General features: G+C 46.2%; 1 protein-coding gene across 4 annotated transcripts; it reads left to right on the forward strand.

Annotated features, from left to right (window-relative positions):
* The first annotated feature begins 11,112 nt into the window (after positions 1–11,112).
* Positions 11,113–105,523, forward strand: PRRX1 (paired related homeobox 1). Of its 4 annotated transcripts, none has more exons than XM_063116941.1 (5): positions 11,113–11,376; positions 73,282–73,457; positions 92,202–92,383; positions 99,364–99,435; positions 105,058–105,144. In XM_063116941.1, the coding sequence occupies exons 1-4, from the start codon at positions 11,127–11,129 to the stop codon at positions 99,416–99,418; spliced, it is 663 nt and encodes a 220-aa protein (XP_062973011.1). In that variant the 5' UTR covers positions 11,113–11,126; the 3' UTR covers positions 99,419–99,435; positions 105,058–105,144. The 4 variants fall into 4 exon arrangements, with proteins under 4 accessions (XP_062973011.1, XP_062973020.1, XP_062972994.1 ...); XM_063116950.1 differs by having other exon boundaries at positions 105,061–105,139; XM_063116924.1 differs by lacking the exon at positions 99,364–99,435 and having other exon boundaries at positions 105,058–105,523.
* Positions 105,524–144,179: the final 38,656 nt, after the last annotated feature.

A 144,179-nucleotide genomic window follows, 5' to 3' on the forward strand; every position in this document is an offset into this window, starting at 1 on the left:
TTGCAGAACCAAGATCCAAGCTGCAAATTCCACAACAGTTATCCCAAATATTCTCATTTATTATACTTTAAAAAAACCACAGCATGACATGCACTGCAAAATTCTTAAATGAGTGAAGAGCATGCAAAAGACATAATGCCTTTTTCAAGAAGTCAATGAGATTTTAATTGAATTAAATGGTACTTTAATGGGTACTTACTAGGGAGATTTATAGAAACACATAAACTTGGTTTCCATGAGGTGGAACCTAAGCTTTTAAGAGTTACCTTACACTGTTTTTTCCTACTGCAATATAATACCCCAAATATTTGTGAGTTGTGACTAAATGCCAGAGTCTCTTTTTTTTTTCCTTTTAAAAAGGGGGGTTGCAGGGGTGAGATCAGTGGTGCCAATTTGTCTGCCCGTGCTCTGATTATTGGATGCATTTTGTTTTACTTCTTTCTTTTTTTCTTTTTGTAGAGGAGAGAGGCTGAGGGGTAGCGGTGGGGGGAGGTTTCTCCCTTCAGGGTTACAGATATCTGATATCCATTCTGAGTGCAGCCAGAAGGGCAAACTTTCATCTCAGGCTGCATAGAAGGGAGGGTGAGTGTGGAGAGGAGAGCAATCAATGGGTAACTTTTTGTGTGTGTGAGTGAGTGTGTGTGTGTGTGTGCAAACTTCACAGGAAATCTGTTATTTCCTATGGGCAATTATGTCTGTTTTAGTATTTCTGATTCAAAATACTGATTCTCCCTCCTGCCCCCAACTTTCTTTTAGGAATTAAAATATATGATACTTTAAAAGAGATGGGGAGTTAATTTGTATTTATTTATTTACTTATTCTCCCTCCTGACTGCTGCTGTCTCCTGTCTAGAAGTGCTATCCAGTGACCCCTGGCACTGATTAAAGTTTCAAGATGACCCCGGAGAGCTTTTGTTACACTGGCTGGTAATAAAAGTTGTTTAAACGACTGGCTGATCCAAACTTCAGGTTTTCTTTGCACAGAGTTTGAGTCTGTTGAGTTTGCAGGCTTGGAGGACTATATTAAAGGGCAGATGGGCTAGAATGGGGAAGGACTACTTGGAACATGGTTCCTCTTCCTTATCCACAGAATAACATCTTGCTATCTAAAGGCATGACCGCTTAGAGGTGGAGAGGAGAGGGTTCTCTCTGTGGGTCGGATGCATCCAGGCTTCAAAGCATGTGTCTGGTGGCCCCTATGAGCTCTCTTACACCAACGATTAATTGCACTCCCGCCATGCCTGGTATGTGTTTTTGGAGCATGGTACTCACATGACGTCATCCCTGTCCTGTGCTCATCTCGCCTCTTTCCCTCCCTTTTCTGTCTTATTTTGGAGCTGGGAAAGTCCATTCCCCCCCCCCCTTCGTGCGCAGTAAAGCTGCTCCTCTGTCCTGTGTATTGCTGTCCTTACACTATAACGGACCATCCCATTTTTGTTGGGGGCGTGTGTGTCGAAGGGTGGTCTCATGGGGCAGTTCTCCGCTCAACTGCTCAATCGTGAAGGGGGAGGGAGAGATGGCACCCTAACACCCTGTGGAGAAGGTGTGTGAGGCCACCACCATCTATGCCCAGGACTTGGTCCCATTCATCTCTATGGTTCTGACTTCTGAGTAGGCATGTCTAGGTTTCCTGACCAGAACAATCTCAGCTTCCCATTGCCATGCCAACATTGACCACAAACTTCTCCAAAAACTAATCATAATACTTCCTCTTAACTTATATTGTTTAATATGATCTTAGGGGAAAGCAGAGTGTGTGGTTTTACCATAATTGCACAGTTTCAGGCTGCCATACTATTGTATTTGCGCAGAAATAGTTTTTTTAAAAAATAAAAATAAAAAATTAACTGCAGGGGGAAGGAGAATGTAGGGAGCGAAGCCGGAGATTTTGCTGGCACAGTAGCGACATGAGCTGAAATAGAACAACAACACACAGACATGAAAGTGCCCAGTGCTCGACTTGCTAAGGAAACGGAGGGGGAAACCGTGGAGCTGGGGGTGGGGGAAGTAGGTGTGATGGAGCTCTATGACCGATGTGAATAGCCGAGTGATACATAACCAAGACAAGCCATTTTGCTGCCCAAGGTGAAGGACAAGATGGTGCCCAGTTTTATTCCATGTGTAAAAGCTGGATCTTTTTTCAGACAGGCTTCACGATCCACACAGCTCTCTCCTGCAACATCATCCTGCTGCTTCCCAGCATTTGCCATCTAAAGTGAATGCCTCAATCTGACCAATGATAGAACTGGTGCTGATACATAGACTGCCTAATCCACAAAGCAGCACCATTTCCGGTTTTGGTAAGAGGGAGGGCAAGATGAATTTCTGAGATTGCATGAGGTAAGCACCCAAACCACTGAATCCCTCCCTCCTATATTCAGGTGTGGCGAGAGTGTGAACTTCTCTGCACAGGACAAAAGCTGTGCAACAATTGTGCAGAAGATTGAAAATAATAATACTGCCACAAATCGGATCAGAAAAGCGATATAAAGAAAGAGAGGAGACTCCTAGGAATACAACAGGCTGGGAACTGAGTGATGTGGGTTCTGAACAGTACACGAGTGGGTGAGCCTTTACATCTGCCTTCCCCAAGACGGTGCCCTCCAACTGTGTTCGACTATATTCCCCATTATCCCCAGCCAGCTGCATTCCCCATTATCCCTAGCCAGCATGGCCAATGTGAGTTATAGTCCAACACTTCTGGAAGGTGCCAGATAGGGGCAGGCTACCTTACTTAGTACTAGAAAACAGCCAGGGTAGATCCCCACCCCCATCCCACCCTGGTCTGGATGCAGAATTCACATTCTCTTTGTTTGGAATAGCCCCCACCCCCTCTAGACCAAACCTTGGCTACGCCTTCCAAAAGGCACATTTTAATGAGCAGCGCTGTCTTCCCTCATGCTCTCAATCAGTCTTGTAATAAGATGCAATGAGTGCTGAATGCTCAAACTGATGTGACTGCATGAGACATGAACTCAAAACAAGAGTTCTTAATGTTTTGGAGAGAGAGAATAAACTTTGGTTTCATGTTGCTGCCCTCTTGCAGACTTGATTGGACTCGGATGGTCTGCTCACCCTAAAGCAGCCTGGGGTATTTGGAGCTCTAAAGCCTAATTTTAAACTGCTTGTGGCGTTTCTAGATGATATCAAGATGTTTAGAATTTTAAAGCAAGTTCAATTTACTGTGGATAGTTAACATAGACTACCTAAGCCTCAAAGATCCTTCCAGTACAGACAAAATGGAAGATCACATTAGCCTTGGTGGGGACCTTGGGTTATACTCTACGTAAACAAAGACTTGATGTGACTGCAATGGGTGAGCACGGGTGTCGGCTCAACTATGCACTAATAGAGAATTTGTGAATCAATTTAGAGCAACTGAGTTTATCAGCTAAGGGAAATGAAGAATAGTATAGGGCTACACCAAGTGTTCACCTGTAAATATTGTTAGCATGAAAGGGGATTTCTCAAGGGCCTGAAATGTTCCTTGTAGAACTTCATAAATGTGCCCCCTTTTTTGTATTGCTGCTGTCCATAACTGCTGTTTTCCCTCTCTCCTGCTGCCTTCAGTTCCATTTCTCCCACTGTCCCTGACTTTCTCCTTTTCTGAGTCATCCGAGCCAATCAGAAATCATGCAGTAACCAGGATTATTGGTTATTGTGTGATGATGTCATGAAGGTCATTTGGAGCCAAGGCATTGATTCCTAGCCTCACCTTAGATAGGTAAATATTTTTGTCCCCTCCTACAGCAAAAGATTGCTGAATGGAGGACCCCCCACTTTTTTCAGCTGACAAAAGCTTTGGCCAAAATCACCTCCCATTTCAACTCAGTCCTAGAATTAATTTATTCCTTCATTCTTCCCTGCTTTCCTTCCTTCAGTTTATATACCACCAAACTGACAAATGCCCTTGGGGCAGTTTACAATCATAAAATCCCAAAGCAACTAACCAAAACAATAATACAGATGATGAAATGATCAAAGCTATCAAAATGATCATATTAAGATATTAAAGAAATAAAAATATTAAAGAGCCAAAAGTAAAACTAATAATAAAAATAATGATAACATGCCTGTTGGAAGAAGGTGATCTCAGCCTGGTATCTAAATATGTATAATGAATACACCATATGTTTCTCCCTGGGAAAGACATCCCATCGTAGGAGGCCACTACAGAGAAGACTCTTTTCACATCATTGTGGGTGGCAGCATCCAGAGAACAGCCTCTGATGATTATCTTAACAATTGGGCATGAATTTAAGGGAGAAGGTGCTCCTTCAGGTAGACTGATCCTTAACCAAATAGGGCTCTAAAGCTCAGCACCAAGACTATGAGTCAGGCCCGGAAACTGACTGGCAACCAATGCAATTGACACAGCACTGGAGTAAAATGATCATAGAATCATAGAATAGCAGAGTTGGAAGGGACCTACAAGGCCATCGAGTCCAACCCTCTGCTCAGTGCAGGAATCCAGGGGCCAGTCCCAGTAAGCAGCCTCCCTGCTCTATTCTGCACTAACATCTTTAGAGGTAGCCCCAGCCCCACATATAATCTGCAATAATCCAGATGGGACGTTACGAGATAAATGCAGGCTGGCTATTTCTGTCTAGGTAGGATTGCAGCTGGTATAACACATGAAGCTGACAAATGGTACATCATGCCACTGAGGCCACATGGGCCTCAAGCTGTGATGTAGTGGAGGAAGGGCTCACAGAGCTGAAGCACTGGAACTTTCTGCTTCAGCAAGGACTATGACATCATTTGCCACCCCCTCAGGCTGCCCTCTGTGTTTAGCTGCAATCTTCACAGTGGCTGGGGGAGAAATGGATTTTCCCAGCAACAGTGTATTGTTGTGAGCTATCCAGTTATAAAGCAAAGTATGTTTGGGTGGCCTGGTCTTAAATATGCAATTAAGACCTGCTAGCTTTAGAAAAGACTCTCTCTGTCTTTCTTTGATTTCTTTCCCACCCTTCATCATAAGGGCCTAGGGTGATGGACCAATACATCTGTCTGCATTCTTGGACTTTCCCTAGGAGTTTAATCATGAGCCTCAGCACTTCAGAATTTACCACTACATTACTGACTTCAGGCAACAGAGCTGGATCTATGAGCACTCCCAGTCTACAAACGCGTTCCTTCCAGGGGAGTACACCCAGACTTAGTGGAGGCTGGTGGCTCCAATGTCAGTGGTGTGGTAAATCTGCTCTGGGTTTCAGCCAGAACCAGTCAGAACTCTAAAAGATCTATCCAAAATGTCCCATGCCTTGGAGAGCTCCTTTTGAGTTCTGACTGAAACCCGGAGTAGATTCATCGCTCTACTGACATTGGAGCCACCAGCCTCCACTGACCAGATTTAGAACCGGTTGAATGCCACTTAATTGGATAGACAAAGCACCTACTAACAGAACCTCCATCTCATCTGGTTTGAGTCTCAGTTTATTGGACCTCATCCAGCCCAATGCCAAGTCCAAGCACCAGTTCAGGAGAGTTTTTTGTATTTCTTCAAACTTCAGTGAATGTTCCCTTTGCATTCCAAGGGGCTCTATGTCTGGGCCCAATGCCAGTCATTTAAGAGACATTCTTTGCCAAAGAATCCTGGTGATTATAGTTCTATAAGGGAGAATAGGGATCTCTAATGGAGAATTTTCAGAACCTTCGCCATAATACAAATCTCTGGAAAATTTGGGGGATGCCATGACAGCTAAAGTGGTACAAAACCAATATAAGCCAGTAGTGAACATAGGGCCTGGTTTGCATAAGCCCTACACTGCAGGGACACAACCTTCCCATTCCTGTGCCAGCACAAGCAGCTGAGCTTCAGAATACCCTAGACATACCTGGGAGTGAGCTGGCAATGATTGGAAGAGATGCAGCTGGAAAACAGGGCATCGGGAGGAAGGGAAGCAGCAAGTGACCCCCAAATGACTATTGTAAATTGGGCCATTGAAGCGTGAACCTTGTTTTGCTGCAGCTGCCTCTGGCTGTTTGACCTTCAGCCCCCGCGATGTCTCTAACTGTTCTGTGCTTCAGCGTTCCCTTCCCTGCTTCAGACGGTGCGCTTTGTGGGGCAAGCCCAGGATGGATCCATGTTGCCTTCTAGAATGCATGCTTGATGCCCTCTCAAACTGCATCTCAGAGCACTCCAAACAACAGCCCTGAAGCTCATGAGACGTGCCACATTTTCTTAACCAGGATTATGCGTTCCCTCACATTAGGTCAGGGATGCTATTTGATGTGCGTCTGCCTTGAGTAACTTTGCCGGTTTCCTCTTAAAGGGCTTAGGGCGCTGCTGTGCTCCCCGAGTGCCCTGCTAAGATCTCCACATACCTGCAACTGCCATCCCATGAGGACACACACTTTTTTATTTCTCTCAAAATGTGGTTTTACTTTTTCATGGCTAAGACAAGCAATGTGGCTGACTGATGAGGTAGACATAGAATGCCAGGAGCCTGCTGAGTCTTTGGCACCTGCATTTTTTGTTCTGGTTGATTCACTTCAGCATACATTCCAGTGCTGGTCCTTCCAGGCCTTCTGGATTTCCTGGCAAACTTGGATCTGTTTCAAACAAAAACTGGCCCTATACTTATTGGAGGGCTGTAGCTGTGTGTTTTGCATTGGCCCGGAAATATATAATCAGCTGTTGGTATTGGGGATATTAAAACAACACTGCAGTTGTTGTTGGATCATTACCTTCTAAAGGCACAGATCCCTGCCCTCTTTGGCAGAGTGAGCAGTTACATACGGTCACCCTATCCGACGGAACGTTCATCTATCCTGCTGTCTCCAACAGCATTTTGGAAAAGCATTTTGGAAAAGCACAAAAACATTTTGGAGCTTTGTCTCCAACTTGGTAAATGCCCTGGCACCACCCTGTGCAAGACGTGGGTGAGAGAGAGAAGGAGAAGGAGAAGCTGAAGCTAGGCTGAAACAGCCTCCTCCCAGCGCCTTAATTAAATGCATGGCAAGAACCGGGAAAAGCACATCTGTTTTCAATCTGCACAGCCCTTTGATGGCATCAGATGTTCTTTTCCCAAATCAGGGTGTGGGGGTGGAAATCCCGGCCTGTCTGGGCAGCTCAGAGCCCAGCCTCAAGGGCCCTTCTCCTTCCCTGCCATCAGTTGACCCCCACACCACATTCATTCCCTCCACCACCACCCCGCCCCCATCCCCAGCATGATTATTTCACCCACTCAGGAGAGAGGCACACTAACCTTGTGAATGAGGATCCATGTTTTACCTGCTTCTTGTCCACTCTTTTTTTTTTAAGGAGGCTATGAAATTTTGGACAATTCACACAGCTCTTTTGGACTGTACACTTAAGAAACCATCTCCATTGAAACATGCTGAGTCTGAAGTGATGGCCGATGGGTTATGCAGCATGTGATGCAGATGCATGTGTGAACCAGCTCTGTGAATGAGACGAATGTGTGGTTGGAAACACACGCCTCATACAGACCCAGGATCAGCTGCAGTTCAGTTGTTGGATGTATATCTAGTACCAATGCTGTGTTTGTTGCCAGGTGATGTTGAATGACCCAAGCTGTTGGCAAATGCCAAATGATCATACAACATAGCAGCTCTGAGCATAATCAGACCATTTCCACCTTTTCGTACCAGCTCTTTATTCATTCTTTGGCCAAAGGTGAGGGGCTGCTTGAATTATTTTATTTTAGAGGCCTAAGCCACATTTCAAAATACAAATATGGTTTGTGAAGACATCCCACACCCTCACTTTTCTAAAAGAGGGTTTCCTGATGGAAAATGTGCTGACTTTAAAGATGGGAGACCCCGGGTTCATCAAAACCAAAAAGACAGCTCACGGAGCCAATCCAAAACAGAGACAGAGCAGCAACTGACACACCAAGGACAGCCAAGCTATTTTGACACCATAGGCAGAAAATTCCACAAGCACCTCCTTCTTTCTGTGGCAGTAAAATACAACAATAATGAAATATATAACTAATCATTTGCTGCCCCTTCATGACACCCTAAATCATCACCTGCCTCATTCTGCCTAATGGTAGAGCTTAATGTCACAAAATACTGAGGGAGGTCTTTCATGTCAAACCAGCCAACTGAGGGTTTATTAAACTAATGTGTTAGTTTTGCTTTCTCATTCAGATTTTTAAGATCTCATGTTCTTTCCATTCCAACTATGAAACAAATTACAAGTTTTGAAAAACTATTAAATTAAAAAAATAAGAATATATTAAATTCACATCCATTCCTCAACAGGGCTATTCCCACCATGGAAAGGACCATATAGCTGTTAATATATGGACCATATAGCTGACCATATATGGCAGGCAAGTGCTATATGCCACTTGCCTGCAATATAGCTGTTAAAGATGCCTGTCAGGAAAAAAAAAGTAGCAACTCCAGTTAAGAGTTAATATGGTTAAATACACAGGGATTTAAACCCAGAATTTTAAGAACTATGCACTCAAAGTCCTGGGCCTGGGTGGACATTTTGGTTTCTTCCACATTTGAATGTTTTAAATCTCAAGTTCTTTCCATCCCCAATATTAAGAAATGTGTGAAAGTTGGTAAGTTCTTATCAAAAACAAACTGAGAAAAAATCCTCACCCAGACCTAGTTTATAATGACCAAACCTTTCCAAGGTTTTGCTCTGAGGGTCTCTCCAAACTATGTGAGAAGGAAATGCAGAAAAGAGCAACCAGAATGATCAATGGTCTGGAGCAACTTCCCTACAAGGAGGGGGTCACAGTGTTTGGGGCTTTTAGTTTAGAGGGGAAGCAAATATAGCGGGATGTGATAGAGGTGTTTGAAATTATGAATACTGTGAAGAAATTCAGGAGGGGGGAGGATTTCTCTTCTCTCATAATAATGCTAGAACAGGATATGACAGGATATTCAAGGCAGAGAATAGGACGTAGTACTTCACACAGTATGTAATCAGATTATGGAATTTGCTTCCAAAAGGTACAATGATGGCCACCAACGTAGATGACTTTAAAAGGGGATTAGACAAATTCATGGTGGATACCAGTCCTGATAGCTATGTGCTGTCTCCAGGTATGCTGCTTCTGGATACCAGTTGCTGAGGGAAAACAGGAGGGTGGTGGTGTTACATTCATTCCCTACTTGTGGTCTTCCCACAGGCATCTGGTTGGCCACTGTGGGAACAGAGTGCTGGACTAGGCAAGCCTTTAGTCTGATTCAGCATCGTTATATTATGTAACTAGGTATGGTGTGTTTCTGCATTTACATGTCATAGGGGCAAGTCACATGGTATACAAAGGAGGGAAGGAAAGAGAATGAATAGCAGACTAAGAAAGCTGTTACAGAGGATAGATATGATCCAACCAAAGTTAAGCACTTTTTAGTCTCATTGGTTTCAATGGGAGAATTAAGCATTTTCTACTGAAATCACTGTGACTTAAAAGGGTTTATCTTTGGCTGAATCATAGCACGAGCTGCTTAACTGCTCAGGAAATTCATATTTCAGATATGATCCAGCTAAAGTTAAGCACTTCGAAGTCTGATTGGTGTCAATGGAAGTCTTAAAGCCCACATGGAACATTGGATGGCTCACCTAGGTAGGTTCATCACTTTAGGGCTGTAACATCCAGCAACGACTTGCATGTATAAATAGGCCATTGCAAGTATAACCCGTGAATCGAGATAAAGTTGTCATATCTCAAAGACGAGGCCTTTCCCTTGAGTCCATTCCTTTGTGAAGCACCAAGGAAGAGGGATGTTTTATTGAGGTATACCAACAATAGGAATGGGTACACACACACACACACACACACACACACACACACACACACACACACACACTTACTTACTTACTTACTTTGCCCTAGTTCGGTCTCCTGGGCAGGATCTACACTACTGCTTTCAAGCACTTTATAAGGGCTTTGCCAGCTGTCGGGGCCCAGGACACAGTGCATGTACTGTTGTGAAAACTGTTATAAAGCGCTTTTAAAGCAGTAGTGTAGATCATTTCCGTCAGGGGCCTAAAGCAAATCTGTTATGACAAGCACCAAACTCCTTTTTTCCCCTATATAAAAAGTCCAACAGAAGCTGAGCTGATTAGACTGGACGTGGACGGTTCCCTCCAGTAACCCGCCCCCACCCCCCCGTCCCATGCAAATGAGATTCTCCAGCAGGACCTTAAACTAATCCTCAGCAGTTAATTGGAAAAGCAAATAAGCAGACTGCGTTGGGAGTCACCTCCGGCGTCCGCCTGGGCTCCCTGCTTTCGACCCTTGTTGGGGCGATGGGGGGAGGGGGAGGGATGCTCCGATCTGTGTGGAAGGCGAGAGTTTCTCGCGCGCGCTCTCAGCCATCAGAGGCGGGCGGGCGGGCGGGCGGGCGGAGAAGCGTCTCCCTCCATCTGAGCGTGGGTTTGGCGTGGCTGCCTTGGAAGGGGAAGAGGGAGGCGGCGGGGTGGGAGGATGGAGGAAGGAGGTCTGTCAAACGTCAGGCACAGCACAAAGCCTTTGCCACGTAATTAGAGGCTCCTATTAAGTCTGGATCTGCCCTCCCCGGGGTCCGGCCCGCTCCCCACCCACACCCACGCACATGCCAGGCTGGGCCGTTTGAAGTGCCAGAGAGCTCGATCGGCGGCGGCGGCGGGGGGGGGGGGGGCGCCGGTTTCAGCAGGAAGAGAGCGAGCAAGAGGGAGAGCGAGAGACCCGCTCGAGCTCCCCAAGCCGCCTCCCCCTCCCCCTCCCCCGCCTCCTCCTCCAGGCAGGCGAGGGGAGCCCGGGCGGCGGCGCTCAGTCCGTCGGTCGGCGACGACCCTCTGCCAGCGGTCCGCCCGCGCGCCTTCGCTCCGAGCCCGGCCGCAGAAGAAGCGCGCCCGGCCCGGCCCGGGAGACGCAGGAGCGCGGCGGCTTCCTCGGCGGCGCCTGCTTGCCGGCCTCCCAGCCGCGCGAGATTGCGGAGGAGCCCTGCTCGGCCGGCCGCTCCCCCAAGCGGGGCTGCTCTGCCGCGCGCGCCGGGCCCGGGCGTCCCCCGCCCCCTCTGGCGCTCCCGCCCGACGGCCGGCGGGGCCGGGGCGCAGCCGCCGCCACCGCGGGCCTGCTCCGGCTCGGGTGCGACGCCTGGGGCCGGGCCGCGCCCGCCCCCTGCCCCCGCCCCGCGGGGGCGCAGCCATGGCGTCCGGCTACGGGCACGTCCTGGAGAGGCCGCCGGCCGCCGGCCGGCCCGCGCGCCTGGAGAGCCCCGGCGGCAGCCTCGACAGCCTGCAGGCCAAGAAGAACTTCTCCGTCAGCCACCTGCTGGACCTGGAAGAAGCCGGCGACCTGGGAGCCGCCCAGCCCGACGAGGGCGCCGCAGAGAGCGGCAGGCGCCTGCTGGAGTCGCCGGGGCTGACCAGCGGCAGCGACACGCAGCAGCAGGACGGTGAGTGCGCGGCGGGCATCGCCCGTGCCCCGCGCGCCCAAGGCCGCCGCCGAGCCCCGCTCGAGCGGAAGCTTCCCCTGCCCGGCGGCTCGGGGCTGGCCGCGAAGGCGGCAGAAGGGGAAGCGGCCCCGTCAGGGCCCGCGCCAGGGCCGAGGCACGGGAAGCGGGGATACGCGAAAAGACCAGAGAAACGTAGGCAGGAGAAAGGAGATGGGTTGCAGTTCAGTGTTGGAACGGGGGGAATCCAGGACACCCCCCACCCACCCCCAGGGCGAACTACCACGAACAAGGGAGTGTAAAGGTGAAGACTCATGCCCCCGCATAAACCTTCGCTCAGTAACTACGAATCAGATCAGTTTAATTCGGATTACCCCGCTCTTGCTGTGCCTACCCAAAATTATCAGTGCAAATTAGAACCCCCGCCTCTTCGTGCTTTTCCTGGAGTTTTGTTTAAAGACCAGGTCAACACGTGTTGAGAAGCGGGGGGTGGGGGGGTCGCCGTCTGCCTTGGGTAGCATAGACGCTTCTCTTCCGCGGGAGACGCGGAAACGCAGGCGATCGCCCGCGGGAAAACGAGCGGCAGCGTTTCGCTTAGCCTCGGGGTCTTGAGACGAGCTGCTGCCATGCTAAGGTGGAGGAAATAAGCAGCGCTGAGCGCGATCCGCCGGGAAGTTCTCCTGCTCAAGCGCCACCGAAACGAACCATGGCGGGGGGGGGGCAGGTCTCGTTCGTTTAAACGGGGTTTATGCAGGAGAAGTTGCCGGTCGCACCCCTGAAATCCTGTGTACATGAGGACCTTAAGAATAAATCCTGCTGAATTCCTCGACTCAAGTGCCCAGGGAAGCTCTCGCTCTCCCGTAAAACACACAACCCAAACTTGAATAGTCAGTCGGGGAACTGGAAGCCCCTCCGTCTCCCTTCAGAGTTTTGCTTCCTGGCAAAGTTTCTGCGTGAGTTGGGTTCGAATTTCTCATAGTCGGGGTTATTTGGATTTTACTAGTGTAGCTGCTGTGGGTATTTTCAGTTCAGAAAGTACACTGATGATGTGTGTGTGTATATAAGTGCATAAAATACACGTAAAACATCAATGCTTTCCCGTTATTGCTGCTCCCGGACTCGAAGAGCCACTGGAGAAACTCCAAAAGGCTTCCTCTCCCGGGGAGAGCCGGACAAATCTTGGTGACTATTCGGTCAGTGCCGGGACTGAGCGCGCTCCGGAAGGGAAGAAGGGGCCTCGAGCAACGGCGCCCTCAGGACGGGACTTTGGGGCCGAGGTCCAGGCGCCCAGCCCTCGGCAGCACGTGCAGGAGGGCCCCCAAATGCAAGAGGCCCGGCCGGAAAGCCAAGTAGGGCACCCGAGCGTCTGAAGAGACGGCTGTAAAAGCCCGTAAGTCCAGAGTGGCTAAGTCCAGGCTGGGACCTAAGCAAAGAAGAGTTTGTTTAGTTTAGACGTAAAATAAGTCTGTCTTATTTTAGAAGGAGACATAGACAAAAACGCTCTGTGTGTGTGTGTGGAGGGGGGCTAAAGAGAGGTGGTGTGGCCCTCCCGGAACCATGGGCCTTCCGATCTTTCTAGCCTTTGGTCCTCACCGGCTAAACTGGTTTTTGAAACCCCTACAGAGCCCTTGAACAAAGAACAGAGGCCTGCTACTTCTTCCAAACAACAGATGAGGAGACAAGCCTCGATCCGGGCTGTACCACTCCGGAGTGCAGGAGGGGCCGCCCAGGATTGAACGCCCCTCGCTGCAAAAGAACCCCACAGAGAGCTAGAAGGGCCCCCTCGCCTTTTGCCCAGCCATGTGATTTGCCCCGCCCCGCCCCCATCCTTGCACTTTGAAGTGGTACAGACCAGACGCAGGTTTCACCTCCTCATCGGTTGCTTGGGAGAATTAGGCCCGAGTGAGACCGAGGTGTTTGTGTGCGTAAAAACCTCCTTTCAAAAAAAGAGAGAGGCCCTGCCATTTTTGCTTACGTTGTGCTAATAACTACAACAACAACTGCCGGAGCCTCTCGCTATGAATGAATCAATGGAGAAAGCGGCTTTCTTTCCACACGATCTTGGGAAACGGCTGCTGCCTGCTCTCCCACAACAGCTCCGGGGGGATCGCTTCGATTCCAGCGGAGCAGTTTGGGCGCAGCCAGGGGCATTCACGGCAAACTGGAACGCTGTGCGCTCTTGCTGGGGAGCGAAAGATCTGGGTGTTAGATACACACGCATTCATATAATTTATATATATAATATATATAATCCGCGGAAGGAGGCATGATTAAGCAGAGGCCGGCAAACCACTCTCGGGATGCGACGCATTGAGTGGATGATTCACCCGACGTTCGTTCTTTCATTGATTTCAGTGTAAGCAGCAGGATTTTTAAAGCATTTAACTTCACCTCGATTGTGTCCACTGTCTGGTTGGGTTGTTGTTGTTGTTGTCGTTGTTTACTCTTATAAATCTCATCTAATCCTCCCGGGGCTATTATTGAGCTTTTGGTATTTGCTTGACACTGCGATCCAAAACGTGATGCCTTGGACCTATATTTAAGAGAGATAAAATGCGTTTCGGATCGAGGTTGATGGGAGGACTCTAGAAACAGGGATTGGGGGGTAGGAAACCCCGAAGGACATTTGCCCACCTGCCAGCCTCCCATCGCGCTTAGTTATGAAACTCGTCACCAGGCCTCTCTGGACCAGCCAGTGTAAACCAGTCTGGATCCAAGCAGTTCAGGGCTAGGAGTAAGGGCCCTTCTACACCTAAGGGTTATCCCAGGAAAATGGAGGGATCGTCCCGCCTGATCCTGGGATCCCCTGTGTGGCATTTGGATGCACAGGAACGGTCCCGGGGCAATCCTGGGATATAGGGCTGGTGAAGACATAAGAGAGTAAATATGTTTTGGATCGGAATCATGACCTGAAAGAGTAATATCCTAAAAACCCCTCCTGCCTCCAAAGAGTAAGGGTGCGCAGGGCTGCAGCAGGAAGCACATTCACTCAGCAGTTACGCTGCAGCGCTAAGTACAGTTTACTTACGAGCAAGGCCAATTTAACTCAATGAGACTTACTTCTGAGCAGACATCTACAGGAGTACACGGTCAGTTTCACTGATTTCAACGGAGCTGGTTTCCAGTGGCTTTTGAATTGGGATTGGACTGGAGAGGCTGATTTAGCTCTTCAGGCAATTTACCTCGGACTCTGGGTTCTCTGGAGCCCCAACTCTGAAGGCAGGACAGACTTCCCAACAGACTTCTAAAGCATTTCATCCCAGCTCTAAACATGTCGCAGGGAAGCGATTTCTTTGGAGCTTATGCAGCCTATTATTATTATTATTATTATTATTATTATTATTATTATTATTATTATTATTCCGTCTTTCGCTCAATGCTGACGACAGTGGGACTTAGTACTTCGGGGTCAGTACCGGGTTTTCAAACCCGATGCAGACCGGGTTTTAAGCAAAGGAGAGTCTCCCTGGCCATGAAAGCGTCTGCCTGAAGCTGCCGGATCCCTTCCCGGATCCATCTTCATCCTGGAGAGAACAAGAATTGCCTCTCGCTAAGCTGAGCAAGCCCTGCGCCCCGGCCGCTTCGTGCGAGGCGTTGCTGGAAGAGCAAAACAAGTACAACAGGCACGTGTGAAAACACACATTAAATAACGCGAGCTGAGGACAGGCGCTCACCCTGGGCAATGCCATTAAACCCACCGCAACGGAGTTAGCAAAGAGTTAACTGGGAGCAAAGTTCCTGAGTTGGGGGGGGGGCTGCTGTGGAGTTCGTGCATAACGCCTTTTTTTTTTTTTTTTTTTTATGAATACTGCGAAGACATTTCCCCTGTACTCTTAAAAGTGGAAATGATTTCTTTTGGCTTTCCTCCTGTCCGCGTGTAAACTACATGCATTGCCATCAGGAAACGTGTGAAGAGGCTCTGATGTGGTACTAAGCCTGTTGGGGTTTGGATGCAACGAAACCCAGGTTCAAATCCCTACATAACCTTTTACTGTTTTGTATAAATCCTAAGTACATTTACTAGGAAGTAAATGCCGTGGCTCGCTATGGGATTTTCTTCAAAGCGGCAGCCTAAAACGACAACAGAACGGCTGAACGGTGTTCAGTAGCAACTCATCCAGGCTAAGTGACCCAATTAAAACTAATGACACCCGGGTCCTCAGCACACTCGGATGCCAGCGTTTTTTGGCACGAGCCTGTGTCGTTTAACAGGGTTCGGCATGAACTGGCTGGCTCCATGCAGGCTCACGACCCTTTGTGCGCTCGGTGCTACGAGAGGGGAATTCTTTTTTCTTCTATTGCGTGGTGGAGAAGAAAAACCAGACCTGACACGGCGGGCAGTGAACAGAATACCCAAACAGAGGTCGGGGGGTGGGTGTTACAATCACGCGCGCGCGCACACACACGTCCCGTGTGGAGGAGAGCGATGAGACCCGGGCCCTAGGAAGGCCCCGATTCCTTCTGCCTTCTTTCCATCCGGCTGCAGGGCGCTGAGCTGCCCCGGCGGGCTCAGTGTGGGGAGCTCCCGGGCGGCGGAAAAGCTGGGGCGGCGTCCTCTGCTGGCGGCGCGCTTGCAAGGCACTGCCTTGGCGGTCGGGGGAAGCGCCTCTGACCCCTCTCCCGGCTGAGCCGGGCATTTCGGCCTCTGCCGCCGATGGCCCCGTCCTGGGCCGGGAGGGCGGCGCGGCGCGGCGCGGCGTCCTGGCCTTTCACAGGCGCCGGAGTCCCTCGGCGGAGAAGCGGAACCGCGCCGTTTCCGCCCAGTAGCTCGAAGGCGGGGCCGCTCACCAGCCTCTGCGAGGGGCCTGGGTCTTACTCCGCCGCCCAAGGCGCCAGTGGGCCGGGAGCGGCCGGCCGGGCTGTGGGGACATTGGGGTGGGGGGAGCCGCGACTTGATGAACGCAGGCAGCAGTACTTGTAGGCGCTATAGATATCCACCTGTGTGAGTAATCCACGCAAACGCGCTGGAAATGCTCCCCGCCCCCTGGTGATTTAAATTAAATTAAAATGTGATCTAAAGAGGACCCACCTTGCCTGCAATTTCGCAGGCAGAGTGAAGTTGTCCACGAACGTGTCAGTTCCTGGACCCCCCCAGCGCCCCCCCCCCGGGCTGTCCTTGCAGCCTCCCTGCCTGGCGGGCAGTTTCGAGAGCACTTCTTCTAAACGATCTTCGTGTTGTCAGCTTGAAATGCCCAACCAGTCCCCGCTTCTCCAGCCTGCTGGCTGCTCCGGCTTCCGTCTGGGCGCGCTCTGAAAACGTGCCCTTCTTCGTACAGACCAGCAGGAGTGGGCAAGCAGCGCGCGCCCAGGGGGTTCAACATAATGCCCCCCACCCCCCTCCCGACGATGTAGCAAGGGGAGGCGGGCTCTGAGCAGAGCCGTCAAACTTCTTCAGGAGAGGAGGCGCGGGGGGGGGGCGGCGGGCGAGCGGGCCGCGCTCCGAGCTGCGCCGCTCCGCTTGGTTCAGACCTGCAGACGCGCCGCTTGTCCCGCGCGAGAGCCGCTCGCTGAAGCTGCTTCTGATCGTTTTGCCGAACAACGAAGGCGAGGGTTTGGGTGCCTCTGCCGGGTGGAGCAGGCCCTTCTCCCCCCCCACCTCATAATCTCGAACAAAGAGAAAGCGAAGGTCTCTCCGTTCGAACCGAATTGCGTTCCGGAGTGAAGGGCTCTGCCACCAGCGTCATGGCCTGGGAGGCAGGGCCGGAGCTGGCCCGAACGCGCTTCGCGGTGAAAGTGTGCCGCGGGAGGTGAGCCGCCGCCGCCGCCTCGTCCCCTCCTGCAGGCGAAGCGGGCCGCCGCTGCCTCGGACAGACGCTGGGGAGGCCTCGGATGTCGCGACCCCGAAAGCCGCTCGGGTTGCGCGCTTCGGCAGGCGAGGCGCGGTGAGCCGCCCTCAGCTGTAAGCTGCGAAGGCCGGCCGAAACGCCCCGTTGCCTGGAGGACGCTTCCTTGGTGAAAGACTAGACAAGCCTTCGAGTTAGACAGGATTCTGGAAGAGACTGACTTGGGGGAACAGTTCATTCCCAGCTGCAGAAGAAAACGAAATTATTGGCCTATGGAGATTTTTTCCTTATTTTTCTTTAACTACATACAAAATGCATGTTTCTAGGGCAAACATCCCACCAATGGTCACTATTAATATCCGTGGCTGAAAACGGACATGGTCTTCCAGCAGTTTTGCTGGATGAAGAATTCATCTAGATCGAAAGCTTGCCTGCTCTGGCATTGTAGACCCCGCAAAACAAAACAGGTTGCAAATATTTTTATGGACTACCGACTAATAATCTTACCCGAGCTTCTTTGTTCATCGCTGGGGTGGAGAGGATGCATCCGGATGGGGCCAAGCTGGGGTGCAGTATTGCGGGTGTGTGTGTGTGCCTAAGCCCCTCTCAGTCCTGAAGCTCATTGAGTCGCTGTTGCCAAGCCACGCTTCTCCTTAACATAGCTTCCTCACAGAATTGAGACAATGGACTTGCTTTTCCCATTTTGCCTGATGAAGAATTCTATCATCCTCCAAAGCTTGCATGTACCATCATCACTTTGAGACTGCAATGAGATGATCTTGCAACCCACCCCAGACCTTCAATACAAATCAAAGGGACAAAAAATTCTAATTATCAACCCTCAAAAAATAAAAGGCAACCTAGAGATAACTAGTTATTAAAATAGCTCAATTGGGAGAGGGAGGAAAGTTTGTTGCAATTTGCAACAACTTCTTCTGCATCTTGAGACTGTAACTGTTCACAGATAAAGATAAGCAAAACTTATCACCCTGCTTTTGTCCAGAAACATTTCCCCTTCCCTCAGTTCTTTCATCCTGCTTGAAGAAGAGTTCCGTGTAACTCGAAAACTTGCCCAACATGGGTTGTTCCTGATAAGGATGTGATTTTACTGCAAATGTTGTTCTGAAGGACCAACATGGCTACCTGATGTTGATCCAGCGTGCGTCAGTCCCGAAACATTTGCTGCAACGCCTCCTGGGACATAGACTTTTTTGGTTCTAAAAATGTCTCTTCACGGAACACATAGGTTTACTTAGTAATTGGCATGTCATCAGGAATGCTTAGAAGGCACTTTTTATTCTTTGGTTCTGTTTAGAGAGAGTTTGGCCAGATCTACACCAAGTAGGAGCTTCGGCTATTGGGCGGTATAAAAATGAAATAAATAAATAAATAAATAAATAAGATATTGTACTATGGAAGTGATGTGAAAGCAATAGTATAAGAGTCAGGAGCCACTCTACTGCTTTATAGCGGTATTGAAGTGGACTGACAACTGTTGCGCCTATTGACACATTCCATAAACTGCTTTCATCCCGCTTGGTGTAGAGTTGGCCTTTATTTCTTTTCCTTCTCATCTTTGAATGTATCCACAGCTGATTTAAGGCGTTAAAGTACCTGTAGAGTTTTAAAATGACCTTGAACACAATCCAGCCTAAATGAAGCACTTCTAAATTCCACTGGTTTCAGCTGAACATTGTCACAGGGAAGTCTATAACCCACCTGTTAGAAATAACGCGACCTAAAAGTGCTTAACTTTGGCTGGAGCATGGTCTTAGGCTGCACATGAAACTTAAACCAATCCGAAATAAACGAACTTAAGAATCCCATCCATTTCGGTAGGGCTCATTTACAATTTAAACATCCTCCTTCCTTTGAAATAAATTCCACCCATCGGTGGGTTTACTTCTATCCAAGGAAATCGATTTAAATCCAAATTCTCCCACTTGAGTGTATTTTTGAATTGTTTCGTTTCCCACAGGGTGGCAGTTTAAGAGGTTTGCAATTTTCTGAAATGCTCCTGTGTCCTGTTGTGCATGGACCAGAGGTTCAGGGGAAGGAGCCGAGATGATTGAATAACTCGGTAATGTGTATTATATATAGAATGCACCACCGTGCAATTCGGCTTTACATCCACCCCCCAAAACTGATATTCATCCCCCCACCCCCGCTGCCCCTTTGAATGAATCTTGATTGCAAACGAAATGTGTTTAAGGCATGAAAGGCTGGTCTTTCAGGATCGGAGTCCCATTCTAGCAGATGGGACAAAGCTGTCCAAAAATGTCTTCATATTGTCCTGGGCTGCCATTATTATTATTATTATTATTATTATTATTATTATTATTATTATCATCGTAGCTGAAGCTCTCTGGGTGGTTTACAAAGATTAAAACGTTGAACATTAAAAATCGATGTACAAAATTTAAAGCACACAAACATAAAAGGGACGACAAACTAGGACATAAAACTGCCTTAGTTTACGCATTCTTTTTTGTGTTGTCAAGAGCTCCGTCGGGGAGGCACATGGGCCACTGGCACCCGCCATCCTCCAGCAAGTGTGGGTCCTGCGCTAGGAGCCTCGAAGGCCACTCGGCCCTTGCTTTCTTCGTAGTGAAAGTGGAGGTGGGGGCGCCCCCCTGTCCCGGGTTGGCTCCCACCTGCCTTGCAAGATTCGTGCAGGCCTTGCCCGAAATGTCGCTCTTCGGGTGTGCCCTGCCCACCGGCCCTGGTCGGCATTCTTGCCAAAAAGGAGGCCCCCATCAGACAGCCGGTGACGCCCCAGTTCACTGGAAGGGCAGGGCGGTCCAGCTCACCCCTCTGAACGAGTGCTCGGAAGCATCCCAGAGAGCCCCAGGGGCTATCTCTCGAGGAAGTGGGCGCAGAAGAGTGTCGAACGCCAGTGGAGGCTGGTGACTCCGATGTTGGTGGGGTTCTGATTCCATTCTGGGTCTTAGAACCGGTCAGAACTCTAAAGAGCTACCCAAGCTGCTGAACCCTATCCGAGGAGGACGCTTGCCTGGGATTGGGATGGAAGGGGTCCTTCAGAAGGACATGGCCAGCCCCTGATGGGTCCAGCCCCATGGATGCCCAGGCTGGACCAGGCACCTGGGCTCGATTGACCTTTACTTCACCAGGAGGACGCACCCAACTGCCTTCCACAGCAGGCTGCCCTCTCCCGCGTTTACTTTGGAAACGGAACTCCTTGGAATACAGTGGGAGGAAGTTCCCAGGAAAAGGTGTCCCGGAGTATTGTATCTTTTGACAATGTTGTTCACCGCCTGGAGCAACGCAAGGAGAAAGGCGGGATGAAACACTTTTGAAGCACCCAAGTCAGTGCTGCTGCTCTGTGCAGTAGGGATGTCTGGACCCAGGGAGCGGCTCGAAGCTGAGGCGGCCCCTTCTCTGCACATCCGTTCCCACAGCCTCAGGGCGTTGGGCTTTTTCTGTCTAAACATGCATAGGATCGCGCCCTGAAGTGCATTAAATACTGCGTCTATAGACGCTTGAGAGATTCTTGGAAATATAACGGGCAAAGTGGAAGGTCCTGGTAAATACTGGCCGTTAATCACCGTATATTCAGAAGAGCCCCTCCCCCTCTCTGCCCCCCCCCCCAACTTCAGGCTCGCGTCCACAACCCACAGTCAAATTCAGCGGGAGGACTCCGTCTTAACAGACTTGTGGATCTATTTCTAATGGTCTGATGATCCACACAGCGGATCTTGGCCCCAACTCAGCACTCGTGGTCACATCTGCCCGTGGTTGGAAGCAGAGGGGCATTGCTTCTGGTGTGCAGATCTTTCAAGGACAAACAGGAAACTATTTCTTTTAAATCATTAGTTGTTGTTGTTGTTGTTTTTTAAAAAAAATAGGGGCAGAGAAAATGTCGGGCGATCCCCGGCCAGAGGCCCGGCTGGATGGCTCAACTGGGGTGCCAGGAAGAAAGAGCGGCGCCCGCGCAACGGTCCCCCCGCTGGCCCTGGATCCCCGGCTTGCCTTCGGCCAGAGGACGCGTTCCGCTCGCGGGAGGCCCTGCTCCGCCCAGCCTGGCGCGCCTCGCCGCCATCCCGCAGCTCGCCCCCTGCCGCGGGGCTTCCGGGGGTCCGCGCTTCGTTTCCAGGGGGCGGCGCGGGGGGGGGGGCGCCCCCTCCCCGGCACAGCGGCTGCCTTCGGGGAAAGCCGCTCCCCGGAAAGGAGGCGCAGGGGGCGGGGAGCGGCCGTGGCCGTGGCCCGCGGGGTGCGCTCCAGCCCCACGGCCGAGCTACGTGCCGACGCGTGGCGGGAAAGGCGGCTCGTCCGCAGAGGCTGCTGCGGCTTGCCCCCCCCCCCCGCCCCCCGGGTCCCCGCCGCCGACTGGGACGCCTGCGGAGAGGGCGCGGCTGCTGGTGGGCGAGAGGGCCGAGGCGCGGGCTCGCGGCTCCCCGGAGGAGGGGCAGGACCAGGACCTGTTGGGGGGGGGGGGTCGGAGGCGTGAAAGGCTTTCCCTAGAAGTCCGTGAGGCTGACTCCCGAGGAAGCAGGCGCCGGGTCGGGGCTTCTCGGTCCGTCTAGGCAGGAGCCCACGCGGGGCGGCGCTTTTCCTCGTGGGCGGACCGGGGGGCGGCAGGGGGCGCGCCTGGCGTGGGCAGCAAAGGCCACCGCCGTTCTGGTCCAGGAGTCAAGAAATGCAAAATCCGGCGGGGAGGGGGGAATCCAAAATCCACAGTTCGGCAAGAGCTTTATTCGGACCAACCGAAATGCCGCCCAAGATGGTGCTTTTCCTCTTCTCTGGGTGGGTCCCGGTGAGGGTTTTGCCAACGGTGGGTTTCGCCGTTCACGCCCGGATTTTGCCCGATCCCTCCGTGACTGGGAAAGCGACGGCGTCCAAAGGGACACAGTTGGACCCCCGACGCGTCCCGCCTCCCCCCTGAAGCCTCTCGCCTCCCCCCTGAAGCGTCCCGCCTCCCCCCTGAAGCCTCTCGCCTCCCCCGTCCCCCGCATAGGGTGCCTGGCAAGAGCTAAGGCGGGCGGGCGGGGGGGGGGCAGCTGTCCCTTTCAGCGAGCTCTGGTTCGAGGGGGCTTCCGAGCCAGCTGTGCACTGCCCAAGCAGGCGACCTGGGGGAAAGGGAGACCTCCGTTGGGGGGTCCTGCTTGGCCGATGGCCGTGAGAGGGAAACATGCCCCCCACCCGCTGCAGGATCTGCCCACCTTTGCGGCCCCGAGAGAGCCCCGAGGGCAGGCGTGGCGTAGCCCCAGGGCTGCTGCCACGGGGCCAAGGAAGCGACCCAGAAGCCTGTCCACATTTGCGAGGAATTTGGCCTTAGGAGGACTTCTAAAGGCGATGCCTGGAAAATGTGAGAGGACGGGGGGGGGGGGGGGGGCTTCTCCTTTCTTTTCCTAGGGTTGCCAATTGCCCTTAAGGGTTCGGTTTTCGTTGTTGTCAGAGCCCCTTGGGGCGTGATCCCGTGCTTGTTTAGTCCGTCTTAAACAGGTGCAAAATTAACCGAGGCTGATAGGGATTTTTTTTTTAAAAAAAGAACCAGGCGTTTCTCGCCACTTTAAAAAGACATGTGCTTGTTTGTGACAGTCGCAAGCCGGTTCAAGGGCAAGGATGCGCAGCGCAGCCCGGAAGCCAGTTCAGCCGGAGGGCTTTGCCTCCCAACCGGCTTGGATCCCCTCAATGCATCTTTCCGGAATGGATTCAGTCGGCTTGCAGGCTCAGGAAGACCCTTCGGTTTCAAAGCATTTCCTTTCCGTTCACCCTGCCGTCATCCTTCCTAGGAAGGAAGTTCAATGGGACTCGCTCTGAATCCCTGGCGAGGATTGGGCATGGAGCATGTCTGGAGGGCGGGGGGGGGGGCAGGCGTTCGAGCGGCTTCCTTGGAGCCCCTTGCAATTAACGGGGAAAGACCCCAAGTCTTTCTCCCGCGTTGGAGAAGGACGTGGACCATTTCCAACCCCCTGTAAAGACACTGGCCTGGAAATGCCATTTCTTTCATTGGGACCTCCCACAAATGAGCATCCATTTGATTTCAGCCACATCAGCTTTCGCTGAGTTCCTCTCACACGGGCCATTGTGCATTAGTCACGGATCGGGCCCAGTACAGACTCAAGATCGGAAGCCACCTTGATCCAGTTTCCTCTTTGGGAGGGAGAAACAGCAGCTCCTTTCCCCACCTGAGATTTCGTTACAGTAGGCGGGATGCAGTTTCTTCTTGGCTTCGTAGCTTCGCGTTTCTTGTGAATGAGCGAATACCTTGCGCCTCCGCTTAGGCCCTAACAGGCTACCAGCGAAATCCTATTTAAGATCTGAGACTGCAGTCCGAATCTGTAAATTCCAGGTAAATCGCCTTCGAATTGGCGTCTCAGGTCTTAAAAACTTGGCGTTTTCAGAACTGATTTAATCGGCTTGTGTGCTCAGAAAGATCAAATCAGACCAAACTAACGTCAGAACGCAAAGAGCCCGGTTTAGCCGCAAAGTGCATTGGGGTGCAATCCTATACCCAGTGAGTAAATCTAACTGAAATCAATGGAATTTACTTCGGAGTAGACATGAACAGAATCACGCTGTCTCACTTATTTCAGTGGAAGAGTTATACACACACACACACATACACATACACACACACTTAAAGCTACCTCGTTCAGTCAGAACTTAGAAGTGTTTCAGTTTGTCTGAATCCTTGCCCATTTTATAGAAGGAAAAGATGAAAAAACATTGGCATGATTTGGAATGTTCGCATTTTTAAAAAATAAAATTTTAAAACGACCAGATCCTACCAAGTAAGGCCCACTACGTTTCGTTGAATTCAATTAATGAGACGACTTGAATCCATTTATAACACATTTACTTCCAAGTAGCCCGACTTCCACCTAAAGCGGCCTAGGGTCACAGCGTTAGGGGGGCTCAAGCCTTGGCATAGTGAGACCAACAACAACAGAAGTCTAAACATGCATAGGATCGCACCTTCAATGGCTGTACATTGGAACATGCGGCAGAGAAAATCTAATTGATTTCAGTATTTATTTATTTATTAATAACGTTTCTACATCGCCCAATAGCCGGAGCTCTCTGGGCGGTTCACAAAAATTAAAAACATTCAAAGTATAAAACAACAGTATAAAACCATAATATAAAATACAATATAAAAGCTCAACCAGATAAAAGCAGCAGCAATGCAAAATTACCAATTTAAAACACCAAGTTAAAATTGATTTATAGACTGTTAAAATGCTGGGAGAATAAAAAGGTCTTCACCTGGCGTCTAAAAGCATATAACGTAGGTGCCAAGCGAACCTCCTTAGGGAGCTCATCCCACAGGGTGCCACAGCAGAGAAGGCCCTCCTCCTCGTATTTATTTATATCCCAGTAGTATTTATTTGTTTATTTATTTTCTATAGCTCCCAATAGCCGAAGCTCTCTGGGCGGGTCACAAAAAATTAAAACCAGAAGTACAACATAAAATATACACGAAACCTTAAAGCCACACTATAAAACCATTTATTTACAACTTTAGGGCTGCAGGTTTGCGCACATTTACTCGAAAGGAAACCTCATTTAATTCAATGGGACTTCCTTTTGAGTAAATGCATGCCTAGGGTCGGGCTGCCTTCAACTTGCTTAAATCGTAGCGCCGCACTTCGGGAAATCCCCGAGGGGATGGTTGCGCGCCGCTCCAGAGACCGACGCCTCCAGGTTCAGCGCCGGGGAAAGGCGTTGGGTGCTTCTTCCAGCCGGGCGCTTTCCGACCGCGTTAAACTGCAGAGGCTGCTCTGCGGACTTCGGTGCCCGAGCGTTACATTCCGCTCTCTGGGCTGGGGAAGAGGTCGAAAGCTTGAGGTCAAAACCCTTCCACAGTTTATGGATCATCTGGGGAGAAAAAAATCGCTCCGCGCTTCCAGACCATGAGGTTGGTGGCTCCGACATCAGTGGGGCAGTGGATCCATTCCAAGTTCCAGTCAGAACGCGCGTAGGAACTCTGGATAGTGTTGCACCTTGAATAACTCCTTTAGAGTTCTGACTGGAACCCGGAGCGGAATCACCGCCCCACTGACATCAGAGCCACCAGCTGCCGCTGAACAAAATAACATCTTTACGGTATTGCAAAGATTTCCTTATAAGACATAATACACATCCAAACAGATTCGCCCACAAGGATACTGTGCAATACATCTATATCAAATAAAAAATAATAATAGCAAGCTCTATCAGATCATCAGCTGCCGTGATCATTATTTCTACAGTCAGTGTGTCCTCGTCTACCCCTGGCCTATCTCAATTTATTGCTTGGGATATGCCAACAGAACTTGGCTGCAAACAAGACTACTTTAAGACGAAGAAGGCTTGAGTACTTATCAGATGTGACGTGATTTGATTTGACTATTTTTCCTCCTTCCCCACAGGCTGAATTCAGGCAGCAGTTTATGTCCATCCAGAGTTCTGGCAGGCATCATTTCCAAATGTTAAGAGTTTAGGAAATCATTTCCTGCCTTTCCTTGGTGACAATAGGGGAGCCTTCACTTGAATAATGGCTCTGGCTGTGTTCTGTAATAGAGGTAGTAGGTGTGAAACCCACAGTACTCTTAAATCTGTGGGTTTTCATGTTTGAAAGGAACTTAGAGGAAAGATTAGTGGACATGTCTGCCTCTCCATGGCATGCCTGTAAGCATAAAAAGATTTAGTTCCCTAGAAAAAAGTTACTTGCAGTTGGCCAGAATATTTAGTACCTTGTATTTCCTTGAGGAATTAATGCAGCAGCTTTGAACTGTAACAAAATTCATGTTCTTCTTGAAAGAGGCCTTTATCTTTCGGCTGCAAACCATCCACATCGATACCTTTGTCTCCTTTCCTGATGACTAGTACTGACAGGATACATTTTAGAAAAAGTATCTATATATCCTATTTCTCCCTCCCAAATATGCAATATCCCAAAATTCTTAAAACATTAAGGTGAACCTTACACGCACATTGGTGGAGCTATATAAATAATCATAATCATAATCACAATCTATCTTGCTATTCCTTGGATGTCTTTTAGATTAAAAGGAATTTCTGATTTAAGTTTTTGTTTTCCTGTGTCAACTTGGTTGCTGAATAGTCACTGGATATTCTCTGAATATTTTCATACTTTCCTTTAATCTGATGTTCTCTGTCTCAGGATCCAGCCAAAATTAAACACTTTAAAGTTCCAGTAATTTCCAAGGGAGATGCATAAGTTTAAGCATGTGCCCGTCACTTCAGTTGAAGTCAGTGAGACTGACAAGTGTTTGGCTTTGGTTCGATAGTTTCTTTCATATTTGTCAGTATTTGATAGGTGGCACATATTGTTTAATATCTGACAGTATTTGATACCATATTTAATATTTGTCTGCATAGGAGCTGCCATGACAGTTCATCTGCAATTGTATTTTATATTTCGCAGCTGACTGTGGGGTTTACTTCCAAGTAAATGTGATTAGAACTGAGATGTGGGTCTAGTATTTTCCCCCCCATTATGTATTCACCATGGTAGGAGAGCAAATACCCACACATGCTGAAATGATCCCAGCTCACCATTCTCCACCTGAAAACAGAGTAACTTCTCATTTCCATTCAGCTCATGGCTCCCTGACCAGGGATATGAAGATATGCTGGACTGTATGGTAGTACTGCTTCTTTTAATTTGGAGAGGGGAAAAAACCTTTTTCTATCAAGGGCCACATTCCCTCATGGATCCAAAGCCACCAGTAGGCAGGGCCAGAGCCAAAAGCAGGCTGTTCACCCCTTTTCTGTTTCTGCCACCCGCTTTTTTCTCTCCTCCTCTACCTTTCTGCCTAGCAGAAGGGACAAATTGCTCTTGCCAGAGGTCTCAACTGATCGCATGCAGAGGGCTTTTGGAATTAGGCTGAGGGCTGCATGTGGCTCTAGGGCCGTGGGTTGCCCATCCCAACATTTCATTTCATTAGGGTTTGAGCAGGGGACTTGTGTCAGAATGCCCTCGATTTGGGGTAACTCATTTGCAGTACGTCTTTCACTCCGTGTTTTTTTTTACCATGCTGTACACATGCTTGTATAAATCTGCTGTGAGCTGGAACTGCATGGCTGAGGAGCAAACTGCGTATTTTCACTGATTATCATTGCGAGTCCATCTCAGCGATGAAAGTGGGTTGCATGTTTCTCTGGTACTCCCATAGTGGAAGATCCAAACGAAGACCAAACTGTTTGGAGTCCCATTCATTTTTGTGAGGGAGATTTAAGCACGTGCTTAACTTTGCCATTGAAACTAATGGGACTCCAAAGGACTTACCCTTGTCTGAACCATTTCCATAATGTTTGGTCAGTACTCTAAGTGCTGGGATGACTTTTCTCCACTGGTGTGCCTGGGCTTCTAATTCACTCTCTTAGGGTGTGATCCTAGGCATATTTAGACAGGGGAGAAAGTCCTGCAACCCCCAGCATTCACCAGCTGTGGGATGTTTTTTCTGTCTAAATATGCATAAGATTGCACCCTTATTGAGCCAGGTATTCTGCAGCTTGTGGGCAATGATAATATGTCACATTTTAATTTTGCAACACTAGAAGCAGCCGCTACAATCTCTATGATTTTGGCTCTAATCACAACCCTGTAGTCCTACATTTAGTTTTTTATTGTACACCCACCCACCATTTATATAGAATCATAGAATAGTAGAGTTGGAAGGGTTCTGTGAGGCCATCTAGTCCAACCCCCTGCTCATTGCAGGAATCAATACAGATCTTTCCAAGTTCTCAGAGTTCTTCATATATTCTATCAGAGTAGTCCTTCCTTCCAACACCCCAATAAAAGCTGGATCAGACTCTCCTCCACCTGGGGCAGGTTGGAGGGGGAGCTGAGGTGGAGAGAAAGTAGTTTGTCTCTAGTTCTCCAAGTGAGCTGTCAGCAGAAAATTGAACCATGGTCCTCCAGATGTAGAGAACGCAGCCTGCTCCTTTGCTCCAAAATAGGTCATACCAAGCTCAGTGCGACTTACTCGTAGGTTCACATTCACAGGATTGTAATCATTGCCACTATTCTTCACTAGCTTGTGATTGTAAGAAATATTCCTAAAATGCCAATTCCTCTTCTAGCTCATGAAAGCATGGAGGGATTAAGATTACCATTAATAAACTCCTACATAGGGGTTTTCTTTCCCAAACTAAAAGGGTTGAGTGTCATATATATTTTTTAAAAATCAATGTTAGACAAGAAAGCAGAAGGGAGGAGGATAAAATGTTGACAGTAAACCAGTCATTTAATCACTTTGAGGAAGTACAGCTAGTAGAGATAGATACAAGGCTTAGCAACAGGAGACATCTTTTATGAAAATATTGGTTTGGGTTGATGAACTTGATAAGAAGCCTAATATAAATAATGTGATCCTGGCTGAGGCTGAGGAGGTTGGTGTGTAGGGTGTCCAAAGGCAGACAAAAGAAAGCAGCTCTTTAGGAAACTGAATCATAACATGTTTTTTTTTTTTGGCTCTTATAAACAACCTCATAATATTCTGATTGATTTATATGATAACAGTTTGGAAGAAACCCATACAGAAGCAAATATTTCATCAAAATCCAGGTTTGAGCATTAGATGAGCTTTTTAAGGACATTAGTTTAAGGCCAGCAAATGTTTTGGCAAAATTCAGACCTTTCCTGGAGATTTGTATATGGTGATAATTGAAATCTATAACTTCATTTTCCAGTAAAAAAGAAAATAAAAAAGTTGTCTATTGATAATGAGGTCCCTTTCAACCAGGGCTGGACAACATGTGGCCTGTGACCCACATGCTGACCCTGCCACCCCCATTGCCTCCCCCACAAATGTAATTTTAAAAAATCTGGGGGGTGGGGAAGAGGTATCCATTAGGGGTGTGCACAGACCCCCCGCTCCGCCCCGCGGGCCAAAAATTTTGGATTGGCCCGCTCCGCTCCGCCCATACTCCGCTCCTCTTCGCCGCGGAGCTCAGGCCCCGAATCGGAGCTCCGCAGTGGAGGGGAGTGGCGCCAGGTAAGGCCGGGAGAGGAGGGCAGGAGGTTTACCGCTTTGGCTATTGGGCGGTATAAAAATGTAATAAATAAATAAATAAATAAATACCGGGCCCTGCCGCCATTGCCGCCCGTGTGGCGACGGCGGCAGAGCCCGGTAAGGGACCAAGGGGGAGGGGGGCCTTACCTGCCTCCGTCCGTGGTCCATCGGCGTCTTCAATTGAGCCCGCGGTTTAACCAGGAAGCAAGCGGCCCAGACTTCCTGGTTGAACTGCGGGCTCAATTGAAGATGCCGACGGACCGCGGACGGAGGCAGGTAAGGGAGAGGAGGGCGGGGGGCGTTTACTGGGCCCTGCCGCTGTCACTGCATGGGTGACAGCGACAGTGGCAGGGCCCGGTAAACCCCACTTACCTTTCCGGCGGAGCTCCGGATCAAGGCGAAGGATCCGCCTTCACCTCGATCCTCTTCGCCACGCTCCGCTGGCCCCCCAATCCTCTTCACCTCCACCTTAAGGGCAGGCGAAGCCCCCCGCTCCGCTTCTAATTTGCTGGTCCGATTAGAAGCGGAGCACATCCCTAGTATCCATAGCTGTTACAGAGTGGTAAAAGGGTTAAATCTAGCTTGCAAACAAGCTAAATCTAACCGTTGTAGCACTCCATAGTGCTACATAGCAGTTTTGACACTGAATATCAGTGGGAAACTGGTGATTTTGGGATTGCCCACTCCAGAAGTTGTCCACTCTGCTTTAAATGAATTACATTTGAAAGGTAAAGCTGTACATTCAAATTAGAATGGTGGAGAAAGGACGAAGTTTATTGACCAAGTATTAGGAGATTTTCTTTCTGCTAATTCAATTTACTGCTGGTTCTGCTAGTTCAATTTGCATCCTGCTCTTAGATGGGGCTTAGAGTCCCCCATCCAGGGGAGGACTGGGCCTCGGCCTGCTTACTTTCTATAATGCTTCAGCACTGGACGCATTGAGCCTATTCATTGTATATCCTAGTGCTTCTTTTATTTTGGCAAGATTGAATAATTCTGGACAGGATTTCACCCCCACCCCCATCCTTTCAACTGCATTGTTATACTGTAGTTCCTAAGAAGCACAAAGTGAAGAATTTAGGGTGGATTTAGGGTGGATTCCTGCATTGAGCAGGAGGTTGGACTTGGTGGCCTTGTAGGCCCCTTCCAATTCTGCTATTCTATGATTCTATGAATTGTAAAGGGTTTGTACAGACATGTCTTAAAAAGAAGACTCACCAGGGCCATTTGTCTCGTATGACTTGCCTCTCCCTCCATGCTCCAGATGGGCTGTCCAACCTTAAGAAAAGGAGTGTCACTTGTTATCCTACCTAACATTCATTTTAATACATTGTTGGTTAGTTTATTATGATTATTAACAGGGTGCCACAACCTGACGAGTAAGGGGGCTGAATATGGGGTTATTGCGGCGCTTTCGTTTCCTCGAGGCCCAGGTTCAAACCTGGGGATGGCCTCTCCACTAGAACAGTCCAGGAAGAGTCATCCTCTCCACATACCTAGGGATACCTGAGACAATGTAATGCAGGGCCAGGGAGCTTGTGGTCCTCCAGATATGGATAAACTACTACTCCCATCATCCCTCACTATTGACCAGGCTTGCTGGGGCTGATGGGAACTGGAATGTGACCACATCTGGGGCCACAGATCACCCAGCCCTGGTGTAGTGCCACAGACAAACAGAGGGAATGGTGCAAGGGCCAATAGCCCTACGGATAGGCCTGATCCTGCCCTTTCCTCGAAAGCCCCAGTGTTGCTTCTCTTCGTTGTTCCTCTTTTACATGGCCAGACAAATATGGCAAGAGATAAAGAGCCAACGGACATCCTCAGCAAACTGAATTCTCACAATGTGACCCCATTCATGTACGTTCTAGTGGTGAGTAATTATAGTATAACAAAATTTAATTAATGAATGGGCACAACCCAGCTAAATTTAAGCAACTTCATTTCCTGTTGGTTTCAACATTGGTTTCAACAGGAAGATTCAAGTGTGTGTGCAGTTCCCTTTCATTTTAATGGCTGGAGAACTTCTCAGTAGATTAAACCATTAAAGTTATTAAAAATGTATCTTTATAAATTTTATCAATATTACACAATTGTCCAAACACAATGGAGCAAACAATAGGGGTGTGCAGAGCGGGTCTGCTCTGGCCCTAAAATTGGAGCAGCGCTCCTATGAGGCAATTCTCTGCTCTGATTCCCAGAGTGGCTCTGTCCCCCTGCCCCGTCGGATTACCCATTGGAGAACCATTCATTTTGACCACCCTATTATAGCCTATGGGGAACCAAAATGCTTACAGCCCTGCCATTTTTAAAGGTAAAGAGATGAAACTTGGCACTGTGAGAGCTCTTAAGTAGGGATTTAGCCATGCCAAGTTGGAAGCTGATCCCTTCATGCCTTGAGTTTTAGGATTTTTTTTTTAAAAAAATCCCCCCTCAAACCATTCCTTCTCATACACACACACACACACACACACACACACACACACACGTAACTGCACACAACTTTTTATCCTTTACTTTGCTAATGCACAGTTGTGCATTTTCAGTTTATCAAAATAGAGAACGGCTGCATTTCCTGACCGTTTGTTCTAATGGGGTGAAATGGTGTGTGTGTGCTCTCCCTATGAGAGGTCAGACAATAACAAACATTAATATAGTACCGTATATATATTCAAAGCATATAAACTTGACTCCTGTCTTCAAAACAGGAGATACTAGTACCAGCAGTGGCAATCTTTTCTCTCACTGCCCCTTCTTCTCTTCACTTTACACCCGGCCAAGTTGCGTCCATAGTTGCGGTACACAGATCAGCCTTTGGCACAAGATTCTTTTTCCATATCCTAATATTGGCTTGTGAGACTGTATGGATCTACAGTGCCTGCCAGTCATCAGCACTTCCTGGGACAACTGATTTATATGGAATGGTTTTCATTATTTTCATAATGTGAACCATTTTTCCTTAATCCTTCTTTTCAGCCAATATCAATTTTTCAAGAAGTGAAGAAAATTGATTGTAGCTTCATTCTGGTTCAGACACAGCTCCCATAATTTAAACATATGGTACCAAGTCGACACACATGGGGGACTTCGATTTTTGCAGGAGGTTAGTTTCTGGAAGGTCTACAAGCCCTCTTGAGAGAAGATGAAATGCATATGGGGAGTGGAACTTGGACTCTTTCTTGCTCCATGAGCTAGCAAACAAATGAGTTCCAGGATGGGGAAAATGGGTTATATCATTTGCAATCCCTCCCCCTAAGCACTGTGATTGGAGGGGAGACAGGAAGGAGACAGTGGCTATTGGTTAGCCACAGATGTCAGTCTCAAAACTACCCCTCCCTTACCCCTCAGTGACAGCATCTTCCTAATATGGAAGCGTTCAGTTAATTGTCCATCAACATGAAATGAGCCCTCATGTCACCTAAAAAAACTTCAGTTACCTACAGATCCATTTAGGGCTTTGAATGATCTTCTAACCACATTGCAGGTTTCTGACATTTTTTAAACTGCTCCCTAGCCGCACCACGATTTTGGAGGTCCGTTGGACCCCAGGACTTTTGGTGCAGAGTGCACACCTGTAGTAAACAATAAAATGCTATTCTGAAATACAACCATATGAAGCAGATAAAAAGTACAATAAGAAAAGTATACATAGTACCTAATTGCACTCTAAGATCCTCTGTTCTTTATTAACAATACCACTAGTATCAGTTAATAATACAAGTTTAGACATCAGAACTACTCTTTATTGCAAAATGTCTTGGATACCTTTTTCTGAGGCATTGTAGAATTTCCAACTTTGTCCACAGTTCCACAAAATATGTTGTTGAAGATTTACAGCTCCAACAGTGCAGATAGCCTTGAACGTTTTGTTTTTTAAAAGACAGGCAAGGAGATAATGCCAGTGTGAGTGTGTGTGTGTGTGTGTGTGTGTGTGTGTGTGTTTATAATGTAAAATATTTTTTCCTTTAATGCTATATTGAGTGTGATGGAAGATCCTATTTTATAAATATATTACCAGTCTTTTTGATATTCTTTTTAAAACCTCTCCTATTTAAAAAGTCAATGAAACCCTCTACCATAAAGACCTTTCCCCCCGTTTACATATTTTTGCTTTTCCATATGGAAAAAAAGAAATTGGCAGTCTTCTTAAAGGTTTCCAATCTGCAGGATTCTTAAGTCTACCCTGATTATTTCCCCTTTTTTGTGTGCGAAGTACATACTACACCATACACCATTTAAAATAAAAACTCACAATGAATAAAAATGTCTGTGAACACATCAGGTTTTGGAAGATAAAACTTTTGGTTGACATGACTTGACAGATTGCCTTTCATGAACATCAACAGTTTTTCATTTGCACTGAATTTTCGTTCTAGAGGGTTAATTTAATGAAGTATGAAACCCTACTTGAAGCCCATGGGAAAGTCCTTTTTAAAAGCTAAATTGTGTAATGATTACTCAGTCAACAAACCAGGCATTTTCCTTTCTCTGTATTGTGTAGCAGGCTTCAGAGACAGATGTTTAAGTTTAAACACCAAAGCAACATTTATTTTTCTTTAGCTATTTAAGATTCACGAAGTGCAAAGGGCTTAAAGATAGGCAACAGTTTCAAGAACCTACTGTCCCAGTGTCTCACTGTCTATAGCACTACTCCTCATCAAAGCCACTTTTCCCATGGAGTCTTACATTGGGGCCCACTCCCCACCCCCATCCCCTCCTGCTGAAACCAAGGCCCTTTCTATACCTACAGGTGTAGAGGGAGGGAGAGGGGGCGATTCCGGACTTACCTGCTTCTGGGATCGTCCCCCTCAGTCCACATGTGCAACGCGACATCCTGGGCATTGTGCCTGTCACTGCAATCTTTTCTTTTTTTAAAAAAAGAGGAAGAGATGGAGCTCACTTGCGCTCCAGTGAAAATCAAGGTAAAAAAGAAGAAGAAGAAGCCCTGACCCCACTCCTCACCCCACCCCTGATGGCCCTGGACTCCCCCCATCCTGGCTCCTTGCTTCTGATGACCCCTGCTACTTGAGGGGAGGAGGGAAGAAGCTGGGACGGGCATCCACACCACCTGCAGTCCTCGGTATCATCCCTGGACCACAAGCAAAACTGGGATAACTGAGCTCTCTGTTATCCTGGGGAAATGGAGGTATTCTCCTCCCTGCTCCTGGGATCCCCTGTGCATCATTTGGACACACAGGGATGATCCCTGGAAAAACGGACGGTGTAGAAAGGGCCCAAGCCTAATATTGGCATAACTGCCTCTGTTCACATTCATCTCTCCAACGGACCAACTTGTAAGTTTCTCAAGGTATATCCGTCCTTTCCCAAAAACATCACAAATGGTTCAGGGGTGGAGTGGGGACAAAAGATAATTTAACAGATGGTGTAGAAGCAGGGCTGGCTGGAGGCAAAGAATAAGTTGGTGCCATGTGTTAAGTATATGAAAAGAAATACTTGCTTAGTCATTAAAATTGTGTGTGTATGGCTATCTCAGGGTTAAACAGAGAAAGTCTATCTGTGGGCAATTACCTTGAGATAGAGGCTCTTCTGGGAACCTTGCCAAGATTCTAAGTTAGCCTCATCACAGCTGTATGTAATGTAGATAAGAATTGTGTAGATCTGTATATAGTTTCTCACTTGTGTAAAATGGAACTGATCACTGCTTACTGATCACTGCTCTATGATCACTGCTCTCTGTGTATGCCTCAGTGTGCTGATCTGAACTGATCTGAATTGGACTGCACAGAAACCTGAAGGAAATAAACCAGCTCTGCTGTGTAAGACCTGCGTGATGTGTGTTTGTTTCTGAGCACAAACAGAGTTCCAGAAGGAGAAAAGTTCTGGCACAATAACCCAACAAAGGTTATGGGCCCAGCCCAGCCCAGTCCAGTCCAGCCTAGACCAGCCTACGCCAGCCTAACCCAGGCAGAAGAACCAGAACTTGATGGGAACGGTGCAGTATCAGAACCAGGAGTCTGCTAAAACAGAAAACTGTTGATGAAGGAAGACATCAAGCTAAAGCCAGTGCTGCAAAGTGAGGAAAAATCTCAGTCGGCTGACTCTGAGGAGGACTCTGAGCAGGAGGACGGTGAGATACCAATTCCTAAAGCAGAGGGAATGGCAGGAGCTAATATGTCTGGTTTGCATCAATTGTTGGAAAAGCTGAATGACTCTAACTATGCATTATGGTCTTACAAAATGCAAATGTATCTGATTCAGGCTGAACTGTGGTATGTAGTCACAGAGGATCCACCAGATAGAGCAGATCCACAGAATGCTAAATGGTTTAAGGACGATGCAAAAGCAATGGCAGTTATTGCATTAGCTGTGGAAGACTCTCAAATTTCCTTCATTCAGTTTTTGAATATATCAAAAGAGTGCTGGAATGCGCTACAAGCTGTATATCAAAGAGAAACAGCGGGCAGTAAAGTAATTCTAACCCGGAAACTGTATGGAATGAAGCTGAAACCAGAGGAGTCTATGTCAAACCATTTGAAAAGCATGAGAGAAATCTTCAATCAACTCAGGGCACGAGGGATGGAGTTTACAACTATACACCAAGTCTATGTGATTTTGTCAAGTCTTGATTCATCGTACGACGCGGTTGTCACCATGATGGAAAGTCAAGAGGAGAAAAATTTAACCCTCGAGTATGTAGCTGGAAAACTACTGGAAACCTATGAAAGAAGACAAGCTTCAAAACAACAGAGCCTTAAACTTCCTGTGGCTGAATTTCAACAAAGCCATAAATCTTCTGACGTGGTGGTTGCATTAAAGGCAAGGAAATGCTTTAACTGTGGTTCCACAGGACACTTAAGGCGGGATTGCAACAACAAGAAGAAAAAGCAGTCAACAGCAAAGTGGAGAGAAGAAAACAACATGAATGAAGCTGAATCAACAAAGAAGTGTCTTCTAGCAAGAGTCAAAGAGACAATGAATCCTTGGTTTTTGGACTCTGGGGCTTCAATAAGTATGGCAAAAGACAAACTTTCATTTGTAACCTTGGAAACTTCTACTTCAAAGCAAAAGTGTGTTACCCTTGCAAATGGAACAAAAATCCAGATTTGTGGTGTGGGTAATGTATATTTTGATTGTCTGGGAGTTGAACTACAAAGTGTTTTATATGTACCAGAATTAGAAACAAACCTTCTAAGTGTGTTTCAGTTAGCAGAAATGGGGTATGAGGTTTGTTTTACTGAAGAAAATTGTACTATAAAACAGGGAAACAAGGTGTGTGTGCAGGGAATAATGAAAGAATATTTGTATGTGATTAATACTTGTACAGAAAATGAAGTTGTAGCCAGCAAAGTCACAACAAAAACAATAGCCAATTGCAAACCACACCAAGAGTGCATCCATTTAACTCATAAAAGGTTTGGTCACGCTAACTATAAAACAATTTCTAAGATTCCAGAATTGTGTGAAGGGGTGAAAATCAAACCATGTTCTAACTATGTAGAATGTAATGTATGCAGTGAAACCAAGTGTCATAAGTCAAACATTCCAAAACATAGTGAGAGAACAACAAAAAGAATTTTTGAATTAATTCATGCAGATCTTGCAGGTCCTTTTGAGACAAGTCAAGGAGGAAACAGATTTTTCTTGTCTATTGTTGATGATTACAGTAGATTTGGATTTGTGTATGTGTTAAAACAGAAGAGTGAAACTTTTGGAAAGTTTAAAGCCTTTGTTAAGTGGAGTAAAAATAGATTTAAAGAACCTATAGCTAATCTAAGAACGGACCGGGGAGGTGAATTTCTTAGCAACCAATTTAAAAAATTCCTCAGTGATGAAGGTATACAACATGACCTTACTGCTCCATATTCACCATTTCAAAATGGAGTTGCAGAAAGGAAAAACAGAACCTTGCAGAACATGTTAAGAGCTCTATTGAAAGAGTCAGGATTGTCTAATCTGTTCTGGGCAGAAGCTTTGTCCACCTCAAATTATTTGTTAAACAGGCTTTACCACTCTGTACATGAAAAAACTCCATATGAAATGTTTTACAAAAGAAAACCTAGAGTGTCACATATAAGGGTTTTTGGAAGTAAATGTTTTGCTCATATTCAGAAAGAAAACAGACCAGGAAAACTAGCTCAAAGAGGTTTGGAATGTAAACTGTTGGGATATGATACACAAACAAAAGGCTATCGTTTGTGGTCTCCATATCACAAAAGTGTAATTGTGAGCAGAGATGTAGTTTTTCATGAACAAATGCAGGAAACAAAACAGTATGTAAGTTTGCCTGTAGAACAGAAAGCTGTAGAAACAGAAGAAATTCCTGAACAATCTCAGCAAGAGAGGGAGGGGGAAGAAACTGTAAAGGAGGAAACTATGCCTGTAACTATGCCAAGACGATCAGAAAGGGAACGCAAAGCTCCAATTCGTTACTCAGATGAATACCAAAGCAAACAGGTTTCTCATAGAGCTTTACTAATAGCCTATGAACCTACTTCATTTGAGGAAATTCAGGAAATGGAACCTACAGAAGCTCAGGGCTGGCATGAAGCAATGTCAGAGGAAATCAGAGCAATGAAAAAAATGAAACGTGGGAGCTAGTACCTTTACCTGAAGGTCAATGGGTATTCAAAGTAAAACAAAATGAGAAAGGACAGGTGGAACGTTCAATGGTAAAACACAAAGAGATGTTTTAAAGCTGGGTCTCAGATTGTAACACAATTTAAACAACATGCGCAAGAGGAGGACTGTTAAGTATATGAAAAGAAATACTTGCTTAGTCATTAAAATTGTGTGTGTATGGCTATCTCAGGGTTAAACAGAGAAAGTCTATCTGTGGGCAATTACCTTGAGATAGAGGCTCTTCTGGGAACCTTGCCAAGATTCTAAGTTAGCCTCATCACAGCTGTATGTAATGTAGATAAGAATTGTGTAGATCTGTATATAGTTTCTCACTTGTGTAAAATGGAACTGATCACTGCTTACTGATCACTGCTCTATGATCACTGCTCTCTGTGTATGCCTCAGTGTGCTGATCTGAACTGATCTGAATTGGACTGCACAGAAACCTGAAGGAAATAAACCAGCTCTGCTGTGTAAGACCTGCGTGATGTGTGTTTGTTTCTGAGCACAAACAGAGTTCCAGAAGGAGAAAAGTTCTGGCACAATAACCCAACACCATGCTCCCTCCCACTCCATGTACAAAAGCTGGCTGAATGGCTGTTGAATTTCTTTTCAACGCTGATGATTGGACAGCATCCTCCACCACACCTGAAGGCAGCTGCTTAGTTGTGGGGGGCACCGGACAGGCCAATTGGCCCACAGCTTTCTCCTCCAACCTCCCAGCAACTGCTGCCTGAAGTAATCTCCTCACTCTGCTTAATGGTAGGGCTGGCCTGAATTTCAACCCTCACCTCACATTATGACATTTGAGACATTTAAACAGAAGTATATTGGAATTGTGAGTGCAGTTTTGAGCACACTTGCTTAGAAATAAGGTTCTTTGAAATCACTGGCATTTGCCTTCAGGTAAATATGTTTAGAATTGAATTTATTTTACCTACTGGAGCATAGACATCTGGTTTATTATCTTGGTAATATTCCTCTGGTGGAATATTATTACTTGGTTTGAATTGTTATTCTCTTCACTATCAACCTAACAAAGGAATTATCAGCAAGCAGCTAAGTGTGTGTGTGTGTATGAGAGTATTTTTGTCCTGCCATTCTGTTTCTGAGAAAATGCCCGTGGCTAATAATTAAAAAAAAAACCTAATTTTTAAAAACAATTTAAAACAGAAGTGGAAAACAGAAAAAAAAAAAGTCCATAATTGACAGTAAAAAATAACGAGCCTTTGGGCAGCTTAAATGCTGGTTGGGATAAAAGCACCTTGAGAGGGAGGCAAAGGTATATCAAGGGACATCAAGGTGGAGGCCAGACAGATCTCCTGAAGTTCCACAACCTGGTATTATGATGGAGAAGGCCATGTTCAGCCCGCCTGCAAGACATACCTCACATAGAGGCCAAAGAGTCTCCCCAATTGTTCTAAAGATCAGGAAGGTTCATATGGGAGGAGATGGTCCCTTAAGTACCCTTGTCTAAGACAGTTTATGGTCTTATTGGCAATAACCAACACTTCTAATAGCTCTTTGAAACAGATTGGCAGCCAGCGCAACTGGAGCAACAAAGAAGTCATGTGCTTCAGGGGGCAGAACTTACATTGTAGCATTTTTTTTACTACCTGATGTTTCTAGATGCCTTTCAAAGTTAGCCCAATGCATTGCAGTAGTTATCTTGAGGTCCCTGAGGGATGCCTTTGTTCCTGGATTCCCATAGTCACATCTACCTTCACGAAAGGACACAGTTGCCACCTGGGTAACAGCTGCTACCTGCGAATCCAGTCACTTCTGAGTTATGCCTCATAAACTTAGAGCAAACCTCAAAGGCAGAATTATGGCTACTGAACATTGGGCTGAGGGGAACTGACCACTTGTCCAGCTGAACTCTCAGTGAATGCCCAGATGATCTTTTGGTCAAATCGATTGGTGAATCAATTGGTGATGTTCTCAGGTTAGAGTTGGCTCTCTCTTGTCTGGGCAGGTCATGCCCTGTTGGCCTCCAGCCCTGGCGTGAGGCGTGTTTGTTTAGCCCTGCGCAGAGGAGGTGGGCTTCTTCTCTGGATTTGCTAGAGAGAGCAACCGTATCTTGGGGAGTGGTGACAGAGCCGCTCCCTGATCTCTGTGGTTTTCCATGTTTGCGCTGAGGCCTGTGATCCGATTCCCCCTTAGCTAGCAAATTGTACAAACATTTGCCTCCAAGTGCTCTCTCCAGCAAAACCTCAAAGCTGTTTTCCCAGCATGGAATATTTTTCTTTCCCTTTTGGACTCAGCAGAGGCTGCAATGTGGCATGAAGTGAGGCGCCGGGGAGGCTCCAGGATTGCATGATGTCATGATGGAACACAGTGAAGCAAAAGTGTGTGTGTGTGTGTGTGTGTGTGTGTGTGTATGTATGTACGGGGGGTAGATGACAGAAGACAAAATTTGGGGGCTTGAAGCAGGAAGAGAACAGCAGCAGAAGCAGCAGCAGCCAGATCTAAAACATTTAGGGTACAAAACATGCGGAATAGATTGGAGCCCAAGAAACAAGAGCTACAAAACCTGCTAAGAGGTTTCTCTCGTTAGACTCACTACTGCTGTTCTACGAGTAATGCCCAGCATTTTAATAGAAGGTTCAATGTAGTTCACCTTCAATAGTAATCTTTATAACACCCCTGTTACATACAGTAGATTACTATTCTTACCTCCATATTGCAAATCGGGGACTGAGGCGGAGAAAGAATTGTTTGCTTAAGTCCATTCAGTGAGTCTAAGAGCTCCATCAGATGAGCTTTTTATTGCACACTCATTACTGGGCACTCACGGATTTTCGTGGGTCCCCCTCAGACGTTGTCTGCCTTCCGCCCGTCTCCCGCCCCTTCTAGCCTTCTTCGATTGACAAAAGAACATCCAGTAAGCTACTTATTTTTTGAGATGGGAGTTGCCGCTACCTCTTGCTATGTGCAGGAGAAGCAGCACAATCAAAATGGACCACTGAATGGGCCATGTGCGCGTTGTTCAAAAGAGGAAATAAGGAGGGACAAACGTGCGGATGGAGAAGCAACAGTAAGCAAATGTGATTTTCCTCCGTGTGATGACGCTCTAAGGCAGAGATGAGATTTGAGCAAGAGATTTTCATGGTTTAGCGCTCAGTTTCATAGCAAGTACACAATTTTAGATCTTGGTGTTCTAGCCCTGAAAGTACACATAACTCTTTTGTCAAGCAGATAATAATGACGATTTCTTCTGTCAATCACACCAAGCAGGATATAACACTTTGAAAGCAGTTTGAAAGTCGTACATGGAATGTGTCATGGGCCCCAACTGTTGTCAGTGCACTTCAATACTGTTCGAAAGCAGTAGTGTAGATCCTGCCCGGACAAAGCATTCTGTATAACTCCAAAGGTTGCATACAATTATCCCACAAAGAAGTGGGCCCAAACAAGAAATCACATTTCAGAAGCTATGAGACTCTTGTCATATTGCCTCTGCTCTTGCCTCTGCTACAGTGCAACTCTGTCAGATTCTGGGCTCCATCACACCAGCATTTTATCGCACTCTCGTCATGCCAGGTTTGCAGTTTTGCAGTGCGGTACTCACATGACGTTGTGCCTGTCTTGCATCTAGTAGCAGCTTTGTGGGAAATGGATTAGATTGGGGAAATGGTGTGTGTGTGTGTGTGTGTAAGGGTTAAACACCTTGTGGCTCATTCAAAAAAGCAGTTTTTTGAACTGGGCCAGTTTGCACCATCACAGGATGGACATGTGCTGATTCATATGCATAATTACCCTTGCTGGGAGCAGCTTGTTGGGGTGGTTAACAAACCACCCAGAAACCCCTGGCCTGTTGTCACATTGGGGGTGGCTTGTAAACCACCCCAGTGAGTCACCCTCACTAGGTTTTCACAACATGAGAAACCGCAGTGGCAGGGGTGGGGGTTGGACTGAGAATTTGGGGGCTGTGGGCACAACAACCCACTGTGGCTAATGGGCTATGGCGATAGTGCGAACCAAGTCAATGTATTTGCTAGAAGGATGTGGACTCGGTTTTAGTATGAGCAGAATCCTTTACATCCTTTTTTGCATTTAATCAATATAATATTAAACCAGTTAATGTTTAAAATTGACTTAATTTAGTTTTTTAAAAAACAAACTCTTATTTATTTATTTATTTATTTTAAAAAAATCTGATTTGAATTTTAAACTTTCTGGTTTTATCCATCCCAGATTTAAGTGGAAAGATTGGCTTGCTGGAATTCTGTTAAGACTTCCTTCTTCCTGGTGTAGGGGCTGATTCTCGCAACTGCTCTAGAGTGACAATAAGTGCTAATGCTGAGTTCTAGTCACTAGTGCTGTGCAGAGAAAAGTTAGGGGGCCGGCCAGCTGATAGCTTGTGCAAAACGTTGCGTGTGCATTGATATCCAGTTTGCCACAGTGAGTGTTTAAGGGGCCCGTCTTAAAATAATCTGCAAAATCTCAGAAGTTGACAGCAACACCAGCATGCTGCTAACACAAGTTTCAGTGAAGGAAGGCTCTTCTCCTAAGTTTCCTGAAAGTCATTTTCTGGGCACTCCCTAGATAGGTCAGTACTTGGCTGCAGCTGGGCCTTTACTTGTGAGTTGTGGGGAGGCCCAGGCACCTTCCTCCATTGCTGGGAATGCAGCATGCAACTGGAATATGGTGCTGCGAGTTCAATGATCAGCCCTCCCCTGCTGCATTTGGTAGCACCAGTTAAGGCTCTATCTGTAACTGGGTGCCTCTATTTTTCAACCAGAAAAAAACCTTCTGGAGAGGTGATCGGGATTAGAGAAGTTGTAGGGGTGGAGTGATTAGCCCTTTCCCCCTTTCCCCTCCTCTGCAAGCGGAGCCAGGACCTGCATGGGCAAAGCAAGGTGTGGGCACCAACCTGTGTAGGCCAAGGAGGGGCTAGAACCATGTATGATCAGGATGGCATTACATGAGTCAATGATTTCTTGCTCATTTTGCAATGAATTTAAAACCCATGAAATATTAGTGGTGGATGCTTCTGGATGAGGTTTTTACTGTGAAACTGCCCTGCATCATTCACAGAATGTTATGGGGGTCCTGACATTGTTGTCTTCATCTTGTAGCCTTCCCAGATTTTCCCACCATAGCTTCTATCTTTTTCCTTTCCACAAAAATCTTATTAAGGAAGAAAAGGCAGAATAGCTGCAGAATGGTGATGCTAGCAGCCGTCTGTCTGGTAACGTTCTGAATTGCAGGACTGGGAGAAGGCATTGTATGCAGTGGAATGCAGGAAAAGAACAAAGGAAATGACTTTTAAGCAGCAGGGCATTATGAGGGAGAGAAGATAGTCTCACAGTATTAAGGTGCCATATTCATATACACTGTACTTTTAGTCTTTTTATATGTGAGCACATCCTGGGAAGTTAGGATAGAAATGTCCAAAATGCAAGAATTCTGTAGGGCTGTGCACCATCTCGAGCTGAATCCCTGAAACTGAGGTGAGGCAGGCCAGCCTGGATCCGAGTCAGTACCGTGTAGGCCCAAGGCACCCTGAGGCCAAAGCAGATTAGTAGGGAAGCCTTGGGGTGCCTCAGGCCAGTTCAGAGTGGCGCTGGGCCACTCATCCCTGCCCACCTGCCCAGGAAAGCTGATGCAAGGCCAGCTATGAGTCCGTTGGACTCACCTCCTTCTACTTCCACCTCCCCGGTCACCTCCCCCCACTGCCATGCACCACTGTTGTACCGCTGCTGCCCATCACTGAGATTTACCTGTAAATTGTGTCCTCCTCCCAGAAAGCCAAGCCATGATTTAAAGTTAAGGTCATGGCGGCTCTCTGTTTTTACTATATCTATGCGCAAACTGCAGCGGTCATAAATAGGAATAGTCCTTTATGGCTGCTGTAGTTTTCAGCCATAGATATAGTAAATACAGAGAGCTACTGTGATCTTAACTTTAAACCGCAGCTCTGCTCTCTGGGAGGAGGATACAATTTACAGGGCGGACAGAGAAAGGTTGATGTGATGGCAAAATGCTGTTAAAAAAAGTTTTCCCAGTGGCTGCAATTGGGGTGCATGTATTTATATTGAGAACAATGATTCCATTTTCTAACTGTCCTCAATGTACTGAAAATGTTCTTTCTGTCTGTAGCTTTAGTTCCACTTGTGTTTGGAATCAAAGGCACAAAGAGGAGAGAAATACCCTTTTGCATTTTCAATTGTTCTGTATTCCTGATTGTAACGGCCTTTGTGCCATAGACAAAATGTATTCTAAATTCTGTATTCCAGGAAATTCCTGATTTATTTATTTTTAAAGTAGAGGGTGCTGTAGTACAGTAAGAACCAGCATCATAAGTTGAGTGACATACAGCCTGTGATGAAGGTTTCAGTTTAACACCTTGTTTTCAGTTCCTTGCCTTTCTGAAACATTTACCTACTAATTACGCTGAAATATCCCAGACCCTGTTGTCTGGTTAAAGACAGACACTGGGGCAAAGACTGAGCAAAAAACAGTGTCAGGGGGTTTGAGTGAAAGGAGTGTGGGATGGGAAAAGTCTACAATGTGTCTATGGACTGACACGTTCTGAAAAGAGAACAGGAGTGGGGCTCGGATATCATAAGCTGTCACTAGTTGGGCATTATGGAACAGGGCTGGATTCTTGCAGAAAAATGGAAGTGGCAAAGCTTAGCAAAACAACCAGAGTGTTTGCACAAGCTGGAGTTTTTGACAGATCTTTTAAACTTTGCATACCAGAGAAAGGACATATTGTCTGTGTTCTTACGAACCTTTCAGTGCTGGTCTAACAAATACAGAAATGGCTCTATCCAACAATTCCTAACCAGTTATGTGGCTGTTCCCCCATTACACTTCCTTACAGAAATGGTGAGCTTGGTTTCCTCCTGCCTGTCTTCCTATTAACAGTGGAGAGAAATACCCTCATTAAAGAACTTCATTGGGAGGGAATGAAGGCGGTCAGGGCCCTAGCTCTAGCTATTCTGGAAGGGGAGCTGGCCAGGAGCCTGTCATATGCAACATCATTTCAGGTTCCTTCCCTCAGTTTCCAGCTTCCTTCTTTTTAAAAGTAAGTCTCTGGGCAACCTCTGCAAGTAGAGATGCAAAGGGAAATGCATGGGTAGCCTTTTGCCCGGTTCCTCAGTGGGCAGCACATCTGCTCACACTTTCCAGCATTCTGGCCAATGAGTGCTCTTGGCAATCAAAATGATAAATTAAAAATGCATTTTAAGCAGTTTAATAGTTAGGTTTCATAAAAACTGAAGGCCTGAATCAAGATAACAAGTTCTTATTTAACTGCCGAAGTTCGTTAACCGACCAATGCTAAAGGTGTTTAAACAGCTTTATGAATGGTCATTGTAATGAGTTTACATACATTTTAGCTTTAATGTAATTGTCACAGTCTGTATTTTTGCATTTCATTTCCCTATAACCTCACTGCTCACAATTCCTATATATCTGCCAATGTAGGCTAACATCTGTTGTCCATGAAAATTGATGTCATAATAAACATGTGAGTCTGGTTGTTGTAGAAATGCTGTAACAGACTAACATGCCTACTCCTCTGGAAAGTTATCTAAACGTATTATTAGACTACTTGAGCTTAGGTACCTGCTGGTTTGCTTTGATGCTCTCCAGGTGAACCCTTGTTGGCTAGGAGCCTTGGAGATGCAGCTATCTTGGTATTATGTTTTAGAGGTCTCCAGATCCATTTGCCATATTTTCTAACCCATCAAGGTTCCCATGTAAAAGTAACCTTGCTTGAGAACACTGATGGGATAAGAGGCTTTAAATGCTGCCACCATCGTGATCCCATCCCTTATCTCAGCAGATGGCGAGCAGTGTGTGTGTGTGTGTGTGTGTGTGTGTTGAACCTCCCCATCCCTGCCTGCTGAAACTGGAGTGGTGGTGGAAGAGTGTGTGAGTGTGTGCATGTGTATTTTGTGTTTTTTTTTAATTTAAAAACAACTATTTTTAGGCTGCATTTGAGGGTAGAACCACACAATGAAAATTAATAAGATGTAGTCAATAAAAATCCATAGATTACCAGTAAAACCAGCAGCCCAGACCTTACAGGAAGGCTGGTGGAAACAAGTGGCACCCTTTCAGGCTGCTGACAGGGTGCCAGCCCCCAGCAGGTTCCATACTGACACCTGCCTTGCCCTCTTAGTTTTTCAGCCAGACTTGCACTCTGAATCCTACTGGATTGCTTGGGCTGGCTGCCATTTTAATTTCTCACAATGCCCCTGATGTATTATTGCTCAAGGGCATTGTGGGGGACTAAAAGAGCAGCCAAGCTGCCCAGACCACCTTGGTATGTTCATTGGAGTGCCTCTGCTGCTCCTGACCATCATGTGAGCCCACCAGCACACACTGAGGAAGAAGGGGTCCTACCACGGAGAGCACTTTGGCCAGGGGTATCTCAAATCTGGAGGCATCAGAGCTTCTTTAACTACTCTCCCCTCTGATTTGCCCTTCCTTATGCTAAGTAAGCTGTTGTTGTTGTGGTTGTTGTTGCATTTTACAGTTGGTTGGCTATAATGCCAAGTATGGGTTGCCAACTTTTGATTGCAAAACTTCTGTAAGGCTCAACTGTAAGGAGCTTGCCAGACCTAAATGGGTGACGGATAGGGCTGTGCATAGACCACCCCCATCCACTCTGGATCCTGATCCACAACTTCCGGATCAGGTTTACTCCACCCCGCGTTGATCCGCCTATGGTCCGCTCCACTCCACTGCAGAGCTCCAGATCCGAATCGGAGTTCCGTGGTGGCGGCAGGTAAGGCCCCCCCCCTCAAAACTTACCTGCCTCCATCATGGTCCGGCATGGAGCAGGCAGAGGACATAAATCGCTGTTGCTGCTGCAGTGTGACGCTCTTTTTTACACTCGAATCAATGAAAAATTGGGTTTATATTTAATGAGGTGCAATCCAGTTGTGGTATAGCTGAGGGCCAAGAGAGGGGGATAGATCGCATTTTTACCACAAAAGCCAGTACTATTCGAGGGGTGTGCTCTCTTTCGGAGTACACTTCATATTGCCTGAAATGGTGCCTTCTTCTATGAGAAACAATTCCACCACCACCACCCCCAAATTATTTTATTTAAGCATATTTATCTCCTCCCTTTTTTCTGTCATGGAACTCAAGGCAGGAAGTATGGGGTTTCTTGGCAGATGGTCTCCCATCCAGGCAGTAAGCAGACCAAGACCTGCTTAGGTGGCTGCAACCTTCTAGCAGTTACACACAAAAAGGATAGCAACCAAATCAGAGTTAAAAACAAACAAACAAACACACACACACACACACACACACACACCACCCAGCCATCACCAAGCAAGTAAGCTTTGGGCATGATGTTATTTATTTTCTTTAAAACATCTCTGCTGCCTTTCCAGAGTTTGCTTAAGGCAGTTTGCATCATTAATTGGAGGTTCACTTTAGGTGTACAACATGGCTGCCAGTTCAAAGAATGGAATCCATAGGCTGGTGGCGATGTTCCCCTCCAGAGGGAGGCTGGGAAGTTGAGTCTTGCTCCTTTCCCATCTAGGTTGTTTCATGGATTCCAAATATCTCATCCAGTGCTCTTGTGATGAGAGCCTGCAGCCTTTCTTACCATTTGATAAAGTGCAAAATGAACAGCAATAAGAAAACAGTAAAACTACCAAAAGATGTCACGAGAGCAAATGAAAATAACACTGAAAATAACACTGCTCCTCTCTCCTTATCTCCAAAGCACTTCCTGAATCTGAACAGATGAGCAGGGCATTAATGCAGCCTTCCCCAACGAGTTGTCCTCCAGATGTGTTGGACTGCAACTGCCACCATCCCCAGCCGGCATGGGCATGAGGAGGGAGGAGCATGACATGGCATGAGAGAAGAAGGCACAACAGTCTGCATCTCTCATTCTCACTTGCCTAGCTGGGATTTAAGTAGACACCTAGAACAGGAAGGGGAACCACGCTGCTGCTCTCCACCTCCTGCAAAGTGGCACTTGTGGCCACAGTGGCATTTGCCTCCTGGGCCAAAGAGTCCCACCAAGGTGGCAGAATCAATGGATTAGTGACAGAGGACAGATTAAAAAAAAAAGCTCCCAGTGTAATACAGTGGGTTATTGATTTGCATTATAGCCCAATCCTACACATGTGGAAGCTTCCCTAAATTATAATTTTCTGTTGGTGATCCCCAGAACTGCTTCACTCTATGTACCCATTCACAGAACATTGTGGTACTTAATTTCAATACAAGGATGCTCTACTGTTCCACAACACAACAGAAACTCTCTCTCTCAACTAAATGTAGATTGGATTGCAGCCTAAGCCACTTTACTGCCTTACTGCTTTCCAGTAGACATGACCCTGATATACAACTATAGGTTAGGTTCACAAAGCCAGTCCACCTTTGAATGCCAGTTAAGAGCGGAATCCTGTGGAGATTTTAATAATCCACCAATGTAGGAGGTAACAGAGGAGCTGTCCAATAAAATGTTGTTTGCGTTTGGTTAAGAACTGCTTTCTCTGCATCTCAGAGCAAACTCCGACAGAGAAAGAAAACCATAAGGGGTGTATGTGTGTGTGTGTGTGGAGAGAGAGAGAGAGAGAGAGAGAGAGAGAGAGAGAATGTGAACATTTATGGTGCCACTCACTCAAACATTCTATTGATTCCACTCCATCTCATTTCTTGGTTGTGTGTTTCTAAAGTGAATAGAAAGGAACTATTTTTGGCTTTTCTGCAATGGAACATCAGAGTTTTGTTTTTGAAATTAAATAGATGCACACCCTCCAGGTTCTTAAGTAGTTTTTGCTATTTTTGTCTGCCATAGATAGTGTAAAAGGGCAGCACTCAAGAGAGCAAAAAAGTACACGTAGAGATGTTCAACATTTTCATGGGTACCTACTGAAAATACCGAATCAATAAATATAATATCTCCATGGTAAACTGGTTTTGGACTCTTCAACAAAACATTTTGCAGTGAGAAAACAGGAGGAAAACAGGAGGAACTGGGCTATCCCTCTCCTGTCAGTCTCCACATGTTGCAAAACCCTTGGTCTTTCTTCCTCTTCTTCTCTCCTGCCCTTTGATATGTAATAATCCAAAATACTCAGTGCATGACCAATGAATTTAGTGGGGCCATTCCAGGCTGGAAAGTCTATTCGAAACTGGGTGACAGAGGGTGAAAACAGAGGTAACACAACAGCTGTGGCAACGAAATAAGGAAGGGGGGAATTCTGCAAGTTTAAAGCAGGAGCCTTCTGTACATTGTGATGATCCACTGGCATCCCCCCCCCCAAATCAATTTTGTACTTGAAAAACAAGTTTAACAATGTGAAAAATGAGTGGATAAATGTGTGTGTGGCACTTAACCCCTGTTGGGCTCTTCACTTAAGCTGGGGGAAATTTGCAGATAAAAACATGGCAAGTAATTGAAATCATGCCTTTGAAAAAGATATAGGATTGTATTCAGTGGGCTGTATCCACTGTTAGTTTAACTTAAGCTCCATTCATTTTAATGGATCTACTCTAAGTAGAACTAATGTAGAACTAATGTAGAACTAAGTAGAACTAAACAGAGAAAAAACACCCATCTACATAGATCAAGGTTAGGGACCATGTGTCCTTCTAGATGTTGTTGGACATCTGTGGCTGGCGTAAGGTGACCTTACGCAAACCACTATCTCTCAGCCTCTGTGATATGGGGGAATAACATTGGCATACTTTAACAAGTTGTTGTGGATCCCTGAGACAATATGTTATTTCCACAGAGCAGCTCTGTTAGTCTATTGCAGCAAAAATAATATAGAGTTCTGTGGCACCTTGAAGACTAACACATTTATTCTGGCATAAGCTTTTGTGGACGCTGTTCACTTCATTAGATGCAACAGATAATGTATGTGAAGCACTTTGCGTATTTTGAAGTGCTATATAAATACTAAGTTTTATTTGTATAAGATCATTCATTTCACATGCTATATATTTGTCATTCCCACATCGGTTTATGTGGGAAAGACAAATGCACAGCATAATTCATAGCATTTAGAATACTTTAGGGCTTCTTTGGTTTGAGAGATGAAAGGGGAACTGGTTGTATAACACGTAGGAAATTAAAATCTCTCCAGAGGAGAGATGAACCATGAGACATTCAATTTTCCATCCTAAATCTATGGGCTGCCTGCCAAACACATTATAGCAATGAGTGTGTCGAGGTACATAATATAATTTCTGAAGTCAAAAGCAAATTTGCTGCCAATAATACACAGAGCTTTTGAAAGGCAATAATTTCTCATTTAACCAATGCCAGTTGCAAGTACTTGGTGCTAAGGAATAATCCCTTCATGCCAAATAAAATACAGAGTGAGTCTGCGGTGTGGTTGTCAGTATATTGTTAGTTACAGGGCCGAGTGACAGAACACGTTCGGCATGGAAGATAAATGTCTCCATACTGCCTGCCAAGTTCAGTGAAAAGGGGCTTTTCTTGGGCATTTTCTTCTGTGTGGAAAAATCTTTCCTGTTTTCATTCCCCCAGCAAACATTTAATGAGCTGTGCTTTACAAACCTATTAAAGGGCCTGTCTTAAACTGGACTTAAGGCATTTGAAACATTTATCTTTCTGTCCTGATATATTTCACAAACTATTGAAAGTGACCCTTTTTTTTGCTGGGGGTAGTCACAGACCAGGGCCTCATCTACACCAAGCAGGATAGTCCACTATTAAAGCGGTATGAAAGTGGTATATAAAAGGCAGGAGCCACACTACTGCTTTGTAGCCCTATTGAAGTGCACTGCAGGAGCCACACGACTGCTTTATAGTGGTACTGAAGTGCACTGACCACTGTTGGTGCCCATGACAAATCTACACCAAGCAGGATATTCCACTATGAAAGTGGTATGAAAGCAGTATATGGTATGTGTCAATGGGCCCCAACAGTGGTCAGTGCACTTCAATACTGCTATAAAGCAGTCGTGTGGCTCCTGCCTTTTATATACCCCTTTCATATCACTTTCATAGTGGAATATCCTGCTTGGTGCAGGTGAGCCCCTGAAGATCATAGGAAGTTGCTTGCTAATTTAGACATGGGGTCTCCAACCTGGTGCCCATGGGCACTAACGTATCCACAAACACCTCTCTTGGTGGCCACCACACTCCCTGCCCTTCATGATTTTTAATTAATTTCTTAATATTGTTTTTAATTTAAAAAATAGTAACTGGAAGGTTCACATGCTGCAAAGCAAACAGCTGCCCACCAGCACCATCTTTATTTTGGTTCAAAGGAGTGGTTTTGCCTTTCGAAGCTCAAACTGCCTTGGACTTAGGCAAGTTAGTTTTCTTTTCATCAGTTTGCCTTCTGGGAAATCCGAGGTGTTTCTTTGACCAATCTTGCCCACCATGGCAGCCGTTTTATGAATGGGCAAGATCCCACCCAGACAGTCGTTTTGTGAGAACACCTATGACCTTCTCTTAAAATTCCAAATGTGCCTGCCAGCCAAAAAGGCCATCTAGTCCAACATCCTGTCTCAACAGCTGCCAGCCAGATGCCTCCAAAAAGCCCTCAACCAGGACATAGAATCATAGAATCATAGAATAGCAGAGTTGGAAGGAGCCTACAAGGCCATCGAGTCCAACCCCCTGCTCGATGCAGGAATCCACCCTAAAGCATCCCCGAAAGATGCTTGTCAGTTACACAAAGATACCAATCCATTCCTGTTTGCCCCCAGCATTTGAGAGTCAGGAGAATGCTACTTCTGAACATGGCTGTCATGATACACTTTGTGGCAAGGATAGTGATGTGTGGTGTGAAGAAGTAACCTTCTGTGCCTGTCCTGAAACGATGCCCAAAACCTCACTGGGTGACTCCAAATTCTAGTTTTATGATAGAGGGATGGGAAAAATATTTTTTCTCTTTGAACACTTTTTGTACTCCAGGCATAATTTTATAAAGCTCTATCCTAGTTTAATAAATATCTGTCTTCATTTTTCCTAACCTAAAAACTCCACATGTCTTCGATATTTTGCGTAGAAAAGGGGCTCCAACTCCACTTATTTCCCTCCTCATTTTTCACAATGCTTTTCTTGTGTGGATTTTGCTTTCTGCTTTATGATGTTTGTGCTGTAATTAAAAATCTATCACATTCCAGTTTAATAAGATTCTAGGGCCTTAGCTGGACCTAAGGATTATCCCAGGCCAATGGAGGGGTCATCCCTGCCTGCTCCTGAGATCCTCTGTGTGTCAACTGGTGCACAGGGAAGATCCTGGGACGATCCCGGGATATAGGCCTGGTCTAGCTATGGCCTGGAATAGAGCCTCGTGTGGTGCAGAGTGGTAAGCGGCAGTTACTGCAGCCGAAACTCTCCCCACGGCCTGAGTTTGATCCCAGCAGAAGCTGGTTCTCAGGCAGCCGGCTCAGGTCGACTCAGTCTTCCATCCTTCCGAGGTCGGTAAAATGAGTACCCAGCTAGCTGGGGGAAAGGTAACCACGACTGGGGAAGGCAATGGCAAACCACCCCGCTACAAAGTCTGCCAAGGAAACGTCAGCGAAAGCAGGCGTCCCTCTAGGAGTCAGCAATGACTCAAGTGCTTTGCACGAGAGGTTCCTTTCCTTTTTCCTAGCTAAGGCCTAGGTCTCCTGTAACTGGTTCAAAAGTACAATGGCAATAAATAATAATACTTAATATTTGCATAATGCTTTACAATGTTCATAGTGCTTCACTTGCACTATTATCCAGCTGTAATCCTTACAAAAATCCAGAAGCTGACAGACAGTGACTTGCCTAAGGCCACACCTGGGACATTCAAACCACGGACTTCCTGATCCACAGTCTTTTAGCAACTTTGGCCACATCTGCTCTCTATTACAGGCAGAGTGAAAAGCAAGCAAATAAAGAGAGCCCCCCCCCTTTTAGCTATGTGTTACATATCTCATCACGTTGTAATATGGATCTTCACTTTTCAGGGTCTGTTTGGCATTTTTATTTAGATTAATTTAGATTAGCCACAAATCTAAAGTAGCCACAAAAGAAGAATGCCAGTGAATAAAATCAGCATGTTCCTGAGTTCCCATGTCATATCTTATTTATCATAGTACGATATGTAAAATATATGCAAATGAAATATGCAAATTCAATATACACATTAAAGCAGTGGTTCTCAACCTGGGGCACTCCAGATGTGTTGGACTGCATCTCCCAGAATGCCCCAGCCAGCTGGCTGGGGCATTCTGGGAGTTGTAGTCCAACACATCTGGAGCGCCCCAGGTTGAGAAAGGCTGCATTAAAGTCAATTGGACTTTTTTTTTTTTTTTTTAAATGGCCTAGGGCATGAAAATAATAATAAATTGTTGGAGTCCAATCTCATAATGAAAGTAATTGTGTGTTGTCAATTACACTAAGATTTGCAGGACCTTTTATTTCTAGGATGGAAAAATGCTATTGGTTATATTAACTATATAATATGAAGAAACTTTTTTCAAAATGCTTTGTCTGTTAGTGCCTTCTTTTAAATGTTTTTGTTTTCTGTCGTATAACACTTACATTCTCTCACATGAATTGGAATTGAACTGGTTGGTTAATACGTACCAAGTCAGTTATCGAACCTTGTTTGGTGTGAACCAGAACCATAGGGAATGACTCCAGTTGCCGCAGCTGAATCTGAGTTGGAACCAAACCACTGAATTCCATGGTTTGACTGCAGTTATAACTCTGGATGGAAACAATCACATATCTTACTGACAACATGGCTCATCCCATGGGCCTACTAAGAAGAGTGAGAAGGTGACAGGCAGAAGCTACCACTGCTTCCTCAAACCTGCTTCATGAGGTGCAGCATCATTTGGCTACCCAATGACATGGTCAAACAAAGTGGCTCTGCCCAATAAAGTGAGGCTATTTTTTTTAAAAAAGCTGTATAAAATAGAGCTCAAGATTTGCAAGGTCAAGGAGGGTGAAATTAACAAAAGAAGCAACAGCGGTTGTCTCCGCGAATGGCCACAAGAATGAAGCTGATCCTTAACCAAAGATTGAACAAATTAATCAAGTCTGAGATAGCAGGCAAGAGTATTTTCCTTTTTCCAGAATCCACCACTCTGAAGTATATTATTGCATTGACTATCAATTGAATACAGACAATTTCATACATGGCACTTAAATATTTGTTCCCTGATAACTATCATTTGTTATCTACACTTGTGGTCTGATGGATTGTGAGATGTGGATCCCAGCAATTTTGTAGTTCAATAGGCCCATTATGTAACATAAGCCCAGGGCAGGACACGAGTGTTGACTTCCAGTGGTACTGCCTCATCTGTAAAATGGGTCAGTACTGAATGATCTATGCAACATAGAACTGTTCTGAGGGCAGAAGAGACAATAAAGGCTAGAAAGATCTATATGAAAGTAAAACGGTAAGGTTTGATTGTAGACTTGGTAGTTGATATTCACCTTTATTTATTTATTTATTTATTACATTTTTATACCGCCCAATAGCCGAAGCTCTCTGGGCAGTTCACAAAAATTAGGCAAGAGTGGTCAGGTGACTGGCAAATTATTTAGTTTATTATTACATTTCCAGTTCAATTTGGATTTTCTGTCTTCTGTCACCATCACTGTTTGATAACAAATACTTCATAGCTGATATTCTGCCATTTTACTATTTTAATTTACTATTTTACTATTCTGAACTTGGCAATGCCCCATTTACAGAATATCATTTTAAGGCGCCCAGCTTGCTATCTTTTTGCATTCAGCAAAGACCATTTTTATTCTGCCAAAACTTTGAAACCTCTATATTTCTGCTATAGTTTTATTGTTTATATTTTTCTTTCTTTCTTCTTCTGATGCTGCTTTTAATTGACAGTTTCTTTGACTTGATTGTTTTGTTAGGCTGTGGTGGTTATGTTTTGGATTTTATGAATGTCTGTCTTGTACATTTGCCTGAGAGCTACAAGCTATAGGGCAACTAATACATGTTATAAATAAACAAAACATAACAAGCTGGAATGTTTTCATGCTGCAGAGAAATGACAGGCAAACACATATTGCAGCTACGGCTGTGTATGGTTCCCAACATATTTTTTTTAAAAATAAAAAGCACCTATGGGAGTCTGGAATCTCAAGTGGAGGATTGGGCTGAGCTGGGCTGCTAACCCTTTCCTCTCCACCTGTTTTTGCTCAAAATCAGCTTCAGCTGCTTTTCTCACCATGCGGAAAAGGTACAGGGGGGCAGGAAGCAGTTGGGTGTGAATGCTTTTGAGTGGGAAACGAACTGGAGGAAACAGGGTTAAGCAGCCCCTCTTCCCTCCCCCTCCCCTCTTCTATCCACTGGTCAAGATTACAGCCTCCCACAAGTGCTTTTGGGTTGTTTGTCGGTTTGTTCATTTGCTTGCTTTTAAATTGCCACTGTGCTTCACATTTCATTTCAGTCAGTCAGGACGTAAACACCCTCTAGAAAGGTGAATATTAAAGGGCAGGGAGGGAGCCATTCTATGAACCTTCCCAGCTACCTGTAAAAACAAGGACACCCCAACCTCAGCTCCTTACTCAGAACATACATGAATTAGATTGGAAACTAGAGATTTCTTTCTCCCCCCCTCCCCGCCACCTTTCCGGATTACAGACTGAAGGTTCTCCCATGTTTGAACAGCAGGGAGAGCCCCACTAGATTCTGTCCCTGCCATACCAGATCCCATTCCCACTCCCAACCCCCACGATCTGAAAGCGCCAGCCTTTCGCTCCTAAGCCTCACCCCTTTTTGGCTCAGAATCTGAGACTCAAGAGACCTGGCAACTTTCGGAAGGGATGTGTCTTACAAAATCAAAGAACTGACCCTGAATGCATTCAAGTTTGAAACTTTGAAAAATATTGTTTATAAAGCATTCATCGTAGGGGGTTGTCTACTTGTTGTGATGCAATCAGGACAAACTAGTGTTCTTTTAATTCTTAAGCCAGTCAATTGGCGTCTTTCTACATAACCCCATTTAATGGTTTATTGCCATAATTATTCAGTGCATTTTGTAAGTGAACGGGCTAGAGATAATAGTTCTCCTAGAGGCATTCATTCTATGTCCTGAGGACATAGTTCTCCTAGAGGCCTTCAAGAGGCAGCTGGGCAACCATCTGTCAGGGATGCTTTAGGGTGGATTCCTGCATTGAGCAGGGGGTTGGACTCGATGGCCTTATAGGCCCCTTCCAACTCTACTATTCTATGATTCTATGACAGGACTAATAGAGTGGGGTGGGAGTGGAAGGAGGGGCAGAGAGAGAGAGAGAAAGAGAGAGAGAGGGAGAGAGAGAGAGAGAGAGAGAGAGAGAGAACGAACTCTGAGCCATGGGAGCATAAGAATTAACTTGCTGAAGAATAATTTTGAAAAATGTCCAGCAATTTCCCTGTCCTTAGCAGTAGGGGTGTGCACGGACCCCCCGCTCCGCTTCACTTCCAGATCTGCGATTTTCGGATCGGGCCACTTCGCCCCGCCCCCGCTCCACCCATTTCCGCTCCGCTCGGAGCTCCGGATCCGGATCGGAGCTCCGTTTCCCCCCCCATAGGGTTGCATTGAAAGCTAAAAAAGTAAACAACTTTTTTTCTGTTCAAGTTAGAAACCTCACGTTTGGCACCATGACACCTCATGGACGTATACACATGGATGCCAAGTTTCAAGGCAATCCCATCATCCCCTGATTTTTGGGGAATTTTTGAAAATCGGGCACCCCATTCAGACCCCTTGGGATAGCTCCGTCAATTTGCATGTTAGAAACCTCAAACTCACCACCATGACAGCTTATCCATGTGTCCACATGGACGCCCAGACTCAAGGCAGTCCCATCATCCCCTGATTTTTGGCAGGGCTCTAACCTCTAACGCACCACCCATAACCCTAATTCACACCCCTTTCGATAGCTCTGTCAATTTGCACGTTAGAAACCTCAAACTCAGCGCCATGATAGCTTATCCATGTGTCCACATGGACGCCAAGTTTCAAGGCAATCCCATCATCCCCTGATTTTTGGGGAATTTTTGAAAATCGGGCACCCCATTCACACCCCTTGGGATAGCTCCGTCAATTTGCACGTTAGAAACCTCAAACTCGGCACCATGACAGCTTATCCATGTGTCCACATGGATGCCCAGACTCAAGGCAGTCCCATCATCCCCTGATTTTTGGCGCGGCTTAACTCACCCCAAATTGTCCCATTCTACAACTACGTCAATTTGCATGTCAGAAACCTATCCTTTGGTCCCATGACAGCTTACCCATGTGTCCACATGGATGCCAAGTTTCAAGGCAATCCCATCATCCCCTGATGTTAGGGGAAGTTTTGAAAATCCAACACTCCAGTATGTCAGGGATTTAAAGTTGCAATGCAGACATCTCAATGGGGCCAGTTGAAAGGAAATCCCAACATGCCACGAGATAACCCTAAATCTTCTTCCACATTTGAAAAATGGATTATTGAACTTGATAAAGTCTAAGTGAGCGCAGGAAGGACTTCTCCCCTGAGTCAAAGCAAGACACATACACCATCCCTGCGATGGTGAGGGAGAAGGTAGGGAAGGGGAGAAGGGAAGGAACGCAGGCAGGCAGGCAGGCAGGCAGGCAGCATGCATTGTAGTGCCGCAAGGATGGCTTGAGCACTAACGCATAGCAAACCAACCCGTAAGCGGGCGCAAGGAGCAAGTGAGGCAAAGATGGCTGGTTGTTTCTTTCTAAGCCAGCAGTTACGCATTGAGGGGCACAGAGGAGGACGACTGGGAGCAAGCATGCCGGAGGGTGCTGGGCACGAACCGCAAAGCCCATCTTCCAGGCACCAGGTGGGCAGAGCAGGCGAGGAGTCAGTCCTGGCAGATGCCCCACCACAGCAGCACCCCAGGGGAGGCGGGCAGACAGGCAGGCAGGCAGGCAGGCATGGGTTGGCGGGCCCAGAAAAGCTGGTACCTTGCACAAGTAAGCCATAGATCTGCGGGGGAGTCAGTCCCAGCAGATCCAGCTACCTCACAAGGACGGCTCCCAGGCAGGCAGGCATGGGCAGGTAGGTTATAGCTTATTGAAGCAGTTACTTTGAGTGTGGCAGATGACGCAGGCAATCAATCACACTTTGGCTTGGTGAAGTGCACCATTCGTGCCTCTGCCTGGCACAGACGACCCAGCACTAACTCCCTGCAGGAACGGTACAGGGAAGGCACCACCCGCCTGCTCAGGGTGGTGCGACATGGCAGCTTATAGTATGGCACCACAAGCTCCATCAGCCTCTTGAAGCCTGCGTTGTCGACGAGGCTGAATGGCTGGTCGTCCAACGCCACCATCTCACCGATTAACGTGGTGATCTGGATGGGCGTTGGAAAATGCCATCTTGTGGGTCCATACTTCCCCCACCCCATTTCCAGCAGGGTTGCCTGCCTAACCCTTGTGGGGATGGGAGATGGAGAGCTTAGAGTGGCAGTGCCAGCAGCAGCCTTTGGCTTTCCAATGGAACCAGTCGCCTTGCCCGCCTCTTTCCCCAGCAAGACCGACTGGTGCTGCCTCTGAAGATGCATCTTCATGCTGCTGGTTCCATAATGCCCTGTAGATGAACCCCTGCTTAGGGTGAGTTTGCAGTGGCGACAGACAGCAAAGTGGGGATCCGCTCCCACCTCAAAGTGGTCCCACACTATGCTTGTCTTTTGCTTCCGTGGTGACACCACCAATTGCCCGCCTGAGCTCTCTGGTGTTGCCACAGAAACAGGGGTGGCAGCGGAAGAGGGGTGGGATGAGACTGGGGAGAGAGCCTCGGCCTGCTGCTCCTCCTCCTCAGCCCCCACATCCTGGAGGACCACCGCATCCTCCTCCTCCCCCTCCACTGTGCTTAGGACCTCGTCTAGGTCCATCAGCGGGCTCGTGGGCTCAAAGGATAATGAAGGAGTTGGGGATACTCCTCCTCCTCCTCCTCCTCTAATGCCATCTGCCTCTTGTAAAGGGGCACTTTTCCCATTCCCACCCTCAAAAAGAGAACGCCGGGCACAAGTTGCAGAAGAGAGTGCCTCTGCCTGCTCCTTCTCCTGCTTCTGTTGCGGAGCAGCCAGCCAAGGAGTTGCCTGTTTGATTTTCACAGCAGGAGAGGCAGCCTGCTTACTGGAGCCAGCCTGAGCCTTGCTACTTTCAGCACGCCTGCTCCCTCTTCTCATGATGACTAATAAAATATTAATACTACTAAGAATATGTATAAGAATATACTAATATACTACTAAGAATATGTATAAGAATATAATAATATGTTTAAGAATATTACTAATAAATGTAGGGAAATGGGACAAGAAGTGTGTGTATGCTTTCCCCAAAATGCTCAATCTGTGGCTGTTGCACTTCACAAAAGCAGCGCACACACAGCACACTCACAGTCCAAGTTACACAGAGAAGAAAAAGAGAATAATATTTTTTTGGTATTTTTTGGTATTTTTTGGTATATAGATAGAAGGAAACACAATCAGGCTTTAAGAGAGGGGAGGGGGGGAAACGAACCAACCAAACACTACTACTAATATGTATAAGAAGAATAAAATATTAATACTACTAATAATATGTATAAGAATATACTAATATACTACTAAGAATATGTATAAGAATATAATAATATGTTTAAGAATATTACTAATAAATGTAGGGAAACGGGACAAGAAGTGTGTGTATGCTTTCAAAAAAAAGCTTTCACAAAAGCAGAAGGAAGATCAAACACAATCAGGCTTTAAGAGAGGGGAGGGGGGGGACAACCAACCAACCAAACAAACACACACTCCAAAATTTAAAAATAAAGTTTATATTAAATCAAAGTAAGAGAAAAACACAGAGCAAACTAAGCTAAAAGTCAGAAAGAAGCAAACAAATACACACGCCAAGCTAAAATCCTAATCTATCTCCAAAGTACACAGCAGCAGCTCACTAAGTAGACCCTCTCCCAATGAACGCTAAACCCACAAGAGGCTGAGAGCTCTCTGACTGTGAGGGTGACTCTGGCTTAGTCCCCGCCTCAAATGCTGGGATTGGAGGATGATGCTTCATGAGGTGGTCAATTCTCATCAGGATTGGGAGTTGAATGTGCCTGTCATCGCTTCAAATAAACCCCGCCACCGCAGCCGGTTTACCCTACCGTTTGTATTGTAAATGTACCTGATTTTTTTTAAAAAATATAGCACGCGACCCGCATGACGCAGAGAGGTGAGAGTAGTCTCAAAATGACCCCCATCCACGACTCTCTGAGCACAAGAATTTTCAGAACGATAGCTTCAAAAACAACCCAGTTATCTGCAATTATTTTCCGCAATGCAATCCTATGGGCGAAATGTTTTCAAGATGGCGATCGGAGCGCTCCGCGGAAAGAGAAGCGCTCTGAAAATGGGCGCTTCTCTTCGCCTTGCTTCTAGGGGTCCGTGGTCCGCTTCTACTCCGCCTCTGGGCAAGGCGGAGCAGGCCAATTCGCTACTGCTTCTACACTTCTAATCGGAGCGGAGCACATGCCTACTTAGCAGCACCCTGTCAAGTGCCTTAGTCAAGTTCATAGTCATAGAAGGAACCACCTACTATTATTGGTCCCCTTCTAGCAATAGATATCATTAACTAATCTGAGTGTCAGAGTTTGAAGCTCTAACATGGAAATGATAGACAAGGGCAAAATACTGATATGAAAGCATACATAACCAAAGTTGAATTCCTTAAATCTTCGGTCTTTTATGATGACGTGGCCACGGTCTGGGCCTTCTGCAGTACACAATTATAGTGATGGGGGATCTTAACCCAAATGAATTCATTATTTTCTCAGAAAGTAACAATTTATCCATATAATTTTGGATAAGAGTTCTCCTTTAATTCCTGATCTCGTTCTGGGTGCATAAGTTTTGTGCATGTGCAAAACTGGACAACCATCTGTCAGGGATGCTTTAGGGTGGATTCCTGCACTGAGCAGGGGTCGGACTTGATGGCCCTGTAGGCTCCTTCCAACTCTGCTATTCTATGATTCTATGATTCTATGAATATCAAACTGCATCTTGGGAGCTAGAATTTGGAATTGCATAATGCGACATGACGCCATGTGTCACTATGAACCCTTTTCTGATTGATTGTTTCCATGCAGACTTTCTACATAATGTTTATTCATGGTTACTGATTGGTATATGGAGGAAAGAGATATAGGTTGCTAAGTGGAGGTGTATACAACCTCTGTGTCTATTTCTTCTAACGTGACTGGTTTAGGGGATGAGTTCAAATGCCAACCTTTCCCTAAAGGGTTAAAGTAACATCATCACATTTCCTCCTTAAAGAAAAGGGGTTAAAACAATCAACTCAGTGCATGTGCAGAAATGCCATCGTTTGCTTCTAAACTACTGTTTGCTTTGAACCTCGCAATCTATTCTTAAATTCATAACAAATTTGTATGAAAAGCAATCCAAGCTTGCTACAAAGGTGAGCATTATGAATGCAAGATGAAATTTGGCAGCATCACTACCAATTATATCCAATAATATAGGGCATTGTCCAACTAAAGATAAGCACATTCAAGTGCCACTAATTTCATAGAATCTTAGAATAGCAGAGTTGGAAGGGGCCTACAAGGCCATCGAGTCCAACCCCCTGCTCAATGCAGGAATCCACCCTAAAGCATCCCTGACAGATGGTTGTCCAGCTGCCTCTTGAAGGCCTCTAGAGTGGGAGAGACCACAACCTCCCTAGGTAACTGATTCCATTGTCGTACTGCTCTAACAGTCAGGAAGTTTTTCCTGATGTCCAGCCGGAATTTGACTTCCTGTAACTTGAGCCCGTTATTCCGTGTCCTGCACTCTGGGAGGATCGAGAAGAGATCCTGGCCCTCCTTTGTGTGACAACCTTTCAAGTATTTGAAGAGTGCTATCATGTCTCCCCTCAACATTCTCTTCTCCAGGCTAAACATGCCCAGTTCTTTCAGTCTCTCTTCATAGGGCTTTGTTTCCAGACCCCTGATCATTAAGACCCAACAAATTATTTGAAATTAGCAGCACTTGAATATCTACAGTTGGACAATGCCCTTTCAAGTGCTTCTCTTTGGCTATATCATGCCCATGCTTTTTCATTGGGGAGTATTCTTCAATCACATGTAGAACTGCATAAACACAGAACAAACTTTTCCTAGTACTGCTAATATTTTGGGCTGCTCTGGGGATAGTCATATTTTAAAGTAGCATGTTAATCTACAAAATAAATAAAACAAATTAAATTAAATTAAACAGTTATCCCATATCTCTATTGGGACTTTTCTTTTAAACAGCAGTCAACTTTTTGGAAATATATACAGGTTTATATTACTCATCCTTGAAATTTAGAATCTCAAGATGGTCGTTAGATTTTGGCAGTCAACCAGGAACAATAGTTCCAAATATTCATCATACCAAAAGGTTAAGAGATGTGAGATGCAATGGTGTATTAGCTAAATGTGAAATCCATTTGCTGCTCATGATGGGTTAAAGTTTCCATCCTGGGGGAATATTCCAGAGTAAGTGCTTTGTAAAGCCTTTGCTTGCTTACTCCCAAGGAATTCCATTGACTATAAAAGGATCTCAAGTTTCACCCCAGCCTTATGAAATTGCACTGGCCATGGCCCCAAATCTATTTCCCAGAGCCCAAGATGTATTCCACAGAACCCCGAGTGTCCATTGGTGCCAATAGAAGGCCTTTTTCTCATCTTAATTGCTATTTCAAGTGGGATGGCAGCTGGGGGTGGGTGGGAATTCTCCCCTCTCCACATGCTCCAACCCCCACCCCCACCCCAAATCTTCCCCTGAATAACAATCTTAGGAAGGAGAAAAAAATCCATTGGTTTAGGATAATCTGGGGCAGGTTGCAAATTAACTGAATAATTTATTTTATTTGAGATGATTTGGGTGAGAAATTAATTGGCTGGCTTTGTGAAATTTAAATATTTTTTCATAATTATCTCTACATTTGCATATAAATTAGTATATGATGATTTTATGCAGATTTGTGTAATATGGGCCTGGGGCCTGAATTTTTTCATTGCTTATCAACACTCCTGTAGATTGCAACACCAAAGCAATGAATATTTGCAAAACCACTATTATATGATTTCATGGTAGTTTGGCACAAAAGTTGCACTCTCCTAAGAACTTACTGGTTTTGACCACATGCCCATAGGGAGAAATATTGGCTGTGGTACATCCTGGTACATCACTTGTCAATTGTTCTGTTACCTCCATAGACCCACAGACTGTACAATATTTGGTGTGTATGCAGGGTAGAGTGGGGACAGTGGAGGCTGGTGGCTCCGATGTCAGTGGGACCAGAACCAGTCAGAACTCTAAAGGAGCTCTTTGTAATGCCATCCCCTCTGGTCCTCCTTCATTCTTTCCCATAAATCAAAGGATCACAGCAATGGAATGGGCATCAGAGTGCTACTCACTGTCTCTGTGACTCGCCACCCTTGTCTGGCCTCACTGCAGTCCAGCCCAGCACCCTGAACTTGCATCTCTCCGTCCGCTGCCACCATTGAATCAGGTACCCCACAAACACTCCAGAGTGAAACAAAAAGAAAGTTTATTAACAATAAGTAAAGTTATACAGTTAAAGAGCGTAATGGTTTATTATTATTATTTATTTATATAGCACCATCAATGTACATGGTGCTGTACAGAGTAAAACAGTAAATAGCAAGTCCCTGCCGCATAGGCTTACATTCTAATAAAATCATAGTAAAGCAATAAGGAGGGGAAGAGAATGCATCAGGCACTGGGTAGGGTAAACAGGCACAGGGTAGGGTAAACTAACAGTATAGAGTCCATCAGGTTATTTGTTTCAGTACAGTTCCATATACAATCCTGCCTTCTCTACCCTCTGGACTCCCTTCTCTCTGTTCCCCAAAATAATAAAACACATTCCTGCACTAAATCTAGACCCTGGCAGGATCTACACTACTGCTTCATAATGGTTTATAACAGTAGTTAGCTGCTGGTCTTGGTCATGGTGTGTCCTTGACTGGCAACTACCGTAATGCCTGCATTTCAGAGGGGGAAAATGTTTTTTTCACACTTGAGTAGATCTTCCTGTTCAGCTTCAGCCTTTTGATCAAGGGATTAATATCAACCCCTTCCTAGAGTCAGAAGACCTAAAGATGGTAGTGCACGTGCTGGTAACTCCAAGGCTCGACTTCTGCAATGCGCTCTACAAAAGGCTACCTTGGTGCCTAGTCCAGAAACTTCAACTAGTTCAAAATATGGCAGCCAGGTTGGTCACCGGTACACCTAGGGGTGACCATATCACACCAGTCTTAAAATTTCTTCACTGGCTGCTAATTAGTTTTGGGGCAAAGTATAAAGTGTTGGTTATCACCTTTAAAGCCCTACATGGTTTGCATCCAGGCTACCTGCAGGATCGCCTTCTCCCGTACAATCCGCCCCGCACACTCAGATCCTCTGGGAAGAATTTACTCCAGTCAACAAAAACAAGGCTGACAACTATTACCCAGAGGACTTTTTCTTCTGCTGCTCCCAGATTGTGGAATGGCCTACTGGGAGAGATTTGTCAACTTCACAGTCTTCTGGAATTTAAGACAGCCGTGAAGACTGATCTCTTCCAGCAAGCCTACCCAGTTGAATTTTAAGATGCCTTTGAATAATGTGTTGCTTTTAATAATGTATTAGTTTCAAATGTTTTAATCAGTTATATGTATTTTATGGTATTTGCATTTGTGTTGTACCCAACCTCGATCCAGAGTGAGAGGCGGGTAACAAATAAATGTAGTAGTAGTAGTAGTAGTAGTAGTAGTAGTAGTAGTAGTAGTATTTCTCGCTGTTTACTCTCTGTTTTCTCTTCATTGAATTTATACTCCCTGAACTCACTCACTGTTCTGTCAAGAAGGAAGACACTCAGTCCTCTCTTTGCTGTCAAGGGCCATGTGGCTTTCACTTCTCCCCCTCTTCCCTACCAGAAATAATGTTCATTAAAATAAAATGAGTTATGTGGCAAGTCATCCTGCCTCTGCAAGGAGCAACGCATGAAGCTGAGGGAGTATATTTGTTCAAGAGAAAGCCCATTAAGTCAGCCCATTTATCTGAGTAACAGTACAATCCTATATCTATTCAGGAGTAAGCCCTGACGAATTCAATGCCATTTAAATTCAGTAAGCATTACAAGATTGCAGCCTATGTGAAAAACATCTTAAGATTGCTTAATATTGTAGCTTTAAACACAGTTATACTCATTGACACCTGACTGATAACTCCTGATAACCATTCACATTGCAAAGTTCAGGGAGTTAGTTTGGGATGAGCCAACCATTACCAAACCTGCTTGACAGTAGGGCCATGCACAGCCTTGGGCTGAATCCCTGATCTGAGGTGCGGTGGGCTGATTTGGCCCACCTTGGCTCAGAACAGAGGTGGTACTGGGTTGGCCCAAGGTGTCCCGAGGCTGAAGCAGATTGGCACTGAAGACTTGGGGCACCTCGGGCCAATTCGGAGCAGTGCTGGGCCTCTCCCCGCCCACCTGCCTGGAAAGCTGGCACAAGGCAAGCCATGAGTCCACATAAGTCCATTGGACTCACTTTCCTCTCCATCCCCACCCTCCTCACCCTCCCCAGTCACCTCTCGCTGCCATCGACTTACCTGTAAATCGCATCTTCCTCCCAGAGAGCCGAGCCATGATTTAAAGTTAAGATCACAGTGGCTCTCTGCTTTTACTATATCAATGGCCTCAAACTACAGCACCATAAAGAGCCATTCCGCTTTATTGCCATTGATATAGTAAAAACAGAGAGCCTCCATGATTTTAACTTTAAATTGAGGCCCAGCTGTCTTAAAGGAGCATGTGATTTACAGGTAAGTCTGTACAGTGGTGGCTCGGGGTTGAGAGTGAGGGGGAAGGGGATGAGGGGTCTGGGAAGGGGAGGCGAGGGGGCTGAGAGTGGAGAATGGGAAGTCAGGAGTCCCATGGACTGCTGGTCAGCCTTCCGCCCAGCACTCAGGAACCTGCAAGGCCAACTCACTTCAGTTGGGGGGGATCTCACTTTGGCTTCAGCACCATGGCAAGGCAAGGCAGGCACTCCCTGAAGCACCCTGAGTTGAATTGGGGTTCCAAAATGGCGTCCAAGGGAGTCGGGAGGGGGGCACTGTGCACAGCCCTACTTGATGCTAGGTTTGCTATCGGCAACAAGCAAAACCTGGGCAGCTCATGTAAGTTGCAAAGGGACAACGACAAGCAGACAGTCTCCATTTCGTTTCAGAGCCCTATGCCTGTTCACAGCAAGCCCATTAAACTGAAGGGAAAAGGCCAATAAGAATTTGTCTGAAACACTCTAATTTCAAAGAATCCAAAGAGATCCACCATACCAATTCAAGATGAAAAGGTCTTTATTCTTCGCCCCTGGAATGTGTTGAGTTTCTTGTCTGCATTGAAAGACTAATGGAGCCTGGAATGTAATAAGCAGTCTCAGGTTGTGTTGTTATTGGATCTCATGCCTTCATTTTTTGAGTCGTAGTCAAGACAGATTTTGCCAGAGGGACCCATAAAGCATATTAGTGGTTCAGAGCTTGCTTTCTAAATGAAAACCCACTTATGGTTCCAACAAGATCTCAGTATTATCCTGGGAACCTGTCTCATTTAAACAAATGTGATTCATTTCTGTTCTTTGATATAATAAGAGTTTTGCCTTTGGTGGCCTGACCCCTCTGCTCTGGCTTGTATTTGCATCTTTCATTACCTTGCAACACCCAATCAGGGCTGGTGAATTACACCATCACTGCTCTTTCCCCCGCTATTCGACTAGTGAGAAGTGGCAAGGAAGGTGATCTCTTGCCAGACATTCTTGTCTTTGTGAACTGAACCCTTGAATGATGCACAGATGGAATTTTTATTTTAAAAAAGAAGCTTTGTTTACTTGTGAATCCAGCTGGCAATGGTATTGTACAGGCTGTTTTCTGTAAGATTCACACACGTCCTTGGTGCTTCCTCTGTAACAGGTCAAAATGAATTTCCAGATACAGTCAGCTCAGGTCTAGTAATAAGGGCATGTCTCAGCCGATCTAGGACCAGATCAGCAAAGCCTTCCATGAATCAATGGGCATCGTCTGATTAAAAGCTTCATCCCCCGTACCTGCTTCCCTCGGATTATCAACGTAGTGCTAAGCTTTCGCGGTTGTTGTTGTTTTTGCTACTGGGCGACAGCGATCCTTTGCATACCAGGAAGTGAGTTTAAGGGGGGAAATGTAAAAAATCATTAAAAAAATCAACGGATTACCCAATTCAATTCAAATTTGGTATGCTTAAAGCTCTCCCTAATATCTACTACTGGGCCAATTTTGGTGTCTTTATCTTTAAAAATAGTAAAGGAGTTCAGAGCCCTGCCCTCTGGTCGGATGGGGTCAGAAACTAAGGAGGATGGGAAGAACTGGATTGGTGAATCACCGCAGGAGAGTGTGAGAGAAGCAGCGCACTCCTTTTGAGCACCCCTCCCCAACCTGGTACCCTCCAGATGTTCTGGACTGCTAGCAACCCCTGGCATTTCTGACCATTGGCCATGGTAGCTGGGGCTGCTGAGAGAAGGCCCCAGGATTCTCTAAACCGCCCAGAGAGCTTCGGCTATGGGGCGGTATATAAATGTAACAAATAAATAAATAAATAAGGCTGCTCTAGAGCAGGGGTGGGGAACCTCAGGCCCTGGGGACAAATCTGGCCCTCCTGGGCTTTCCCTGATGGCCCCTTTCTCCCAACCACCAAACACTGGGGCAGATTCCTGACCATTGTGCAGTTGTTTCCCATTCTAAAAAGTTGAAATGCCTCTCTGAAGGTGTAGTCAAGGGCAGTAAGAGCTTTAAGCTACAGGGTGATGGCCATATCTGTACTTTGGCCCCACCCACTTTGCCTTTGGCCCCACCTACCACTGGAATGCAGCCACCAAGAGTTCTTCCAAAATTGAATCCAGCCCAAAGCTGGAAGAGGTTAAGAATGTAAGAACGTAAGATCCACGCTGGATCAGACCAAGGGTCCATTTAGTTCAGCACTCTGTTCACACAGTGGTTGACCAGCAGCCCTGGGAAACCCACAAGACAGCACCCTCCTCACCCCGATCTAGAGTATGACACAGCTTTTCATCATCCATTATTGGCTTTTTAAAAAATGTTTCTCATTCCGTATTATTTCCTTTCTCTTCCCTATGCTTACTGTTTTACTCTGTACAGCACCATGTACATTGATGGTGCTATATAAATAAATTATTATTATTATTATTATTATTATTATTATTATTATTATTATTATTATTATTATCCCACTACTGCTTTCCTACCACACATGCAGCCATTAAATACACAGGAGCCCTACCAGAAAAAAAGTTGGCAGCTCAGTGGGAATATTTCATTTCCCCATTTAGCATTTCACGCGTTGTGGCACACATGGCTGAGTGCCTGGTTGACTTGAAATGGTTTACTTTGTCTCTGGCAGAGTTTTTTCAGCTGAAGGTTCATCATCAGCAGGTGTGCCTGTGTGCTTTGCTCCCATCCTAGAATGATGCTTATGGGACCATCTTAAGTCTTGCTTTTCTATGGAGATTTCTCTCAGGGTTATGAGGGTTATGTTCCCATAATAGAATAATTTATTTAAGTGGATCTTGCAGATTACAAAATAATATATGTAGCGCTTAACTCCTGGAATTCTTTATACATTTTATAATAGCTTTAATAGGAATTGTGACGTTGATCCTTCGAAAAGAATGATAATTAAAACCCTACATTATATGCTTTTAGACGCCAGGTGAAGACCTTTTTATTCTCCCAGCATTTTAACAGCCTATAAATAATTTTTAACTTGGTGTTTTAAATGTGTAATTTTGCATTGCTGCTGTTTTTATCTGGTTGAGCTTTTATATTGTATTTTATATTATGGTTTTATACTGTTGTTTCATACTTTGAATGTTTTTAATTTTTGTGAACCGCCCAGAGAGCTCCGGCTATTGGGTGGTATAGAAATGTAATAAAGAAAGAAAGAAAGAAAGAAGAAAGAAGAAACTTAGGAGAGGAAATTTACATTTCATGATGTAGTTTGTGAGTGAATCTTATCAAACACACAATCACACATCTGGACTTTTACCACGACCAAACAGTTTTTCTTTTTACACCAGCTGCCAGATTTCCCCAATTTCCCTGTTACTCTCATATTGCTGTTTTTGTCATATCTGTCATTGCTGTTTTCCTTAACTGTAAAACAGCCAGTAAATCAAGATCATCCCTCTGGTTGTAGGACACGTAGTTTGGGCCTGTGGTGTGCAGTTAGCTGTGTGGATTGTCTGGTCCAGGAACAAGCAGGGCCTGTCTGAAGGCGGAAGCTCTATAGTGAACAAGAAGGAACCAGTGATTTGCCCCAATACAGCTGTCATCCTTGGGCTTTATACATACTGCACAGCCCTGGTAAAACCGTGGTGGAATGTTCCTTGCATCACTTCTTACCGGTCCCATCTGTTTCTATTTGTAGACATGGTTCTACTGTATACTACTACTGCCTATCATACAAACTTTTCTTACTGCAGCATACCTATTTGCCAAATCAGCCTAAATTTTGCAACAACGACATAACAGAATCTAAATAAAGCAGGCCAGCTTTTGCAACATAGGCAAATCTGCGTAGGTGTTATCAGGGGGTTCACAAACCTTGGCTAGGTTTGGTAGCTAACCATTCTTTCTAGTTGCCATTTAGTTTCTCACATCCTCCTCCACAGAGCAAATTAAGTGCATCCCTTTTGTACCTGCTGTTTAGGGACGTCATTTGACGGGAGGAACAAGGTCTACTTGTGTTTATAGCAACCCTAACCCTTCCACCATCATCACTGATGATGCATCTCAGCACAAAAGCTTGGCACCATATTGAAAGAAGAACTCAGCTCTTCCTTCCATTGTCTCTGGTGACTTAAAAAAAAAAAAGGTTACTCTTATGGGAAAATATATTGGAGGCTTCCCCTGCAAGTTGCCAGAATGTCCGTTAATCTCTGGTGACTGTATTTATGGACCCTGCATTGTTGATTTGTATATTTTGTCTGAAGCGCAGAACCTATGTTTTCTTGGCCCGAAATTAAGATATTTTCCATAGCGTTTGAACAGTGATCAAATGCATATAATTTGTTCTATAAATTCACTCAGCTCTGAACTCTGACAGTGAGTTTAATGGGTTACATCTAATGCTGAATAAAGAGGCATTTTCGTTTATTTATTTTAAAGTTACCAGCCAAAAAACATAATGTTCCCATAATTTTGTGTGTTAAGACACAATAAAAGTCATTTCCCTCTCCTCAGTACTGTTCACAACATTAATATTCCAGTTACTGGTCATCTGTTTCCATGACTTTTCAAACTAAATGATTATAGGCACAATCCTGCTGGAACGTTTCTCTGCAGGCTTCATTGAACTGAATGTCAGTTTCACAAGAGCAGCTCTCCTTCAACTCCCATTCAGACATCTTGTTATCAGCACGTAGAAGTGAGAGACCCATCAAAAAATCAGCCCCTGACCTGTACTATCATTCCTTAACAGACTGACCCTTGTATAACTTATCTAGGGATCACATATATTACCATATTTATTTGGACTGGGTTTTTTTTTTAATAGCTAGAAGGATGTTGGCTTGTGAAGAGATGATAAACTAGAATGCTTCCAGACAGCTACATGGATCAAAAGCTATGCCATTGGGCTAGTAAGAGTGCAATCCTATGCGAGTCTACTCAGAAGCAAGTCCCATTGAGTTCAATGGGACTTACTCCCTGGTAAGTATAAGTAGGATTGCAGCCTTAGTCTGCAAACCTTAGCAAGATGAGTAGATTTTGTTCCATGTACTTTTCTAGGAGCGAAACTACAATGCAGAGACGTGTAACTGTAGCGTGACAGCTTTAGTTGATTCACTGGTGGGGCCAATTTTAATTAGTGAGGCTAAAACTTAAGGGGGCAGTTGCTTATTTATTGAGAATATCTTGGTTTTACCCCTTTTCCATAGTAGTGTCACACAGTAAGAATCTATTGTTGATAAGAATTTATCGTATTTCATAGGAGTGCTTTATCTGTAAATATGCTGACAGTAAGTGATCAGTAACAGATGTGACTAGTTGTGTGTACATGCTATGAGATAACTTTGAGTAATGGAATATACTTTTGGAATTGAAGGGAGACTGCCACAAATGGGTTGGCCAAGTGCTGGAAGCAGCACGTAACTTAGTTTAGCAGAGATACCGCCATACCTTACTGGTGTCAATGGCAGACCTGGTTACATTGTGAGAAATAGGAACAGTGGTATGACTACCTCTAAAACTTAAAGATGAAGTCATCCACAAAAAAGTTATAAAAGCAAGAGTTGGATCTGACTGCCCAGAGAAATCCTGGGAGAACAAGACTCCTACCCAACATAATTGCCTAAGCTCAAACCATCCTTGCTGAGTTGGTAACTATAAGATCTTAATGACGACTGCTTTGTTGGTTGAGAAGAATAAACTTTCATTTTAATAAGGAATATGCTAGCTACGATTTTGCTTATGGTTGTAATAATTCTAATTGCATTGTATGTGCTTTGCTTGTTTCATCATTGCAAAGATTTGTTATTCTCTAATACTGTTTGAGCAATAAATGTATATTTTGCAGTACCACTTTGTGTTATTTGACTTGAGAGAAGTTTCAGAGACCACAACTCAGATACTTTAATTCATGAAGCCTAAAACATTTGGTAAAGATTTGCAAATCTATCACTGAGTGGGGTCTGTCCTTTAAAGCTGTTGTATCCTCTCTTGATCTGGTGAATCTCAGATAAATCCATGAAAGTTTGGGAAACAAGCTAGTTGGATGAAGTGAGAAGCAGTTACTCGTCTCAATAGGAAAGGAAGAAAATCATTAAAGATGCCTTCTAAACTTGAGTGGTGATATAGGGCAGCATCCATTGCTGCCCATGCACTAGTGAGACTCATCACTAGGGCAACAGGAAGCTAGCAGATCCTTAAGCAAACCAGCCAAAACACTTGTTTCTGGAAGGGGGCAGGTCAGCGGAACTTGCAGAACCCCCTGCTTGCATTGAGCAGGGGGTTGGATTCGATGGCCTTGTAGGCCCCTTCCAACTCTGCTGTTCTATGATTCTATGACCTGTGACATTACAGAAACTAGTATTTCTGTTTGTTTCCAAGTTTGTTTAGGAAGTGTTGGCTTCATCTAGCACTAGTGGTGGATCTTGCTGGTGCAACAGAAACAGTGGGAGCTCCACGGCATTATAGTATATTGACCATACAATATAATAAGCAAAAACTATTTCTCTTCCATCTCTCCACATTGAGGTTTGTATGGCATGAACTCATTTAAATTTAATTAAGTAACCTTCGATCAATACAAAAATTGACTGTACCAATCTGATATTGGGGTCAAATGTACCCCAAGAAACCCATACAAATAAAATATCTGGTGATAATAATTCACGATTTGCAAGTTGTTGTTGTTTTAAAAAAAGTCTTTACTGAGATATTACATTTTCCATTACAATAATATACTTGCACTTGCCATTGGGGTCCCCAGGACCCCACAATATAAAGTACAAAAAATAAATACATGAATTAAAAAATATTTTTTAAAAATATTGCCCCTTCACCATACATACAACAGAATTATAATATCTGGACACATATAACAGTGCAATAATAATATGTTGTGAATTACTGGTAACAACAAATTGCACATACTTCATAACAATAGTACATGCTACTTCAGCAGTCTATGTACCATCAACACATTTTACAACTGCAGGAGTAATATGTAATATTCTGTCATTGTATTGATGCAGAGATGACACGTGCCCGTTCTCTGACTTCATACAGCGTCTGGCAGAGTCACATTTACGCCTAGCACCATATGTAGATGGTTATTCAATTGTCCCAATCTTTCCAATGGAGGCAGGATTGACCCCAAAAGCTGGATTGGGTTTTTTTGGGGTTTTTTAAAATACCACATGGCAATATACACCTCATCATGGTTAAGGACTACCTTAAAGATGGAGTTGTGAAAGTCTGACACAAATATTTTATGATTCCCGCCCACCCACCCACCCCCGTGCTGTCAGGGTGTGCCCAGAGAAGGTTAAACAAAAGAGAGATGATTTATCTCCTAAAAACATCCAAAATTAGTTTGTAACTCTAATGAATCCAGATACTCTATGAGCGCCATCAGATGCCGGGTGGGTGGGTGGGGGAATCGCAGTTCCCTACTGTCACTTGTCCGCCCCCACTCCTGTGACAGAATACTTCCTCTTTCTTCCCGGAGAAGAAAGAAGTAAACAAAGACCACGTGGTCCATTCAGGGGCTGTTTTTATTGCGCCGCTTTTCCTGCACACAGGAAAATAGAGGCAGGAAATAGAGGCACATTCCATTTCCCCTCAAAAAAAGTCAGATTAAAAGGGGTCCATTTTGTGATGGGAAAAAGGCAAGAAGGAACGGAAGGCAAGCAGGAGGCAGACGGCGGCGTTTAAAGGAGGTGTGAAAAACCGTGAGTCGGCAGTAGTGAGCAAGCAGTAAAACGCTCGTCTGATGAACTCCGTGATCTAAAATCGCCCCCATTTCACCTTTTCTGCTCACTTCTCTGCCAGGTGACCAGCTGAATTCTGAAGAGAAGAAGAAGAGAAAGCAGAGACGAAACCGAACCACCTTCAACAGCAGTCAATTGCAGGCCCTGGAGAGAGTCTTTGAGCGGACACACTACCCAGACGCCTTCGTACGAGAAGACCTCGCACGCAGAGTCAACCTCACTGAAGCCAGGGTTCAGGTGATTACTCTCGCTTTCACGTAAATGCCAAACGAACAGAAAAATGGTGGGGAGGCACTCTTTCCCCTTCCCTTCAGCCCTGAAAAACAGCATGTAGGTTTTTGTTTTGTTTTAACGGAGTGTGGTGTTTTGTTTTAATTCTATATATTCCACTTGGGATTGGTATTAGTCTTTGACTCACTTTCTCTTTCCCCACCTCTCCCAGACACACACAGACAAACACAGAGAGGCCCTTTCTACACCTCAGGGTGTAGAGGGATGCAGGGGAGATGATCTTGGACTTCCCTGCTTCCGAGATCGTCGCCCTGCATCCAAACAGCCGTGCGATGTCCTGGACGTTGCACCCATCATTTTTTAAAAAAAGAAAGAAAGAAGAGGCGCTGGAGCGCACTTGTGCTCCAGTGAAAAATAAGGTAAAGAGAGAGAAAAGGCCCGCCCCTGCTCCCCCACCTGACCCCGCTGTCCCTGCATTCCTCCCGGCCCAGCTCCTTCCCTGCTACTGAACCCTGCTACTTAAGGGGAGGAGGGGAGAAGCTGAGACGGGCGCCCTCACCTCCCAAGACCATGGGAAGAATTGGATTTTCTCAGGTTTTGTTTTTTTTATCCCTTGGAAAACCCGTGCCAGTTCCCGCCTGCCCTCGGGAGTCCCTGTGCATCATTCAGATGCACAGGGACTCAGCCGTGACCTCCCCAGACTATCGGGCTGGTGTAGACATGGCCAGAGCCACTTCTTCAAATGGATGTTTTTTGAAGCTGAAATTTTGCTTTGGCAGTCTTAGCCAATCAGGTAAAGAGCTACGGGATGATTGACACTCTAAGTGTCATCACACAGGGGGAAATCGCATTTGCTTACCATTGCTTCTCCGCTGCGCTTTTGTCCCTCATTACTTCCTCTTTTGAACAACGTGCACGTGGCCCATTCAGTGGGCTGTTTTGATCCCGCTGCTTCTCCTGCACACAGCGGGAGATGGCGGCAACTTCCATCTTTAAAAATAAGTCGGACTTACTGGGGTGTTTTTTTGTGGCACAAAGAAGGCTAGAAAGGGCGGGAGGCACGTGGGAGGCAGACAACGTCGTGGGAGGGACCCATGAAAATCCTTGAGTGCCCAGCAACGAGCGTGCGATAAAACACTCATCAGACGGAACTCTTTGTTTGTTGTCCCCATTTATGCCCTGTTCTTCAACACTACAGCATTCAAAGGGCAACTTACAATTAAAGTAAAATCTATAATATAACAAATGGAATCTACAATATAATAAACAGAACAAAACTTCCAAAACTGGATAAAGTTAGCTTTGGGCTTCATCCCATGGACCTGTTTTCCTCAAATTATCCCTACAGCACTAAGCTGTCGCCGTTGTTGTTGCTACCAGGCAGCAAGATCCTTTGCATACCAGGAAATGGGTTTAAGGGGGGAAATGTAAAAAAATTATAAAAAATCAATAGATGACCCAATCAGGTTCAAATTTGGTAAGCTTAAAGCTCTCCTTAATATCGATTACTGTGCCAATTTTGATGTCTTTATCTTTAAAGCTTACACAGATGTAAGCATTTGTTTAATTTTTCTTCAAATCTTGCTCCTGCGCCCCAGTGGCCACTCAAAAAAACAACAAATGATACGCTCGAAAACTAGTAGCAAAATATTGCACTTCTTTTGGTTAAGAAGCACAATTAAAGCAGGATGCATGGGAGTCCTTCACAATAAAAGCAGATTATAAAATGGAAAACTTCGGAGTCCTTTGCACGCAATTTGCAGTGATTGCACAGTATAACTCTGGTGTGATAAAGCTCTTTGAAGCCAGCTCTGCTAGGTCCAGTGTTAATTATACTGGTAGCTAGGACAGAAAAGAAGCAGCTGGTGATTTTCTTGTTAACTATTAACATTTCCTCAATCCCACTTTGGAGGAAGTGTATTGTGTTTTGGGTGACAATGGGTGTGAGACAGTCCCTTGGGCCCATATTTGCTGGTTCCTGGAACATGATTCATGCCGCCTGCTCTCAAGGCATCTTGGAGGCAAAGATAGCTGGCATATTAAAATTCTGGCCAAAAGGTTTTTTCCCATGATGTTTAATAAAGTGAGTTCAAGAGCACTTTATAGATATTTGCATAATCATAATCAATGATAACAACTTTTATTTATTTATTACTGCATTTCTATACCGCCCAATAGCTGAAGCTCTCTGGGCGGTTCACAAAAATTAAGACAGTGAAAACCATTCAGAATATAAAACAAACAACTGTATAAAAGCATAATATAAAATACAATATAAAAGCACAACCAGGATAAAACCGAGCAGCAATGCAGAAATTAATACAGATTTAAAATATAAATTTAAAACAGCACAGTTAAAAATTAAGTTGATAAATTGTTAAAATACTGAAAAATTAAAGAAGGTGGCATCTATAGAGTATAATATAGGTGCCAGGTGAACCTCTCTAGGGAGCTCATTCCACAACCATGGTGCCACAGGAGAGAAGGCCCTGCCCCTGGTAGTCACCTGCCTCAGTTCCTTTGGCAGGGGCTCATGGAGAAGGACCCCCTAATGATCATAGAATCATAGAATAGCAGAATTGGAAGGGGCCTACAAGGCCATCGAGTCCAACCCCCTGCTCAATGCAGGAATCCACCCTAAAGCATCCCTGCCAGATGGTTGTCCAGCTGCCTCTTGAATGCCTCTAGTGTGAGAGCCCACAACCTCCCTAGGTAACTGATTCCATTGTTGTACTGCTCTAACAGTCAGGAAGTTTTTCCTGATGTCCAGCTGGAATCTGGCTTCCTTTAACTTGATGATCTTAATGTCTGGGCAGGTACATATGGGAGGAGGTGTTCCTTCAGATAACCTGGCCCCAAGCCGTTTAGGGCTTTGAATGTTAATACCAGCACTTTGAATCGGGCCCAGACCTGGACTGGCAGCCAATGAAGTTGTAAAAGGACTGGTGTAATGTGATCTCACCGGCCAGTCCCTGTTAGTAAACGGGCTGCCCTGTTTTGTACCAGCTGAAGTTTCCGGACCATTTTCAAAGGCAGCCCCACAATAAACACATTACAATAATCGAGACAAAAGATTACCAGAGCATGGATAACTGTAGTTAGGCTATCTCTGTCCAGATAAGGGTGCAGCTGGTATATAAGCATAAGCTGATAAAAGGTGCTCTTTGCCACTGAGTTCACCTGTGCCTCAAGTGACAGTTCTGGATCCAATAGCACCCCCCAAATACGAACCTGATCCTTTAGGGGGAGTGCAACCCCATCTAGAACAGGGTGAACATCACTTAGATGGACAGGCGAACTCACCCGCTAACAGTACCTCCGTCTTTTCTGGATTACTGGCCCTCATCCAGTCCGTTACTGTGCTCAGGCCCTGATTCAGAACAGCCACTGCCTCACCTGGGTTTGATGAAAAGGAGAGGTAGAGCTGGGTGTCATCTGCATATTGATAACACTCAACCCACATCTCTGGATAACCTCTCTCAGTGGTTTCATGTATATGTTAAACAGCATAGGGGATCAAATAGAGCCCTGTGGAACCTAAATGTCATGGCCTAAATGCCATGGCACAGAGCAATCCCCCCAAACCACCTTCTGGAACCAGCCATCTAAGTAGGAGCAGAACCACTGCAACACAGTGCCTCCAACTCCCAGCCCTGACAACCTATCCAGAAGGATACCATGGTCGATGGTATCAAACATGTGAGATTTCATGCTTAAATGCTCTATGTAAGGCGGAGTACACAATCCAACCCAGACTGTCATTTGATTATTGTGATTTCAATAATCAATTCATGCTCAAATCATTCCCATGAAAACCAAAAGGGCTTAAAACTGCTTAGTTTGGACTGGGTTGTGCTCAAAGTCTTTGTCCCAAGGAACTCACTATATCCATATTTTGCAGGGAATTGTATTCTTTTTGCTGTGGGTTTAAAACTAACCCATAGAATTCCACAGTGGGGGAAATAACTATTAAACTCTAGAAGCAGCTGCAGGCCTTCTCTGCTTTAACAATCAGTGGAAATGAGAAAAATGTGCAGAAAATTTATGTCTATTTTTTTTCTGAATTGAATTTATGGCACAGCCAAAGTTCTAAGCCAAGCAGGGCTGCCAAAAAAAACCTCGCAGGGCTTTATAGACTTTGCTGAGGTTCTCATAGGAGTGCCTGATCTATTTTTTAATCATAGAAACATATGCTCGCTGCATTCACTAAGGTGAGAGCCAGGGTCCTCGTGAGACTGTCGCCTATATTTCGGAGAGGAGGGACGATGGGGTGTGGACAGAGCAGCCCGCTGCTGTGTGTTTCATGCAGGCCACATTTCACCAGAAGCGATTTCCTGCTTTTTGCCACTGTGGTGCTAATCCTGATCAAATAGTAGTTTGATATATGCACATATGCAGTGGAAAAGGTGAGGTGAGGAGGGGAAACCCTCACTGGAGGGGGACAGGCTTCTCTCCTGATTCCCAGCTGCAAGGGCAGAACCCATCAATGGTGATTTGAGCAGATCACAAGGAGCTTCTCATCTAGAAATGGGCAAGTGGACACGGGTATGGAACCTTGTTGAATATAGCAGTCAGAAGAGCAGTGGATGCCCATATCTGGGGGAAGAACTACACTTGCTGAGGTGCACAGCATTGCTCTTTGAGTGTTTGGAAAATGGACTGCTCATGAAACCAAAGTGCTATGTTGAGGAAAGAAGATGAGCCGAAAACGTGGACAGTGTCCACAAAAGCTTATGCCAGAATAAATGTGTTAGTCTTGCAGGTGTCACAAGACTCTTGGTTGTTTTTGTTGCAAGAGGCTAACACAGCTCCCCCTCTGGAGAGGAGTGTGTCCCTAAAAATGAAATATGTGAGAAGACTCTCAGAGTCACTCTACACTTCATCAGAGCGTCATCACACAGGGGAAATCACTTACTGTCACTTCTCCGCCCACGTGTTTGTCCTTCATTACTTCCTCTTTTGAAAGAGGAAGTAAACAACTTGCACATGGCCTATTCAGGGGATGTTTTGATCCCGCTGCTTCTCCTGCACACAGCAGGAGATAGCGGCAAATTCTGTCTTAAAGACAGATGTACTTCTTTTTTTTTCGTGTGAAGAAGGCTAGAAGGGGCGGGAGGCCGACAATATCATGAGAGGGACCCACGAAAATCCGCGAGTGCCCAATTACAAGCATGCAATAAAAATGCTTGTCTGATTGAGCTCTTTGTTACTGGTTTCAGCTGTGGCACTGAAAAAAAGTTGCAGGTAAGCCCTATGGAACTGTCACTTTAATTTAAGCTGTTTGCTGTGCTTTTGGGGAGCAGGGTTTCCTACTCAAGCTGATAAAACTTTATTATAATCTGGAAAACTATTTGCTTGATCTGTCCAAGTTAACTTTAAGGCGAGCAAGAGCGTTCCTACACTGCTTGTTTAACCCACCATTGGGCTCTGTCACACCTACTTTTTTTCCTGGCTTACCTCCGAGATTTCCACCTCCATTTCATTAGTGCGTCAAGCTAATGGTCCCTTTCATGTGTGTTTGTGGTATAGCCACTGTACCGCTGAAATCTCCTTTCGCTTGTTGCTCTCCACTCCACCCCCACCCCTTCTCCTTCCCCGTCCAATTCATTAGTTCTTGTCATGGCTGGACATTGTGATGGACATGGCCACCTTCCCTCCCCCCAGCCCGCTCTGGGTTTGTGGTAGGGGTGTGCACGGACCCCCCGCTCCGCTTCACTTCCAGATCTGCGATTTTCGGATCAGGCCGCTTCACCCCGCCCCCGCTCCGCCCATCTCCGCTCCGCTCCGCTCGGAGCTCCGGATCCAGATCGGAGCTCCGTTTCCCCCCCCATAGGGTTGCATTGAAAGTTAAAAAAGTAAACAACTTTTTTTCTGTTCAAGTTAGAAACCTCACGTTTGGCACCATGACACCTCATGACACCCCATTCACACCCCTTTCCATAGCTCCATCAATTTGCACGCTAAAAATCTCAAACTCGCCACCATGAGAGCTTATCCAGGGACACACACTCATGCCCAGACTCAAGGCAGTCCCATCATCCCCTGATTTTAACCTCTAACGCACCACCCATAACCCTAATTCACACCCCTTTCGATAGCTCCGTCAATTTGCACGTTAGAAACCTCAAACTCGGCACCATGATAGCTTATCCACGTGTCCACATGGACGCCAAGTTTCAAGCCAATCCCATCATCCCCTGATTTTTGGCAAATTTTTGAAAATCGGGCACCCCATTCAGACCCCTTGGGATAGCTCCGTCAATTTGCATGTTAGAAACCTCAAACTCAGCACCATGATAGCTTATCCATGTGTCCACATGGACACCCAGACTCAAGGCAATCCCATCATCCTCTGATTTTTGACACGGCTTAACTCACCCCAAATTGTCCCATTCTACAACTACGTCAATTTGCATGTTAGAAACCTCAAACTCAGCACCATGATAGCTTATCCATGTGTCCACATGGACGCCAAGTTTCAAGGCAATCCCATCATCCCCTGATTTTTGGCAAATTTTTGAAAATCGGGCACCCCATTCACACCCCTTTCCATAGCTCTGTCATTTTGCATGTTAGAAACCTCAAACTTGGCACCATGAAAGCTAATCCATGTGTCTAATCCTACTGTATGTAGGGAAATGGGACAAGAAGTGTGTGTATGCTTTGCCCAAACAGGATTTGAAGTGCTCAATCAGTGGCTGTTGCACTTCACAAACAGTGCACTGCACACACAGCACGCTCACACAATCACACAGTCACACACAGAGTCCAAGTAACAGAGAGAAGAAATAGAGAATAATATTTTTTTTGTATTTTTTTGTATTTTTTGGTATATAGAAGGAAAGAAGATGAAACACAGTCAGGCTTTAAGAGAGGGGAGGGGGGGACAACCAACCAACCAACCAACCAACCAAACACACACTCCAAAGTTTAAAAATAAAGTTTATATTAAATCAAATTAAGGGAAAAACACAGAGCAAACTAAGCTAAAAGTCAGAAAGAAGCAAACAAACACACACACGCGCCAAGCTAAATCCTAATCTATCTCCAAAGTCCAAACACAGCAGCAGCACCTATAACTAACTCCTCTCTCCACGAACGACAACCCACAAAGACGCTGAAAGCTGAAAGCTCTGAGGGTGCCTCTGCCTTAGTCCCCCCCTCCAACGCTGGGATTGGAGGATGCTTCATGAGGTGATCAATTGTCATCAGGATTGGGAGTTGAATGTGCCTGTCATCGCTTCAAATAAACCCCGCCGCGCCGCAGCCGGGTTTACCCTACCGTTTGTATTGTAAATGTACCTGATTTTTTAAAAAAACATAGCACACGAACCAAAGGACACAGAAAGTTGAGAGTAGTCTCAAAATGATCCCCATCCACGACTGTCTAAGCACAAGAATTTTCAGAACGATAGCTTAAAAATCAACCCAGTTATCCCCGATTCTTTTCCGCAATGCAATCCTATGGGCGAAAACCGCCGTTTGACCCGCGCTGTCCCTGTTTGTTGACCCGATTTTTTAAAAAATATAGCACGCGACCCGCATGACGCAGAGAGCTGAGAGTAGTCTCAAAATGACCCCCATCCACGACTGTCTAAGCACAAGAATTTTCAGAATGATAGCTTCAAAAACAACCCAGTTATCTATGGGCGAAATGTTTCAAGATGGTGATCGGAGCACTCCGCGGAAAGAGAAGCGCTCCGAAAATGGTTGCTTCTCTTCGCCTTGCTTCTAGGGGTCCGTGGTCCGCTTCTACTCCGCCTCTGGGCAAGGCGGAGCAGGCCAATTCGCTCCTGCTTCTGCGCTTCTAATAGGAGCGGAGCACATGCCTAGTTTGTGGTCTAGCGTTTTACCGATTTAACATTTCATCAGCTGGGTGCCATTTCTGCGGGCAACGAGGGAGGGGTTGGAGCAGCAAATGTCCATTCAACTGAGTCAGCACAAGCCTGCCCTGCCCTCCTCTTTCATCAGCAAGACCTCCCTCCACACCATCACATCCACGAGGAGAGGAAGCTCTACAGTGCTGCAAGGCAACCTTCCATCTTGGAGTAGCCTGACCTGTGAGACTTCTCTTCTGCATCTGCCTCTTTGCAGGTTCAGGTCCAGCCAACACCCCCCTCCTCCCAGCTGCAAACAACTTTGGGAGCTGGGGCATAAAAGGCAGGCTCTTGCGTGGATGGGACTGCCGCTGGTGGGTTTGCCCCTTTAGGGGAGCCACTTCAGGGGCATACGAGGGCGAAGGCCTGGGCCTGGGCCTGGGCCTGGGCCTGGGCCTGGGCCTGGGCCTGGGCCTGGGCCTGGGCCTGGGCCTGGGCCTGGGCCTGGGCCTGGGCCTGGGCCTGGGCCAGGGCCTGTCCCCCTGCTCAAAAGGGGGAAGGGGAAGCAGAGTTGGAAGGGGCCTACAAGGCCATCGAGTCCAACCCCCTGCTCAATGCAGGAATCCACCCTAAAGCATCCCTGACAGATGCTTGTCCAGCTGCCTCTTGAAGGCCTCTAGTGTGGGAGAGCCCACAACCTCCCTAGGGAACTGATTCCATTGTCGTACTGCTCTAACAGTCAGGAAGTTTTTCCTGATGTCCAGCTGGAATCTGGCTTCCTTTAACTTGAGCCCGTTATTCCGTGTCCTGCACTCTGGGAGGATCGAGAAGAGATCCTGGCCCTCCTCTGTGTGACAACCTTTCAAGTATTTGAAGAGTGCTATCATGTCTCCCCTCAACCTTCTCTTCTCCAGGCTAAACATGCCCAGTTCTTTCAGTCTCTCTTCATAGGGATTTGTTTCCAAATGCCTGAACATCCTGGTTGCCCTCCTCTGGAATCTGGATGAGCTTGCTGACCTGGCTTGTATCACAGAGACATGGCTGGAAGGAGGAAAGTCAAGACTTTGGGGCCCAGGTAGTTTTCTCATCCATCCTCCCAGTTCTTGGAAGAGGATTAGAAAGGGAAAGAAAAATACTCTGGATGAACAACTGGCTACGAAGATGGTGCTGACGTGAAAGTTTTGGATTTTGGGACCACAGGGTACACTACTTGGAAGATGGACTGCTGGCAAGGGATGGGTTGCACTTCACAAGGGCTGGAAAGAATGTGTTCGGCCACAGCATGAAGAACTTGATTAGGAGGGCTTTAAACTGAATCTTACAGGGGCGGGAGACGTAAACTTCGAGGCACAATGCATGAAGGCCCATGCCCTACAGTACAGAGAACAGCTTCAATAGTGCCCCAAAATAGTGTCCACAACAATGTAGGAACAAAGCCAGACCATAAAGCACATGGTCTTTGATGTCTATATACTAATGCCCAGAGCATGGGAAACAAACAGAACGAACTTGAACTTTTATTTCGTGAAGTCAAATACGAACTGATAGGTATAACTGAAACTTGGTGGGGTGACTCCCATGACTGGAATATAGCAATTGAAGGATATAACTTGTTCAGAAACAACAGAAGAAATAGAAAGGGAGGCGGAGTTGCACTATATGTTAAAAAAATACCTATCCCTGCACAGAAATACAGGCTGATGAGACTGGGAGCCCCATCGGGAGCATCTGGATTAAAATAAATGGGACAAGGAATAAAAAGAACATGATAATCGGAGTCTACTACCGACCACCCAATCAAGGAGAGGACGAGGATGAAACTTTTGAGAAACAAATTGCCAGTGTTTCAAGGAAGTGTGATGTAGTAGAGATGGGGGACTTCAATTACCCTGATATCTGTTGGGAGACAAATTCTGCCAAAAGCGGCCTTTCCAAGAAATTCCTGACATGTGTGGGTGATAACTTTCTCCTACAGAAAGTGGAGGAAGGAACTAGAGGATTGGCAATCCTTGACTTGATATTGACCAATAGGGATGACTTAGTGGATAAAGTGGCAGTTACGGGAACTCTGGGGGAAAGTGACCACGTCATACTTGAATTCTTGATTATGAAGGAGACAAAAGTTGAGTGTAGCCATACATGTACTCTGGATTTTAGGAAAGCTGATTTTAATAAACTGAGAACTATGATAAGTAAGGTCCCGTGGCAAGTGAGCCTAATGAGAAAAGGAGTGCAGGATGGGTGGGAGTATTTTAAAAAGGAAATTTTAAAGGCACAGTTACAAACAATTCCAACAAGGAGAAAAGATAGAAGACAACAGAGGAAACCAATGTGGCTCCACAAAAAGCTTAAAGATGACCTGAAAACAACAAGGGATACATATAGGAAGGGGAAGGAAGGCCAGGCTACAAAAGAAGAGTACAGACAAGTGGCGCAGAAGTGCCGAAATGGCGTCAGGAAGGCTAAAGCTCAGAATGAGCTGAGATTTGCGAGGGATGCTAAAAGCAATAAAAAGGCTTTCTTCAGATATGTGAGTAGTAAAAGACAGAGGAAAGAAATGGTGGTTCAACTGCTTAATGAGGATGGTAAATTGATGACAGATGACAAAGAAAAGGCTGAAGTGCTCAATTCCTACTTTGCCTCGGTCTTCTCCCAAAAGCGAGTCTATGACCCCCCTGGAAAAAGTGAAGCAGAAGTTGAGGGGGCAGGATTACAGTTTGAGATTGATAAACAAATGGTCAAAGAACACCTAATTTCCTTGAATGAGTTCAAATCTCCAGGGCCCGATGTACTGCATCCTAGATTAATGAAGGAGCTAGCGGAAGAACTCTCAGAACCTTTGTCTATTATCTTTGCAAAATCATGGAAGACGGGTGAGGTGCCGGACGACTGGAGGAGGGCTAACGTTGTCCCTATCTTCAAAAAGGGCAAAAAGGAGGAACCTGGGAACCTCTATTGTCCTCTGGTAATGTGAGGCAAGATGCTGTAGCTGCTGCCTGTGTGGTGGGTTAATTTGGCAGCTTACTTGAGCTACACTAATAATCAAACACTTCCATTTGCTCTTTTCAGATTTGATGGTAGAGTGGTTGCAAAGCTCCCTTTTGTACCACTTTCCTACATCCAGGGCTTATCCCATCGTAATCTTTTGGGTGAAGATTACACAGATTGTTCTTTCATCTTCCTCTACATTCTCTGCACCATGTCTATTCGGCAGGTAAGTGCTGGATTGCTTTATTCATAACCTTTGTTTCTACCAGGGTGCACCATAAGTAGCACAAATCTTCAGAGAGCTACAGAGAGCCAGTTACCTTGGGGATTTCTCCAGCCAAGACCAGTCCCATCTCATTAACTCTCAGAAGAACTCTCAGAACCTTTGTCTATTATCTTTGCAAAATCATGGAAGACGGGTGAGGTGCCGGATGACTGGAGGAGGGCTAACGTTGTCCCTATCTTCAAAAAGGGCAAAAAGGAGGAACCTGGGAACTACAGACCAGTCAGTCTGACATCCATCCCTGGGAAAATTCTGGAGCAGATTATAAAGAAGTCAATCTGTAAACACCTTGAAATCAATGCGGTGATTACTAGAAGCCAACATGGATTTGTCAGGAACAAATCGTGTCAGACTAATTTGATCTCATTTTTTGATAGGATAACCTCCCTTGTGGACTGTGGGAATGCTGTGGATGTCATATATCTTGACTTCAGCAAAGCTTTTGACAAAGTACGACATGACATTCTGATCAGCAAACTCGCTAAAAGTGAGCTAGATGGAACAACTATTAGGTGGATTCACAGTTCGCTACAGAATTGGACTCAAAGAGTGCTTATCAATGGAACCTTCTCAAACTGGGGAGAGTAACAAGTGGGGCACCGTAGGGCTCAGTCCTGGGCCCAGTGTTCTTCAACATTTTTATTAATGATTTGGACGAGGAGGTGCAGGGAACGCTTATCAAATTTGTAGATGACACAAAGTTGGGTGGGATAGCTAATACCCTGGAAGACAGAAACAAACTTCAAAGTGATCTTGATAGGCTGGAGTGCTGGGCTGAAAACAACAGAATGAAATTTAATTGATATAAATGCCAAGTTCTACATTTAGGAAATAGAAACCAAAGGCACAGTTACAAGATGGGGAATACTTGGCTCAGCAATACTAGAAACGAGAAGGATCTTGTAATTGTTGTAGATCACAAGCTGAATATGAGCCAACAGTGCGATATGGCTGCAACAAAGGCAAATGCTCTTTTGGGCTGCATTAATAGAAGTATAGCTTCCAAATCGCGTGAGATACTGGTTCCTTTCTATTCGGCCCTGGTCAGGCCTCATCTAGAGTATTGCGTCCAGTTCTGGACCCCACAATTCAAGAAGGACACAGACAAGCTGGATTGTGTTCAGAGGAGGGCAACCAGGATGTTCAGGCGTTTGGAAACAAATCCCTATGAAGAGAGACTGAAAGAACTGGGCATGTTTAGCCTGGAGAAGAGAAGATGGAGGGGAGACATGATAGCACTCTTCAAATACTTAAAAGGTTGTCACTCAGAGGAGGGCCAGGATCTCTTCTCGATCCTCCCAGAGTGCAGGACACGGAATAACGGGCTCAAGTTAAAGGAAGCCAGATTCCAGCTGGACATCAGGAAAAACTTCCTGACTGTTAGAGCAGTATGACAATGGAACCAGTTACCTAGGGAGGTTGTGGGCTCTCCCACACTAGAGGCCTTCAAGAGGCAGCTGGACAACCACCTGTCAGGGATGCTTTAGGGTGGATTCCTGCATTGAGCAGGGGGTTGGACTCAATGGCCGCATAGACCCCTTCCAACTCTCCTATTCTATGATTCTGTGAAGGACACGCTGCGTGCACTGTGCTGCCCAATGCAATGGGGTCCTGAGTGCCTGTTTACTCAAGAGCAAGTGTGTCCCCCATCCACTGAGCCTGGCACATCAGGGGGCTTGTCTAGACGATGGGTTTTCCCTGGGATGGATTCGCAGTAGCGGTCGGTCATCTACATGATGCAGCTGCCATTGCAAAGCCATCCAGGGCAAACCCCAGAAACTCCGCTCTTTCAGCTCATGTATCTTTTCACCAGGAGCCCTACTATGCCAGCGAAATCTCCCACCCTGCCCACTACGTTCTCCTTTCCCCTGCAGTTAATTATTTTATTTTAAAAAACTATTTCTTTATTTCTGTACAAATATGATAGTACGGCAGCCTGAAACTATGTAACTATGGTAAAACAACACACTACACTTTCCCCTAAGTTCATATTAAACAGCCATAAGGCTTGAGCCCTGGATCTATTCTCCCATGCCCTGAGTGTCCATTGGTGCCAATAAAAGATTTTTTCCCCAAATCTTAATTGCCATGATTGGGGGCATTTTCAGGTGTGTGTGTGTCACAGCTGCAGATGGAAAGGCAAGACCTCCCCTCCCTGTGCACTGTGATTTCCTCTGAAAAATCCCCACCCCACAGAGCAATGAAGCCAATTGAAAGTTTAGACCAGTGGTTCCCAAAATTTTTCAGGTCACCGCCCCCTTGGTTCCACAAACTCATGCCCAGTGCCCCCTACCCTACCCTATAAAAATCATTATTCAGAACAGCAGTTTTCAACAATCCACTAAGGAAGATAATAACAATAAAATTCAAAACAGTAACAATTAATTGAATATTTCTTCAAAATCCAATTACATTTTTTTAAATTTATTCAATTAAACATAATTGATGAACATGATCCAGTGATACCATCTTTTCAAAGTCTGATAGTCATTTAGCAAGAATATTAGATATCATATTTAGTAACAAAGATAGAGTACCTCACTATTCTGTAAATTCTTAACATGATGGATAGGCTTGATGAAGTGATACCAGTTTCCCAATGTCTGGTTTAAAGTTACTTATCATGAGTCTTAAATCACCATGTTTAGTAATCTGGAGTCAATTTCTTTGCTTGGAGAGAAGAAGGCAGACCACACAAAAACCACATTCCACCAAATGTGATGTTGGAAATGCAACCAGGAGCTTCTGAACCACTCTCCATAGTGCAGGATAGCAATTCACCGTTAAAAGGACTCTTCTTAAATGGTATTAAGACATGTGGGGATTCTTCCCCTATATGGCTTGGGACCAAACTACCTTCTCCCATAAAAATGTCCCTGGGTTTTAAGACCTTCTGGAGAGGAGCTTCTCGGAAAAGACTACCTCAAGTTCCCCCCATGCTGCCCACTTTGAGAACCACTGGTTTAGACTAAGCTTAATTGCCAGCCGTGGAGGGGATTTCCAGGGGGGTTGCAGCTCAAAAGGGAAAAGATTCAACCTAACCTCCTTGTGCGTTGTGACACTCAATGATTCTGCCCCCTCCCCAATGTGACAATCAAGCTTAGAAAAACTCCACTTCTATTGGTGCCAATGGAAGCTTTATTTTCTAAGCATAATTGCCACATGGGGGTGGGGGTGGATTTTCCTCCAGGAGAGAAAAAGAAAAAGTGAAATAGGAATGAAATAGGGTGAAGCGGGAGAAGGTGCAGACAGACGTGAGTGGAGGGAAAAGAGAGGGACATGTTGTTGTTGTAATTTACCTGGCCAAGAGGTCCTCCTCCAGTTACCCCAAGTTGTGTTAGATCCTGGCCTTGTGTGTAGGGATGGGCATACAAGCCAGTGTGGTGTAGTGGCTAGAGCGTAGAGCTAGGAGTCAGAGGATCCGGGTTCTAGTCCCCACTCAGCCATGGAAGCTCACTGGGTGGCTTTGGGCCAGTCACAGTCAACAATCAAGGTGGTTGTTGTGAAGATAACAACAGAGAGAAGGATTATGTATACTGCCTTGGGTTCCTTGGAGGAAAAAAGGTGGGATATAAATGTAATAATAAATAAAATAAACTCAAGGACATTGAAGTTCTCCAAATTCTACCTCGAAGCTCGTTCTGGTTTGTGTCCATACCTGTTTGCAATCTTTGTTTCCTCTTTCACATGGAAACTCATGTGTATTTTCAAAATGTATGCATCAATTGTGTGCATCTTCTTCTCCCATTGATTAAAGCATGTTTGTCCAGATTTTTCAAAATTACACCTTTTTCATGTAGGGTGACCATATTTTGGGATACAAAAAGGAGGACAACATGGTCGCCCCAAAGGGGGCGTGTCCAGCACCAAGGGGCCAAGGGGGCGTGCCCACCCGAACATAGCCTTGGTCACATGTCTGATTTTACAGCACACATTTAAGACAAATCTCTTCTACATAACATCTTAATGTTAAAATCACTGAAATAAAGAACAAGTGAGAGATTCAGTGTATCTGAAATTAACTTCACTCACTCCTACTTTTGTAGGTTTTGCTGTACTTTGAAGCTTTTGCTATACTCTTTGTGTTATCATTTTTTTTATTTTTTTATTTTATTACATTTATATACCGCCCCACAGCCGAAGCTCTCTGGGCGGTTTACAACAATTAAAAATAGTAAACATTAAAAGTATACAAAAATTTAAAAAACATAAAAACAGTATAAAAACAACAGTATAAAAAGTGTTACATTCTCCCCTTCCCTCAAATATTTTTTCTGACTGTATCTTCACTCATTGCAAGCTGCTGTTGTTGTTAACAGGGTTTGCTACTGGCCTTGTTTCAAATTTGGTATGGCTAAAGCTCTACCTAAAAGCTATCATGGTGCCAACTTTCAGCTCTTTATCTTTAAAAATGACAGTTTTAAAAATAATAATTTTAAAAACCTCATTTTTAAAAAAATTCCTAAAAAATCAATGGATGAACGGATCTCTTTCAAATTTGGTGTGGCTAAAGCTCTACCTAAATCCTATCATGGTACAAAGTTTCATCACTTTATCTTTAAAAATGATGATTTTAAAAATAATAATTTTAAAACCTCAATTTTTAAAAAATTCCTAAAAAATCAATGGATGAATGGATCTGTTTCAAATTTGGTGTGGCTAAAGCTTTACCTAAGTCCTTTCATGGTGCAAAGTTTCATCTCTTTATCTTTAAAAATGACAATTTAAAAAATAATAATTTTAAAACCTAAATTTTTAAAAAATTCCTAAAAAATCAGTCAATGAACAGATCTGTTTCAAATTTGGTATGACTAAAGCCCTTCCTAAGAGCTACCATTGTACCAAGTTTCATGTCTTTATCTTAAAAAATGATGGAGTTATAAGCATTTTTGTTAATTCCCATTAGAGCTGCTCTTTGTAAAAAATCCGGATTTCCCCTCCCCCTCCCAGATTTGCCGGTTTGCAACAAAAACCTGGGCAAATCCGGGCAAATCCAGTCATATGGTCACCCTATTTTCATGTGCATTTTTCAAATGTACACATCGCGTCCAACACATTTTTTTGGGCCCACAAATTACAAATAAGCTCAGAAATGTACAGGCATCAACCACAGATTGTGTTCAGGTCCATGTTCAATCTCTAAGGTGCAAACTGGATAAATCCAGATCAATGAGTTTCTCATACATCTCTAGTCCTGTGTGTATGTTTGGTTGGCTCCTCTTGATCGTTGTGGAGCTTGGAGAAGTGGAGTTAAGTGTGGGGCTTCCTAGCCTGCTCAGCTTGCATCTTCCTCTCTCTCTCTCTCTCTCTCTTTGTGTGTGTGTGTGTAAGGGGGTGGAGAATGTAACAACTCCTCACCACATAGAGATACAACCCCAAAGCTGCACAGCTGAGAAGGGGAGAGGTCCATTCTTTCACCCCTTCACTCCCCACCTCCTCTTGGCTTTTCTCTTTCCAGGCTCCCTCTGTCTCTGCCCTAGAGCCCAGGCCTTACTTGATATTTCCCAGACCTGCCTGTTCTTCCTTCCAGCTGTCCTCCACCTCTACTCTCCTTCCTAGGATTATTCCTTACTCCCTTTCCTCTACTCATGGGTAGGAAACATGGTGCCATCCAGATGTTTTGGACCCAATTCCCATAATCCTTAACCACATTGGCCATGCTGGTGGGGGCTCATGGGAGTTGTGGTCCAAAACATCTGGAAGGCATCAGGTTTCCTATCCCTGCTCTGCATCCTCTGGACCAGTCTCCAGTCCTCAGGCCTAGGAGATTCCTGGATGCTTACACCCAGCACCCACCCAATGTTTTAAATCCCCAAAGAGAACTGTGCACTAGGCTATTTTATTTTTAATTTAATTTAAGGAAGTAAAGATGATTGATGAATTAACTGAAGGGGAACTGATTAACTTTTGGAATGGGATCTGGGTGGGAATTGGAAAATTAATTGAGGATGACCCCAAAGTTGTCCTTGACTTGCTTTTGAATTGGTGCTCTGTCAAATTTATGAAACTCCAGTTTGGTACAAAACTGTGAAAGGATTCTTGAAAAAGCTACTCTTTTTTGTGCATTTTTTCCACAATTGTTCAGAGTCATGGCATCTTAACTGAAATTGAACAGAACTTCTGATTTGAGATGATCTGGGGTTGGGCTGAAAATTACATAATTTGTTTTATTTAGTGTGAAATGAATGGGAAATTAATAATAATCTCAATTTAAATAAATCCTCAAAATAGATATAAGCAAGCATATGCAAATATTATGCCTATGGAACTGTGCCCCAAATCTTTTGTGTCTAGCAGCACCCTTACCAGCTTGTGTTTATTAAACACACACACATCTACTTTGGTCTTACTCGTTATTGAAAGTTGGTGAATTTTAGTCAAATCAACAGAAAATTTCTAGTGACAATTAAAGACAAAGAGGCCATTTTAACTGTGGCTACCTTTGCCTTGGTGGCTGTGAAACAAGAACAGATCTTTCTTGATTTCAAGTGGGTGAACTGTTATCAAGACGTTTGTGGTTACGTGCTACCTGCATTTGCGGTGAATGATGGCTGCACTATGCTTTACTCTAGTTCTGTAATTATTTGATCTTAATTTTTTGCCTTTTAATTCTTGCCTCCTCTCTTTGTTGTGTCTAATGGTGAAACAAATACAGGTGCTTCCAGATGGAGAGCTTCTAGTGTAGGGTGACCATATGAAAAGGAGGACAGGGCTCCTGCACCTTTAACAGTTGCATTGAAAAGGGAATTTCTGCAGGTGTCATTTGTATATATGGATAACCTGGTGGAATTTCCTCTTCATCACAACAGTTAAAGCTGCAGGTGCCCTGCCCTCTTTTAAATCTGGTCACTCTAGTATAGCTCCTGCAGCTTTAACTGTGGTGATGAAGAGAAAATTTCACCAGGTTCTCCAGATATACAAATAACACCTGCTGAAATTCCCTTTTCTGTGCAACTGTTAAAGATACAGGAGCCCTGTCCTCCTTTCCACAGGGTCACCCTATTCTACTGCTTGTAGTTAGAAGGCCTTGGGCAGCTGTTCATCTTTTTCTCCTTCATGGACTTTTGGCATCAAGGAAAAGATGGAAGCGCTGTAAGAAAATACAGGAGGATCATGAGTAGGGATGTCAGAGAAATCCATCCAGGGGCTGGAGCTCAATGAGTTTGCATTGATCTTGGTTCGTATTTATCCTGCGGAGCCCAACCCACTCTACAGTGAGTCACGCAAGTTTGCATTATTTGCAATTTGAGCAAATATGTGTAATTTGCACAAATCGTGGCTGTAATTTGTGCAAATTATGCAAATTTGTGCAAATTGCGGTCGCAAATCTATTTGCACAAATTGTGGCAGTCTCCACGGAGCTGGGGGGGGGGGAGTTGCAAATGCAAGCCGAGCCACACACCCTGTGGAACTCTATTGAGCCCAAAGCGAAATGGAGTTCCACGTGACAGACATCCCTAGCCACAAGTAAAAGATGCCATTGTCTGTGAAACCCCGCCCCCACCCACACTCATAAATGCCTGTGAGGCAGGGCAAGGGTTCTGTGAAAGCCTCCGATGGAAGCAGCCTAAGATAACCAGCAGCACACAGGAAGGAGGGACATCCACACCACACAAAGAGCATCTCACCGCTGACATGGATGTGTTTCTCCTCCCTTCGTAGGTGTGGTTTCAGAACAGGCGGGCAAAGTTTCGCAGGAATGAGAGAGCCATGCTGGCCAACAAGAACGCATCCCTCCTCAAGTCCTACGCAGGGGATGTGACTGCAGTGGAGCAGCCAATTGTACCTCGACCAGCTCCAAGACCCACTGACTATCTCTCCTGGGGGACTGCCTCTCCATACAGGTGACTGTATAACATGTCTCTCCACACCACCCTGGGTAGGTCTAGCCGGTGCCTGAATCAATGCTCTAGGGAAATCTAGAAAAACTATTCAGCTGTTCATTATTAAAAAGTGATCTACTTAGTGCTAGTCTTCTATGGGCAATTTGGCATATCTACACAGGACCATGCTTAAGGTGCAATCCTATGCACACTTACCCAGGAGTAAGACCCACTTAAGATAGCTGGAACTACTTCTGAGTAAGCATGCATAGGATTGCACTGCCAGACAGGTTTAGAACTCATTCCTTCTCTCCAGATAACCTTGGTACCCATAGTTCTGTGAGGGGTGGTGGAATATGGATCTCTGACAAAATTCTCAGCACCCTCACCAAACTACATTTCCCAGGATTCTTTGGAGGAGCCTTTACTGGAAAACTAGCTTAAAAGCAACGCAAGCTTGAGGAGTAGATGTATTCTGAAGGCTATCTTGGGGAAAGGGTTACATGGGCTCCTAATCAAAGCACTCCATGCAGATATTAAAAAAAGGGACAGGGGATATTTCAGTCATTGAACCTGCTTTATGCTGTGAAGCAAAATGATTCTGCGGAGGCCTGGTGGCCTTTTCCATCACTTCTTGAAAGCTAAGAGTATGATAAATAAATAAATAAATAAATAAATAAGAGGGCCAAGAGAGGAGTGGGAAAGAGCTGGAGCTCCAGGTGGAACACGGAACATTATGTGCCTTTACTTCAATAAAGAACCCCATTCTACTCCATTGTTACCTTCCTTACTTGGTTTAAATAGCTAATTGTCAATGGAAAAAAAACACGTTCCGAGCACTGAGGCTTTTTCTCCAGAAAGCATCACACTTCAGCATGACCAAGAACTGCTCACTTGATTCTCAGTGGCTCCCAGTTTGGACAAAGAAAAGCATCTACAGTCAGGGAGGCAGCTAAACTTGTTCTTCACCTCAGGCGCTGGAGGGACCGAGTTTTAGAGTTTGACCAGTAGTGCATCCCTTTCCCTTTTCCTCTTCTGAGTGATTGGCTCCATGCATACCTATGCAAGGCAAGGAAAGCCCCCTCTGTGTGAAGACACTCCTGCGGTGGGAGCAATGCCCACTTTCTCCTCTGATATTGCATAGCCCCCATTGCCATGGATCCCAGAAGGGCTGGAACGTGCCACTGCACAGAGGCACCCTGCACCCCACTCCCCCAAGGTCTTGCCACTAACAGACCTCTTTCAGGACAGGTGTTTTGCATATTTGGCATAAATAAGGGACTGAACAGTGTTTTGGAGGTTGGCTGGTTGGTCTGTGGAGCTGGCAAAGATGAAGACAGGGACTGAAAAACATTTTGAGCATGAGCTCCATCACATCTACACTTTTGCCCTCGTATTACCCCCCTTCGTTTCCATAGCGGGTGAAGCCCTGATCACTTACACCTGGGCGCTTTGGGGGCTCATGCATCTTTACACCTCTCCTCCCCTGCGCACCTGCGCACTGGCTATTGCATCTGCCCATGGATCTCCTTCGTACCTCCCCCTACACTTTATTGGTTGTTGTTGGTTGGACAACTCCCACCCACCCCTGCACTGACTGCGATGGACATGGGGCTATTAGGGTGTTGCTCTGCTTTTTCCTCGGCAGTAGCTTCTCTTGTTGCTGAACAGATTTGGGAAAAACAAGGACTTCATTCCCCTAAGTAGTTTTGTGGATATCCCCTGTAAGTCATTAAGTGCCCAGGAGTACTTAATGAGTACACATCTGTACTCAGAAGTAAGTCCCGGTTTGTTCCATTCTGCCCTTTAAATAAATAAATAACCCACTTACCTAAGAGTAAGCCCCACCAAACTCAACGAGGCTTACTTCTGAGTAGACTTGCCTAAGCCTGCCCCCCCAAGTAATAAATGAAACTGTCCCTACTAGGATCAGGACCAGATCTTAGGGGAGAGAGAAAGAGCAGTGATCCCAGGCAGAATTAGGACCACCGAACACTGCCTGGGATTGGGCTGGTAGGAAGAAAGAAAGGAAAGGTGTGTGTGTGTGCATGTGATTCTATGATTCTATGTGTTTGTGTGTGTAGAGAGAGAGAGAATCCCACTTCAGTAAAGTGTCCACCTGGATGGAAAGAGACACGGGGCTCTTGCTTCCCCACTGCTTGACTCAAGGTTGCCTCTCCGCCTCCCCTTGATGCAAAACAGAGGGGGTGGGACCAACCTGGAATAAGAAAAGAAGCTGCCGCTGCAGCCCTCCTGGGATTGGTATCCTCAGCCAACTGCGGAGACAGCTGGTGTCCAAGCCTTGTGAAAAGGGCACCAGGCAGACCTGGTTCCCCTCGCCCCCTTCCTCTCCCCACCTCGCACGGTGCGCCTCTCATACACACTCCATCTGTCAAACATGCATGCACACACACACACACACACACACACAAGCCCTCTGTGGCTCTCTGGAACTGGAATATGTGTTTATTCAGAAGTAAGACTCTCTCTGTTGAATGAGGTTTACTCAAAGGTAAGCCTGCGTGTGACTTTAGCAGTTGAAATCAATGGAATTTAGTTTTGAGTAAGGGAACCAGCAGATCTGTAGTTTATGAACTGGAAGATGCACAGCTTTGCATGATCAAAGGAATGGAAGATCGATCCTACAATCCTTCGCACTGGTGGACTATGGGGAAAACAATTTAAGGGAGAGAAATTTTTTAAAAATCATAAAAAATCAAAGGATGGCCCAATCTGATTCAGATTTGGTAAGCTGAAAGCCCTTTTTAAGAGCTATCACTGTGCCAATTTGGATCTATTTAGCTTTAAAACTTATGCAGATGTAAACATTTGTTTAATTTCCATTTTAAAAATCCCTTAAAATCAAGGGATGACCCAATCAGATTCAAATTGGGCAAGCTGAAAGCCCTCCTTAAGAGCTATCACTGTGCCAATTTGGATCTATTTATCTTTAAAAATGAGGGCGCTGTTGGCAAGGAGGGTGCATTTTCCACTTTTCTTTTAAGGTGAAAATGCCTAATCAGGAGTAAGAACACAGAGTTCAATGGGAACTCTTCTTGCTCCAGATTGACTGCTTATAAACCACATGCAAATTTAATCCATAGATTAATTGATGAATCAACTAAAACACCCTTTTATTGAAAAGGAGAGAGGGAAAGGGGAGGGGAGAGAAGCTACTCAGCCAGCCCAGTCCAGCTTAACACCTTGGTGAGGAAACCAGCCCAGAAAGCATGATGCCAGGTAGCCTCTCCCAACCCCCTAGGGAATGAAAGTGAGGAACACCCTCCCCCTCTACAATGTTACCAATGCATTCCCCTCTCACTCCCCCTCCCTGACAAAGCAAGTCATGAAGCAAAGGTAGTGGAAAGAAAGTACAATAGACCCTTCTTTCATTCAACCCAGCAGCCAGGAAGCAGGAGGAGGAAAAGATTTGAACTTGAATTTAAAAACACCCGCTGGACAAAAGGCGCGCCCCCCTTTTTCATCAGCAATACCGCCCCTTGAAAACACTCCCACAGAACATCAGATTGAAAATGATGGATGAAAATACACGTTGAAGTTTGAGCGGTGTGCTTTCGCATTACTGGAAGAACCGGACTTTCCACGTGCCAAAATAGGTCGCTAAGAGGGGGGGAGAAGAACCACAATCACAGCAGGACATGGTCGGCGTCATCTGAGTCCTTTGCATACAATTCACCATGACAGCAGACTATAACACTGGTGTGATGGAGCTTCACGTCTACTTCAGCCCTACTTCCCCCACCCCCAGCACCCAGGTTAACCCACACTATGTATGCTGTAGGGCTAGCTTGAGTCCAGCAGATGCGTGTCAGTTTATCATCATATTGAGCCAAATGTTCTCCAGATCTGATTTTTGCCTCAGAAGTAGTGATTTGGAAGGTGAGGGGCAACCCACTGAAAAACACTTGATCCTGATTTTGAAGGATTGTGTAACTGTTCACAATAAGTACTTCTTCAATGTAACCCCCTCTGCTGCTGTTTTGGCAGCCTTCCCCCCCCCCCCCGCTTCATTTTTCCTCAGCTCATCCCAGTCAATTAGGACTTTCATACTGGATGTGAGAGTATCAGAGTTAGGCAACTGTCGACATCACTATGGGCTAATGAAGCCCATTAGATTCAGGGCAGTACTTTCTGTATTGCATATGTACAGTCTGAGCCAAATGGGGATCATTCTAAGAAGCAAACAGTTGCTCTGCACTTTTGCAACAATTCCAGAAAAATGCTGAAATGGGGTACCATTATTCATTTCAGATGAACTTTGTTTTGTTTTGTTATGAAGCTGCCTCCTCTCCATTTCGGTTCAGCACTAGTTTGCAGCATTAGCGATGTCTTTGTATCTGAGCAGCTACTCCTCTAACTACTGCCAAATTATAAGCAAATCCCATGTTTCCACAGCAATGGAGCACCCATGCCAAAAGGGAGGAGTGTTCCCAGGTTTCATCACTGTTGCTTTCTTCTCCCACAACACTGGCAGCCACCCTCATCTGCCACCTTCATAGAGCATCCTTTGAAATTCTAAAATTCAAAAAGGGCAAATGGAGAGTTGTGCAAAACTCCTGGGAAACTCTCTTGGCAAAACCCTGTAACAACTGAGTAAAACAAGCAAAACAAATGTGTATCGTGTGGAAAACATAGGCTTATGGCTGGTACGCGTTCATCTTTTTATTGCCAACCAGACTGTGGAAAGACAAACTGGGCCAACAATACACAGGGTAATAGCCACCAGAAAATTCTCCTGTGTACGCCTCTTTGAAATGAATGGCTTTATCTGAGGACCTTGCTAAGTGTAGTGGAGACGAGTTTATTCCTTTTCAAAATGGTGCAGTTGAACCATTCAAACACACATTCAGTGCTCCAATTCCTAGAGGTATTTAGTATAGACATCTCATGTCAGTTCCTGGTTATATACAAACTTCCGCTCAACGCTGGCTCACAGTGAACTCCCAACCTTGACAAGCCAATGGTGGATCAGCACCACAGGCAGGGCGAGTGGGGGACAAGACTGTCCTGCCAAAGATTTCTGCAAGCAACCAATGAAAGGTCTTTCAAAACACCTCCAGATGGCTTGTGCTCAGTAGCCAAGTTACACAAAACAAAGGAAACCCAGGTTTTCTATCCAATTTGGTTTAGGGGAACCCTATAGGAAAAATAGGCAATTAATCCTAACCATCTCATGCAAAACTGTCTATTTTCACTTCTATAGCACTTTTAGTATGCAGAGGGCCCTACAAGTCATTCATCCTTAAACAACCCTTTGATGTAGGCCAACAGTGTTTCGCTTCTTTAATCTGAGAGGCTATTGGTCAAAGTAGATATGGATGTCTGTAGTGTATGCACAGTGGCTCGGGCTTAAGGCATAAGAAGTAGGGGTGTGCACGGACCTCCCGATCCTCTTTGCGCCCGATCCGCAAATTGTGGATTGGGCCCGCTCCGCCCTGCCTCGATCTGCCTGGGGGCCACTCCACTCCGCTGCGGAGCTCCGGCTCCGAATCAGAGCTCCGCAGTGGCTGGGAGTGGCATCAGGTAAGGCCCCCCTCCCTCCTCCCCCTTACCTGTGTCCGTCCGCGGTCCCGCAGCTGCTTCAACTGAGCCCGAGGATTCAACCAGGAAGACTAGGCCCAATAGCGGCAGGGCCAAGTATACCCCACTTACCTTTTTTGCGGAGCTCTGAATCGAGGCGAAGGATCCGCCTTCACCTCGATCTGCTCCGCAATGCTCCATGGCTCCCCCGATCCTCTTTGCCTCCACCTTAAGGGGAGGCGAAGCCCCCCGATCCGCTCCTGCTTCTCCAGTCCGAGGAGAAGTGGAGCACATCCCTAATAAGAAGTGCTCTAATGAGCTAAAACAATAGTCCACACAAATCAGTGTCCTGTCTCCAACAGTGGCCAACTATGGATGGTTTAGGAAGCATATACCATCCTGGTGAACAACTAGTATTTACAAGGGGGCATCTTTAGAGCTGAGCTGAGGAGCCACCAATGTTGGTTGTATCCACTAATTTCTGCAGGAGATGAGACACAGGCAAAGGGCTCTTGAACCTCCTTTTCCCAAGTGTGAACAGCAACAGAGACTTTGGCAAAGCTCTCCCTTGTTGCCTCTGAACTTCTCACTCCCATTTGCCTGTGACATAGCTCATGCATAGGATAAGCAGTTAAAGTTCATAATGGGAGAACTTAGCAGTCAAACATAGAATCATAGAATAGTTGAGTTGGAAGGGGCCTATAAGGTCATCATGTCCAACCCCATGCTAATGCTCTGTTGCTGTTCATGGGCAATGAGCAAAAAGCGTCAAAGTGCCCTTTGAGGGCATCTTATGCCAGAGAAAATGGCTGAGTGAATAATAAGGGAGGGTCTAGTGGCAAAGGTTATGCTAGGACACTAAACTGAGGCCCAAGCTACCAGTTACTTATGACAGCATAACAGCACTATGTGCTAAACAAAATCTCATTTGTTCCTAACGAATAAGACTTAGGCATACTCTTAGCAGTAAAAGGGAAGCTAGCCCAAGTATCTTTCCCTAATAGCCACTGAAGACAGACCTCCCGGAATTCATTTATGTTGTTGTCAGCCATCATGATTGCTTCTACTAGCAAAGGGTTCCTGACTTTTGCTACTAGTGTGTTGATTCACCACCACCACCACCACCCATCCCACTTTTGCTTGTTTTAAACACTCTACATGATAATTTTAAAAGTGTTGCTGGAATGAAAAGGCCCCTGCCCTTAATCTGGGCCAGTAGAAGAAAATCTTTAAAAGTCTACCAACTGCAGAGGCTAAACTCTCGGTGCCCCCAAGAAGATGGTGCTAGTACAACATCAAGATGCTATCACACTCCATAGCAAGACACAAAATGGCCTTTGTCTGTGTCACCATCATACAAGAGCAGCCCAATGTCATGGTGGATGATCCCTTAAGTACAAGGTTTCTGTTGAACTCACTTGGCTTATTATTTCTCCCTCCTCTCACACTTTCTAAAATAGCTCCTCATCCCTCCTAAGATGTTGTTTGCACGAGGGGGTCCCTAATGGATTCTAAGAGAAGACTCTACAAAGGTAACTTTCTGGGAAGGTCTCTTTTGGGCAGAAGCAACATGGTTGTGTGGCCATACCCAGTCAGCTGGAAAGCTATAAGGTTACGGGTGTCCAGCTCCACCCCCAGGCCAATTTTGCATGGAATTGACTTTGCCAGGGCCTGGAATGGATGAGGGATAGTAAGAGAGAGAGATGTCTAGCAGAGGGGTGCACCTGCCTGTCTTTGGTCTATTAGCCTCACTACTTTTTAACCTTGCTTCAGCCTCCAAAAAACTGACCACAACATAATATACAACGATAAAAACAGGAAATGGCCCAAATCAAATAATCCCTCAGGATGAATTCGGAAAGATTTTTTTCCCCAGACACCACCCCTATTCTGCCACTAGTGAGATCCTCTGTGCAGTTATGTGAAGAGGTTAACTCCTAATTGGTTCTCCAGCTTTTGGCAATTGATGTGTTACCTCACTATGTGGGGTAGACAATTTATTAAATTATTGTGAAGTTGCCTAGATAGGTACAGTCATAATGTAGTTACAGAGGGCTTGCCTCACTTTCCTGAGAGCCTTGGTGAAGCACTCTTTTCTCTCAGCAGGTATTCAGGCTCTCCTCTGTGGTCTCTCTGCTTTGTGGGGAGTGACAAGATGGCGGCAATGTTGGTCATGGAAAGTTGCAAAGTATCCCCCTACCCTGCTCCCATTTCACATCCTCACTCAAAGCCATCCCCTCCACCCCCCAGCAACCACTATCTGAATTGAACTTTGCAAAATGTTGCTCAGTTACTGAAGCCTTCCCAGAATCCTCTGCACAGAGATCTGTGGAATTCAGATGCCCATGCGAATGAGCCATCAGAACAAATGCTGGAGAGCACACTCTCCTCAAGCCTCTGTGCTTTTTCAAAAGTGAAGACAGTTAATACAGTCAGCTTGCCTGTTTGTGTGTACAGCCCTGAATGTAAAGTGATGATGTATGTCGTGTGAACTAGCTTCTTGTATCTTGGAGTCAGAAAGCATCCCAGAGTCTCCACTGCCACTCTTACCCAAAGGAGCAAGAGTACCCCAAAAGTAGTTTTGCTTTAGGGTAGATAGGAAGGGATCCATGGTTGAGTTTCAGGTTCGTATTCATTATTTGAATTTTTCCACCATCTAAAGTAAACTGCTGCAAACATCCAATTCTAAGACAGTACTCTGATCTTCCGGTATCTGCACGGTGCTGACCATTATACGCAGTCGATAATATCCAACTCTGCAGCTAGTGCTGATTCTCAACAGACATCAAGTCCAGACAGCCATCGGAGGTCTAAGACACCCTCCCCAACCAGGTGCCCTCGAGGTGTGTTTGACTCCAGTGGTCATCGTTCCCACCCATGCTGACTGGGGATGACGGAGGTTGTAGCCCAACACTTCTGGGCTAAGGCTGGGCTAAGAAGTGCCTGTGCACTTGCTGTAGAATTGACCATATGGCTGTGCCTGAGAGACTACCGTGCTCTTGCACACCTCTTCATTTTGACTAGGCGTTTGTGATTGCCTGTGCCTGCTCAGGCTCAGATCTGCCTACCTCTTCATCAGCACCTTGCAGTTCACCATCTCTCACCTTGCCTTGCCGGCAGCCCTGGCTGTCATTTCAGACCTTGGCCTGAGCATTCCAAATACCTCCACTGGTCTGACAATAGCAGCGGTCCCTTAACGCTTGGGGCTGGCTGAGTACACTGCAGAATCAGTGCCAGGACAATTCCTGCAATGGAAAATTTAACCCAGGGTCAAAAATGTAAAAAAGAAAGGAAGAAAAAGAAATGCTGGAAGCATCTAGAAGCATAGCAATGGATTCCTATACATGTCTACTCAGAAGTAAATTCCATTGAGTTCAATGGGACTTACTCCCAGATAAGTGAGCATAGGTCTGCTATGAAAGATAAGCTCTGACATAGGCCGTAGCTAGACCTAAGGTTTATCCCTGGATCGTCCAGGGGTCAAACCTGTTCATCTAGGTGACACACAGGGGAATCATAGAATCATAGAATCATAGAATAGCAGAGTTGGAAGGGGCCTGTAAGGCCATCGAGTCCAACCCCCTGCTCAATGCAGGAATCCACCCTAAAGCATCCCTGACAGATGGTTGTCCAGCTGCCTCCAGTGCTCAGGTAGGGGCGAACCCTGGATGATCCCAGGATAAACCTTAGGTCTAGCTAAGGCCATAGTTACTTGGATGGAGACTTGTGTTCAAATTCCATCTTAGCCAAGTGCAAGTCACTGTCTCTCGGTTTATTTCACCTATAAATTGGGAATAGGGCTGGCTGTTTGGGGGAAGAACAAGACGGCTATTAAAGATGTTTGGCCAAGCAAGAGCCTTCTTTGGAAATAATGTATGAACTGGAAGTACTGGTGTTAGCAGACTGTGAGTCCTTAGTTTAAGTTGATATTTAGTGGCTGGGTAGAACTGGTGTTTTTATTATATGCTATTTCTTTTCATTTTTAAAGTTTGGTTTTGACAAAAAAAGTCAGATGTTCTGAAATTAAAATAAACAAACAAATAAATACACTGGGAGATTAAACACTGACATCAATGGGCACCAGAATTGAGGCTCAGCAGAGCTTCATTTTAGACTTATTTTAATGCCAACGCTCAACAACGGAACATGTGATGCAGTAATAATTATAAGTGAGTGTTCCTCTGAGCATGTGCAGCCTGCCCTTCCCTCACCACCGAATAACCACAGTTGTTCCCCTACATCTGGGATGTAAAGGAAGGTCTTCCAGATCAGGCCTGTGTTCAGGGGTTCAGCAGCTAGACAGGACAGCCTTCGCGTCAGAAACTGCCAACTTTAATCATGCTGCTGACAATTAGGGTAAGCAAGGTATATACTTTGCAAGAACTGAGCAGCAACAGCTATTGCTAGATCAAAGCAAACCTTTGTGCTAGAGTTCAGGTTACCTAGTATGTTGTTGTTGTTGTTGTTGTTGTATTTATTTGTATCCCGCCTTTTGCCCAATACTGGGCCTCAAGGCAGTATTACAAAGTTTAAAACATACATTTTAAAACATAGGAAAAGAAATGTAAAATAAATAACTTAATTAAAATACACAACAAAATTATAAGTCATTAACATAGATGGAGGACCAAATTACTCTCCAAAGGCCTGCTGGAACAAACAAGTTTGAGCCTGCTTCCAAAAGCCCGTCAAGGAGGGAGCCAGCCTAGCTTCCCTGGGAAGAGAGTTCCAGAGCACCGGAGCAGCCACCGAGAAGGCCCTGTCCCATGTTCCCACCAAGCGCGCCTGTGAAGATGGCGGGACTGAAAGAAGGGCTTCTCCATAAGATCTCAAAGCACGGGCACGCTCATAAGGGAGAATACGGTCTTTCAAATAACCTGGACCCGAGCCATATAGGGTTAAAAAGGAAAAGGAAAAAAAGCTACATAGTGTAAACAAAATTCCCTACCAAATATATTTGAATAGAACAGTTATTGTACCTGTTTGCCTTAGAAGTGACAATGACATCTTTCTTTATGGATGCATTACAGAAAATAACTTTTTCCAGATGCTGTAATTCAAAGTATTGATCACCTGCAGAGCACATATTCAGGTGCAGGGTGATTCCTGATCCAAATGCTGCTACTCTAAATGGGCTAGTAGGAACAACATGGATGGAGGTTTAGTGGGGGATAAGTCTATCGTCTTGCCTAAATAGGGGCAGATGCTCAGCACTCCCCCAAACAGGAAGTATCCCTTTAAACTGTGTACTTCCTGTTTCAGGAACTGTCTTCCTCCTGTTGTTGTTACTAGGGCTGTGCACCCCCTACCCGAACCGCTTCGGGTCAATCCGAACCTCCCCCGATCTGCTCCAGAACCAGATCCGGAGCGAGATCTAGAGATCCAGATCAATATTCAGCCTCTTCCCCACTTACTTGCCTCCGCAGCGGATGGTGGAGACAGGTAAGTGGGGAAGGAGGACAAAATGGGGGGTAAATAAGCCCCCCTTCCCCCTTACCTGGCTCCGCCATCCACCACCGCATGGACCGCGGTGGCAGCGGATGGCAGAGCCAGGTAAGCCCCCCCTCCCCTCTCCCCTGGCTCTGCCACCATCGCCGCCTGGGCAGTGGCGCCAGGTAAGCCCCCTCTCCCCCCCCCACACACTTACCTGGCTCCTTCGTGGTCTGGGCGGCTTATTTCATCTATAAATTGGGAATAGGGCTGGCTGTTTGGGGTCGCAGTTGAAGCCACTGCCCAGACCGCGACGGACTCAGATAAGCTCCCCTCCCCACTTACCTGGCTCCGAAGCTTTGGAATGGTCCGAATCGCTTCGGACCATTCCGAACCGCTTCGAGCTGATCCGGATCTTCCCCGATCTGCTCCGGAACCGGGCTTCAGAGGTCTGGATTGGCCCGCTCTGCTTCGGATCCGGGGATCCATAACAGAGCAGAGCACACCCGTAGTTACTAGCTTTAACATTAGGAAGCCCTTAAAACAGCTGTGTGAATTTCCCTGCCATTATTTTCAGCAAGAGAAGACTTAAACCAACAGTGGTCATTTCAGGAGTCAAGTAGATGTGTTCTCTTCAGTGACCCCAAATCCCAGCTTCAAACCTGCAAGATGTTTGATCCCACGCTGAGCCCCCATTCGTCCAAATGTCAAACAGGGAAAGACATAGACCTGTACATGATGCAGAAATCCACACCCTTTCATGTGTCCCAGCGGAAAACTGTACCTGCCTTTTTTTCTGGGATCTTCCTATACTCCTGAGGATTGTGTGCTTCAATAGGCAGAGGCTTTATTTGCCAGATGTGTTGGACTGCAGCATGGCTGGGGAATGCTGTGAGTTGTAATCCAACACATCTGGAAGGCACCAGATGGGGAAAAGGCTAGCAAAGGCAAATTTCATCATTGCAAGCAAGAACCCTGAATTCCACCAACCTGACCCAGGTGTGAAATAATAGTGATGATGGGTCATGGATATACACCTAGAACTAAGGGACTGGATACCTCTAAGCAATTTTTTAAATATTCCATCACTGAGCACATAGTCCATTCACAAACAAATTGACTCCTGGTTTCTCCCAAGTTTTCTTTGTTTCAGCCATATTATTTGGAAGTGCAGGGTGGGGGAGAGGAAAAAGTATTTTTGTCAATGTTGTTAAATCTTTGGGAGCTTGAAGATCTAGTGCAAATCCTCCAAAGATCTACCAGTAAATCCCATTTGACTTCCTCCTGCCCGCTCCTGTGCAACAATAGTAGACCAGGGCAGGATCTACACTACTGCTTTATAATGGTTTATAATGGTACTGACAACTGTTGGGAATACCGTTTTCAAAGTATTATATCCGGCTTGGTGTAGCTCCGGCCCAGGAACATGGAGGAGTCCTCTTTGTAAATACTGACAGGTATGACTGCAAGGTACGACTGCAAACAGTTGTACTAGTAGCCCCTCCTCTTTGACCTTTAAGAACAGTTGGATGTACAGACACTTGCAGGGGTTCTCTATGCCTTGAGAAAAGCTCCTGCTGAAGATGAAACTGCTGCTAAAGGCAAAAGAGCAGGCCAAACAAATGTTTTTTCTGGATGTTTGGCAAAACTGCTACAAAAGACTGTTCTGATTTCGCCTTTTCTTTTCTTTTTCTTCCCTTTTCTTTGTCTTTCCCTCCTCTCAGCAGTGCCATGGCTTCTTATTCCGCCTCCTGCACCAATACCAGCCCTGCTCAGGGCATGAATATGGCCAACAGCATTGCTAATCTGAGACTGAAGGCAAAGGAATACAGTTTACAGAGGAACCAGGTGCCAACAGTGAATTAGAGACAGCACAGAGCAAGAACGGCCTCCTTCAAGAAGAAAAAGCAACATGTCAAGGGGCAGCCATCCTACTTTGCAATTTGTTCCAGCCCAGAAAACAAAGCAACCCAAACGAAAACTCAGAATTGGGAATAAATGCAGGATCCAAACTAATGAGAAATGTCTTCAAAAGTGACTCTCTTATCCCCTAGAAAAGTCCTCCACTTAAAGTGCTAGCAAATCTGTTTTAGCTCGATATACCACAAGCAACTTCAATGAAGGATACAGAGCTCTTGTTCATCCTAGGAATGACTGCAAACGAAGTACACTGGTTCTGCACTTGAATTTCTCTGTTCACTCTCCCACCCCCACCCTGACCCCGACCCCGACACCTTTAGTTTCGGTGTTGGCCACTAGCTCCTTTTATTCACAGGCCTTCTAAAAAAGAATTTTTGAAGCCAAAGATCTCCCCTGTTCATTGTTGCTTCCATCACTCCAAAGCATGAATGAATCACATTTGAAGTTGTGATCACCCAAATATGCCCGGGTGCCTTCTCATCCAAGCTTGTCTGTTGCCTGGAAATTGCCCCCCACCCTGACCCCTTGTTAGTTATCTGAAGCCAATCTTGATTCAGAAATGTCTTGGTCATTGTTTCTTCTGCCACAGTCTCTTTGGTACTGGTCTGTTGGTTGCAGGACATAAGAAACACCAAATATGAAAATGTTATTTTTGAACCAGTTTCTGCTGATGTAGGAACATACACGTTTTCAAGTCTCACGGAACTCTTAATCTTGATGAGAATGTATGAGTGTGTGCTTGAGTCAGTGTTCTGAGGTACTCAAAAGCCTCTGTATGCTTACAGTCTCTTGGAAATTCCAAAGAGCAGCATTCAGGTTTGCAGGTACTATCAGTGTAAATTAGTTTTCAGTGCAAAAATTGGAGGCCCACTCCAGCATAGAGTTAGGCAGGTTTAAAACCAACCATTTCCGTGGGCTTAAATACAACTAACTCTGTCAGATTGTAGCTTCACTTATCTTTCTTCCTATTCTTTTTATTTCATGCCACATTCAACAGTGTTGTCCAGAATCATTTGATTTATATATACTGTATATATTTATATATATAAGATATACATGCAAGCTTTGTGAGTTTTCTTTTTATTATTATTATTAAACAAAATAAAATGAACTGAGAGCATTCTGGTTGTAAGTGGTCATGGAGAGTTTCTAAACTAATAGACAGGGCTGTGCATGTTTCTGACAGGGCTCTGTCATAAGCCAAGATGAGCCGCCTGTCTCAGGGAGCAGATTGAGAGGGGTGGCAAATTACACCAACCAATCTGCCACACACAGGGATCGCCATTGCTGCCACCACCACTGCATCTCCCAACTGCTGCTGCCCATCCACCATCCAACCCTGAAGCGCGACTCCCGCGGCTTTGCTGTTGTGGTAGGGTGACTGTATGAAAAGGAGGACAGGACTCCTGGATCTTTAAAAGTTGCATAGAAAAGCGACCAGATACAATGAGGGTAGGGCTCCTGCGCTTTAACTGTTGTGATGAAGAGGGGATTTCACCAGGTGCTGTGGTCAAACAAATGACACCTGCTGAAATTCCCTTTTCTATACAACTGTTAAAGAAAAGATACAGGAGCCCTGTCCTCCTTTCCATATGGTCACCCTATCTTGTGGCAATTTCAGACATTATTTGCTCCTGGAGGAAAACAGCCAGCAGCTGTTGAGTTAACAAGCTGCAGTATTCTGATCTGGTAGGGTTCTGAGGCAGCCATGACGCACTCTAGCTGTATCCCAGACCCACTAGGTTCTGCTCCGCCTGTGTCTCCTGTCCTGTCCAGGAAACAGTATTTTAACATCAAAATTCAGCAACACCAGCAAAGAGGGCAGGCAAAACATCAAGTGTGCGAAGAGCTGGGTTGACTAAGCAGCTGCTGTCAATGGCGCATGAGGGGCCAACCCGCTTACCATGGGGTACAGAATGAAGAAAGCTCACCTACCAGGGACAACTATCTGGCAATGAAGTACAGCTGGAGGAATGGAAGATGGAAGTGGATTCCAATAGATGCTAACAGTTCGTAAGACCAATTGGTTGGGATTGCACAGAGTACTTGAGCCAAGCTCCCTGGGGGAGAAGAGGGGTATATTTTTCCACACAGAAAACGTGTGTGAATTTGTCTCAAAGGGATAAGTACAATACCAGGTCTATGGGCTTGAAATTTCAAGGTTTCAACCCCCCTCTTCTTAGGTTTCCAGCGGAAGGAATAAAATTTTAGGATGAGGTTCCATAATCTAGAGAGGGAGCCTATTTTCTGTTTGGCTTGATGGTATTAACACAAAACACAACACAACACACACCAGTCCAACAGATTTTACCCCTGAGGCATCAGGCACAATGAGGTTCTTCCCCTGGTCTGCTCTTGTGCTTTTAACAGCTGTGTATGATTCAGAAATCGGTAGGTGAAGCTTTCCATTGCATGGAGATAAACATCATCAACCAATAATCGCTGCAAGTCAGTTTGGTACAGCAAATTGGGCAGTTCATCAAAGTACGCCTCAGATTGCCAGGTAAATGGAGGCCTAATACAAGCTGTCAACCTTATTGTCAAGAGAAGCTATGGAAAGCCTCCTCACTCCTAGGGAGCTGGGCTCCTACATTCTCTTTTATTATTTATTTTTAATGAAATCATTATTTTATGTTACTATCAGCAGCAGCAGCATTTTCATGGCACTTTTAAACATTCAAAATGCCTCACATATATTGTCTTCTTATAATCCTTCCAGCAGGTAAATATTTTTATTGATGTATTCATTCATTTTTAATAATATTTTGGTTTGTTCCTCAATGAGCACTTGAGGGGATGTACAATAAAAAATAATCAAAGAATAAAATGCATAAAAATGCAAAAAAAAAAAAAAAACCATTTTAACATTGTGAACAAATAATATAAAACAAGGAGCAGCATTAAAAGCTCAGTGGAATAATAACATCTTCACTACCTGACTAAGGATTCTATGAAAGAGGCTAATCTAACCTCCTGGAGATGGCGTTCCACAACTGGGGTGCTGCTACATAAAAGGCCCTGTTAAGAGTGCCCACTGTCCTCACCACTCTAGAAGGTGGGACATGAAATAAGGTCTCAGATGATGAGTGCAGATTTCTGGAATGTTCATTTCAGATACCCTGGACCAAAACCATTTAGGGCTTTATAGGTAAGAAGCAGCACCTCAAATTGTGGTGAGAATCAAATTAGAAGCCAATATTTCAAGACCAGTGTTATAGTCTACAAAACATACCCCAGAAAAAGGTCTGGGTACCATGTTTTCCACTAACTGAAGTTTCCAGACTCTTCCTCAAGGAGGAAGACTCTCCTCCAGACTCTCCCCACGAAGAACACATTGCAGTAATCTGAACATGAGATGCTTAAGGCATGGATCACTGAGGTCAGATCCACCATCCTCAGGAAGAGACGTAACTGGCGTACCAATTGAACCTGGGCAAAGGCACTCCTGGCCACTACTTGAGCACTCAGGAGCAGTGCTGGATTCAAGAGCACTCCCCAAGCTGTGTACCTTCAAAGGAAGTGTTACCTCATCCTGAACAGGTTGTACTCCCAATCCCAGGCTGCCAACAAGAATTCATTTTGTCTTGACTGAGCATCAGTTTGTTAGCCCACATCAAGTCCTACAATGCATCCACAGTTGCTATCCCCATGTTGTAGAGATATTGCTTTGTCTAATTTTGGTTTTGTTTGTGAATGATTTAACCCTCTGCATACGTGAAACCGTGGGCTGCTTTGCATGAGCAAATTGGCTGCTTTGCATGAGCGAATAATGGTTCTAATAATCCTCCAAAGTAAGTAACAGCCAAGGGCCCTTTAGATGCCAAATTCTTCTTGCCTTCTTGTTGCCACTGAAGAATAGTCTCCCATAAACTGCTCTAAAAATCCAACCCTGGTATGGAAATATTAAGCTTGGAAATTGGACAGAAATGCTTAATGAACTACAACAAATGTCTCATCTTTTCTGGATCAACTACAACAAAGAGTCAACAAAGAGTTTTAAAGACTAACAAATGTATTACGGCGTGAGCTTTCATGGACTAGAATCTGCTTCATCAGAGAATCCTTTCAGTTGGTTCTAAGTCAGAACTGGGTTTGTTTTCAATTGGGGTAATGCACAGATTGAGTGGAAAAAAACATGCCAATGGTTTCAGTTAGGACTGGAATCTTTATTTACCCTAAATACTCCATAGAGCAGGGCCCAGTTACATGGGATTTCCTTGTCTTTAATTCAAGACCTAGTACTGAAATGCTGCCCATCTGGGGAACAGATTCCACCATCAAATATTGCTCTTAGCACAGCTTATAATACCTGCCCCATTCGTTAAATGGTTATTTATTTATTTATTACATTTCTATACCACCCAATAGCCGGAGCTCTCTGGGCGGTTCACAAAAAAAAAATCTTTTTAATTTAGTGCAGAATTGGATCTTGGAATAAAATATGCGGTATTTGGGGTGTGTGTGAAGAAGTTGCTATATACTGTTAAGCTACAGTGGGGTAAACAAGACTGTGTTATCACTTTGGGTCCCTTAGTTACTAAAGGTCACTGCTAAAGGCCACTAGGTAAGTCACTCAGGCAGTTCACTTAGTCCAAACTTTCCTTAACACTCCTCCAAATAGCCACTGCCACCACCTACCTAATTTCAGAGAGCAGTAGGGCTGTGTCTAGTATCCTTGGCTGTGAACTTCAAAACCAGCACGTGGAGTGAGGTATGCCAACTTTAGAAGCCACTCAAACCAGAACACAGATAGTTGAAACATTTAAACATATATATATATATATATATATATATATATATATATACACACACACACACACACACACACACACACACACACACATTGGCTATGAAGACTGGCTATGAAGGTGGTGCTACGAAGGTGGTGCTGATGTGAGAATTTTGGATTCTGGGACCACGGGCTATGCTACTTGGAACATGGACTGCTGGCAAGGGATGGGTTGCACCTCACAAGGGCTGGAAAGAATATGTTTGGCCACAGCATGAAGAACTTGATCAGGAGGGCTTTAAACTGAATCTTACGGGGGTGGGAGACGTAAACCTCGAGGCAACAATGGATGAAGGCCAATGCACCACAGTACAGAGAACAGCTCCAATAGTGCCCCAAAATAGTGTCCGCAACAATGTAGGAACGAAGCCAGACTATAAAACACATGGTCTTCGATGTCTATATACTAATGCCCAGAGCATGGGAAACAAACGGAACGAACTTGAACTCCTATTACATGAAGGCAAATACGACTTGATAGGTATAACTGAAACTTGGTGGGATGACTCCCATGACTGGAATATAGCAATTGAAGGATATAACTTGTTCAAAAAGAACAGAAGAAATAGAAAGGGAGGTGGAGTTGCACTATATGTTAAAAATACCTATCCCTGCACAGAAATACAGGCGGATCAGACTGGGAGCCCCGTCGAGAGCATCTGGATTAAAATAAATGGGGCAAGGAATAAAAAGAACATGATAATCGGAGTCTACTACCGACCACCCAATCAAGGAGAAGACGAGGATGAAACTTTTGAGAAACAAATTGCCAGTGTTTCAAGGAAGTGTGATGTAGTAGTGATGGGGGACTTCAATTACCCTGATATCTGTTGGGAGACCAATACTACCAAAAGCAGCCCTTCCAAGAAATTCCTGACATGTGTGGGTGATAACTTTCTCCTACAGAAAGTGGAGGAAGGAACTAGAGGATCAGCAATCCTTGACTTGATATTGACCAATACGGATGACTTAATGGATAAAGTGGCAGTTACGGGAACTCTGGGGAAAAGTGACCACATCATACTTGAATTCTTGATTATGAAGGAGACAAAAGTTGAGTGTATCCATACACGATAGGGGTGTGCACGGACCCCCCAGATCCGCCCTGCGGGCCGATCCGAAAATTTCAGATCAGGCCCGCTCCGCTCCGCGCTGCTCCGCGCCGCTCCGCGCCGCTCCGCCCATACTCCGCTCCTCTTTGCCGTGGAGCTCCGGCTCCGAATCGGAGCTCCGCAGTGGAGGGGAGTGGCGCCAGGTAAGGCCCCCCTCCCTCCTCTCCCTTACCTACAGAGCCCGGTAAGGGACCAAGGGAGACGGGGGCCTTACCTGCGTCCGTCCGCGGTCCCTTGGCTTCTTCAGTTGAGCCCGGGGCTCAACCAGGAAGTCTGGGCCACAAGTGCGGCCTAGACTTCCTGGTTGAGCCGCAGGCTCAATTGAAGAAGCTGAGGGACCACGGACGGACGTAGGTAAGGGAGAGGAGGGAGGGGGGTTTACTGGGCCCCGCCGCCACCACCGCCCATGCGGCGACAGCGGCAGAGCCCGGTAAGGAACCAAGGGGGAGGGGGCCTTACCTGCGTCCATCCGCGGTGCCTCGGCTTCTTCAATTGAGCCCGTGGCTCAAACAGGAAGTCTGGACCGCAAGTGCGGCCTAGACTTCCTGGTTGAGCCGCGGGCTCAATTGAAGCCGTGGGACTGCGGACGGAGGCAGGTAAGGGAGAGGAGGGTGGGGGGGTTACCGGGCCCTGCCACTGTCGCCGTATGGGCGGCAGCCACAGCGGCAGGGCCCGATAAACCCCACTTACCTTTCTTGCGGAGCTCCGGATCGAGGCGAAGGATCCGCCTTCACCTCGATCCTCTTCGCAACGCTCCGCCGGCCCCCCAATCCTCTTCGCCTCCACTTTAAGGGGAGGTGAAGCACCCCGCTCCGCTTCTAATTCGCCGGTCCGATTAGTGTATTAATTAGTGTAGAGCACATCCCTAATACACATACTCTGGATTTTAGGAAAGCTGATTTTAATAAACTTTTAAAAGGAAATTTTAAAGGCACAGTTACAAACAATTCCAACAAGGAGAAAAGATAGAAGACAACAGAGGAAACCAATGTGGCTCCACAAAAAGCTTAGAGATGACCTGAAAACAACAAGGGATACATATAGGAAGTGGAAGGAAGGCCAGGCTACAAAAGAAGAGTACAGACAAGTGGCGCAGAAGTGCTGAAATGGCGTCAGGAAGGCTAAAGCTCAGAATGAGCTGAGATTTGCGAGGGATGCTAAAAGCAATAAAAAGGCTTTCTTCAGATACGTAAGTAGTAAAAGACAGAGGAAAGAAATGGTGGTTCAACTGCTTAATGAGGATGGCAAATTGATAACAGACGACAAAGAAAAGGCTGAAGTGCTCAATTCCTACTTTGCCTCAGTCTTCTCCCAAAAGCGGGTCTATGACCCCCCTGGAGAAAGTGAAGCAGAAGTTGAGGGGGCAGGATTACAGTTTGAGATTGATAAACAAATGGTCAAAGAACACCTAATTTCCTTCAATGAGTTCAAATCTCCAGGGCCCGATGAACTGCATCCTAGAGTAATGAAGGAGCTAGCGGAAGAACTCTCAGAACCTTTGTCTATTATCTTTGCAAAATCATGGAAGATGGGTGAGGTGCCGGACGACTGGAGGAGGGCTAACTTTGTCCCTATCTTCAAAAAGGGCAAAAAGGAAGAACCTGGGAATTACAGACCAGTCAGTCTGACATCCATCCCTGGGAAAATTCTGGAGCAGATTATAAAGAAGTCAATCTGTAAATGATGTGTGTAAAAGGGAATTTCATTCTGTGAGATTAGTCTATGCTCCAGGTGAAAGGTTAAGAACTGCCTCCAGCATTCCTTCATGGCGGATTCTAGGTGCCTCTTAGACAAAGGAAAAACTTTCAACCAATCAGTGTTGAATGTAAGCTGTGATGTATGAATTGTATGCACCTTACCTTGTATTGGCAATGTAACCTAGTTTGTTAACAGAGCATGGACCAGTAAAGTCCATTAGAGATAAGAGCATTGACCAATTATGTTACTAACAAGTGATGTAACCAGAGCCTATATATTCCAGAGGATCCCTTTGTTCGGTGAGCTCTTAATTTGCATTTCCCGCTGGAGCTCCAATGTTGCAACATTTACGAATAAACTTTAACTTGCATTCTCCAACCCGGTGTGTTTATTGGCAAAGTATACACTGAGGGAGCGGCCTGTCCAGCCCTCAGGTTTGAGGGCTAACATAAACACCTTGAAATCAATGCGGTGATCACTAGAAGCCAACACGGATTTGTCAAGAACAAGTCCTGTCAGACAAATTTGATCTCATTTTTTGATAAGGTAACCTCCCTTGTGGACTGTGGGAACGCTGTGGATGTCATATATCTTGACTTCAGCAAAGCTTTTAACAAAGTACCACATGACATTCTGATTAACAAACTAGCTAAAAGTGGGCTAGATGGAACAACTATTCGGTGGACTCACAGTTGGCTACAGAATCGGACTCAAAGAGTACTTATCAATGGAACCTTCTCAAACTGGGGAGAGGCAACGAGTGGGGTACCGCAGGGATCAGTCCTGGGCCCAGTGCTCTTCAACATTTTTATTAATGATTTGGACGAGGAGGTGCAGGGAACGCTGATCAAATTTGCAGATGACACAAAATTGGGTGGGATAGCTACTACCCTGGAAGACAGAAACAAACTTCAAAGTGATCTTGATAGGCTGGAGTGCTGGGCTGAAAACAACAGGATAAAATTTAATAGGGATAAATGTCAAGTTCTACATTTAGGAAATAGAAACCAAAGGCCCAGTTACAAGATGGGGGATACTTGGCTCAGCAATACTACAAACGAGAAGGATCTTGGAATTGTTGTAGATTGCAAGCTGAATATGAGCCAACAGTGCGATATGGCTGCAAGAAAGGCAAATGCTCTTTTGGGCTGCATTAATAGAAGTATAGCTTCCAAATCACGTGAGGTACTGGTTCATCTCTATTCGGCCCTGGTTAGGCCTCATCTAGAGTATTGCGTCCAGTTCTGGGCTCCACAATTCAAGAAGGACGTAGACAAGCTGGAGCATGTTCAGAGGTGGGCAACCAGGATGATTAGGGGTCTGGAAACAAAGACCTATGAAGAGAGACTGAAAGAACTGGGTATGTTTAGCCTGGAGAAGAGAAGGCAGAGGGGAGACATGATAGCACTCTTCAAATACTTAAAAGGTTGTCACACAGAGGAGGGCCAGGATTTCTTCTCGATCCTCCCAGAGTGCAGGACACGGAATAATGGGCTCAAGTTAAAGGAAGCCAGATTCCAGCTGGACATTAGGAAAAACTTCCTGACTCTTAGAGCAGTACAACAATGGAACCAGTTACCTAGGGAGGTTGTGGGCTCTCCCACACTAGAGGCCTTCAAGAGGCAGCTGGACAACCATCTATCAGGGATGCTTTAGGGTGGATTCCTGCATTGAGCAGGGGGTTGGACTTGATGGCCTTGTAGGCCCCTTCCAGCTCTGCTATTCTATGATTCCTCTCCCTGTCTTCTAACCACCTTGCCTTGTCCACTCCCACCTCAAACTCAGTCAACTCTCGCTCCATCCTAACACAACTAATTCTCTTTATCTTTACTCTGCACTGTTTCTCATCTTACTCACCAAGGGCACAATCCTATGCATGTTTAGACAGAAAAAAAGGCCTGTAACTCCCAGCATGGCCCAGCCTTAACTGACGGATTGTGCCTTAACTGACTTTCCCAACTGACACTCAAGGCCACCCATCATTCCATTCTGGCCCCTTTCAACAATACTTGGGGGAAACAACACTTTCACCCCAACCTTTATCAATATCTCTCTTCTACCACCCTTTGATTTTGAATCTATACTAATTGGTTTTGAATATGGACCCTGAATTAAATCTGGGGCTGCAGGAGGGTGATATGACAATGCTGATTATATAATTTGAAGAGGCATGATGTAAAATCAATGGAAATCATATCCATCACTTCTAAAAACTTGGAACTGTTAGCTGCAACTAGAAAATGACACCAAATTGTAACTCTAGAATTTGTAGTGGAGGACAAGGTTGCTCAGAGATCACCTGGGGAAACACTTTTTAACTGGAGATTTACGATATTCAGAGTCAAAGTCCCATCACATAAGAGGCACTGCTAAGTGTGGCAGATGTAGTGTTTGTTCTGTTGGCTTTGCTACTTCTGCGCTCAGCTGAAACAAGGAAGAGCAGAAGCTTGGTGGAAAAGAGAAAAATGGGCTTTGAAACCATTCCACACGCCGGGGTTTGGCAGCTCCTTGAGATTGGGGTGAATGTAATTTTATCAAGCCCAACTCTCTGGCCTGTATATCTATCCCCACCTCTGAGTTGACTTGAGGCCAATGGGAAAGTGAAGAATACTTTTGGAGACTAAGGAACACCATGTGGCTATAGCATTGCTTCAACATGTTCTGGAGATGCTGAAACAGTGCCAGATATATACCCTGGCTTTAGTCTTGAACACATTTTCCACTCAGCTGAAATAGTGTTGCTCTCTGGAGCAGAGCAAGAGAGCTCGAAGCCATAACATAAAAGGAATCTCTAACTGCCACATCAGCTCTGGTCCTCTTTCTGCACAAAAGTATTTAATGAGGCTTTATTTTAATTCCTACTCCGATGGTGTTAACATGAACCCAAGGCTTTGAGCGTCATCACATGGAGGAAATCCTTACCATCGCTTCTCTGCCCCCGCTTTTGTGCCTCATTACTTCCACTTTCTTCCTAGGGGGGAAAGAGGAAGTAAACAAAGACATGTGACCCATTCAGGGGGCTTTTTTAGTGTGCCGATTTTCCTGCACACAGCAAGAGATCGCGGCACATTCCATTTTAAAAAAAGAATTCGGATTAAAAAGGCTCTATTTTGCTATGGAAAATCAAGCAGAAGGAGCAGGAGGCACGTGGGGGACGGATGATGATATCTAACACACATCCAAGTGGGCAGCAGCGAGCGTGCAATAAAACACTCATCTGATGAACCTCCTCGTGTCAAATCATTATGATCCCATCATGGTAACACTATATCCCTCTTGCGCACTTATACCTCATAGTACACATAATGAAATTTTTTGCCATATTTTTGATAATGTGGAATAAAAAGCAGGAAATAACACTATGGAAGTAGTATATGGAATGTGTAATATGCCCCAACAGTTATCAGTGCACTTCAGTACCGCTACAAAGCAGTAGCGTAGGAGCTTCTTTAGATGGGGGGCTGGGAATTGCGTTTCCCTCCCCCCCACACCATATTGCTTTGAATCGTGCTTCTGTCCCACAATAGGGATGAGCACTTCCTCTTTCTTACTGCTGTAAGAGGAAGTAAACAAAGACCACGTGGCCCAGTCAGTGGGCGTTTTTTGATGGCAGGGGGCAGGGCGGTTGTGCTGCTTTTCCTGCACACAGCAGGAAATGGTGGCATGTTACGCTATGGGGGGGATCAGATTTAGCTGGGGGGGGGGTTTGAGACAGGAAAATAATCAGGAGTGGGAGATGCCTGGGAGGCAGACAGCGTCATGAATATGACCAGCAAAAATCCATGAGTGCCCAGTAACGGCATGCTATAAAACACTGGTCTGATGATGCTCTAGGTCTAGCCAAGTTCTTTATAGTATGTCATGTGAAGCTACTAAACATCTCGTGAATCTTAATTTTCTTTTTAAATCATAGTTCAAGGAGGATGGGTGAATCTTTCCCATGCAGTTTCATGGATTATGTCAGGAATGCTTTAAGGTAAATTCCTGCATTGAGCAGGGGGTTGAACTCCATGGCCTTATAGGCCCCTTCCAACTCTACTATTCTATGATTCTATGAGAGTATGAAAGAAAGAGCGACAACTAGTTGAAGTAGAAACTGAAGGGCCTCTCCCAGAGGAGATAACTAGGGGTGTGCACAGACCCCCCGCTCCGCTTCACTTGCAGATCCGCCATTTTCCGGATCGGGCCGCTCCGCCCCGCCCCCGCTCCGCCCACTTCTGCTCCGCTCCGCCCGGAGCTCCGGATCCGGATCCGGAGCTCCGTTTCCCCCCCCCCCATAGGCTTGCATTGAAAGCTAAAAAATTATACAACTTTTTTCTGTTCAAGTTAGAAACCTCATGTTTGGCACCATGACACCTCATGGGGATATACACACGCATGCCAAGTTTCAAAGCAATCCCATCATCCCCTGATTTTTGGCAAATTTTTGAAAATCGGGCACCCCACACACAACATCCCTGCGAGGTGGGCAGGGGAGGAGGGAGGGAAGGCAGGCAGGCATGCAGCTGGCATTTCTGGGGGCATAAGGAAGTGAGCCAAGAATAAGCCAGTAATGCATATAAAATGGAATAAATCAATCAATAAACAAAGGAGGGGTGGAATTAAAAGCAGCAGTGTTGCTCAATAAACAACAAGAAGAACTTTTTTTAAAAGGCTATATCTGTCTTTTACCAGCAATAGGGGGACGTGCCCGGGGGAGGGGGAAGTAGCTGCCAGTTCAAGACACTGACAGCCACAGCTCTGAGAAGAAGTAAAACGCTCACTTCGACTCAGAACTGGCATTGCTCCACCACTGAAAAGTGACCATTCACTTCAACTCATGATAGGCATTGCTCCACCGTTTTACTCTCTTTGGAAGGCTCTAATGGCCTTCCAGTGCAGGAGAGAGTGGGGGCACGTCCACGATGAGATGCCCTAGGGGAGCTCATCCCCTTGCACCACATCGATTCAGTTGTTCCCCAAGGTTAGGGTGGGGAGCAGTGCTGTGTTTCTATCTCTTATTCTTGGCTTAGTATATGATTTCAGGTTGTGTTTGTGCATTTGGTGGGGCTACTGTGTTAAAAAACACGGGGAAAAGCCCGTTCAGATGAAGAAAGAGAAGTTTCCCAGAATCCCAAGTTACCTGTTTTGCCTATGCCCTCCTCCAACTTTGGGATCATCATGACCGGGAGCTGACTCTGCCCCTCAGCCCTTTGAAAAAGGTATTTTTCCCGCCGATTTTTTAAAAACGTCTAGCCCGCGACCCGTACGATGCAGAAAGTTGAGAGTGGTCTCAAAATGACCCCCATCCACGACTCTCTGTGCACAAGAATTTCCAGAACGATAGCTTAAACCCCCCCCAGTTATCCCCGATTCTTTCCCTCAATGCAATCCTATGGGCGAAAAGCCGAAAACGCAGTTTGAGCCGCGCGGTTGACCCGATTTTCACAAAAATATAGCCCGCGACCCAGACAACGCAGAAAGTTGAGAGTGGTCTCAAAATGACCCCCATCCACGACTCTCTGTGCACAAGAATTTCCAGAATGATAGCTTCAAAAACAACGTAGTTATGCGCGATTATTTGCCGCAATGCAATCCTATGGCGAAATGTTTTCAAGATGGCGACCGGAGCGCTCCGCCTGAACTCGGAGCTCCGAAAAATGGGCGCTTCTCTTCGCCTTGCTTCTAGGGGGTCCGCGGTCCGCTCCTACTCCGCCTCTGGGTAAGGCGGAGCAGGCCAATCCGCTACTGCTTCTACGCTCCTAATCGGAGCGGAGCACATCCCTAGAGATAACCCCATCTTTTATCGAACTCCACCTCTCCGTCTAATTCTCTTTAATGTACAGAGAACCATAATGTATCATGGCACATCTCCCTTTCTTTAATATCACATTAACTTTAAACTATCATAACCCTCATAAACAACTATTACTGAAATATACTGAAACAGTGAATCTTTCTTGCCAAAAAAATTCATAAAGTGATTTTTTAAGGTTCTATCTTTGAAATGGTCTGACTGTGTCCATACTAAGGAGGTATTTTCTGAGATGATCCCTTCCATATGGGAGAATCTCCTGAGCTGTGGGTCATCTGGTACTTGACTTTGTGCTGCATTAGATGGGAGGTACCAAAGATAGACCTGGTTTCTTTGAAGCAATCCTTGTGGGTTTGCCTCTTCTTGCACTTCCATATTCTTGGGAGCTTTGCATCCAGAAGGTATCACCAGGACACAGTTTTGGGCTCCAACATCTCTCCCTCTCTCTCCCCCTCCCTCCCTCCCTCTCTCATTGTCTATGGGCTTGGTTTTTCCAGTGCTACCACCCTCACCTGCCACAAAGGCCTTAGCTAGACCTAAGGTTTACCCCGGGGTCATCCCGAGGTCATCCATGTTCATGTAAATGACACAGGATATCTGGGAGCAGGCAGGGATGACCCCGGGACGATCCCGGAATAAACCTTAGGTCTAGCTAAGGCCTAAGTCTCTTCCCACCAGCTTCAAATCCCTCCCTGCCCCTTATCCCTGAAACCCCTTCCCTGAGGGGGCAGCTGCTATGGGGTGTTACCACTCTTTCTTCAAATCCCTTCTCAAAATTACTTGAGGCCTTTGGCTCTGCCCCTTGAGCCACAAACCCAACTAAACTTAAGTGGGTATAACTACATCTTCTCACAGTCATTCCTTGCTACACTCCCTCCCTTCTCTCTCTGCTGTCTTTCCCACTATTGAATTTAGTTTGGGGGTAAATTGGATTTAGGGACCTGTTAGCATAGCACTCTGTACACTGGTTGGCAATAGCAATTTATACATAATTAATATTATTTATGAGGTCCTGAAGACTTTGCTGCAAAAGCAAATATGAAATTTTACATTGGTTGTTATTGTGAGTAGGTGTTGGACAGCATATGTAAAATTGATTTACAGTGCAATCTAATGCATGTTACTGCAGCCGAAACTCTCCCCATAGCCTGAGTTCGATCCCAGTGGAAGCTGGTTCTCAGGCAGCCGGCTCAGATCGACTCAGCCTTCCTTCCTTCCTTCCTTCCTTCCTTCCTTCCTTCCTTCCTTCCGAGGTCAGTAAAATGAGTACCCAGCTAGCTGGGGGAAAGGTAGCCATGACTGGGGAAGGCAATGGCAAACCACCCCGCTACAAAGTCTGCCAAGAAAACGTCAGCAAAAGCAGGCGTCCCTCTAGGAGTCAGCAATGACTCAAGTGCTTGCACAAGAGGTTCCTTTCCTTCCTTCCTAATGCATGCCTATTCAGAAATAAGCCCACTGAGTTCAATGGGACAATTGCAGGTAAGTGCATTTAGGGTTGCAGCCTTAATTGCATATTGTTGTTACCTGTTAAAAAGCACAGACTTACTGTTACTGCACAACATCTTGCTCCATAAGTTGCTCCCTCGTCCCATGAATCTGCAAAAACTATCTGGAGATAGTTTAGGACACTTATCCCATAGAATAAATGTTCAGATTGAGAATGGAAAATCACCGATATTTGTGGCATGTCTAATTTCTAGTCCTCAAGTTTGAGTACATTTTAAATTACAGAGGCAATGTCTGCAAGCAACAATTTATGACCGTATATCTCTGAGCTAGTGTTCTTCAACAGTTTATTGCTGGAAGAAATACTTTTGGTTCATTCGTTCTGTCATCAGATATTTCAGACATGTACATCAAAGCATGCAATATCCCCCCCCCTTCATTTGCTGCAACTGCAGAAGCTTTCACCTCACACTCTCATGCAGGAATTTGCAACAGTCTCAATTTCTTTCGCCACAGCGAAAAGTCTTGAGTGTGAATGGCAATTGTTTGACAAGGAAGAGGGAATAGGCGAGGCTGCAGCCTCTACATCCTTCATCAAATCTATTGCTGGAATGAACTGGAATTGTGCTTTGTTTGGAATACTAGAGGGAAAACATTCCACAAGAAGGGAAAGTAGTGCATTTTATAATTATTACATACCTGGAATGCAGAGGCCTTGGCCCAGGGGAGGGAGCAATTTGCATTGGATGTCTGGAGAAGGAGGAGGCTAAAAGAGTCCAGCACTGTGATGGAGGTTGGTTTGTGGGGCGGGGGAAATGTGTGGACAATGGAAGAGTTAAGCATCAGCTCTCCTACGTCTTTCTCCAGTGCATATCACGATCCGCCTCGGGGCTGCCTTGGGCATTCCCGTCCCGCCTCAGCACTGAAGCCAAGGCGAAATTCAGACCCTCTGAGGTGTCTTGGGAGTTTTGGGCTGCGCAGTCGGCACCCAGAAAACTGTCCCCACTTACCTGGTAAGCCCCCCTCTCCCCTTCCCCCTTCCCTGCTATACCGTCTGCTGCTACCATTGTGCCAAGTTTCATGTCTTTATCTTAAAAAAATGACAGAGTTATAAGCATTTTTGTTAATTCCCATTAGAACTGCCCTTCGGATTTCCCCTCCCCTCCCAGATTTGCCATCAAAAACCTGGACAAATCCGGTCATATGGTCACCCTAGCCATGAGACCAGAGACCAGTTCAGGACTTTTGGACCCTCAGTCCAAAAACAATTATTCTTTCCCTCATTCTGAATTAGTGATGTCATTTAGCCAAATCTGATTGGTTTCATCATACTACGCAGACAATATAAATCTCCATTAACCAAATATCAATTCTGGGCAGTGGCAAAAAAGGCCTTGCATTGTATGGGGCTGGAAAATCATACATTTGGAACACATTCATTCAGAATAGATGCTGCTTCTGCAGCGGCTGCAGTGGGAATGAGTGACTCCAATATACGTGCCATAGGCAGATGGCAGTCTGGCGCTTACAAGGTTTATGTTCGCAAATAAGTACTCACGCACCCTGTAAATAGTTATGTTGTTTTTGCAGCTCATAGGAGGAGAGCTACAACCACAAGGGTCCTCATCAGCGGACACAATATGGTTTTCTAGGCCAGCTGTAAAGCGACACGAGCAGCTACAGGCACAAAGCTGGGTCTCGGTCCGTCAGCCTCCACCCAGTGGTTGGGGAGGCGCAGCTTGCGCTGGAGCGGTCTCCTTCATCTGCTGTTCAGATCCAGAATGCTGCCCTGGCCAACTAGGGTGTTGGTGCTACATATGGGTGGGAATGGCTTGGGCCTTCTGAAAGGAAGTGCCCTTATCTTACAGGCCAAGTCAGACTTTGAGTTTATATTAGGGGTGTGATCCGCTCCGATTAGGAGCGTAGAAGCAGTAGCGGATTGGCCTGCTCCGCCTTACCCAGAGGCGGAGTAGGAGCAGACCGCAGACCCCTAGAAGCAAGGCGAAGAGAAGCGGCCATTTTTCGGAGCTCCTAGTTCAGGCGGAGCGCTCCGGTTGCCATCTTGAAAACATTTCGCCATAGGATTGCATTGCGGCAAATAATCACGCATAACTACGTTCTTTTTGAAGCTATCGTTCTGGAAATTCTTGTGCTCAGAGAGTCGTGGATGGGGGTCATTTTGAGACCACTCTCACCTCTCTGCGTTGTGCGGGTCGCGTGCTATATTTTTTGAAAATCGGGTCAACCGCGCGGCTCAAACGGCGTTTTCGGCTTATCGCCCATAGGATTGCATTGAGGGAAAGAATCAGGGATAACTGGGGGGGTTTTAAGCTATCGTTCTGAAAATTCTTGTGCACAGAGAGTCGTGGATGGGGGTCATTTTGAGACCACTCTCACCTCTCTGCGTTGTGCGGGTCGCGTGCTATATTTTTTTGAAAATCGGGTCAACCGCGCGGCTCAAACGGCGTTTTCGGCTTTTCGCCCATAGGATTGCATTGAGGGAAAGAATCGGGGATAACTGGGGGAGGGGTTTAAGCTATCGTTCTGAAAATTCTTGTGCACAGAGAGTCGTGGATGGGGGTCATTTTGAGACTACTCTCAACTTTCTGCGTCCTGTGGTTCTTGTGCAATATTTTTTAAAAAATCGGGGTTTGGGGTTTTTTGGTTTTTTTTGGAAGCGATGACAGGCACATTCAACTCCCAATCCTGATGAGAATTGATCTCCTCAGAAAGCATCATCCTCCAATCCCAGCGTTGGAGGGGGGACTAAGGCAGACCCACCCTCAGAACTTTCTGTTTTGTGTCTCTTTGTGGGTTGGCGTTCGTGGAGGGAACACTTAGTTAGTTAGTGCTCCTGCTTTGGACTTTGGAGATAGATTAGGATAGATTTAGTTTGGCGTGTGTGTGTGTGTGTGTTTGTTTGCTTCTTTCTGACTTATAGCTTAGTTTGCCCTGTGTTTTTCCCTTTATTTGATTTAATATAAACTTTATTTTTAAATTTTGGAGTGTGTGTTTGGTGGGTTGGGTTGGTTGCCACCACCCCCTGACTGTTCTGCTTTTGTGAAAGCTTTCTTTTGAAAGCATACACACACTTCTTGTCCCATTTCCCTACATTTATTAGTAATATTCTTAAACATATTTTATTATATTCTTTTACATAGTCTTAGTAGTATATTAGTATCTCATACATATTATTAGTAGTATTCATATTTTATTCTTCTTATACATATTAGTAGTAGTGTTTGGTTGGTTCTTCCCCCCCCTCCCCTCTCTTAAATCCTGATTGTGTTTCCTTCTATCTTCTATATACCAAAAAATACCAAAAAATACCAAAAAAAAATTATTCTCTTTTTCTTCTTTGTGTAACTTGGACTGAGTGGGCTGCTTTTGTGAAGTGCAACAGGCAGCCACAGATTGAGCATTTTGGGGAAAGCATACACACACTTCTTGTCCCATTTCCCTACATTTATTAGTAATATTCTTAAACATATTATTAGATATTCTTAGTAGTATATATATTAGTATATTCTCATACATACTATATTAGTAGTATAATATTTTATTCTTTTTATACAGCATACACACTTCTTGTCCCATTTCCCTACATTTAAACATATATTCTTCTTATACATATTCTTAGTAGTACCTTATACATATTATTAGTAGTATTAATATTTTATTAGTCATCTGCCGGGACTGACTCCTCCCCAATACTAGATCTATGACATGTCACTCTGCCTGCCTCTCTGCCCACCTGGTGCCTGGGAGATGGGCTTTGCGGTTCGTGCCCAGCACCCTCCGGCACGCTTGCTCCCAGTCGTCCTCCTCTGTGCCCCTCAATGCGTAACTGCTGGCTTAGAAAGAAACAACCAGCCATCTTTGCCTCACTTGCTCCTTGCGCCCGCTTACGGGTTGGTTTGCTATGCGTTAGTGCTCAAGTCATCCTTGCGGCACTACAATGCATGTTGCCTGCCTGCCTGCCTGCTTTCCCTCCCTTCTCCCCTTCCCGCCTTGCAGGGATGGTGTATGTGTCTTGCTTTGACTCAGGGGAGAAGTCCTTCCTGCGCTCACTTAGACTTTATCAAGTTCAATAATCCCTTTTTCAAATGTGCCAGAAGATTTAGGGTTATCTCGTGGCATGTTGGGATTTCCTTGGAACTGGCCCCATTGAGCTGTCTGCATTGCAACTTTAAATCCCTGACATACTGGAGTGCCCGATTTTCAAAAGTTCCCCTAACATCAGGGGATGATGGGATTGCCTTGAAACTTGGTGTCCATGGGGACACATGGGTAAGCTGTCATGGGACCAAAGGATAGGTTTCTGACATGCAAATTGACGTAGTTGTAGAATGGGACTTGATTTGGGGTGAGTTAAAAAGTTTAAGCCGCGCCAAAAATCAGGGGATGATGGGATTGCCTTGAGTCTGGGCGTCCATGTGGACACATGGATAAGCTATCATGGTGCCGAGTTTGAGGTTTCTAACATGCAAATTGACGGAGCTATCCCAAGGGGTCTGAATGGGGTGCCCGATTTTCAAAAATTCCCCAAAAATCAGGGGATGATGGGATTGCTTTGAAACTTGGCGTGCGTGTGTATACCCCCATGAGGTGTCATGGTGCCAAACGTGAGGTTTCTAACTTGAACAGAAAAAAAGTTGTATACTTTTTTAGCTTTCAATGCAACCCTATGGGGGGCAAAAACGGAGCTCCGGATCCGGATCCGGAGCTCTGAGCGGAGCGGAGCGGAAGTGGGCGGAGCGGGGCGGGGCAGAGCGGCCCGATCCGAAAAATGGCGGATCTGCAAGTGAAGCGGAGCGGGGCGTCCGTGCACACCCCTAGTTTATATGGAACAGGTGGCCCAGCACATGGATTGTGTGGTCGCACATGCTCCCGAGACACACCTGGCATGAGGAAAGGGACGTGCGTGCATTAAATAGAGCAGTTAAACTAGTCAATAGGGAAATTAGGTTGTTTTTGCAGGTCTGGCAGGGATTTACTATCCCCCATCCGAGGATATTCGCTGCCAGAGGGGAACTTTATAGGGCAGATGGAGTGCACCCATCTGATGCAGGGAATGACATTTTCCTGCAGGATCTGAGTGTGGGCCTGTTGGAATTTTTCCAGAACAGGTGGGGACAGAGGGCCTAAGCCATGGCTTGGCTCCCTTTCCTTTGGCGGGGCTGTGCGGGAATTGGTGGAAGTAAGAGAAGGGACGGTCAGGGATGCTGCTACCATAGAGGCCACTCAGGCGGCCGCCAAGAGCGCCAAGGTAAGGGGGGCGCCGAATGGCGCACCTGGAAGCCGCTCTCCCACAGCAGCTCTGAGAGGGCGGCTTCTGGGCGTGCCGTTCTGAAGTCGCTCGCCCGCCCCAGCGTCCTGGCTTTGCTTCAGCTGGGCGCCCCCCCCAGCCGAAGTGAAGCCATGCCTGCCCTTCCACCCCAGAGTCCTGGCTTCGCCATTTCGCCTGCCCAGCCGAAGCGAAGCCTGAACGCTGGGGTGGGGGGACGGGTGGGTGGCTTCAGAACGGCACGCCCAGAAGTCGCTATCTCAGAGCGGCTTCCGGCAGGGCGCTCTGTTCCGAAGCCACCACCCCCACCCCAACGTCCTGGCTTCGCTTCGGCTGGGCAGGCGAAATGGCGCCCTGCGCCCAGGTACGCTGTGGTGGGGGTGGGTGGGTGAAAGTAGCTTACCTGCCTAGGGCACAAAATAATCTGGCACCGGCCCTGGGGACGGTGAGCACTCTGGCACCTTTATGGTGAAGGCCAAGTCAGAGGTCCTGCTCCTCAAGGGCTTTGTAGCCTTCTTGTCAGGATATGGTTTGCCTTTGGGGACCTTCTTGTCTCATCTACTCGGCTATGCAGACAGAGTGGGGTGACGCGGGTTGGTCTCACCAAACACTGAAGTGTAGCTGGAAAGGGGGCCGGGAAAGCCAAGCCCTGTTTCCAGCGGAGTGGCTCGCCCTGAGGGGGCAGGCTAGAGCATGCAGATAAACAAATTAGATTCTCGCACGTTCATACTCAGACCCATGGAGGGTAGCATATCCATGAATAAATAAAGAGATGCTAATTTTACCCAAAGCTCTGGTGTCTGGGTTTTATTTCTGGTATTTCTCCTTCTGCTCGCAATTCCAGGAGATGTTTGAGGGTGCACACTTGGTTCATGTGGGGCACTGCCCAGGCCTGCTGGAACTACCCCACTGAGTGAACAACCATCGAACAGGCCTAATGGAATTGTAGGTGCATATGACAGGGAAGGAGCAATAGCAGGGAGCTGAATTTCAAGAAACTAGTCAAGCATTATTAACCCCCCTAATAATATTCCCCATAACACATCTTAAAAACTACTAGTCTAGGAAATTATGCCACAGCATGGGAGTGGGGTGAGGTTAAACTAGCCAACCCTTGAGGCTGCTGCCAGCTCTCTGATTTACAGCTTAGTAGATCAGTTTATGATGTGAGGAAACATGATAAATAGCTATTCCAAACCTTTCCTCTCTTGGCTTATCATGAGCAACTGGCCTCCAATCATGTTTGGGAATAGTTAAGCGTCCATCTTGATTCATTTAACTCAACAGCCACAGACTTTGCTGCGATGACATGGGATTTATGCCTTAATAATACAATAACGTTTGTGAAGTGTCAGGAAGGGTTCCTCAGAAAGATTTATGTCCCACAGCAACCTGAGAAAAGTTTCTATGGCCCATCAGAGGTAGGGTTACAGGAGGGGGCTGTCTGGAAGATACGCTGTGAGAACTGGATCTGACTGCAGAATGCGTAAGCCTCCGGGGGCACTGAGTGCAGGAGCATTCGCTTCAAGATACATTTCCACACTGAACATTTTCATTCATTAGCTACAGTTTGGAGAGTTTTATTAACTAAAGGTGCAATCCTATGCACGTTTAGGCAGAAAAACGTCTGCATTCCCCAGCCAGCAAGTAAGATTCACTGTCATTGGTGGGCCTTACTCTCACATAAATGTGCAAAAGATTGCAGCCTGGATTAACTTTGAACACTGTATGGATATGAGGGACTGACAGCAGATAGGAAAAACAAAAGGCCATAATAATCAGGAGAAGTCAATGGTGAAGGTTTGATTTACAGGTCCAAAATACATGCAACTGTTTAGTTCTTGTCTCTCTCATACACACCTTATTGCCATGTTTGCCTATATATAATATATGACAACTAGAAATGTAAGAAAGTTAAACAAAGGCAACTAGAAGAAGTCAAAGGACACCAATCAATCCTCCAGTTTTTCAGAACTAAGTCTTTTTTAAAGTCTAGCTCAACTTAGTCCATTAGGATTAAAAAACAGAAAACATTGACAGTATAATACCTTTATTAGGGCCAACCAAAAAGTTACAATACATATGTTGGGGAGGGCATGTTCTAGGAGCCTACTGATCCCCCCAAATGCTGCTTCTGTTTCTGTTTAAATGCTTAAGTATAACAATTCCCTCTAACAACAAACCCAGGCACTTGAGGGCCTATTTATTTAGAAGTAAAATGGGGCACCCAAAAACAATGCATTGGTTTTTTTTTTACATAGGGACTTCCTATGTATGCAGAACTATCTCAGTTTGTAAATTAATAGAAAGGAGAGAAAGTTCTGCTCCATGATCACATGGATGGAGACTTCTCACGATGGTGGCTTGTATGAGTCTAGAAGTTAAGTCTATTTTTGAGGGCCATTGAATTATGGAATGTTGGAGGTGTCAGTTTAATAGAAAATATGGAGGGGAGGAGGGAGAGGATTGACCTGCTTCAGTTCTCAACTGTTTATGGTAGCCAGGAGCCAGGGCCGGTGCCAGACTATTTTGCGCCCTAGGCAGGTGAGCTGCTTTCACCCACCCACACCCACCTCAGCATACCTTGGTGCGGGGCACCATCTCGCCCACCCAGCCAAAGTGAAGCCAGGACACTGGGGTGGGGGTGGGGGCCAGCGGGCGGGCGGCTTCGGAACGGCGCGCCCAGCCGGAAGCCGCTCTGGGAGAGCGACTTCCAGGTGCACCATTCTGAAGCTGCCCGCCCGCCCCCCTACCCCAGCATTCTGGCTTTGCTTCAGCGCCCACCCAGCCGAAGCGAAGCCAGGACGCTGGAGGGGGCGGGCGTGGCTTCACTTCGGCTGGGTGGGCGCCCAGCCGAAGCGAAGCCAGGATGCTGGGGTGGGTGGGCGGCTTTGGAACGGCACACCCAGAAGCCGCCCTCTCAGAGCCGCTGTGGGAGAGCGGCTCCCTGGTGCAGCGTTCGGCACCTCCCTTACCTTGGCGCTCTAGGCGCCGCCTGAGTGGCCTCTATGGTAGCACTGGCCCTGCCTGGAGCTAAGTATTAGGGTCCAAAGGAATTAGGGCCGGGAGTGGGGATGACCATCATGAGGTTCAAAACTTCTCTCCCCATTCTACGCCTCCCCCTGCTATGTTAGCAATAAAGCACTATACAGTACAATAGGGAGAAACTAAGGTGTCCGCTGAGTCTCAAAAAGGTTCCTGAGCACTCCTGTTAGGGTGCTGTGGGTCTCCCACACATTCTTGAAACTATTCTTGTTTTCTTTGTTTATGCGCCTCTAGCGCTCTGTTCATTTGTGTTTAGGGTGTTTTAAGATGCGGCCGCTATTGGCTCATTTGTAAGTGGATTCAGAACCTAAGAAGAGCCCTGCTGGATCACAGCAAGGGCCATCTAGCCCAGCATTCTGTTCACACAGTGGCCAACCAGATGTCCAGTAGGAAGCCCACGGGCAAGACATAATTGAAACATGAGAAGAATTTGGGTGGAGGTACAGAGACTGGGGAAGAGGCAGAAAATCAGACAACTAACTCTCTCCCTTTGTTATAGTAAAAATACAATAATAATCAAAATCAACAGACAAGAATTTGCTGCTCTTTCATGGCACCAAAATCAGCTGCCTGGGGCATCTGCCTCACTCCACCTAATGATAGGGCCCACCCTTCTTCTCTTCCACCAACTGATTCTATGAGTTGGCTGAAGCCACCCTATTTGTGAAAATTAAGCACAAAAGCAAAGTTGCTTTATCACGTCTCCTTCAACAGAACCTAGCCACGCACAGAAGAATTGGACCATATCTAGATAAACAATCACTTCTTTCTGAAATAAATCTACAGTTGTTATTCTTTTATCATGGAAGATGCAGATCATAGAATCATAGAATAGCAGAGTTGGAAGGGGACTACAAGGCCATTGAGTCCAACCCCCTGCTCAATGCAGGAATCCACCCTAAAGCATCCCTGACAGATGGTTGTCCAGCTGCCTCTTGAAGGCCTCTAGTGTGGGAGAGCCCACAACCTCCCTAGGTAACTGGTTCCATTGTCGTACTGGTCTAACAGTCAGGAATGTCTGGGATCTCACATATTTCCGTGACCAAGCAGAAATATGTTGCTTCAAGATAAACCCTTAGATTTTGCACTCTCTGTGCGATTGTAATGATGACAGCCTGCAGCACCACCCTGTGGAGAAAGAATCAGAAAAATAGCAACCAAAGTTTGACACACCAAAACAGGGGGAAAGGGTGGAGAAGCCAGAACATAGGACTGTCAGAGTTTTACTTAAGAAATGCTCCCATAGCTCCGCTGAAGATAAGGACATTATATCAGACTTACACTAACCTTGAATCTTCCAAAAGAAGACATAAAGGAACTCCTGGTTGGGAACAAATGTTCAGACCTTCTCCCACTAGGCTCACAGCATCTGTGACATCACCTCCTCCACATCTGTTCTTTTGCACTGAACACAGAGTTGTGCAAAAGTTGTGTCATAAGAACAGCCCCAGGACACACTCCATATACAGTTTTCAAACTGTTTTCAGAATGTCATATTCTGCTTGGTATAGATATGGCCCAAAGGTTCATGTAGTCCAGCATTCTGTTCCCACAGTGGCCAACAAGTAGGATGTGAATGCAGAAGTCATATCAAAAATAGAATGCATTTAGGAAAGGAAAGGAACCTCTCGTGCAAGCACTGAGTCATTACTGACTCTTGGGGGGACGCCAGCTTTCACTGATATTTTCTTGGCAGGCCTTATAGCGGGGTGGTTTGCCGTTGCCTTCCCCGGCCGTTATTCCCTTTCCCCCAGCTAACTGGGTACTCATTTTACTGACCCGAGCCGGCTGCCCGAAACCAGCTTCTGCTGGGATCGAACTCAGGCCGTGGGGAGAGTTTCAGCTGCAGAAACTGCTGCTTTACCACTCTGTGCCACACGAGGCTGATAGAATGCATTTAACCAGGGGCTTATCTATACAGGTTCTTTACCCCAACCTAAATGTGCAGATTCACATTTCAGGACACATGACACAGCCGCCCATTCGCCATAGCGCCAGGTTTTTAACCCGATAATGCGCATATTCGCATTTGCAATTTTCCACAACTTTTGGATCAACGTCCAAGTTTGCATCATGTTATAGTTATGTGTCGTTGTGGAAGTTAAATCACATTTTGACATGTGGGCATAGCTTTGAGGGCAAGACAAAGTGATTGGCCAATTTCCTGCCTTCCCACCTATAGCATCCTCCTCTGGCTCCCTCATTCCTTCCCTCCATTTTCATTTTAAATTATATGATTCTGCGGAGCTCCGCAGATAAAGCTTATTATAATATTAAAACAAAGAGGGGGGAATGGGCAGCCAGAGGGAGGAGACGTGTTCAGTCCCCCCTCGTTCATTGGAGAAAAGCCTCCATTTTCTTTTTGGAGGGTTGTCCTTTGCAACACACTGCTTTCCCCCACTCTCGCTTCCTTCTTTGCTGCCTCGTTCCTTCCCCCCCCCTTGGTTTTTCTCTTATATGAATCTGTGGATGTCCACAGATATAATTTACAGCTTTGCTCCTCTCTCCTCCGTAGCATCATAGCATCGTATGTGTGTATATGCGCATGTGTGCATTAATAACTGCACTACAAAAAAATATCAGGAGATAAACCGCTGTTGCTGCTGCAGTGTGACGCTCTTTGCCTAGATTCGAATCAATGAAAATGCAGGTTTATATTCAATGAGGAGCAATCCCCTTGTCGTACAGACTGGGGCGGTGGGACACCAGATGTCCTAGGGGCACATATCCCTTGGGTCCCTCTTTGTTACCTTAATAACAACCAACATTTACTGCTTCAGGGGGCCATTTCACTTTCTTATGGTGGGGCTACCTTTACAGAAGAGGAGCAAAAACACATCCAGACTTTATTATATTACTAATTAGCTGAACTGCTTATTAGAATCAATATTACAGGACCTTAATTGAATTCCCATTGGACACAGAAAGGTTGGGAATGTGTAGTCTCAAAAATGAATCCTTATATAGAAAGATCTGCTCAGAACTGCAGTACCAGAACAAATCACATTCTCTGCCTGGCCAATCCTAAAAGGCCAAAAGTTGGCTTTTAAAAATTGTAGCCCTTTCGTTCAAACATTGTTCCAAAGCTAATGACAAACAAAATCTATTTTTGCAGTGGCCTTGTTTAAAATATTTCTCCTTAATGTTCTCTGGCACTGACAGTAATTGAAAGCAGCATTTGACGATGCCAGTGCCAACACATATTTTTTAAATTAGTGTGTGTGTATGTGTGTGATACCCAGTCCCATGCTGTCTGCTTCCAAATAGGAAGGCCCTATCTGCTTGTGGTTGATGGTCTTATGAAACGCAGATCTGCCATTAAGTAGGTTGGAATCAAAGAAAACTTTTTTTTCCCTTTTGGGACATTGCTGAAGCAAATTGGCTTCACAAATATATCCTTTTCAGATTTATTTCCCATTTTGTGACATGTGCAGGATTGGGCTGGCTCAGAAAGGCAAAGAGGTGGATGTTAATTGAGTCAATGGTGGTGGTGGGGGGCATGTTCTCTTCCCAGCACTGCCACCCTCTATGGGGAAACTGTTCCTTCACTGGGCAATCCCACGGGGGTTCTTAGTTTTAGCAAGTGCTTATATTCCAGGGCCTAAGGAACACTCTGCCACTATAACACAGAGTTCCATAAACTGGCCCTTTTCTGCTGCTACCAATGCTCTGAGAATACTTTAAAGATACAAAAGCGCTCTCCTGCTTTTCATATGGTCCCCCTGTCAAAAATCCTGAGTGCCCAGAAAAGGGAGGTTGCCTAGAAAACCTTGGAGGTTTGCAGGACTGGGACCAAACCTCATAGCCTGCCTCCTTTACACTGCTGGTTTGGTTGCTTTAATCTGTTTTTAAGCAGTAAGCCAGCAAAGAGCAGAACAGCAACTGTTTTTATTGTTCTTGCCACACAGCTCTGTAGCCAGCCAAAATAAAGCAGGGTAACTAGCCATATTTCCCAGTGCAGATGTGACACTAAAACATGGTTAAGGCTGGCAAAAGGAGTGGGTAAGGAGTCCTCATTGCCAAGCCTGGTTAAGTGTCAATACAAATGTTAACACTGAACCATAGAAGGGGAGCAGGAGAAGAAATGGGCAAGGAAGGAAGAGGGAGCAGAAGTCCTCAAGTCTGGCTCACAATCCATGTTTTTCAGGAAATCGGTGTTACATCTGTAGCAGACCTCAGCATTGGCCCAGGAAGCACCCGTCAGTAGCAAGACAGCTGTGATTTATTTATTTATTTTAAAGTTACGTAGTGTTATAAAGTAAAGTATGTCTTCTGGGATTCGAGTCTTTAGTGCTAATCGTTTCAGTTGTAGTCACTCATTTTCATCACTTCCTAATGCTATGAATCAAACTTCTAGTGCCAATACAAGTCACTAGTACAGAGGCTTCCCTAAACTGGTGCTGATGGCCATGCTGGCTGGGAGTGATGATGTTCCCCATCTCGATCCAAGTGAAGAGGCAGGTAAGGAATATATCATCATCATCATCATCATTATTATTATTATTATTATTATTAGAGTTGTAGTTTAACAAATCTGGAGGACACCAGTTTGAGAAATGCTGGACTAGTACTTCCAGGAATCATTCCTTCACTAGAGACCAGTTGATCGACTGGTTCAAATATTTCCTGCTTCCTCCATGAAGAGTGGCCCAAACTTTCCTGGGAAAACATGCATGCAAAAGAAGCAGTGCAGTAGGTAAGTAATTTTATTATGGTCACAAAACCAGCAGAGAAATGCTGTGCCTTTATGGCCCATCCCTGCTTGCGGCCATCATTTCCTGGCAACAACCCATGAGAACTGCCACTGAAAAACTAAAATGTCCATGCGACTTTCCCAGCCATTGGCTATTATTATAATATTATATGCTATTTTATTGGTTTAAATTGGAAATTTGGATGTTGTAAGAACAAAGTACACTGGGACATTATCTGCCAGTGTCTCACTGAGCATGGAATTTGGACCCTGGGGTGGGGCTGAGTACTATACTTAACACACAGTCCTCCAGTCATGCATGATAGCCAACAAGGGACCTGATACACCTCCAGCCTTTTCTGCCAGCCTAATGCTTGAAAAATAAACAGGGTGGATGGGTATGACACATATCTGACAGGCCACAAAACATGGCCTGTGGGCTGTTTTCGCTGTAGGGTGTCATTGTGCAAGCTTGAATTCTGGCTGGTTTATAAACTCTATAGCATGGTGAGTGAACCTCAAGCCAGCCTAATAACACATTCATGTAATAGGGTGTAGAGTTCTGTTGCTGCGGAGAAAAACAAGGAGTGCTCTGATGTTCTTTAGAATTAATTATGAGGCAAATTGTTAGCTTCCTCGCACAGGTAATCCATGAAAGGCAGCCTTCCCCTCACCCTCCAATTTTGCCCCTACAATATCTGCCCCCCTCCTTTCATACCAGTTAATGGAGCAAGCCAAATGAAGCAGTCCGAGAATGTTGTAGGAAGCCCACCCCCACGGGCCCTCTTTGGGGGGTGGGCTCCCTTCCCCACCCTCAGGGATAGTTTTCATCCTTACACCACAGCATTCCAGCTCCATTCAATGTAATTGGGTGGGGCTGAAATAAGAATATGCAGAAACAAAAACTGAGGGTGGGCTGTCCTCTTCCACCTTTGAGGGGGAGGAGAGCCCCCATGCTGCGGGGAGAACCCCTTGCTGTGTTGATTTACCCTTGCAGGGATGAGGGTGGGCGCTGCACAGAAATCAGGACCAAAACTGGGGGAAAGGAGCATGACTTTCTGAGGGAACTTTTTGGGGACCCTTTGAGGGCCAGATCTGAGGTTCTGCATCCCTACTTTACTGGGATCCTGGCTTTCATCCAGCATTTTCCAAGGTGCACAGGAGCAAGAAGGCAGCCCGCAAAGAGGGCCTTGTGTATGGTAAAGCAGTCTCAAAGCGGGAAAGTGCCGGTTGCAGCAGCAGACATTTCTCTCTGGCTGCTGCCGCTACAAGGCCAAATTACAGGTAAGCTAACATGATGGCGACAAGAACAACACAGCCAAGCACTTGGATGAGGAGCGTTGGCACCCGAGGGGCACTGGCATTGGCACAGGCCAGCAGGGTTCGTGTCTTCATGGGCTTGATAATCCTTTCCCTCTGGCCAAGGATGGCGCTTCTGGCTCCTTCCCACTTCCCGGGCCCACTCAGACGGAACTGCACAGGGGAGCAGGGCCCAAAAACACTTCCCGGGCCAAGGTTGGGTCTGTCAGGAAGAGACGCAGCAGGTTGGGCTTCACTCCCAACAGGGAGGCTAGTTCGTCCATGTGATCAATGAACTGCACCTGAAGGAGGATGTGCGGGCTTGGCACATACCTAAGGACAGCAGATGGGAAAAGGCTTGCATGCATTCTCGTCCCTGAAGAGAGCTCAGGCGCCCCTCACCCAGCTGCATGCCTGCATCCCTGTCCCCTCACCCCACCAGCTGCAGCAGCACGTTCAGGATTCCAGTTGGATCTGAGTGCTGTCAATGCCACAGAGCATGGCTCATTGGGCCCATCATTGCCTGTTGGGGAAGCATTGCATGGTTTTGTTTCCTTTTGGTGAGGGAGCATCGGAGACTTACCGTGCCTTGGTAATATTTGCTTTAGTTAGCAATACGCAGGCAGAGCATTGTGGAAACAGACACCTTCCTTAGCAGGCAGCAGACTAATACTGCACCAAGTCCCCAAAGAGCAACTGGACCCCAAGCAGGCTTCGGCCTCAGTCAGCTCCCTGATCGTTCTGACTCTCTGTTCTCCTAATGGCAAACTGCTACCAAATTGTCCTCTCGGTGTGCAGGTGCCCATCAGTAACACTGAGGCCACACAAAAAAAGAAACAAAGGCGGAGGAGTCTGTGGGGAAAGGCACATCTGCAGCGTTCTGTACAAACATGGCTTCCTGCCGTTTCTCGTTGTGCTTGATCTTCTTAGCAATGTCAGCCATCATCGCATCTTCTGAAGGCAGCTTGATCAGGCCTGGAAAACCACACTCACTTGATTATCTAGTGCTGCTGTGGCCTGACACAAATGTTGCGGTCCATCCCGGAACTTGCAGCCATGGACTGGACTGAGGAGCAGAACTAGGCTGTAACTTTGGACATCTTCCTCAGCCCTTAGATGCTGAGGAATCAAACATTTCAAATAAAGGACAAAAATGTTGCTATTGTATACTGTAAGCTAGCAGGAAAATGTTCTTAAGAGCAGAGTGATGTGGCTACTCCTAACTCACAAAACAAGGAGAAGAGTTCATAGGGCATTAGAAAGGATTGCAATGCATTGTAGGCAGAACAGCAAAAAGAAAAGCCAGTGCCTCTGTTTTCTATTTTCTGCTGTCCTCATGAACTCCTGCTTCCTTTTCTCTGCCACAGAAGTCTCCCCTGCTATCTAATCCCTGTCTTCTGCATGCCTAACCCAGGGCCAATCTACATGGGTGATTTAATGCAGAGGGAGGAACACATCAGGGTGATTCGTGACACATGACGTTGTTGCCACTTCACAGTGATCCCCACCGTCCTTTTAGTGCATCTTTTTGCCTTAAACACAGCTCCAGTGTAGCTCCACTGTAGTGTGCTCTGTTCCCCTGAATCAAATCCTATATACTGGTCCAGTACTGGGCAAAAGGTGGGATACAAATAAATAAAGAATATACTGAGCATGTTGAGGGTGCGTATCTAGCTGTAACCTGGTCATGCAGTAGGGCCTTCCCAGTTTTCCCCCTACTCCCCCACCCTGCATTGACAGTAGCCACTTTCAACACAGATTTCTTTTCCCACTTAGCACTACTATGCTCACCTTTCCTTCTTCCCTGTGTATTTTTACTTTGCACTATGGCCAGATTTACACCAAGCAGGATATAGCATTATGAAAGCAGTCTATAAGAGGCAGGAGCTACACTACTGCTTTAGAGCACTATTTTAGTGCATTGACAACTGCTGGGGCCCACTGACACATACCATATACCGCTTTCATAGTGCTATATCCTGCTTGGTGTAGATCTGGCCTATTTCTCAGTTGTGCTTTTTCAATGCTTTGGGTAGGGTGACCGTATATGAAAAGGAGTTCAAGGCTCCTGTATCTTTAACAGTTGCCTTGAAAAGGGAATTTCAGCAGGTGTCATCTGTATATATGGGGAACCTGGGGAAATTCCCTCTTCATCACCACAGTTAAAGCTGCAGGTGCCCTGGCCTCCTTTGTATCTGGTCACTCTGGTATAGCTCCTGCACCTTTAACTGTGGTGATGAAGAGGGAATTTCACCAGGTTCTCCATACATACAAGTGACAGCTGCTGAAATTCCCTTTTCTAGGCAACTGTTAAAGATACAGGAGCCCTGTCCTCCTTTTCATAGGGTCACCCTAATAAAAGTGCAGCCTCACAGCACAACCCACAATTGGATGTATCTACTCTGAAGTAAGCACCATTTAGTTCACTGAGAGCTTATTTCCTGGTTGAGGTGTGTGTATGTATAGGTAGGGTGACCATAGGCACCGGTTTACTCCGGTAACCACCGGGGAAACCGCACGATCCGGAGGATCCAGAGTGGGCCGCTGAAACACCGGGGCGGGGGGGGGGACTCAGCCGCGGCCGCCCTTACCTGCCTGCAGCGTTTTTGCACGGTGGCCATCTTTATAATCTTTATAATCCAAGGCAAGCACAGCAGAGGCGGGCGGAGGCGGCGAGGTGGAGGGCAATCTGCGGCCGCTGTCACCACCGGCCCGCCGCCGCGCGAACACAGCAGCAAGCGGAACCATCGAGGCGGGCGGCGCGGCCTGGCGTGGCCCGTCCCGGCGCGGCCGCAGCAGCCGCAGCGGCAAGCAGGCAGGCATCGAGGCGGCCGGCGCGGCCTGGCGCAGCCAGGCGCGGCCTGGCCGGCGCAGCCCGGTGCGGCCTGGCCGGCGCGGCCCGGTGCGGCCTGGCCAGCGCGGCCTGACGCGGCCTGGCGCGGCCTGGCCGCAGGCAGCCGCAGCATCAAGGGGAACTGTCAAGGCGAGCAGCGCGGGCCGGCGCAGTCCGGCGCGGCGCGGCCTGGCGCGGCCCGGCCGCAGCAGCAAAGGGAGGCGGGCGGCGCGGCGCAGCCCGGCCGCAGCAGCAAGGGGAACCGTCGAGGCGGGCGGCATGGCCCGGCGTGGCCCGGCGCGGCCCAGCGCGGCCTGGCGCGGCCCAGAGCGGCCTGGCGCGGCCCGGCCGCAGCAGCAAACGGAACCATCGAGGCGGGCGGCGCGGCCTGGCGTGGCCCGTCCCGGCGCGGCCGCAGCGGCAGCCCCGGCATGGCCTGGCGCAGCCTGACCCGGCGCGGCCTGGTGCGGTGCAAGCCGCCGCTTGTGCCACCCGCCCGCCGCCGCTTGTGGCAAGGCAACGGGGGGGGGGGCAGAACAAGCAGTGTGGGGGGGAAGCAGCCTGGTGGCGGACCAAGGTGGTCATCAGGAGGACAAGGGAGGGAAGCCATAAGGGGACAACCTGGCAGGGCAAGGCGTGGGCCGGTCAAGCGGAAGCGGAAGAAGGCGGAGGACATCCACCAGCCACGCACCAGGCAGCAGCAGGACATGAGGTGAGGAGGGAGGAGGCAACTCTGCAACGACAACGTGGGAAAAGGTAGGACAAGGCAAGGCCACCATCCTCCCTAATTTGGCATGGGGGTGGTGATAATAATAATAATAATACTATAATATAATAATAATAAAATATAATAATAATAATAATAATGGTGAGGTGGAGGGGGGAGAGGCTGGGACGCAGGGCTAGGGAAAGGTGGGGGGCAGGCTAGAGCTTGAGAGAGGGGCTTCATTGCTTCAGCCACTTTAAAATGGCTATTTTACAAGTTTTGTCCCTGAAAAATGGAAATGGTGATGTAATGTTAAAAATGCTCCTTCTCTTCCATTTGTCCATATTTTTAAAGTGCTAAATACAATGAAGTATATTAAAGCTCCTCTGAGTGTACACAGAGTGTGTTTCCATTATTATTATTATTATTGCAGGACTTTTCCCCATGCTAGATGGCTGGGCTCCCATGCTGGATGTACATTTGACCAAGGCTTGGGGTCCAGGGAAACTAGCCCAGGTTGCAAGACCATGCAAACTTATTTCCCAGTATCTACGTGTCCAGATAATGGGTGGTGATGCTAATAAAACTCCTTCTGCTGGTGATGTGATAATGGGTGGTGATAATGTTAAAAATGCTCCTTACAATCATTAGATTGTAAGCCTATGCGGCAGAGACTTGCTATTTACTAGGGGTGTGCACGGACCCCCCGCTCCGCTTCACTTGCAGATCCGCCATTTTCCGGAGCGGGTCGCTCCGCTCCGCCCCCGCTCCGCCCACTTCCGCTCCGCTCCGCTCGGAGCTCCGGATCCGGATCCGGAGCTCCGTTTCCCCCCCCCCCATAGGGTTGCATTGAAAGCTAAAAAAGTAAACAACTTTTTTTCCGTTGAAGTTAGAAACCTCACGTTTGGCACCATGACACCTCATGGGCGTATACACACACACGCCAAGTTTCAAGGCAATCCCATCATCCCCTGATTTTTGGGGAATTTTTGAAAATCGGGCACCCCATTCACACCCCTTGGGATAGCTCCGTCAATTTGCATGTTAGAAACCTCAAACTCGGCACCATGATAGCTTATCCATGTGTCCACAGGGACGCCCACACTCAAGGCAATCCCATCATCCCCTGATTTTTGGCGTGGCTTAAACTTTTTAACTCACCCCAAATCAAGTCCCATTCTACAACTACGTCAATTTGCACGTCAGAAACCTATCCTTTGGTCCCATGACAGCTTACCCATGTGTCCCCATGGACACCAAGTTTCAAGGCAATCCCATCATCCCCTGATGTTAGGGGAACTTTTGAAAATCGGGCACTCCAGTATGTCAGGGATTTAAAGTTGCAATGCAGACAGCTCAATGGGGCCAGTTCCAAGGAAAACCCAACATGCCACGAGATAACCCTAAATCTTCTGGCACATTTGAAAAAGGGATTATTGAACTTGATAAAGTCTAAGTGAGCGCAGGAAGGACTTCTCCCCTGAGTCAAAGCAAGACACATCCACCATCCCTGCAAGGCGGGAAGGGGAGAAGGGAGGGAAAGCAGGCAGGCAGGCAGGCAGGCAGCATGCATTGTAGTGCCGCAAGGATGGCTTGAGCACTAACGCATAGCAAACCAACCCATAAGCGGGCGCAAGGAGCAAGTGAGGCAAAGATGGCTGGTTGTTTCTTTCTAAGCCAGCAGTTACGCATTGAGGGGCACAGAGGAGGACGACTGGGAGCAAGCGTGCCGGAGGGTGCTGGGCATGAACCGCAAAGCCCATCTCCCAGGCACCAGGCGGGCAGAGAGGCAGGCAGAGCAGGCGAGGAGTCAGTCCTGGCAGATGCCCCACCACAGCAGCACCCCGGGGGAGGCGGGCAGACAGGCAGGCAGGCATGGGTTGGCGGGCCCAGAAAAGCTGGTACCTTGCACAAGTAAGCCATAGATCTGCGGGGGAGTCAGTCCCAGCAGATCCAGCTACCTCACAAGGACGGCTCCCAGGCAGGCAGGCAGGCGCCTCCACTGTAGTGGCTGTGCTCAACTCGGCGGGCGCACTACAAGACGAGTTGAAGTGAGAGCTCACTTCTCAGGAAACGTAGTGGCTGTGCTACGGGAGATCGGTCGACTGCTGAAGCTTAGCTTTTTCTCTGAGGGGAAGTCCATGAGTTGAAGTGACAGCTTGCTTCTCAAAGACAGGGTTACAGCGGAAGAGGGGTGGGACAAGACCGGGGAGAGAAGCTGGACCAGCTTCTGCTACTAATCCTCACCCACATCCTGGAGGACCACAGCATCCCACACAAAGTGGCTGTGGTGAAGTCAATGGCTGTCATGAGTTGAAGTGAGTGCTCACTTCTCAGAAAAATTAAACTGTCCGTACACACTAAGTGGCTGTGCTATGGGCGATCGGTGGACGCCTGGAGTACCACCCGCACATAGGGGAAGTCCATGAGTTGAAGTGACAGCTTGCTTCTCAAAGACAGGGTTACAGCGGAAGAGGGGTGGGACGAGACCGGGGAGAGAAGCTGGACCAGCTTCTGCTACTAATCCTCACCCACATCCTGGAGGACCACAGCATCCCACACAAAGTGGCTGTGGTGAAGTCAATGGCTGTCATGAGTTGAAGTGAGTGCTCACTTCTCAGGAGGAAACTTAAACTGTCCCTATGCAGTCAGTGGTTGGGGAGAGAGGCACGGCCAGCTGTGCCTCCACCGTAGGGGCTGTGCTCAAGTGTCTGAACTTGAAGTTGAAGTGAGAGCTCACTTCTCAGATACCTTTAATTGCTCCATATGAGACTGGGGAGAGAAGCTCGACCAGCGACTGCTACTAATCCCCACATCCTGGAGGACCACAGCATCCCACACAAAGTGGCTGGTAAAGTCAACGGCTGTCATGAGTCGAAGTGAAAGCTCACTTCTCAGGAGGAAACTGAAACTGTCCCTATGCAGACAGTGGTTGGGGAGAGAGGCACGGCCAGCTGCGCCTCGACCGTAGGGGCTGTGCTCAAGTGTCTGAACTTGGAGTCGAAGCGAGAGCTCACTTCTCAGATAACTTTAATTGCGAGACTGGGGAGAGACGCTCGACCAGCTGCTGCAACTAATCCTCCTCACCCACATCCTGGAGGACCAGAGCATCCACTGGAGTGGCTGTGCTCAACTCGGCGCACTACAAAACGAGAAGTGGCTGTGGTGAAGTCAATGGCTGTCATGAGTCGAAGTGAAAGCTCACTTCTCAGATAACTTTAATTGCGAGACTGGGGAGAGACGCTCGACCAGCTGCTGCAACTAATCCTCCTCACCCACATCCTGGTGGAACAAAGCATCCACCGAGAAGTGGCTGTGGTGAAGTCAATGGCTGTCATGAGTCGAAGTGAAAGCTCACTTCTCAGGAGGAAACTTAAACTGTCCCTATGCAGTCAGTGGTTGGGGAGAGAGGCACGGCCAGCTGCGCCTCGACCGTAGGGGCTGTGCTCAAGTGTCTGAACTTGGAGTCGAAGCGAGAGCTCACTTCTCAGATAACTTTAATTGCGAGACTGGGGAGAGACGCTCGACCAGCTGCTGCAACTAATCCTCCTCACCCATATCCTGGTGGAACAAAGCATCCACCGAGAAGTGGCTGTGGTGAAGTCAATGGCTGTCATGAGTCGAAGTGAAAGCTCACTTCTCAGGAGGAAACTTAAACTGTCCCTATGCAGTCAGTGGTTGGGGAGAGAGGCACGGCCAGCTGTGCCTCCACCGTAGGGGCTGTGCTCAAGTGTCTGAACTTGAAGTTGAAGTGAGAGCTCACTTCTCAGATACCTTTAATTGCTCCATATGAGACTGGGGAGAGAAACTCGACCAGCTGCTGCGACTAATCCTCCTCACCCACATCCTGGAGGAACACAGCATCCAACACGAAGTGGCTGTGGTGAAGTCAATGGCTGTCATGAGTCGAAGTGAGAGCTCACTTCTCAGGAAACTTAAACTGTCCCTATGCACTAAGTGGCTGTGCTATGGGAGTTCGGTGGACTGCTGGAGTACCAGCCGCAATTGGGGAAGTCCATGAGTTGAAGTGACAGCTTGCTTCTCAAAAAATCACCAGACTGGATCACGAATAGTGCATCTGATCCCTGAGCTCTCCAAAGGGCGACCCGTGGACTGCTGGAGTTAACCTCCCTCAATTGGGGAGTGACGGGCAGGCGGGCATGGGCAGGCAGGCAGGCAGGCAGGCGGGCAAAAAGGAGCTACTAGTTATTGAAGCAGTTACTTTGAGTATGGAAGATTTGTGTGCATGCTTGGAGGATTAATGTTGCTGCTGAGCCCTCCAAAGGGCAACCCTTGGACTGCTGGACTTTACCTCCCTCAGTTGGGGAAGTGAATGATGAGTTTAAGTGAAAGCTTGCTTCTCAAAGACGGGTTACAGCAGAAGGGGAAGAGGAAGAGGATGAGACTGAGGAGAGAGAGAGAAGAGAGCATCCACTGTAGTGGCTTTGCTAGTGGCTGTGCTACGGGCGATCGGTGGACTGCTGGAGTACCTCCCACACATAGGGGAAGTGAATGAGTTTCAGTGAAAGGTTGCTTCTCAAAATCAGTACACAGATCAAGGACTCCATTTGATCCCCGAGCTATCTAAAGGGCGACCCGTGGACTGCTGGAGTTTTCCTCCGGTTCCCAGTGGCTGGGATGGGTCTCGGCTTCTCAAAGCCATGGCACTGCTGCATATGCAGTGCAGCTTCTCGTAAGAGAGCTGTCCCACGGACAAACGGTACATTACTGGAGCTTAGCTTTTTCTCAAAGGGGAAGTCAATGAGTTGAAGTGAAAGGTTGCTTCGGAAGTCTATGGCTTTCATGAGTTTCAGTGACAGCTTGCTTCTCAAAGAGGGCGTTACAGCGGAAGAGGGGTGGGACGAGACCAGGGAGAGAAGCTGGACCAGCTTCTGCGACTAATCCTCACCCACATCCTGGAGGACCACAGCATCCACAGTAGTGGCTGTGGTGAAGTCAATGGCTGTCATGAGTTGAAGTGAGTGCTCACTTCTCAGGAAAATTAAACTGTCCATACGCACTAAGTGGCTGTGCTATGGGCGATCGGTCGACTGCTGGAGCTTGGCTCGCGCACATAGGGGAAGTCCATGAGTTGAAGTGACAGCTTGCTTCTCAAAGACAGGGTTACAGCGGAAGAGGGGTGGGACGAGACCGTGGAGAGAAGCTGGACCAGCTTCTGCTACTAATCCTCACCCACATCCTGGAGGACCACAGCATCCCACACAAAGTGGCTGTGGTGAAGTCAATGGCTGTCATGAGTTGAAGTGAGTGCTCACTTCTCAGGAGGAAACTTAAACTGTCCCTATGCACTAAGTGGCTGTGCTATGGGAGTTCGGTGGACTGTTGGAGTACCAGCTGCAATTGGGGAAGTCCATGAGTTTCAGTGAAAGGTTGCTTCTCAAAATCAGCACACTGATCGAGTCACCCAGAGGACCACAGCCTCTACGTAGTGGCTGTGCTGAAGTCAATGACTTCCATGAGTTCAAGTGAAAGGTTGCTTCTCAAAGGCGAGGACTTGCCTGTTTCATTTTCGCAGCGAGACAGGCAGCTGCAGTAACACTCACAACCACACACACAAGGACAGCTTTTGCACAGAGGCTCATGAGTTCAAGTGACAGCTTACTTCTCAAAACCATACTTCTGGATCAGGGAGTACGTCTTCCACTCCCAGGGCACTCCAAAGGGCGACCCGTGGACTGCTGGAGAGAGGCAGCCTGGCTAGTGGTGGTGGTGCCAGGCATTGCCTTGCCCCCTGCTTGCACCTCACCTAAACACGTGCAGTCAATCATGGAGTCTTTTGGAACTGGGTGGAAAACTATCCGGATGAGTTGACTAAGCTGTACCGGACGCCACAGAAATGAAATGAACTCAAGTGCGGTGCTTTGCCCTCACAGTCAGTCACACACACGCACGGTGACAAACTCTGCCTAGTGCCTACAGTGACGAATCGAATGATTCAGAGTTGATGTTGTGAACTGTAACACAGCCACTAAATAATAATAATAATAATAATAATAATAATAAGAAGAAGAAGAAGAAGAAGAAGAAGAAGAAGAAGAAGAAAAATATAATAAAAATAATAATAAAAAGAAAAAACCAGCCTGCCTGAACTGTAGTGTGCCTGCCAACCCAAGGAGGGGTGGAATTAAAGGGAGCCTGCCTGTCACTCCCACGAGGGCTTGAGGGTGGGGTATCCCAGCAGGGGTAGATTGCCCTTCAGAAAG

Source organism: Elgaria multicarinata, chromosome 1, assembly GCF_023053635.1.
Source record: "Elgaria multicarinata webbii isolate HBS135686 ecotype San Diego chromosome 1, rElgMul1.1.pri, whole genome shotgun sequence".
NCBI classification, from domain to species: domain Eukaryota; kingdom Metazoa; phylum Chordata; class Lepidosauria; order Squamata; family Anguidae; genus Elgaria; species Elgaria multicarinata.

Excerpts from the sequence above, each read along its gene's own strand:
- PRRX1 (XM_063116924.1), top strand. The coding sequence starts at position 11,127 with ATGGCGTCCGGCTACGGGCACGTCCTGGAGAGGCCGCCGGCCGCCGGC. Across the intron at positions 11,377-73,281 it reads CGACACGCAGCAGCAGGACG|GTGACCAGCTGAATTCTGAA; the intron begins GTGAGTGCGCGG and ends CTTCTCTGCCAG. Across the intron at positions 92,384-105,057 it reads GGGACTGCCTCTCCATACAG|CAGTGCCATGGCTTCTTATT; the intron begins GTGACTGTATAA and ends CCCTCCTCTCAG.